This window comes from Macaca thibetana, chromosome 5, assembly GCF_024542745.1.
Source record: "Macaca thibetana thibetana isolate TM-01 chromosome 5, ASM2454274v1, whole genome shotgun sequence".
In the NCBI taxonomy this organism is placed as follows: Eukaryota; Metazoa; Chordata; class Mammalia; order Primates; family Cercopithecidae; genus Macaca; species Macaca thibetana.
In genome coordinates, this window is record NC_065582.1 from 2,876,672 (window position 1) to 3,020,850 (window position 144,179).

At 40.7% G+C, this 144,179-nt stretch overlaps 1 long non-coding RNA gene across 2 annotated transcripts; it reads left to right on the top strand.

Moving 5' to 3' along the window:
* Positions 1-29,306: 29,306 nt before the first annotated feature.
* On the top strand, positions 29,307-63,771 carry LOC126954502 (uncharacterized). Of its 2 annotated transcripts, XR_007725619.1 has the most exons (6): positions 29,307-29,389; positions 59,287-59,365; positions 59,475-59,588; positions 61,629-61,754; positions 62,857-62,993; positions 63,433-63,771. It is a non-coding gene; the product is annotated as an uncharacterized LOC126954502 (long non-coding RNA). The 2 variants fall into 2 exon arrangements; XR_007725620.1 differs by lacking the exon at positions 59,475-59,588.
* The last annotated feature ends 80,408 nt before the right edge of the window (positions 63,772-144,179 follow it).

The following is a 144,179-nucleotide window of genomic DNA, read 5'->3' on the forward strand; positions in this document are numbered from 1 at the left end:
CAGCAGTCCCTTCAGGGGATCTGAGATCAAATCATTCAAGATGTTTTAAGGAACAAGATCGGTTATAGAAAGGACACTCTAATCAGGGGTCTTTGAACATCAAAGAGACGTACACTTGAAAGCATTATTCCAACCAACTTTTTTCTGCAAGAATTAAGTTTGGAGATGACTTTTGTTTTTAATGTTGATGAGTTTTACCAAAAAAAGTATGGTAACTCCTTCAATTCACTTAGAAAATCTTCTATTTTCTGTAAATAGACCCTCCATATAAATATCTTTGCTGTTACATTTGTTCTATTAGAAATCATTTCCAAAAATGTTTTCATGAGAAACTATTTGCCAGAGTATGATCATACCATTTGTAAATATATTTTACACTATTTATGTGACTAAAAGACACGTATGTGAAAGGGGAAGTTCGGGGTAATGTTTACGGAGCTCCTCACAGGCGTCCTTTCATTAATAGACTGATTTCTATTCCCCCATTTTGCTGTTGGAATAAACTGAGGTCCAGTTTGAGTGAAGTCTCCAACACCATCTACTTAGTAATAGTCAGGACTAAAACTCGAGCCTGGCTGACTCTGTAGTTAACGTGTGTTAAATTGCATTATATTAATCCAATCAATTGGGAAGCAAATGTCCTTTGTTAGACCTTACAAACATATCATTTAATACTTTATATCCTGGAATGTAATTCTGTGTTCACTACAGAGCAATAATGATGTTGCAATTTGATATCAAGTAAAATTTTTCATCTCTCCTATTTTCCTATTATTCATAAAGGACCACAATAACACCTTAGAAAATGTTTAAGGGAGTCCCACTTTTAAAAAATCACCATCTTCTGCGGCTGTGTTTTTAACCACAGAACACAGTTCTGTGAAAAAAAAAAAAAAAAAGACAAAAGAGTAAGGTAGATGAGGCCAGATTATTGCCTTGAGTTTGGACAAAATTTAGGTTGAAGGATATTGGCTTAAATCTGGAGGACAGTGGACCTCCTAGAATCGAATCCCAGTTTTAAACAGACTTTTTCATCCAAGCACAGGCAGCCCCTGTAAAACTTGAAGCTTGAAGGAACAGAGATAAATATATGCCTTCGATGTTCAAGCTTAACTATTAAGAGATGATGAAGAGGAAACGTCTAGATTTCTCCAAACTTATAATCAATCAGCTAAGTTACTCCACCAGGAGTGGAGAAAGTCAAGGATTACGACAGCCGTGGGTCTCCCTTCACACGGAAAAAACCATCAGCAGTGGAGAAAATGTATTTTCCCTGGACGGAAAACTGTGCCAGGAAGTTTTTCATATGCTGAAGAAAAATACATAAGGAAATGTCCAAAGTTCAACTTTATTTGCTGAGTTTCAGGAAAAAACAAAAGGCTAGCAAAACAGCTACCATATTCACATATGTACTGTCCAGTTCACTAAACAGGAGAAAGAGAAGTCCCTTGTGGAAAAATCACTTAATATGAATCTTTCCTGTCTGCACTAATAAAGCAATTATTAAAGTGGAGGTTGACAGATGACCTGAATCACTATCAGAGAGTATCAGAGAGGTTAATAACTGGGACATTTCAACTATACTTTCAAGAATCACATTTCTGCTTTTATTTCCTCCCTTTCGCTTGTAAGATTTCCTTTCAATTATCTTTGAAGGAACATTCTTCACAATGGAAACTTTAAACTCCTTTTCACCATAGAGCCTCACTTTTGTGATGAGACTCAGACGCTGCAGAAACGACAGCACTGACCCATTCGTTACCTTTGCCTGGACAACACATAGTTAAAGAATCAGTTCCTTTGATTCCTCTTTAGTATGTCGGAGAGAATCTTTCCACCTTCCAATATCTGTAAGAGTGTGGAGCATTTGTCATTATCCCCCATTTAGCAGATAACCTGTTTACACCAGTCCTCAGCAAAATTGTTTTAAATACAAATTTATTTTGTTAAATAATTCATAACAATTTCTTACTCTTCATGGGTATTTAGTTTACACTTTTAAAATGATGTTTAATAGTAAGGTGGATTTCTGAATAACTTAGGCCAATCTTCCTACCCTATTCTACTAAAAAAGTTGTTACGTCAGATTCTCTAAATTTGAACCAGTATCTGCCTGATTTGAAATTTCCAAAATCAGAGAAACACTGAAGCTGGAAGGCACTGGGTCTAATGCCCTCGTTTTGTAGATAAGGAAACTTGGACCTAAAAAGATTGAGTGGTGTGACAAAAATCACAAAATAAACTATTGAATAGAGATGGCACTGGGGTTCAATTCTTCTGACTCCCTGAAAAGACTTTCAATACCAGTAGTCTTATTTACAGTTTACTTCTTTAGAGCTAATTTCTGGTTAAAAATTCAAACTCCTGGCATGCTATTTCTCAATCCCAGTTGCTTAGTTTTACACTTTAATTTGATAGCACAGTTTTTATATGTTCTTAATATTGTGTGATTCTACAGAGAAAGGAAATGGTTTTTTTATTGCTCTTACTGCTGCTTTTGTACCACCAAAAAAAAAAAATCGCAATATCAAAAACCTTCCAAAGCTTAGGTTTACTCTATTCAACTCTATTTTTGGTCCACAATTCTAACTTTGAGAAGGACGTGCGTAGGCACTTTCCATTCACTAAACGTTTTAGTGGTTGGGTTTGTTTCCCCAGACTTGCTCATTCATTCAGAGGTGACTCTCATTACCCGCATTTTGCAAGGGTCCCCTTGCAGCTTCCAGTGTTACAGTCACATGGTACACGTCAGATCAGCTCGGATTACAGAGTTAGGTATGGTTACGTTTACTTACTTCTCTTTGGTAAAAAGCTAAAATGTCCCTGTCTGTTTATTATATTAGAAGTTGACTAAGTGCATTTCCCAAATAAGAAGCCCTTATGTTCCACTTGGCTGTGAGTAACTTAAAAGTCTCTGGAGATGATCGTGTCTGTTCTCAGAAGTTCTCCCTGCAGTCTGATTGTGTAAAACAAATCTGCTTCTTCTCTGGATACACTTGGAAGTCTTTCTCCTCTTTTGTTCCCACTGATTTAAAAACCTGTTTCGCTGCTTCAGATCAGAAGAAAATGTTACTTTCCTAGCCAAAGATTTTGCATTGACCAAGGCTAATTAGACGGTCCAATTTATCTTTCAAAATTTGAAATCAAGTTTTATTCCTCTCAGCAACGATTTCCACCAATATGATGTGACCGTGTTATTTCCTCAGTAGACAAACATACGAATAAGAGAAGATCTGTTTAGAAATGTCTTGATGCAAAACGAACTGTGAAATTCAGCAGAGCATCATGACATATGTCAACGCCATGGGAAACAACTGCTTCCAAAAGAAATGAGCCTGATTTTCCGACCCACTAGTGTGGGAGTGAGTGGACTTGGATCAAATGCTAAGGAAGCCATCTGAGCATCTCGGGCACCAGAGGAAGGGAACACGCTGAGAACCCTGCCCTTTGCACAAGTGAAGGCCCAGCTAACTTCTAGGCTCAGGACTAGGAGGAGATGGAGTCATTATCTATGGTGAGATTGAAATAACTCTGGTTAAAATCGCCACACAATTGAAATCGGATTCCAGTTTTCACGTTGAATTATTGATTCATTTCTCCCTTCCTTCTCCAGGTACAAACGCAGCCTAGCAATCTGAATTTGCAATTTAAAACACACTTTCTAAATGTCTCTCTCTCCCCTCCCCCTCTTTTTGTCTTTCCACAACTTCAGCCAAAAAAAAAAAAAAAAAAGAATGGAATTTCTCAGAAACTATTAGGGATCCAAAAAGTATGCTAGATGCATTAGGGTTATGTCAGATCTAGGATCTAAGGAAAATAAGACATCCAGGAAATGTTTAAAAATCAGATCCTGTCTAAGAGGGCGCAGTCTTTGGATTGGCGCCTTCATGATCAGCAGGAATGATGCAGGAAGGATTATAAGTCACTCATTCCCCAGTTAGATCTCACTTTTCCTGACGGCAAAATAAAACCATGTCTCCACACAGCAGTAAAATTCATATTGCACTGATCAGTCAGGTTTTTATTGCTGATTAGGTTTCCTGAATAAAGAAAGTTCAGTAGTAGCCTTAATGAAAAAGCTTCAAATTTGATGGATGGAGAGAGTCTGAGCCTCATTTACTAGTATTATTTTGGTTAAGGTCTTCAAGATTTTACCAAATTGTCCTTGCAATAGTTCCAGCATATGCAACCTGGCTGTTTTCCCAGCAAAAGAACTCTCGGCCTGGAGGCCCTTCGAGCACTGCCGAGTGACAAGTAGAAGGCCATAGAGACCACAGTGCACGGGAAAAGTCAGCAGGGCTGGACTGCAGCCTCATCTGTCCATGACCACTGCACCATGCTGAGCAACTCACTTCATTTCATGGGTCCTACCTTCCTTCTCTGTAAAATGGGAAGTTGGCCAGGGGCAGTGGCTCATGCCTGTACTCCCAGCACTTTGGGAGGGTGAGGAGGCTAGAGTCCAGAAGTTCAAGACGAGCCTGGGCAACATAGTGAGACCCCCATCTCTATATTCAATTTTTTAAAAGTTAGCTAGGTGTGGTGGTGTGTGCCTGTAAGTGCCAGCTGCTCAGGAGGCTGAGGCAGGAGGATTGCTTGAGGCTGGGAGGTCGAGGCTGCAGTGAACCAAGATGGTATGACTCCACTCCAGCCTAGGCAACAGACAAAGTAAGACCCCATCCCTTAAAAACAAAAAAATGCCAGGTGATACCACTATGGCTCCAGCAACAGGAGAAAGCAAATGTTCTGATCACATTGAATCTGACTTCTTTCCTAAGGATACTTCAGCCAAAATAACCACAATAAAAATAGCGTAGCATAAGGAGTTTCTACAGTAACAAGGGTAAAATAGCCAGAAGAAGTTCCTGTCAGATGTCTTGCACAGTCCTCTGTTTGTTTTCATCGGTAAAGCTATATTTTTACATAGAAGCAGCAATATAATTTGCTATTGAGATGCCAAAGCTTCATATATTTGTTCATAGATTGTTTATTATAAAAAAAAAAAAAAGGAAAGCCTATTCACTCTAACCTGCGTGTAGTGGGGGAAGCTGGGGGCGAGGCAGGGACTCTCAACAGTTCCCTTCAAGTGAGCTCCGAAATAGCAGGGACCGACGCCTGGCACAGAGTACGGCTCAACAGCGTTTACTGAAGAATATATTCGTATACTGAAGATAATCATGTTATTCATGACTTTGTTAGCAACTGATTGCATGATTAAAAATTGGGGAAATTATTAAAACATTTTAAATATTATGTAATTTTTTGAAATGACTGAATAAGAAAATAAACGAAAAAAATGGGGAATTTTTGCCACATCATGGATGAAATAGGCTTTTAAAATGATAGTCAGAGCATAACCTCCACCAGTCCTTTTTTTCTATGATATAATATATTACAAATTTAAAAAAAATGACATAGCTGCAAATGCCTGGAAGACAGTCCATCTGTAAGATGAACACAACTCGCAGATAAAAGCCACTGGGCCGTGGAGAGCTCCTCAGGCAACTTTTAGCAAATTGCCTGCTGGCATTTTCTACCACACGCGACTGCAAGGTGGATGCGGAGAGTGTGGCTTTCCGTTCCGGCTGAAAGAGAGGTCGGTGCCCTCTGCGCACGTGGGGCTGCAGGCTGGGCAGAGAGGGTGGGCGTCGGGAAGGACGCCGTGGAAGAGAGCCTGGGGACCCCTTTTCTTTTTCCTCAGGAGCAGGTGCCTGGTGTAAACCGCTTCCCTCTGTTCCTCATTTCTCTTCCCTTCTCCCTCTGTCTTACATACTGGGAAGTGTGCACAGCAGCCCCTGACCCAGTTTGCACTGAGGACACGGTCCGAGAGCAGCCACCTTCCAGAAAGCCCTGAGAGAGCCAGCCCCGGGCAGCAGCCACAAGCCGAGTGGATGGCCCTGGACCATGAGCCGGGGGCAGAGCGCCTTCCAGGCCCCTCCAGCCCCTTCCATGACCCCCTCTCCTCTCTCCTCCATGACCCATACAAGACACTCAGATGCCAGTCCCAGGAAAATCCACTTCCTCCAAGCACCGGGGCTCCAGGCTCCCAATCACCCTCTTCTCTTTCTTCATTATAAACAGTTGGCTTCAGGGATCCTGTCAGTCCGTTACCTGTCCACGTGATCCAGTGATTTGCCCCTGAGGATATGACAGCCCACAGATGTTTGTATACTGAAGGACATCTGGTGTTCTCATTCGTAATATGTGGGGCACGCTCCCTCTGAGCAGGGGATTTTATGGCACCGGAGTCTCTGATGTCTTCAAACTATTCAGTAGGAAATAAAACATAATGAAATAAATTAACTGATTTATATTTTTTAATCTTTGCCAAACGGAGAGGTAGGGTTCTAATTTCTAATTTTTTGTAACAAACTGAAATTCAAAAAGGTTAAGCAACTTACTCAGATATGTAGCTAACTCCATATTCCAAATATTATACATTTTGTACTTCATCACATAAGAATTTTCAGTAATATTCAGAATAATTAATTTTGAAAGCAAATGCAGAGTCTTTTCTATGTATGATGTTGGGACATAGGATCATCATACCTAAAATAGCAGGTGCTTCTCAGCTAGAAAGACCTGAGATTGGATCTCAGTCCACCTGTTCTGAGACTAAGGGAAAGGCCTGCAAGCGTTCTGAGAATCATTCTCGTCTGTGTGACGAGGGATATTATGAATGTTTACCTGAATGTCTGTATTTAAATAGCCCAACAAGTAGAAATAATCCTTCTTTACTGTTTCATACTTTTGAGAAGTAGAAAAATGGCCTATTATTTGGGAACTTATACGAGTTTTTAAAAACTGCTAAAAGATACTAACAACTATTATCATAAGTGCCTATTATGTCTTTATTTTTAAAATATATATCAATCGTAATGATAGAATAATTTCAAAAATCCCTCTTGGAAACCTAAAACATACCAGTCTGGTGTTAAGACAAAACAAATGGAATGTTCTCCCAAATAAGAAAAGTAACTTCTTCTTCTTGTGCAATCAAAATACAAAAATTGTTAAAAAAGAAAACTAACTTCATAGGTTTTCAAGTAGAATGCAAACCTAGTCGTAACGGCAAAGCGACTCCGAGTGCTTCAGGGTGACATGGAATCTTCCCTTTCAGCCTCTGTAAGGAAGTGCTAGAGACACGCAGTGGGCAGGTCCTTCATGACCGAAAACCGTGCCTGCAGCTTTGCTTCTTTTCCACCCGTCACCCAGTGGCAGCAATTTATGGAACTGTCCAACACATAGAACTTCTGAGCTATAAATAGAATTCACCAGAAGGAGCTTAACTATTTAAATGAAGATCACAATTCCCTCCCAGAGACTTCATACATTTAAAAACCCATTCCATATAGCACATTTAAAAAATTTCAGAGACAAGTGCCTCCCTATGTTGCCCAGGCTGGACTCGAGCTCCTGGGCTCAAGCCACCTCCTTGCCTCGAGGTTTTCAGTAGCTGGGACTGCAGGGATGTGCCCGGCTGCACGTATCTTCGAGCTCCTTCTATATGCACAATTTTTGCTGGCCATTAGAGAAGATACAAAATGATTAAGTAAAGGCAAGTTCCGGGAATTGACGTGGGATGGGAACACCAGCCCAGCACACAGTGCCGTCAGCCTGGAGTGGTGGTGTAGCAGCTCTCCTCTTTGGCAGTTTCACTGGCTGGCCTTTCAGTTACTGGCAGGCAACTGAGAGTGAGACCACATGTGCATAATTTTATTACATTATATTGTTACAGTAGTTCTATTTATTATTTTATTGTTAAACCTCATCCTAGGTATGTATGTAAGCAAGAAGATATAGTATGTATAGGCTTGGTACTGTCTGTCGTTTTAGGCATGCATGAAGGGTCTCGGTACCTACTCCCCGAGGATAAGAGGGATAACTAGATAAACAAGTAGCATGGGAGGGTTGAGGCAGGAGCATGGCTGCCTGGGGCACTTAGAAAAGGCTTTGTAGAAAATGACATTTGAGACAGTAAGAACATAGAGAGAGAGAATGGGAGGAAGGTATAATTCAGACAGAGAGAGCAATGTGAGCACAAAGGAAGCAGAAACGTGAAGGATGCTCTGAGCAACAGCAGCAGGTTTTCTAGTTGGATAGAGCAAGGAATACATGGTACAAGAGGCGTCATCGTGTTAGGCAGAGTGAGGGCCCCCATTTTTGTCCATGGGCCAGACCTGGAACCTGGAAAATGTTATGTTTCATAAAGGGAAGCAGAGTTGCTATAAGCTAACCCAAATATAGGGAGATTATTTAGGCAGCTTAGTATAATCAGGACGGTCCTTGTAAGTAGAAGAGGGAGGCAGAAGAGGCCAGAGAGATGCGATGTGAGAAGGACTGACCTGCACTGTTGGCTTTGACAATGGAAGAAGGGGCCCCAAGCCAGGGAATGCAGGCAGCCTGGGAGGAGCAGGAGAGGACCAGGAAATGGATTTCTTTTTCTCAGGACTCCAGAATGACAGGCAGCCCTGAGAACACCTTTATTTCAGCTCAGTGAGACCCACATCACATGTTTGAGCTACCGAACTCCAAGATCGTGATCCACATCACATGTCTGAGCTACAGAACTGCAAGATCACGATCTGTGTTGTTCTAAGCCAGGGTGTGTGGTCGTTTGTTGCAGCAGCCACGGGCAACTACCAGCGAAGAGAGTGGAAAGCTTTACTGGGCAAGATTGGGAGGGCTCAGGTGCATCGCAGCGACGTCTGGACTTTATTCTAAGAACGTCATGCGTGAACAGGGTATCACGCGATGGATTCTCTGCTTGGAAAGCTGAGTTTGCAGGCAGCGTGGAGAGTACCCTGGAGGAGAGTGAGGCTGGAGGCTGGAGGAGCACTGAGGGGGTTGTTGCAATGATAAAAGACACTGAGTTGGTGCTGTCGGTCTAGAGATAGAAATAGATCTAAAGACAGTCATAAAATAGGATGTCCAGCTGGTGCCACAGATGTCACATGCCTGTTTCATATGTCCAGTGTCAGAGCTGGAGGTTCAAGGAAAGTCTCAGTAGCCAATTTGAGGGCTGGCATAGGCCTATTTCTCAAAGCTCAGAAACTAAAACCAATTCAGTTTCTCTGAAACTCTGCCCAATTCGTCTCCTTTTCCAGGTTTTATTATTGATAGCGTTCAGATCATGTTTTTATTCATTCATGATTATGTTTTAAAATTCCTCCCAAGAGAAAAAAATCATGCAGAATAGCAAATCAAAAAAAGATTGGTTTGGTTGGGGCGCAGTGGCTCACGCCTGTAATCCCAGCACTTTGGGGAGCCCAGGCGGGTGAATCACAAGGTCAGGAGTTTGAAACCAGCCTGGCCAATATGGTGAAACTTCGTCTCTACTAAAAGTACAAAAATTAGCTGGGCATGGTGGTGGGTGCCTGTAATCTCAGCTACTCGGGAGGCTGAGGCAGGAGAATTGCTTGAACCTGGGAGGCAGAGGTTGCAGTGAGCCAAGATAGTGTCATTGCATTCCAGCCTGGGCAACTGAGAGAGAATCCATATCACCAAAAAAAAAAAAAAAAAAGAAAGAAAGAAAAAGAAAGAAAGAAAAGAAAAAAAGAGAATAGATTGGTTTGGCAAGGCAGTCTTCTGTAACTCCACAATATAACATAGATGGCTGGACTCGGAAACCTGGGGGTCCAGCCATTCTACATAGAACTCGGAGGATGCCCAGAGAATTTCCTGTGTGATCACTTTCTCAGTCACAGCCCAACTGGATTTGTATCAATACAACTAGATATCTAATTTATCTGAATAAACCCCATTCCTGAAAAGTATTTGGAAATAAGAAATCAACCTCTTTTATATTACTTGCTTTCACTCACTCACCCAGAAAAAAAAAAACAAAAACAAAAAAAAAAAAGGACAATGGCTAAAGGCCAGGCCTTCGCTTGCTGAGTGTGGGCGGTAGCACTTCCCTGCCATGCGCTTGCTGAGACTCGGGGAGGCCATGAGAGAGTGCGTTTTTAGAGGGTGTGTAATAGAGGCATGCACTAGGCACAGGAAAAGCACAGAGCCCAAAACTCAGACTGGAGAATTAGCAAAGGCTTCTTGGAGGAGATCGTTTTGAAGGTTGTATGGGAACTACCGAGACAGAAGGCAGGGCAGACCGAACGCAGAAGAACATAGAGAAAAACGGAGCAATATGACATTTGCATATCAGCCAATCCTGCCACCGAAAGTTCCCCCTCGGGAATCTGGCACTGTCTGTCCTCCTCCACCCCTCCCACTTCTCCCGCAGTGATCAACACAATGCTAAGAACCCAGTAAGCCCAGCTGAGACTTTCACCAGGACGGTAAACTGAGCACACATATTTATGGCCCTTCGCACTAAAAAAAAAAAAAAAAATTTAAACAACATTTTTAAAGTACAACATGGAGTCAATTAAGACAAAATAAAAATTGCAAGAACTTGCAAGATGACATCAGCAGGCTAAAGATTTTTTAAATTTCTGGAAGTGCCCACGGATCAGACCCATATAGCTCAGCACGTAAGAGGAAGGAGTACGGTTGCTCAAGCGAGACTGCGTGGGTTAGGACCTGGGCCTGCCACTCAGAGCTGTGTGACTTTAGACAACTTACCTAACCTCTCTATGCCTTAGTTTCCTCATCCGTACACTGGGAATAATAGGCCTATTTGCTAGGATTTTCATGAGGATTAAATACAATGATTCATCTAAACTGCTTTGAATAGTGTCTGCTACATTGTAAGCACTGGATCCATATTTTCTATTATTATTTTACATTAGTGAACAAGTCAGAACAGAGCGAGCTACCACTTAGAAAATGCTGGAGAAAGCTGCAGTGCAGAGGAGCTGTGCTAACTGAAACAGGCTTACAGATTTGAAGGGACAACTGCAGGTCAGCAGACACTTAAGGAACAGCAGTAACACAAACGAGAAGAACCACGGGAGAGAAACAGAACAATCCCACTGCAGGAAACACAGCTAATTGAGGGAAAAGAGGAGAACATTAAAATAATGCCAACAGTAAACTCAAAGAGATTCAACAAGAGGAGATCAGCTCTGCGAGACACACAAGAAAACCGTAATAGGCTTCTATAAAAAGAAGCAGGTAAATGACTTTTTAAAGATTATAGAAATTAAAGGATAAATACAAGTGTATGAAATAAAAGTAAAGGAAATGCCCCAAAGGAAAGAAGGGAACAAGAAAAATTTTAGAGTTTAGAATATCATTGCAAGGAAACACATCCAATAGGAATTAAAGAGAAAGAGAACAAAAATGATGGGAAGCAATAATCAGAGTAATAGTTGTAAAAAAGATATGCATATTGAGATAAAATGGGTTCACCAATCACCAAATAAGATGAAAATTTAATTCAACTTAGAGATCAAGAGTGTGAGATTAATTTTACAGAACAGAGCATAACCGCCATTAATCGTCAAAATTTAAAGTCACAAGAGCAGAAGCTGGAAGACGAAGAGGAGCCCAAAATCTCTTTGTTTACCGAGCAAGAGGACAAAGCACATTTCTAAATTCCACAGGTTAAAAATAAAGAGTTAAGTATATATTATATGATGTTATAAATATAGCTAATATATAAGCTTGAATTTTAAAAATGTTCTGTAAGAAACTAAGGAGGAAAGAATAAGAGCTAAATTTCCCATCTGTTACAGCATGTAGCTGATGTATATGCTGGTCAACCAGGAAACAAATGAAAGCATAATGTTGAATTAAAGCTTATAGCCACTAAAAAAATTAAAATTAAAAAAATGGTGAAAGGAATTACATCTATAGAAAGAAGGACTCGGAGATGGAAATGGAAAGAAATTTAGCATTTCAGTTTATAACCTTCTCCATGATTGAAATTGTTGATACTCTCCGTGAGGAACCGGTTTTAGAATAAACAAATATGCATGTGTCTAAACAGATGCTTCCAAATTGAATTGAAAATCCCTAGTATTACAAATTCCAGTTACGGTTGCAACGCGATAACACGGCCAGCCGTGTTTCTCTGTGGAGGACGAGATAGTAAATATCTTAGGCACTTTGGGCCAGGCTGTCTCTGAGAAGCCCGCAGTTCTGCTGTGCAATGCGCAATCAGCTGTTTAGAGAAAGCATCACAAGTGGGCACGAGTGTGTTCCAGTAAAATTTCATTTCTGGACACCGAACTTATATTTCCGATAATTTCTGTGTGTCAAGGAATATCATTCTTCTGATTTTCTTTCACTGATTGAAAAATGGAAAACCCAGTCTTAGTTCATGAGCTACACAAAATTAGGCAGTGGGCTGGGCCTGCCTCATGCACCTGTCTTGCTCTGAAGAGATGACAGGAGGGAGTCCTTTGCCTGCCCCGTGCGCTCCCCACATCCCTCCTCTGGGACTACGCCCTTTTCAGTGAGGAAAGTGTTCCCCAGACCTATGATGGGTCTGATGGACCACTTCTCTCCAGCAGCAGTGGAGTGACAGCAGCCTGCACCATCAGTAAGCGCCAGCCCCCTGCCCCAGTTCTTGATTTAGACGCATGAACAGGTCAGACCAGGAATTCCCGTGAGACAATCAGAAGAGAGGCACTCACTCCCTTTCTCCTGCTGGGGGTTGCTAAGCCATGAGGACAATGGAAGCCTACAGCTCCCGGCCACCACCTAAGCAATTATGAAGGATAACCTTCCAGAGAAGGATGATGTGATGGTTCATTTCATTTTATCATCTTGGCTGGGTCATGGTACCCAGGTTTTGGTGAAACACCAGTGTCGATGTTTCTGTGAAGGCATTTTTTAGATGTGATCAGCATTTAACCCAGTAGACTTTGAGTAAAGTACCTGACCCTCCATATTATAAGTAGGTGAACTTCATGCAATCAATCAAAGGCCTTAAAAAAAAAGACTGAGATCACCTAAGTCCAGTTAGGCTTTCTCCCACCACTCTGACTGATCTCCTACACCTAAGGAAGAAGGAATTCCATCTTCACACTGCCTTCAGACTCTAGCTACATTGACTCGTCCTGGGCTCCCAGTCTGCCATCCTGCCCTGTGAAATTCAATCCCCTCTCAATCTCTCTCTCTCTTTCTCTTTTCATATATATATGTGTGTGTATATATACACACACACACATATTCATCTATATTCATCTACACACACACACACACACACACACTCACAGTCCATCCTATTGCTTCTGTTTATCAGCCCAAAATCAAGAGCCAGGGGGAAAGGGTAATCCTGATGATAATTTTGAATTAGATCATATCATATCTGAATCTATCACTCTTAAATATCCCAACCGAAAAGCCCATAGATTTTCTTTTTAAGAAAAATAGCACTAGATTGATTCTATTACGAACAGTTGATGGATTCTTGACTGATACATAAGTAATTCAAGCCAAAAAATTGCTAATGGCATTTTATTTCTTCATATATATGCATACATATATATATATATATATATATATATATTTTTTTTTTTTTTTTTTTTTTTTGAGATGGAGTCTCGCTCGGTCATCCAGGCTGGAGTGCAGTGGCACCATCTCGGCTCACTACAGCCTCTGCCTCCTGGATTCAAGCAATTATCCTGCCTCAGCCTCCCAAGTAGCTGGGATTACAGGCGCCAGCCACCGTGGCCAGCTAATTTTTGTAGTTTTAGTAGAGACAGGGTTTCACCATGTTGGTCAGGCTGGTCTCGAACTCCTAGTCTCAAGTGATCCATTCGCCTCAGCCTCCCAAAGTGCTGGGATTACAGTGAGCTACTGTGCCTGGCCCATAATTACTTTTATTAATAAAACACTGAAGGTATGTAAGTGAGAAAATCATTCAAAGGGGCAAAAATAACATTCATATACACATACATCTATGTAAACACTGCTTCTATATTAAAAGCGGCCAGAAATTCCAACCGAACAGGACAGGTACCCCTAGGCTTTAATGCACCAGAATTGTTTCAATTCGTTGCTTTTCGTAAGAAAGATTTTATTTCCCCAGCTGATCAGAGAGCACACTTGGAGAAAAATCTGTTGATATTCCCCTTGCTGAGTCTTAAATAGCCCGAGTATGTGTGATATATCTTTTGTAGTGAGTACTTTAGAGGAAAAGCATTGCTTTTAAATCTCATGCATACCCCAAATGTAATGTGAAATAAATTCCACTGTGAATGAGCTCCCGCCATGTCTAAAAACTGAATTGTAATATGCAAGGTTTCTCTGAGACAGGCCATTTTTTTGTGTTCTTAAAAACAGCAAAGCTAAGAGAATTGATAAATTTTAAATCTCTCCAGCAGATTTCATGTAAAGCAACAAGTTTACATCTTTGTGCAATTTTAGCAGCAAAGACGTGAGTAATTCAACCTGAGGTTTCACAGGAACTCTATTCAGTCCAATTAAAAGGGCAGGGCGCCGCTTAACACAGGGAAGCTCTGGATAGTCATCATAACGATGCCTCGCTGGAGTTTTCATTCAGCGTCAGAGATGAACCTGGTTTCAGAGGGTGGTCTCTGAAGGTGACCACCTTGTTTCCAGCACACTCTAAAATTAGAGTGGTAATTAAAAGCTGCAAATCAACCAAACCTGTCTGGCTGCTGACCGCTGCCAAATCAAAGCACCGGTGTTTCCTCTGTGACCCTCTCATCCCTCAGTGTTGAGGGTCTCTTTTGAACTCAGCAGAGCATATCCCCTTTCCTCAGATCCTTCTCAAACCCACAGGAATAAAATGAGAATGGCAGTGTCAGCTCTCATTTGTTGAGCAAATACTCCACGCTGGCTTTTCCTACATGATCTCCCTGTATTCACATCATAACCTCAGGAGTGGAGTCTTATTTCCAATTTAAAGATAGAGAGGCTGGAGGTCAGCAAGGTCGGTGAAGTGGACTAAGCTCACAAAGCTCTTAAACAAGGGAGCCAAGTTCAAACCCAGAGCTGTCAGCTCGCCATGCCTGTTCTTCCCACCGCTCCATGCTTGCCTGAAAAACTGCCTCTGGGGCCTAAGGTTGAAGCTGGGAAGGAGCACATCATCACAAAGACACAGGGGCTCTGGCTTGCTGTCTTCCTCCACACCTCAGATCACTCCCTGAAATACTGAAGTTTATTCAATAACCCGAAGAAAAGCCTTCCCAGAGGCACTTCAGTTCAACTGACTGAAGATAAGAAAGGCCTCCACAGCCAAGCTACTCTTAACTCACCCGCAGAGGCCACCCATCCACCTTTAACACGGTTCCATGACTGAACCGAATGTGGCCCAAGGGACATCCATGTTCATAGATAAAACTTGCAAATATTGGCGCCTCAGTAACAGTCACACAGGCTGCTATGCATGCCAAATATGAATGGAAATATGCAAAATAAATAGATGAACATACAAATTATTTTTCAGGAAAAAAATCATTTGCAGGTGCAAATGCAAACTGAGACTGTACAGGCATGGACTGTGCAAGTAAGGTGTCAGGACATCCACATGTCATCTCTTCAGCACCAAGAATTTCAGATATGTGAAATTCTCTTAATATGTGTGTGAATATTTTATGTGTGTGTTACCTTTCTTAAAATTTCTTAAAATTCTTAAAATTATCTATGAAAAGCAGATTACAGCAGGAATTAACTTCCTCTCAAATGTGCAAGCTTTCCTGAAATATTGAACCTTATTCTCAGTGCCCAATGAGTTAGGAATGGGGTAACCTGTGTCATTGCTTCTTAAGAGTTTTTCCCCTTTAAAATGATTTTATTGGCTTCCAAAAAACATTTATTTGAATAATTCAATTTTATAGGTTCTTCTATTTTCCTTTCCAAGGTCTTATCAGTGACACGCCATTGACACTGACTGGGTGGTTTTAATGTTTAAAATGACTGGAGAACAATGCATTACGATGTTAAATTCCACTGTTTTAACCATGTGTATTTTCTTTCTAATTGTGGCAAAATACGCAAAACATAAAATTTACCATCCTAAACATTTTGAAGTGCACATTCAGTGGTATTAAGTACATCCACATAGTACCTAATCACCACCATTCATCTCCAGAACTTTCTCTTCTTCCCCAACTGAAACTCTATACCCATTAAACACTAACTCCCATCCAGCCTCCCCTCATTCCCTGAGAGCCACCATTGCACTCTCCGTCTCTATGAATCTGCCTACTCTAGGAGCTTCATATCATTGGAATCACGCTGTATGTGTCCTTTTGTGACTGTCTTATTTCACCTAGCATAAGGTCCTCAAGGTTCACCCATGTTGTAGCATATCACAGAATTTCATTCTTTTTAAAGCTGAATAATATTACATTGTATTTATATAGCACATTTTGTTGATCCATTCATTTGTCAATGGACACTCAGGTTGCTTCCACCTTTTGGCATCATGAATAATGCTTCTGTGAACACGGATGTATAAATCTCAAGACCTTGCTTTCAATTTTTTTAGGAAGATACAAAGAAGTGGAATTGCTAGACCACATGGCAGTTCTATTTTACGGAACTGCCACACTGTTTTCCACAGAAGCCACACCATTTTGTACTCCCACCAACAATGCACAAGTATTCAAATTCTCCACATCCCTACCAAAAACTTATTTTCTGTATTGTTGCTATTGTTGTTTTTAATAGTAGGCATCCTAATGGGTGTGACGTGGTATCTCATTGTGGTTTTGATCCACATTTCTCTAATGATTAGGGATGCTGAGCATCTTTTTAGTGTGCTTATTGGCCATTTGTATATCTTCTTTAGGGAAATGTTTATTTGAGCACTTTGCCCATTTTTAAAATCAGGTTGGTTGTTTTTATGTTGTTGTGGAGTTGTAAGAGTTCTGTATATAGTCAGGATATTAACCCCTTATCAGATATATGATTTACAAATATTTTCTTCCACTCTCTGGGTGGCCTTTTTATTGGCTAGTGTTCTTGAATGCACACAAGTTTTTAGTTTTGATGTACTCCAACAACAGTCATGTGCCACATGATGACATTTGCCTTGATTGACTTCAGCTGGGACCATGTGCATTGATCAACTCAAATGTTTTGCTGCTCTGCACATGTCCACAAACAACCATAAAAGCACTACAAGTATTCATTTAGGGGTTACAAATACATTTTAGCAAGTAGGCAAATTCACAAAAATCAAATCCACAAATAATGATAATCTACTCTACATATATACATACACATATATACACACACATATAACATCTACACACACACATTTTACTTTACTTCAGGGATCTTTGTCTTTCTGGCATCCATTGAGATAGGAAGAATGTAATGTGCAGAAACCGTAGAGAATAAAGAGGAGCATGCTCAGGCTGGATCCCCCTGTCAGGGCCTTCGATATTATTTATTTGGACCTGCTCTCCCCAGACTAATTTGCTCTCTCTCATCCATAGACATCATTTCAGGAAGCATGGAGGAAAATAGATGTGTATTCTAACTCAGAAATTATATTCTGCATGGTTGTTTGGTCCAAATCACTGAATTTTCCAAAGAGAGGTCAGGTTAAATCAAGTCTCTAGGCCATTTAACAAATTCTACCTATTGTGGAGGTGGATGCACCTGACTAGCAAAACTCAATGTCCTTAAGCATTCACAACACATCCTTCTGATTCTTTGGCTGGTTACCACGAAGCTTACAATAGGATGAGACTGTCTGAACAAGGACTATGACATCTGGCCAGTGTGGCCATAAAGTATTTCACTGGAAATTAGCGGGAATGTTGTGTGGCTATGCTCATTTCTTTTGAACTGCACTAATCTCGGTGCACAAATGAGGCCCAGCAATGCTGAACTTCTCAGCAAGACTGAGATCCCAGTGTCTGAGCACTGAAGGCTGAAGGCAGACTTCGGCCTACAATGCATCCAGGTAAAAAAGGGTCTCTTGGAGGCTCCCGGCTCTTCCAGTTGATTTCTCCTGTTGAGACTCTCTCACGCCTTTTGAAGCAAATGAGTTGATTTTAGTTAAAATTAAAATAGGTTTTTATGTTTGTTTTATATCCTATTTCTAGCATTTACAATGAATGCTGTGTATCTTTATGTATGTTTGCACATCTTTGTGTCAAAAAATACAAATTATATTCATACTGCTTTTCCATTTTTCTTTATTCCATGTGTAAATCATAGAACTATCTCACTACTTTCTTTGAGGCTTGTGATTTCTCCCAGGGAAATAGACTGTGCCAAGTCTACCCTCTGGAACATACCTACACGTTCTGCACTCATATCCCGGAACCCAAAGTAAAATTTTTAAAAAAGTTACCATACAAGGATTCTACATATTCTGTTTTTGTAATCTACCTGCCTAGGCCTGAAAAGATGATGTTCTGAATGAGGATGTAGAGGGGAATACACTTGGTGTATTCGCTGCAGAGAATAGTTTTGTATGACTTTCTAGTATGATCTTGGGCATGTGACAAAAATTATTTGAACTTAAGTCTTAGTACCTGGAAAAGGACAACAATGTTTACCCCACAGGATTGGACAATTAAATGAGGATTTTCCTGCCCACTGATACTGACAAGTGCTGCACTATTCAAGTGTCCACTATTCAGGTGAGTGGACAATTCATATGTAATTTATGGGATTTTCAAGTGTCATTTCCACGCCAGGATTTTTGCCTCACCTGTAGTTACTAAGAAACTTGGTTAGATGTAACTCTACTGTAAGCCTTCGAAAGACAGTAAGTCTAGAGTCTTCAGAAGATCTCCTTGGGCTATTTGTAAGTCAGACTCAGGATGACACACAACTAACTATGGAGACTTGTCCCATATCACTCAAGTGTATGTTTGCTAATAAAAGCTATGATTGGGGCAGAATGGCAAGGGAGAGCAACAGAGTCCCAAAAGGAACTGTCAACAGGCCTTCCAGCAGGACTTTCATTTCTACTTACAAAACAACAACCAAAGATAATTTTTGACAACTCAGCTTAATGGTTCATGTCAACATCTGGTTCTGACAACAACCAGAAATATTACTTCAAGGGTTCCTAAGCACCACATTTCCCAGTTTTATATTCACTATTTAGAATAACTCTTTGGGCCGGGCGCGGTGGCTCAAGCCTGTAATCCCAGCACTTTGGGAGGCCGAGACGGGCGGATCACAAGGTCAGGAGATCGAGACCATCCTGGCTAACCCAGTGAAACCCCGTCTCTACTAAAAAAATACAAAAAACTAGCCGGGCGAGGTGGCGGGCGCCTGTAGTCCCAGCTACTCCGGAGGCTGAGGCAGGAGAATGGCATAAACCCGGGAGGCGGAGCTTGCGGTGAGCTGAAATCCGGCCACTGCACTCCAGCCTGGGTGACAGAGCGAGACTCCGTCTCAAAAAAAAAAAAAAAAAAAGAATAACTCTTTGGAACAATTTTTAGGTATTATAAAATAGTTTTTAAAGATGATTGATCTTATCCATAATCAAAAGAGGTAAAATATCATTAAAATGAGTAGGACTACATTAATATGCAGAGGTAGATTGTCATTGTAGATGCTTTAAGTTCAAGGAAAGTCAATGAGTAATGAATAATTCTAACTTTTATTTGATTATTTTCATTTACAGTTCTGGCACTGACACTTATATTTAAAAAAGATTTTAATTTTATGGAAAGATTGAACATCTCTAAAATAACTTAAAAAAGAAAACAAGAAGAAAGAAATAGACTGTAACTTCAGGTCTTCTTGTGGGCTGGATTGTGTCCCAGTCAAAAAGATAAATGTTCAAGTCTTAGCCTCCTCTCCTTGTGAACATGACCTTATTTGCAAGTAAGGTCTCTGCAGATGTAATCAAGCCAAGATGAGGTCATACTGGATGAGGGTGGCCCTAATCTGACTGGAGTCTCATAAGAAAAGGGAAATTTGAATACAGACACACAGGGAAGAAGACCTAATGGAAGCAGAGATTGGTGCAATGTATCTATAAGCCAAGGAACAGCAAGGATTGCTGACAACCGTCAAAGGCCAGGAGAAGCAGGGAAGGGTCCTCCCCCAGTGTCTACACAGAGAATGTGGACCTGCCCTCAAAGGTGTAAGCCACCTAGTTTGTGGTAATTTGTTATGGCAACCCTAGGAAACTAATAGAGTTGCCTTCTCTGGAAATGTTATTGGTTGCACAGTGCTTTGTCTCTTCCATTCCAGAGGATAATTCTGCAATTGAATGTAGTAAGAAAACATCTGTATAATTTTCTCATTTTATAGATAAGGAAACTGAGATCTAAAGACATTATTTATAGTAGATCACAGAGATGAAATGGGAAGAGTCAGAAAAATAGCACAATCTCTTGACTATTTGTCTTGTGCTTTTTTTCAATGCACACTCTTGCAAAGGAATTTAGAACTAATGGTTGATAAAACAAACAAATATGAAATTCTTTATCATCTTTTCAAACTACAGTCACAGATTTAGCCATAATCAGAAAGCACATAGAAGGCTACAGGAACGCATCTCACTGTTCCAAATGCAGCTTGCTTTGTTTTGCTTGGTTCCCAAAGTGTTTTTTAAATATAACTACCATATTGTTTATTGCTATCATAATATTTGCAACTTGATTCAGACTTGCATCATTTAATTCATGACTCTAACAAGTGAAGCATTTTCCAACTCCTTTTCCCCAATGTCCCCCTCACACATGTACACATAGGTACACATATAAACCTATATCAGTGTAGACACCTTGATTGGACTATTAGATACGTATGAAAAATCCATACATTAATATATTTTCCAGTGACTAAGATCTGTTTTATGAGATCTGTGTCCAGTGTGCAAATAATAATAACAGAAAACTCAGCCCCAGAGATCAGAGGTGGGGAGAGCATGTTACCCCTACCGATGGTGAAAAGCACCACTCCCCTCACATCAAAGACAGGCATTTCAGAGCTTGTGATTTTATTATTTTTAATTAAACAAAACATCTGATTTTACAAGGCTGATCAGATATAAAATTTGGGCTATTTTATTAAAATTTTAAATTAAGATATAGAACTACTAAACCCACAGGTTAAAATTCATAGAGTAAATACTCTCATTCACTTTTTACTAGTTATCTAATAATAATCAGAAATTTACTTTCAGAGTTCCAGGGCATGACATTGAATGTTCTTAAAAATTACCATCTACATGTATAGTTCCTGCTGCTTTTTGATAAATTAATTTTATTTGCAAACTGTGGTTATCTGAAAAGAAATTTCATCAAACCTATTATACATTGCTTTACTTTTTAGTCACCAATATTCATGAAAATGTAGTACCATTTTTGCTCTCTGGTACTGCATATATGGTGGGTCTTATTTTGCCATTAAGTTTATTATGCTTTATTGTTATGTATGTACCAATATTTACGGATTCACTGACAACATGTTTCTAGCCATGAAATTTTATAGCAGTTTTTCAGTTTTTGCATATTATTACTGTATAATCAGATTTAATGAATGCTCTGGTTTGAATAAACACACATATTTATGTATAAAAGTATATATATGTATATGAATATATATTCATATATATTTATTAATATTATGTTATTCTACTTTAAAACTACTTTAATATCACTGTAATGCATGTATAATGAAAGGTCCTTAATATTTCTTCAGAAAATTTTCCTTCTGTAATTAAGAAATATCTTATACTTCAGCTAGTCTTAGCCACTGGTAAATTGAGACTCCGAATAGCCTACAGCTTTGCTAGTATGGTGGCCATAAACCACATGTGGCTATCTAAACTTAAATGAATTAAAACTAAATAAAAATGAAAATTCAGCTCCTCAGTTGCACCAACTACATTTCTAGTATTCAGTGGCCACATGTAGCTGGTCATGACTTTATTAGATTTTGCAGATATAAACGGTGATCATCTCTGCGCAAACGCAAGTGGGTAGCACTGGTCTCCAACATTAAATGCTAGAACTAAAAGTTTTTTTAAAAATAGCTTTTTCAAGAAGCATAGGAATACGGCCAACTTATGTATTCCAAAAAACAGGTTTTTAAGACTTTGTACAACAAATGTCAAAAGAAAAGGAAAAATGAAGGATCTATGTATTTTTGCATAAAGTACTAAATATCCGGATGTCCTACACCAAATTCCTTCTGTTGTCTGTTGTCCCAAGAATTGGCATGTTTTCTACCACACACCTAGCCTGGGTGAAATTTCCCTGTCTTGTCATTCATAATTTCTAGTTTTCACTTTTACTATGACTGTTAGATAAGAAAAAATGACCAAAGCATGCCATTGGTCTTTAATAATTATTTAATCACATGTCACATACATTGCTCAGGGGTCAGTGCTCAGACATCATAGAGAAGACTGGCAGCTGCCCAGGAGCCTCTGCCTAACAAACAAAATAATAGTTTCAAAGATACAGGGGTGCCCCAGCCAACAACAGGAAGAAAGGTTTTCTTATTTTTCAACATAGATTAGTGTGGGAAAGGTGTGTGCTACTAGGAAAGAATTTGACTTCAATAATGCAAGGAGCCTGTCAAAAACCCACAGCAGCATCCCAGGGCGTCTGGCAGCAGAGACGCAGTCTGTCTGGCAGTGGAGACACTACTCCCATCTCTTTTTCCAGTCATCAAAATGAAGAGTTTCATTTCACTATTTTTCAACAGACAGTTCTTTCTCACAACAAAATTAAAGCAGCGTATAGAATATATTCAAACTGTAAACATTATGAAAATTACATTAATTTAAGATGACACACTATGAAATGCCTAAATATTATAGGAGTGCTCATTTAACTATTACACACCCACCTACCATGGAAGAATTCTGGTGTTCACTGTTGCACAAGTAAAGATAAGCACAACTGATAAAAAAATAAGGAAAAGAAGAAGGATTCGATGAGTGTCAAGTACTCATACCTTTTGTTGTCTGTTGCCACTTTCTTTTTAATATCCTTTGGTTTTCTTGACTTCTTCAGCTACTTTGTCTGGAAAACTCAGGATAGGAAAAGAAAAATGAGCAAGATAAATAAAAAGAAAGTGCACGTCAAACACTGCATGTTCTCACTCATAAATGGGAGTTGAACAATGAGAACACATGGACACAGGGAGGGGAACATCACACACCAGGGCCTGTCTGGGGGTGGGGACTAAGGGAGGGATAGCATTAAGAGAAACACCTAATGTAGATGACGGGTTGATGGGTGCAGCAAACCACCACGGCACGTGTATACCTGTGTAACAAACCTGCACGTTCTGCATATGTATCCTAGAACTTCAAGTATAATTTTAATTTTTTTAAAAAAAGAACATGTGTGTATGTAGTTGATTGTAGTGTAAATTTTATGTAATGAATAAATTGTATATTTGTGTATTAGTATTTTACCATATCTCCAGTATCATGCTATGCCCTAAAAGAGACCTTGGTTTCAGCAAGGTAAATCTAACTGCAGTGGGTATATATGTGGCATGCCTTAAATAACTTCTGGAATATAGTAGAGTGTTACTTAACTAATTAGAACATAATTATATAACAAAAAGTGTATGTAGTGCCAGGTTGTCTAGTATAGACATGTCTTTATCATGTAATAATGGTTCAATTATAGTTCAGAGAAGGGAGAATGCTGCAATTAGCCGAATTCACCTTGATGAAGGAAATGGAATTAATTTGGCCTTGATGAATTATTCAAATACATAGGGGAAGAAAGGAAGAAGAATGGTCCTCCTAGGGCTACAAAAAAACTGAATCAAAAATGAGCATCTGAGTTCAGAAGGCAGTTCAGGCTTGACTGAACAGAATTTTGCACATGCACTGTACTGTTATGAAAAGTCAGGGTGCAAAGATCAGATAGAGGCCCATATTAAGTACTCAAAAATGCCTTAAAAGGCAGGCAAAACTTTCCGAGTTAAATGGCAGATTAGACATACTCCCTTGCCCCCTGTTTGCCCTAAGCCTCCATGAAATAAAGCCTAAAAGTACAACCCAGGCTCTCAAAGACAATGGTGTGGAGAGGGTCAATAGCAACGAACGAGTGATTTCAACAGATTTCTCTCCTTTTTTTTTTTTTAATTTTTTTAATTTTTTTCCAGTGGATAGCATTGCACGCTACAGAGAAATCTTTCGTGAAAGGAGTCGATAGATGCAGCAAACTTCCTTGTTTTCTTACTTGAAGATTTCAACAGATTTCTGAAGGTCAGCCAGGAGGGCCTGCGCTGCGGGGCCACACCATTGAGGAGCTGCAGAGAAGGCCAGAGCCGCCCAGCCACGAGGTCAGGAAGGGCTCTCGGCTCCGAGTCAGAAGGCATTGCCGAGGGCTGAGTTGAGGCAGACGTGTTGCTGAAGAGAGAAACAGTGACTGAATCAGCACTTACATCCCCCAGTCCTTATCCAAATGGAAAGCAAATAACAGTTGATATTTCCCCAGTGCCAAACCCCAGAGGTTCTTCCCCAAGAAACTGAAGGGAATGCTGGGGAAAGCTGGTGCTCCTAACCTGGAAGGTGGCATTCCAAATTAAATATTTGTTGTTGGTGGTGGTGGTGTTACTATTTGAGGGACTTGCATCTCACAGCTAGCTCTTTACCCACTGCCTGTAAAGACAGTCCTAAGCAGCGCCGTGTGCCGACCTCGCAGCAAATGAAGCGCACACCCAATCCCCCGTCATTCATCCTCCATTCTGTTTTGAGCAGGTGTGCAGAACTGCCTCTGAGGGCCTCAGCAACATTTCTGCTTCTTTTGATTGCAAAGACGAGGCGCCTGGAAACGTTTCCTAGACTGACTCCACGGGAGGCACCTGCACGATCGCTGGACGGCGGAAGAGCGGCTGCTGACCCTGCGCATGCGCCCTGCGCCACCCCTGCACCGCAGGAGAGACCCTCTGGGCCCGACGCACCACCGTGCTTCCCATGGTTTTGTGGTTTCCGGTTCCCTTGGTTCAATTACCTCCAGCGAACACATACCCAGAGTTGTTTCTCTTCCTGAATGAAATGCGACTCATTCGGCACATATATTAAGAGAAACTCAGCGAATAAAAACCAAATTTCAAAATATCAATATGGAAGAATACCTGGCACTGGACAAAAGAGAGAATTTAGAGAAGAGACAGTCGTGGGAAAAAAATAACTAAAAAGTTTAATTACTATGCTTCCACAAATTTTAAAATATGGTAAATCCATGAAACACAAACAAGATATTATAGAAAAAATTAGAGAACAAAGAATCGCTCTAATAATGAAATACAATATCTGAAATAAATGACTCCATGCAAAGATTTAGAAACAGCCATGAGGAAATCTAAAACAAAAAGATGAAACGTTAATGAGATTGGAAAATATAAAAGATAGCAAGAAATTTAAGGACATGAAATTATCAAATAAATGATAAAAGGAATGGGTGCAGTTGTGTGCACCTGTAATCCCAGCTACTTGGGAGGCTGAGGCAGGAGGACTGCTTGAGCCTAGGAGTTAAGGCCAGCCTGGGCAACATACCAGGAGACTGTCTCAAAAAAAAAAAAAAAAAAAAATAGAAGGATATTAGAAAATGTCCAAGAACTAAAGAAATACATAAATATTTTAACTGAAAGAGGAAACTGATTCCTCAGCACATTTTTTTAAATTCACCTTTTGATTTTTAAAAAAAGTATCTTCATCTAATTATTGATCAGCTAGACATAAAGAATCATGATGTGATAACAGGGCATAAAATACAGTGTTTGTTTTGTAAAAGAATTTTCTTGAAGTAGAGATAGATTGTGTTATACAGTCGACCATCAAAATATTTAAGCAAAATGAATTTATGCAAGATATAGAACTCTTTTCTACGTTGTTCATTAAGACATGGAATGGTTTCAATGTTTTCAAAACATCAAAATATACTCTTTAGTGGAAGATAAAATGATTTATAATTAAGGCTTAAGAACAAACTCAATCTGTTGCTTTTTACTTATTAGTGAAATGAAGCGTATTATTTAGAACAGTTTCAGTGAACCAAAGGCAGAGGAAAAATATTCTTTACCAGTTTTGAGAGTCAGCTGCTAGGGAGAGAGACTTTCTGTTGTGGATGGTGCACAAGGTTCCTCCCACATGCCAATTCCACACTATTTGTTGTGACAGTTTGGAAGGCTTTGCTGAGAAGAATTTTAAGGTTTAGTCCTGGCTTGGTGGGAAAGGGTCATTACGGATTAGCAATTTCTCCTTTGTGCTATTATATAAGTCCATTTTCACCCTGCTGATAAAAACATACCTGAGACTGGGAAGAAAAAGATATTTAGTGGACTTACTGTTCCATGTGGCTGAAGAAGCTTCACAATCATAGTGAAAGGCAAGGAGGAGCAAGTCACATCTTACATGGATAGTGGCAGGCAAAGAGAGAGCTTGTGCAGGGAAACTCCCATTATTAAAACCATCAGCTCTTATGATACTTATTTACTATCATGAGAACAGCATGAAAAAGATCTGCCCCCATTACCCCCACCAGGTACCTCCCACAATACGTGAGAATTCAAGATGAGATTTGGGTGAGGACACAGCCAAACCATATCAGTTATAGAAAAGGAAATCACTGCATATATTGGCCATCTTGCCTTTAACCATTTTGGTATATGCTGTTCTCAAAATTTCTTCCATATTCTCACCTCAGGCTTGTTGCTAACATAATGAGAAAGTAGCATTGGAAACATATGTATATTGTCTTTATGTCATTTTTTCAGAATGATTTAGAACTTTTGAGTGTAGGTTCCAGGCAACATGGACCTCATCCATTAAGCCAAACAAAACAAAAGCCTTGAATGCATATTCCTGGTGCTTTGCTAAGTAATAGGGATACCAGTATGAATCAAACATAATCCTTATCCTTAGGAAGGTGGCAGTCTAGTGTTAGAGAGATATAAATAAATTTAAAGTGAGAATGCAATGTGAGAAATATTTCCATATTTAGCAGAGAGGTACTAAACAGTACAGAATAATCTTGTCTGACAGTTGTGAGTATGGGTGAAAGAGGTATGTGGAATGGATTAAAAAAAAAAAAGAATGAGAAATTAGCCAGAAAACCCAGGTTGGTTCAGACTGTGGAACACCTATTCTCTGCTAGAGGTTTGGGGCTTTCTCAAACAATGATATGGAATTTTGAAATTATACAGTCCCTTTGAGTCCTGGTTCATGGGTGCTGGCTTCCAAAGCAACCAAGGAGCTGACCACCTGTACGGTCTCAGGGACAGTAAACAGAGTGTCATCTTGTGCATTCCAGGGATGCTCTAGGTATCTGTTTCTCCAGTTCATAATCCATCCGGTAAAGTTGCTTTTAACAGGTCCCTGAAAGACTTGTAAGGTTTTATTTTTCACTTGATCTTGACCACCTAAACATGATCTTCCATTCCTCCCATAACCTCTCCCCTCAGCCCACACCACCCCATAAGAATGACCCTTAATATCCATTATTCCCCGTACATTTATTCTTCACTGTCACCAAGACCAGTCTCTCATCACCTCCACTATGTCTGTGCAATCTGGATTACACGTAATCACATCACTCCCTTAGTCATATTCGTATCTTTCTGTCCCTTTTCCTCTGTACCATTCACCAAGTGAAACCACAACCTTGGGCCAACCCAAGAACCCTGCTTCTGTTTCTTCGCTGTGCTGTGGAGGAAATCGCACAAACAGGCACGGGTCAGGGATGCACTGGCCTAAGATCGTGCTTTTCCTGACAGTCAGTGGTTAAATATGCAGAATTTTTTAAAGCCACTTCTTAAACCACCAGTGGGTTGTTATGAACCATGTTTGCACCAACAAAATTAGTGTTTGCACCAACAAAATTAGCAAACACTCCAAATCAGAGCATTTGACATTTTCCCCCAAAATGCTGATTTACTAGCTTGCCACTGTCATTTTCTGTTCTCCAAACACACCCAGGCTCCCGTCACTACCAGGAGATCTTTCCTAGTTTCATTATCCTCCATTCTCTCCATTCCCTATGATGCTGGTTTTTCAAAACTTCACTCTCCTCAAAGCTCTCGTTCTACCTCCTCCACTCTCCTCACACTTTACAAGGAAAATCAATACATCAGCCAAAATGTTCTCTGCATTCTGCCACTCCTCTCACATGGCAGTTCCTCCCATTCCTCCATTCTTATTTTTCACCCTTCCTCCTTGTTACAAAGTTGTCCCTTTCTGCCTGGACAGAATTGCCACCTACTGTCTATTGCTTTCTACCTCTGTGACCTTAGACAAGTGCCTCAACCTCTCTTTGCCTGTTCAACTGTCAATCTCTTTTTTAGCCTGTGTATAGACTAGTTTATTGTTGTTTCCTTATAAACACTCTAAAATATCTCTCATTTTAAACAATGTCCCTTGGCTTCCTGTATCCCTCCAACAATTCCACACCCCTCTCCCTAGGACAAGCTGGCCTTTGTGAAGGCCGTCTTTCCACCCATGGCCTTGCCCGCTCTCCTCTGGTAGCTCAGGAGCCTGATTCAGAATTGCCACCTACTGTCTATTGCTTTCTACCTCTGTGACCTTAGACAAGTGCCTCAACCTCTCTTTGCCTCAGTTTCCTCATCTGACAACTAGGGAATATAATAATACTTAACCTAATGGAGGAGTTGATATAGCAAACATACAAAGCCTCGTGAAGGGAATCAGTCTCTTTATAAGAGAGGCCCCACCTGACCCCTGACACCACATGAGGACACAGGAGGTGGCGACGTCTCTGAACCGGGAAGGGGACCGTTATCAAACACTGAATCTGCAGCATCTTGATCTCAAACTTCTCAGCTTCCAGAACTGTGAGAAATAAGCTGCTGTTGTTTATAAGCCACCCAGTTTGTGGCAGTGTGTTATATCAGTCGGAAGGGGCTAAGACACGGATGAACACAATTTTTTTTTTTTTTTTTTGACGGAGTCTTGCTCTGTTGCCAGGCTGGAGTGCGGTGGCATGATCTCGGTTCACTGCAACCTCCTGGAGTAAAGCCATTCTCCTGCCTCAGTCTCCTGAGTAGCTGGGATTACAGGCGCCGAAACCACGCCCAGCTAATTTTTCTATTTTTAGTAGAGACGGGGTTTCACCATGTTGGCCAGGATCATCTCAATCTCTTGACCTCATGATCTGCCTGTCTCAGTCTCCTAAAGTGCTGGGATTACAGGTGTGAACCACTGCACCAGGCCAAATACACATTTCTAAGACAAATTATGCTAAGTAGCGGGCCTCTCTGGTGTCATGTAAGAAAAAAAGCTGAAACCCTTGCAGAAGCTGCTTCTGCAGAAGTAGCTTCCTCGTTATGTACTGGCTAAAAACTTCTGATGCTCCTGGTTAGAGCAACCGACCACACCAGTCTAACAATAGGTGATATCACACTGTCTCCAGTGAGACTGTGAAGCGAACGATGGGCATCATAATGGGGTCTTGTCACATCCCTCTCTAAAGTGAATCATCCTTCTCCACAGTGAACCATTCATCTCCCCCTTCTCTTGACAAACCTGCGTAAGCCTGACAGATCTCCGTGGAGATATCGCTTCCTCCGAGAGGCCTTCTCACCTCCAACAAGCCCGGTAAGTTCCGCCGCTGAGCCCTGCAGCACTCTGCAGTAGCGTCTTCACATTTTATTAAAATTGTTGATGTACGTATCTTTCTCTCTCTTACAAAACTGTAAGTTCCTTAAGAACAAGGACTGGTTGTTCATCACCATTTCACTCCCCTGCGTCCGGTATAAAATAGGTGCTAAATGAGTAATCTTGGAATCAGTGGAAGGGAACAAACCTAATCACAGCTCATATGGGAAACTGGCGACTTTATTCACATTGAATAAATATTTTGAGTGCTTATGATGTGAAAGCAAATGTGTTCTGATCTAGAAATACAAAGTGAAATGAGTGCAAGACTCATGTTGTTTCTGTGAATCCACATTCTAGTTAGGTCGATAGATACACAGCACAGGTGATTATCATAGAACGGGGCAAACCCCACTTCCGGGGTGAAAGCTGACTGGTCAGAGCAATCTGGGTAATGCCATCCTCTTGTTCTTAACGTTAATCCAGTTATCCAGGCCTTGCTTAAGCAGTTTTGACAATGCCCTGGTCAGACTTTGTTCTAGAAATGAGCACATAGTTCAGGACCAGTGAGACACAAGAGAAGGTTTGCTATGATTTCTGGAAAATTAACTCTCACTCTTTTAGAGCTTACCCCTCCACACACACACAAATATTTTGTCTTCTGCTGGTTGTGTATGTACAGACCAAAGTCTGGAACTGCAGTGTTTTGCTGTCATATAGGCAGCCAGTGTTAGGACCAATGTAACCCATGGAAGGCAGAGAAGAGTGGTAAAAAGAACCTATTCCTTTCTACACCAGAATGAGCCGCTGAATTGAACCAACCCTGGAACTGCGCCTCACATAGACTTTCCTCTGTGATTGAACTGTCCCTTACCTCAGCTTTCTCCCTCTATCCCATCATTTACATCTGAAAGTAATTACTTGTAGGTGTGAGACACAGAACACACAACCCAGATTCCAAATCTTGTATTTCATTTATTCCTCGGGATATGCTGATGAAGGAAGCTGCTGTGTTGATTAACATGGCCCAGCCACTTAAATTAGATGAATTGTAATAAATACACTCAGACACTAGAGTTTGTTTGGTGGAATTAACAAAACCACTAGTACTTTTGGCCTCAGGGAAACATTAGATGTGATTTGAACTACCAGGTGTTCTCTTATAAGATAATTAAAGAAGAAGGAATCATGAGAGAAAGAAAATAATACTACATGAACCTTCAGGAGGAAAATTGTAACAGAATAACCAGCCCTCATCGGCAGAACGTAACCTTCCGTCACAAAATAAATTCCATGCAAGTCACAGAATGGAGCAGAAAAATTCAAGAATAACTTGAAAATCATTGCAAGATGATTAGAAGCCAAATTTTTTCAAGACAGAATTCAAACATACCTACTTCAGTGACCTGTCATCAAATGCACAAGCTTTGATTGAGCTCCTTATACAACTTGAGGTCAAGTAAAATACGTTTTTAAGTATTTTGAGAAATTTGAGCATATATCCTCACACTTTTTTTGGAAAATGAAACAAACCAGTAGCATTCAGAAGTAAAATCCCAGCCCTACCACCTGCATTAAAAGAAGGAAAAACACTGAATCTCATTATTTCTGCTGCTCTGTTCCTTACCCAATCGAAAGTAACTGAAAAGAATTACATATCCATTTATTTCAATATATTTCAAGAACACTTTGCATGTGATTGTTTTAGAATATTGGTGTTTGGCAGTTACTCTACCCATGGTAGAGTTGTGGGGGGCAGTGGTCAGAGGAGACTTTCTGGAGAAAGACCTGAGGGTCCGTTGAAATTGACCACACTGATGGAGGCCAGGATGGGTGAGAACAGGGAAGAAGAACAGATCTTGCAGCCGAAAGCTCCAAGGATTCAGAAATTAATGCCAGGATTTAAAAGAGAGCTCAGTTCAGCATGGCTAAAGGAGAGGGAGAAGGACTGCTCATGCTTCTGAACATGCCTTAGTGCAAAAGGACAAGCTGGAAACAAGATCGGTTATTTTCCAGGCCTCTCGCTCCACGTTGGGAAAAACTTTAGCCTATCTCCAAAAAGTTAGCTATGATCTCCGTTACTTATGCTTCCAGGGAAATCCTTGTCTATGTCAGTGGCCCAGCAGTGGTATCGGTTTGAGAACAGGATTAATGCTACGTCCTTGATGAATAATTTGATATAGTTTAGATGTTTCTGTCCTTCAAATCTCATGTTGAAATGTGACCCCCCACATTGGAAGTGGGGCCTGGTGGGAGGTGTTTGGGTTATGGGGGCAGATCCCTCATGAATGTCTTGGTGCAGTCCTCCGGGTAAGGAGTGAGCTCTAACTCTGTTAGTTCTCCTGAGATCTGAGTGTTAAAAACAGCCCGACAGCTCCTGCCGCTCTCTTGCTCCCTCTCTCACCATGTGATCTCTAAGGGTTACGCCAGCTGCCCTTCGCCTTCCGTCATGAATGAAAGTTCGCTGTGGCCTCACCAGAGGCGGATGCTGGTGTCATGCTTCTTGTACAGCCTGCAGAACCGTGAGCCAAATAAACCTGTTTTCTTTATAAACTTCCCAGCCTCAGGTATACCTTCATAGCCACACAAACAGACCAAGACAGGAATTTTTTTTTTTTTGAGACGGAGTCTCGCTCTGTCACCCAGGCTGGAGTGAGCGGCGCCATCTTGGCTCACTACAAGCTCTGCCCCCGGGTTCCCGCCATTCTCCTGCCTCAGCCTCCCGAGTAGCTGGGACTACAGGCGTCCGCCACCGCGCCCGGCTAATTTTTTGTATTTTTTAGTAGAGACGGGGTTTCACCGTGTTAGCCAGGATGGTCTCGATCTCCTGACCTCGTGATCCGCCCATCTTGGCCTCCCAAAGTGCTGGGATTACAGGCTTGAGCCACCGCGCCCGGCCTAAGACAGGATTTAAAATGGAATAATAAATACTAGGGTGAGAGACCACTTAAAGCTGCTGAAAATAGGAAAGAGTAAGTACTCAATAAATGTTAGTATTGTTTATTTTATTTTGTTAATGTAATTACTTATCTCTATATAGCTTTGCTGTTTTCAGAATATTCCCACAGACACACACACAAATCTAATGAAAATATATACCATTTCATCAAACCACAAAGGCTGCCTGAACTCTTTGCTGCTCGTGTTATTACATGAGAAGCATAGGGGCTCGGAGCGTCTCCAGAGCCTCAGGGAACTGGCTTTCAGGAGTGCCTGTTCACCCAGAAGTGGTTGAGTAAATGGTACTGAGAAGACCGACCTTTGTCAAGCGTGCAAGTCCAGACGTTTATTCACAGTTCACTTCATTTCATGTGGAAGACATTACATGTGTGTTGTATTTCCATCTAATTTCCTTCAGACGAGACTAAAGAAAGCATTTACCAGGGTGTCAAGATATAAACGAGCCAAACCTTCTCTGTGGTGGTTTCTTCTTTGTCTTCAAGTTATACTCTCAGGCTATGAACGTTATGATTATGTTTAATGGATTTAAGAGTCTAAGGAAGCATAGTATGGTAAAAACATAAAATTGCATTGGTGTGACAGGTGATCTAGATCTCTTGACACTTTATAAATAGCAAGATTGACATTGTGTTTCCATAGATAAGTCACATGAATCAATTGGCAGCCATCCCAACAACCTCACCAGGCTGTCCTGGAAATAAAAATAACCAAATCATAGAAAAGTGCTTTAAAAAGTGAAATGAGTATGAAAATATCTTTGGGTGTGATGTTTGCAATTATGCTCCCAAATTCTAAGCATCTACATTTGAAAACATTTTAAAGATTCCCTTTGCTTCCTTGAAAGAAAGAGAAAGACGACAGGAATAGGACATTCAACAGGACAGTGAAGGAGACTTATTTTCTTCTATTCTTCTCTGGATTCTTCCTCCAAACTCCTTCTCAGGAACCAGTCACCTTTTTTCTAATGGTCCTCACCCTCAGCCCACATCTATCCTCTCTAGAAGATCAAAATTTTCACTATTTCAGTAGCTACAGTTTCTCCCATATTTAAAAAAGAAAAGATCATCTAAAACCCTTCTTGGTTCCACTTTTCCCTTCACCTACAAACCTCTATTTTTCTTCTTTATAGCCAAATATGCTTTAAAAACTGTTAATATACATGGTCCTAGTTTCTTCTCCTCCCATCAAGTTACAACCATTTAAACTGCTGAGGCTGCCCCTGGGCTTCCTCACACCACCTCACTAAACACCAAAGGTGTTTCTCACTTCTCAGCCCTCTCCTCCTTCATGTAGCAGCGCTGCCCACTCTCCTTCTCCAGGAGAGCTTTCTTCCCTTGGCTTCCATTGGACTTTCCTCCTACCTCTCAATTTTCCATGCAGCTCATCCTCTTTCTTTGACCATTAGCTTTGGGAATTTTTCAAGGTTCTTTTCTTACTCGATTCTCTTTTTACATATAAACTTTCCCAAATGGATTTCACTGATGACTACAATTCCAGTGACCTCTGTGGCTGACTCTTCCCTGACCTGCACTGATGGTTTCTGCTCTCTTGATAGCCTGTGTATTTTTTTCATAATACCTATCACAGTTTGCGATTATATATCTCAGTCGTTTGTCGATGAACAACTGTGTTCTCCATTCTATTCTAAATTGAATGTGAGAAGGGACATCTGTTTAACTAGCTGTTACATTCCCAGTACTTAGCACAGTGCTTGGCCCCGAATAGACACTCAATAAAAATGTGTAACTGAATGAATAAAGGACTGAATATAAAATGAATGAATGGGAAAATGTTTTAAACTTTCAAATGTTAAGCTACAGTAGGGCACCCAAGCTTTCAATTTTCTCTCTTTTTTTGTGATTATAAAAACAGTACGTGTTTTCTCCATTTATTTAGGTCTCCATTTATATATCACCTTTTGGAGACAGTGCACCTGGACTGCTTGCCTCAGGGAAGACGGCTCACACACCTTTGGTGGGCTGGTGTAAGGCCTAGGAGAACAGACTTTTTCAGCTGTGTTCATAGTTTGCCCCGTATCAGATAAATAAAAAGCCCATAATAAGCATTTTGAAAAATATATAGGAACATGTAAAGAATAGGGGAAAAATAACCACCCGTAATTCCTTCACTCAAGGGTTTAAAATTTTTCTAAAATATTTTAATATGTCTTCTTCCTCTTTCAAATATATTTTTAACAAAAATAAGGTCATGAAATGTATTTGCCTATCTGCAATTCAAGTTTTTCCTTAATATTTTCCAAGTAGCTAAGGAGACACAAGCTGCGAGTGGACTGTCATGATTCCAAAACCTGATCAGTCCCTTTACTATTTTGTGAGCTTTCAAGCCAGACACTTAACATCTTCAAGCCTCCACATCTTCATTTTCAAAATCAGATAATCCTATTAACTGACTCCTTGGCTTGTTATTAAGATAAAATGAGATTAGCTATGAGCTTGTCTTGTGGTGGATGTTAGTTTTGGGGGTGTGTAGCCATTAAAATGGTCCCCAGTGATCCTAGTCTCCTGGTATTCACGTTCTTATATAATCTCCTCCCTTTGAGTGTGTGCTGGACCTAGTGACTCTCTGATAGGAAAGAGAATGTAGCAAAAGTAATAGGCATGTCTCTTCTGAGATGTGGTTACAAAACCACAATGTCTTCTGCCTTGTGCACGCTCCCTTGCACTCTCAGCCACCGGTTCTGAGGGAAGCCAGCTGCCGTGTTGTGCGCTGCCCTAGGAGACAACCCACATAGCAAGGGGCTGAGAAAGGCTTGAGGCCAGCAGCCAGCAAAAAACTCAATTCTGCCATAACACAAGTGAGCTTGGAAACAAGTGCTCCCTCTATCAAGCCTTCAGACGAAACCACAGCTGGAGCCCAAACTCGATCTCAACCTATGAGAGACCTTGAGGTAGTCGCACTCAGCTAAGCCATGCCTGGATCCCTGACCCTCACAAACTATGAGATAATCAATGTGTGCTGATGTCAAATAACTGACGTTTAGAACTAAGTTATTATGTAGTTTTTATCAATGGTCAGTTTCTAATGTTGAAGTACCTGAGGAGTCTTTTAAAATATAATGCTTTTCTTTCCCACCAAGTTTTTGGAAAATACATATAAAAGAGTGCTGGGAGACGGAAAATCAATGTGTCACTTTTATTGATAAAGGCCATGCTGAAGTATGTGGCTTAGTGTGAGAGCCAAATAATCCTCCTGGTTGAATCTCAGAAGTAGGCAGCGTTAGCCCCTCTCTTGGTCAATGCTAGATGGAACAATCTTTCTGATGTGGGAGGGAAAAACATGCCTCTGGAGAAAGATTCTATCACCCAGGAGAAGAGGACAGATGCTCCATACGAGCAGCTAGATTTCTAAAGGAAAAAGGGTAGAGTAGGTCATGTCCAGTTTTCCATCCCAAATTTACCCATCATACCAGGGAAGCATGGGCGACAGGGCAGAGTATAGCCAGTGGTCACACCTATGCACTCCCCTACACCCAGAGGAAACAGTGCTGGTTACATGGTCCAACCTTGAGTCATAAGTCAAAACTCATTAATATCTCTACTTATCAGTATTACTGCAATATTATACAATATCTAGCATCTAGTTGTACTCTCATTTATTGAATGAATTGCCTATTGTTCGAAAGTTATTTTCATTTTTGAATGTTATAAATACTGCTGCCATGAATGTCTTTATCGTTATTTCCTTAGTATAACTCCCCGGAAAGAGTTACTAACTCAAAGCTCTTGAGGATTTGTATGTTTTCTCTGTACATTGCTAAACTGCTTTCAAAGGGTTTGACTAATTTCCACTCCCATCAGCAGTGTGTAACAATGTGTGTCTGACCCTTCATGCCTTGGATTTTAGCCTTTATTGTATAATCTTTGCTAATATGACAAATGAACCACATGTCACCCTTATCTTAATTTGCAAATTCTTGCCTAGCATTGAGGTTGAAAACTTTTCATTGCTAATTGGCTATATCTGTGTTTCCTTTTCTCTGAATTATCTGTTGTGTCCAGTGCTCATGAATCTGCTGGCATTTTTTTTACCTCAATTCACAGGGCAAATGCTCAATTGCCCCCTTGTCTGGAGCAGTGTAGTCCCACAGAGAAAACAGCCTGGGGAAAATGCTACTGAGTGTTTCAGATTATTTTTGAATATTTGCATATAATTCTTTTTTAACTTAATTTTTTGGAAGTGTTCCATACTATGTAGCTCATAGTCACACCTAATATCCAGTTATAGAATGGTCATCTGTGCTAGGCATTGTTCCAAGGTCTTTGTTTTATTAGCATCTTAAGTCTTTGTGAGGTAGCTAGCACTTTTTTATTAACACTTACGGGAGAAGAAACTAAAGGGAAAAGGCACAAGGTAATTTGCACAAGGTCAAACAGTAATAAGCCACAGAGCTGGGGTCTGAACTCAAGCACTCCCATGCAACAGTGTTATGATCTTATCCCCAACCCACCCAGTGCTATGCCATGCTTAGCCCTAGAGGTCGAGAGGTCTTGGGAGTGAATTTTTCCAAACAAGTCATCCTTAATGAACAATGTGTCTACAACAGTAAACAGGGCAAGTCTTCTCCCTTGTTCTGATAAGCTCTTAATAATAAAATGATTTCAAAATAAGACAGCTTTTTTTCTAATTATAAATAATATGTATATTTTGATGTTTAAAAAGTTCAGAGAGTACAAACTACAGAAAACAAAGATCATATGATCTCATCCTCCAGGACTGAGAATAGTGTAAAAGAATGAGAATAAGCTCAAATTACATTTTCATATTGTTACAACTAAATTTGATGGGGGGCAGGAAAGAGATTAAATGTACAAAATTCTTTCTTTTCATAGACTTTCGTACCCCACTTTGATAATATGTATTATATTGTAACATTTAGATATTACCAATGAAACTTACATAGTGGGAAAAATGTAATCATCCAGGCACAATCATTTTAATTTAATTATAAAAAGGAGATTTAACTAAGTAAAGGGAAGAAAAATAGCATTTAAAAACAGCCCAGATAATCTGGGATATTTGTGTGGCTTCCTCTCTTTCCTCTTCTATTTAGAACACTAATTTGTTCCATTTATATTAACAAGAAAGAGCTTACCATGCATTTAAGTTAATCAAATTTATGTAGCAAATCACCATTGAATACAATTTAGGTATACACTGCATCCCGAAAGCTATACAATTAAAAACAGATGATTTTCAATTTATTGAATGCTTGAAATTATGGCAAATATTTAAAATCAGTTAAGATTTTTGGTTAATGAGACCATTCAACAATAATGCAATCCAAACACTAAAAGGAAATTCGTACTGTTTTAAATATCATATTTATGTAATTTAAAAAATTTAAACAACAGTAATTTTGAAGCCTAAAACAGTCTTTGTTTGAAAACCCTTTTAAGCTAAACATTGATTATTCTTCTATAGTCATTAATTATCTTCTACCATAATTGTCAGTATTGCAAAGTGAGAATTGATCCCAAATATATATTTTCTATTCTTAATACCTATCTCACCTGTTGCAAAATGCTGTAAAAAATTATACTTTACAATGTATGGACATAACATACTCAAGTCAAGGCAGGTTCCCAGTCTATCCTCACATGTCACAACGAACTGGGTTCATAGGACGTGCAACCGATAATTGCTGCAGTCTGTTGTTGTCTTTTGATTAAAGATGGATAGGTTAACAAGGGCGCATTTTCTGTTTTCATGCCAGCGTACTACCAAACTTATTCACTAAGTGTTTAAAATGCAGTCCTAAGAAAAACAAAAATTATCATTATTTTGACAAGACTCAAATGGCCCCTCTGTATTGACCACTTTTGATCCCCTTTGATTAAAAATAAAAATCAGATATTTGATTGAAATTGAACTGCATTCCTTTGTTCTTTTGTCTGTTTTGCTTTTTCTGGTTGTATTCTCTCTATACCCCGCTGAAAGTGATGGGCGTTGAGCTACAGTAGAATTGCGCGATACTGAGAACAGGGAAGCATCTTGGAAAAAGGCACAGCTAAGCAACACGCAACTTCCCCTCTTAGTCTCACGTAACTGAGCAAACTACCCACTCGCAAAATAATTGGACCTAATATGATTGTCTCAAAACACCTACCTAACAAAATCATGGTACTTCCTAATGCAATAATATTTAATAACCACCACAGTCCTTGTCTATTCTTAGGTACTCTGTGACTTCTTTTCAACATTATTTTTATTTCCAGTTATTCAAGGTAGCCAAAGATGTGCGTTTCAAAAACAGACTGCCACAAAAAATGGTGGGGACAATACTAAAAACATTGACTGGAAAAACCTGAAAAGATAAACATTTTGGAAAAGGTTGAAAATGAGTTGAAATGTTCCAAAATAGATAACATAATGATGAAATGCCATGTGATGTTCAGCAAGTCTCAGTTTTTCTATTTCTTATTTTGTTCTGGCCCAATCAGGAAATATAAGGGAATCCAGAACAAATGTGCTGTCACTCATCCTCACTCTATTCCCGGGTCTGATGGTCCTTTGATTATGTTTCTTGCTACTTGGAGAAACTCTGTGTGCCCTAAACAGTTTTCAGCTAACCTGTAACATGTTGTGGGGTGGGGCTGACTCTGACTCTGGCACTGTGGTGCCTGAGTTGCCGAAGCCTGGCCACAGAGAGCGGCCCTGCCCTGCCTGTCCTGTGCAAAAAGGAGAGACCAGGCGGCTGCCTGCACCCACTTCTCCTCTGTGCCTGTTTTCCCCATTCACCTTCTGTTATAGCTACACCTTGTTTTGCTTAGTGGTGCTGTTGAAATTAGGTAGTATAAGCCCTAAGAATAGCTCTTTTTTTTTTTTTAAGCTGGCTGTGCACATTGCAACAAATTGTGATACTTTGCTAGATGAAAAATAAACCCTGGCCAATAGGTATGTTTTACCAATTCTTAAACTAAAGGAATGTATTTTTTCTTTAAAAAAAATCCCAAAAATAATGTAAGCAGAATTAAGATTATATTTATTCTAAAACTATAAGTCAGTCAAGATAGTGTTCAAAAGAAAGCCAGATTAAATCTATATTGCACTTGCTCTAAGTCCATAGATACCCCAAAGATAATAATAAATAGACTAGAAGAGCTTTGCAAGAGAAGGCGGGCCTGCAGATTTGCGTAAGAAGCTCTCCATTTCCATGCTTCTCATTTGTCCTCATTACACTGAGGCTTGAAATATTATTCGTACCTGGGGAAGGGTCTGCTAGCTCAAAACGGAATTCCCTCACATACCCTTTCCAGCCTCTCCATGCTCAGAGACCGAAACCCATCAAGTCCAGTGGGATGAATCCCTCCTCTCTGACGTTTTCCATGATTTTTGCAATTGAAATTCTCTCTCATCTGGGAACTTGCCAAACCAGCCTATCAGTACTGCTTGTGATACACTTTATAAAAAACAGTCATTAACAATCCCTGCATTCCTAAAAAGGTCAAGGTTCAAATACTAGAAAGTCCCACCAACAGTCAGCAGTCTTAAAACCAGAGGGATTTTCCCACCACAAAACAGTAATTCTGGAAGTAAGCAGTTGCTGGTACTTCTCCAGGCGTTGCCTTCCCCATCACAAGACTGGTGAGGCAATCCCGTGCATCATCTTCTCAGGGGACAGCGTTCAAAGGCGTGAAGCTCTCAATGGCATGGAAGAAGTATCTTCTTGCTCCTTCCCTCTTTGTAGGGAGGCAAAACTTTCCAGCAGCCCCTACAAGACTTTCCCCTATATCTCATTGCCCAACAAAGGCCATGCCCACCTATAGAACATACCTGTGGAACAGGTGCTGGGCTCACTTAGCCTCAGATCAAAGCACTTGGAGTAAATCAGAGTTCTAGCCGGAAAGGAGAGGACGAGGGGTAGGATCATTTGGGGTAGGCAGTTACTGTATCTAACTTAGGTTAACGTATGCAGTACTCACAACAAACCCACAAGGTCAGGGGGGATTTTAACCTTTAGAAAAAGAAAATATTCAAAACAAAATAAGGTTTGAACATGACGAGTATGTAGCCCTGGAGCACACGACTAGTTAGGAGTGGAGCAAGCTGAAAATTCCAGTTTCTTTCCCTCGAAAGAGTTTCACTCTTAGTATGAAGTTCATGGACTATTTCCCCTTTTGACCATTCAATAATTTTACTGACATGGGTAGGTTTGCTTCACCTTCATATGTGTACAAATTGATTGTACAAAATTTTAAAAACTCCCTCGACTCTATTCAGTAAGATATTAATTTCCATAACGATATTTAAAACTATAAGTAGAATTTATAGTAGAAAGAATAAAGGAACATTATAAAATCATAGACTTGTATATGATGTAGATAAGGGGCCGTGGGTCTTACTGCATTTTAAAATATAAGGCTACCCACCAGTAATACAGCAAGAAAATTATTACTATTAATAATGCATAACAATCATACATGACAGCAGTTTCCACAATTCCCACATCTTTTCCTTGAGCCTAATGACGTAGGAAATGAGATATTGTTGATTCTAGCTTTGTTACCGACTTCCACACTTCACTAGTGATGTGTCTACCAGGTGTTATGATCACCTATGATTACTGAAGATGCCAACACATCCCTAGAGCTGTGGGTGAGTCCGCGGCGTTTTACAATCAAACGTTTTCAGGCAGATTTGTTTTGCTTACGCTGATGTCAAAATGAGCGTGCTTTCTTAGAGCACATTCCAGCTCATCTAAATACCCGAGAGAGTCCCTGAAGGAAGCCAGTATTATTATTTTTTTTTTTTCAGAAAAACCACAGATGTGATCACCTCCTCATAAAAAATTGACTGTCTTTTGTATAGTTTTAAATTCTTGTGTTGACTGTTCGATTTTGCAGTTTTTCTTTCTGCTTGGCCAAGGCAAGGAATTCTGTGCACTAAATATTACATTCAAAATTGGAACCGCTATTGATAACTGCAAGCATTTAGCCAACAATTATTTGTGTAACCGCTTATATTTTTTAAATAAGATCAGTTTCTCTGTTGAATGAGCACTTATGACTCAGACTTCTTCATTAGAATTAAACATCAAGAAAAACCAGCATGCATTCATGAAGAATCAGTGTCTTTTTTTTTACTTACATCAAGTCTCATGTTCAAAGCCTGGATTTATGTAGAATCTCATTTAGCAATATATCTATAATCACTGTTTTTCTACCTTCAAATTGAGCGTAAGTCTGCAGACTGTGCTCTCCTATACCCAAACATCACAGCTGCTGTAGTTCCTCCAACTCTTTTTTATTCTCTTCTTACCTTTAATTAAAATGCATTAAAGGAAGAAAAAAGAAACAAATGGTTGTAGAAAGTACCACTTAAATGGAAACGATTGCTCTAAATGTTGCGGTTTAGGAAATCTACGGCGTGGTGTGTAGCTTTGCAAGGCGTCAGAGTACATGCAAGATAACATAAGTATTATTTATTACGATGTGGAACGGAGTCAGAAGGACTGCTCCTGTGATCTGACTTCCAGATGGAACTTCTCAGAAGATGAGCTCAAACATCTGAATTTCTCACTTTTTGAAACTATTTGTGTTATAAAATTTAAAAATGCATATACCATGATATTGGTTTTCTATTGCTGCTATAAAAAATTAGCATGAAGTTAGTGGTTTAAACAATGCAGCATCAGAACTCTGAAACAGGTCACACAGGGTGAAAAATCGAGGGGCCAGCGGGCTTTCCTTCTTTCCTGGGGCTCTAGGGCACAGCCCACCTCCTTGCCTTTCTGTCCTCTAGGGCTGCTCTGATCCTTGGCTCACCCACTCCTTCCATCTTCAAAGCCAGCAACAGCTGTCAGTTCTTCTCGCACCGTCTTCTTCTGATGCTGACTCTTCTGTCTATCTCTTCCTTGTCTGATGCCTTCCTCTTCTTCGTTTAAAAGATTTGTCATTACAGTTTGCCCACCTAGATAATCCAGGATAATCTGAGCGTTTAAAGTAAGTAGGTTAGCAAATTTAATTTCATCTGCTACTTCAATTCCCAGGTTGTGGGGATTAGGACATAGACACTTTTGGGAGGCCATTGTTCTGCCAACCACAGACAAGCACAGATACACCCCACTAGAAGGCAACTGTGAAACAGAGATTGAGAAGGTAATTATTTTCACCCACAGATGGAATGTATTTAAAGATTAGTGATTGTTGCTGTATTTGAGCGCCTATATCACCTATGGTATGCAAATGAGCATGACTTTTTATAACAGATATAAAGGGATATTGAGCTCTTATAAAACCAGTCAGGTGTCATATACACAACTCTGCTGCCTCGCTGTCCCAGTTTCTGCCTTACTCCGTATGAGGGTCTGACCAGCACAGCCTCTTCCAAGGAGCAAAAGCATACCCTCATATCGTGCACACACGAACCCACTTATGGACACACATCTACACACCTACTCAGGTCTCTGGGTCCGTCGTGTCTGAGGGAGAGAACACTTTTTCATCCTGATTTCCAGGGATTTAGCTTTTAGTTGCTGCCACGGAATCCACTTCCATGTTGTTTCCTGGGCTGAAGCCCTTCTAATCCCAACGATGCCTGATTTTGATAAGAAGGTTATGTCTAGACCTGCATTTCAACTCCGATAAGAAGATTATGGCTACACTCACATTTCAATTCTGATAAGAAGGTTATGGCTACACTCGCATTTCAATTCCGATAAGAAGGTTATGGCTACATCCACATTTCAATTCTGATAAGAAGGTTATGGCTATACCCTGATTTCAAAGTCCAGGAACTCTACCTCCCTGCCACATGTGTACACACCACGCCTCCTCATTCATGGTTGGTTCACATTCTGAGACTCTCATGTCCCATCAGCGTCTGCGTACTGGGATCGGATGGGCTCTTATGGTTGAAGTCTTGTCCCCTCTTCTTCCTGGGCACGAGATTCATTTGCTTCTAAAACTAAGCTCCAGAATGAGGATTCTATTCCCCACGAATACAATTCCCTATTGTGAATGCCTGGTTTGAACTATAAAATGTCACCAGCTAAATATCCCGTCACTTCCCCTGATCTTCCTGCTGAGGACCAGTTAGAATTTCTACTTTTGAGAAGCTTGGAAATGACAAGGAGATAGGACAAGGGGCTTAGGGACCTGCTTTGATGCTGCACTGACAAGCACACGGTTGTCATGCAGACAATCTGCAGTGGCTTGGGAAAGAGGCTAGGGCCCTTCAGCAGCCCTCTCCCCTTCACTGTCTCTGCCTCCTTCTACCGTCATAAGTCCCAGGTGCCGACACATAACCTAAACTCTTTTTAGTCTCTTTGGTCCACCGTGATCTTAACTCTCACCGGATCTTAACTCTCAGACTTCAAGACATTCTAATGAAAGTGAAATCATGATTACAACAGCCGTAGCTTAGAATACACGAGCAGTTCTGTGTGCACTAAGAAGTATTCCTAACACTGACCCATGATATCTTGTCCAATCCTCACAAAATTCCATAAGATACATGAGTGTTTGTCTCTATATTAAAGGCAAAGAAATAGAATTAGAGAGATTAATTTGCCCAGCTAAAAAATGATGGAGCTAGTATTTGAGGCCTAATCTCAGATTTCAAAACTGAGATTCAATTTTTTGTTTTTTTATTTATTTATTTTTTTTGAGACAGAGTCTCACTCTGGCGCCCAGGCTGGGGTGCAGTGACGCGATCTCGGCTCACTGCAAGCTCCGCCTTCTGAGTTCATGCCATTCTCCTGCCTCATCCTCCTGAGTAGCTGGGACTACAGGCGCCCTCCACCACGCCTGGCTAATGTTTTATTGTTTGTTTGTTTGTTTATATTTTTAGTAGAGACAGGGTGTCATTGTGTTAGCCAGGATGGTCTCGATCTCTCAGAATCAAGATTCTAAAATCGCTATGCAACACTGCCTCCAGTGCCATTTAATTATAGTCCCATTGGAAATAACGAGCCAAAGTCCCATGAGTCATAATAGGTGACAGTATCTGGATTATTCAAAGAAACACAATGTGTTTGGGGAGGAGTTGTTAGAAAGGTGGCATGAGCGCCTCCTCCTGTCCTTGCCTCCCAGGACAATTATTTCACCTCTTTGGGTTTCTCTTTGAGGGCAGGAGGATTGAGCCCCCTAATATTTGAAGTTCCCTTTAGTACTAACATTTTATAATACAATAAACGACGTTGATCAGCAAGTAATGACTATCTAATTTCTGCTTTTCATAAACTTACAATTTATTTTTCGCGACTACAAGGCTTTCAAAGAGACTCTCAGGACTGAGCGTGGTGGCTCACACCTGTAATCCCAGAACTTTGGGAGGCCAAGGCGGGCAGATCACCTGAGCTCAGCAATTGGAGACCAGCCTGGACAACATGGTGAAACCCCATCTCTACTAAAAAATACAAAAATTAGCCGAGCGTGGTGGTGGGCGCCTGTAATCCCAGCTACTCAGGAGGCTGAGGCAGGAGAATCGCTTGAACTCAGGAGATGGAGGTTGCAGTGAGCTGACACGGTGCCACTGCACTCCAGCCTGAGAGACAGAGTGAGACTCCGTCTCAAAAAAAAGGAAAAGAAAAAAAGAGACTCTCATGTTCCCCTAAAGAGGCTGCAGTGGCTGTGACGGTGAAGTGTGAGCCTCTGGTCCTCCTGGTGTGGTGCTGTCATGGCCACACAGATGCATATGGCAGAACTAAACAGACTCGAGAAACCTGTGTTTATTTATGTGTAGGAGACGAGACCAATTTCTTCTTTGGATCATGGACATTTCTTTGGGGATCTCATAACGATATCTCATATTTTGATTCTTAGAGAATTCTAAAGCACTTGCTGAATTTTTAGTACATTGGTTTTGGGGCTTAATATCTTGCTTACATAAATGAATTTATAGCGTGACTATTGGGAAGAAAATCGTATTTATTACACAATGAGTTTTGTTCTTTCAGTAATACAAAAGGAGTTACATGGGCAGAATTTACTCTGTCTTAAATAATGTGCTCACCTTAAAACAGCTGAAGAATGTCAAACTGCTTCGGCAGGTAAATCCACTAAAAATGTTATCTTTCTGAGAATTTAAGTCATGGCCATAAGTATGTACTAAACACAAATTATGTACCAGGCTTCGCTCTAGGCACCTGGGATGTATGTGAGTGTACGAAAGAGAAGAATGACTCCTGTCTGATAAGTTTCATGTTTCAGGACAGAGCAACACACTCAGGCAGCCTTGGATGAAGAGCTGTGCCCTGCAGATGCTCCATGCAGGAAGGAAGAGGCGGCAGGCTGCCCTTTCGTGGTCTCGCTCTTCCCTGCACCTGTTTCTCCCTTGCCTTCTATTGCACTTCGTAATTGATCTTCTCATGTGTTTGTTCATTATCAATCGCCACACTAGCCTGTAAGTTTTAAAAACACAGGTAATTTATCTATGGTGGCCACTGATGCAAATTCCTGTCCTAAAACAGTGACTGGCACACCACGGATGCCCAAGAGTTATTTGTTGAAGAAATGAGTAAGTGCCTCTTTTCACTCACTCCTGGCTGCTCTTCCACTGGGCTTCAGTCCTCCCCGGTGGTCTGAGTCTTCTTTAGAACGTGATCAATGAAGGGAAGCTATTAGCATTTTGTACCTGTGGGTCACATGGCCTTTATTTCTTCATCCATAAAATAGCCATGATGGCTTTTATGACCTGGCATTGGAGGCCACATGCCATCATTTCTACAATATCCTACAAGTTACAGAAGTCAGCCCTGTTCACTCTGAGAGGGGACTACTTCAGGGAGCAAATACCAGGGGGAGGAGATCCCCGGAATAATGGTTTTTGTTAGCAATATACTGCCATGTAACAAATGCCTTCAAAATACAGAAGCTTAAATGATTTTTTTAAAAAAAAAACTTATTTCACATTGTTTCTATGGGTCTGGAGTCTGGGAGTGGCTTAGCTGGATGGTTCCAGGATCTACCTGCCAGGGTCTCTCTTTGACATTGCCTTGAGGAAAGTGGTAAAGCTGAAGTCACATTAAGGCTTGCCTGGGGCTGGAGGATTTGCTTCCAGGTGGCTCCCTCACTGCTTGGCACATTAGTGCAAGTGGTGGACAGGAAGCCTTGATTCCTCAATGTGCGGTCTTCACGGAACTGCTTGCGGGACCTAGTGACACGGCACCTGGCCTCCCTCTGAGAGTTATCCAAGGGAAATCACGGCAAAAGCCATGATGGCTTTTATGACCTGGCATTGGAGGCCACATGCCATCATTTCTACAATATCCTACAAGTTACAGAAGTCAGCCCTGTTCACTCTGAGAGGGGACTACTTCAGGGAGCAAATACCAGGGGGAGGAGATCCCCGGGAGCCACCTTTGAGGCTGCCTACCATAGATACTAAGTAGGAGGTTGTCTGTACTTAAACAAATAGTGTATGTGAAGTACCTGGCATGGTGCCGGAGGCAGTTAGGAAATGTCGGCTCCTCTTAGTTGCTCAGGCTTTGTTGAGCTTTTTTCATTTTATTAAAAGATTATCTCCGTGGAATCTGTACAAGTTGGCACTTGTCTATGGAGCTGATAGAACTTTCTCATTCATTCATTCAACAAGTCTGCTGTCCTTAGATGTTGTGGAACAATGACAACCTTATCCACCTAAAATGTAAATTCCTGGCACGAAGTACATGATGAAATAACGACCCCCGAATTTCTGGCCTGTCCTTGTGGTCAGAATGCTCTATTTCTTCACACCTGTGCAATGATACGATCTCCTGGCATCCCAGAGCAAATCTGGGGTGTGTCAGTGGTAAATCACTTGGGAACTTGACAACTTTGACCCTTTCAGCATTAATTAGTCAACATTAGTTGCTGCCATGCCTCCAATCTTTCTACATGCAGAGAGAAATCTATCATGCCTTTAGCCTGGGCGTAGAGAGAGCAATGTGCTGCAGAGCACTCGGGTGGCCTGTGGGACTGGGCGTGACTAATACGGATTTGTGCAGAAATAAAAAGGGATGAAGAAGAGGATGTGAACAATTCTGTAACTGGGAACTGAAGACCAAGCTTGGGACATAGCGGGAATAAAACCCTTCTAAAATGAATTTTTCACTGAACCAGAAATAAATTAGTAGGAAAAGAAGAAATTTTGCAAACATCATTCATCTTGGTTTTTTCACATTTTGGGCTGCTTAAGAGACTCTTTCCCTTAAGCATTCCTTTGCACATTGAAGAAAATAACCATAAGCTTCCCACAAGGCCAGTACCTGTTCAGTTCTGTACTGCCAGCAAGTAATGCCACGGGTGTAAAGGTCTCACCCCGGGGAGCTGGCTGATTAGACTTCGGCTGGAATGCTGTGAGAAGCAGGATGCTGAGTCAATACGAAGTACCAAGTTTAATTTGATGTTTTCCACGCACAATCAAAATTGTGGTTTTTCCTAACTGTAGAGCTATTGGCTCCTCTGTTTTCTTTTATGGGTTCCCTGTAGAGTGTGTGTTATGCTTTGATATTTGAAATTGATCGTGCAGGTTCCATTTCAAGGGTGATAATAAACCTAGCTCAAAAGTTGGGGTTAGCAAAGGGACTGTTAACCTTTCTTCTAATATTGTCAATTTATTTTGCCTTGTGGCTCAAACTGATTCCCAGTATGATCTGCTGATAACTTTGACTTAAATATAGCTATAGATAAAGAATATAAAAGTGGAAGAAAAATTGTTGTCTGAATTTTTGTGAGGAAATATTCCACATTACTAATACAACATTTTTTCATTAAATAATGTGTATGTAAATGAATATCTTTCATTATCTGTCATTTAGATATGAACACATATAGAATATCCTACTTCTCATTTACTTATGAGGGCAAACATCAACATACTAAGAAATCTGAAATAATTTTAAGATCAAAATGATTCTTGCCGTGATATGGTAATAAGAAGTTAAGCTTTGGAATTATATAAACCAGATTTCCTGCCTTACCTCGGGCAAGTAATTTAATTCCAGCCTCAATTTCTCTAACTGCCAAAAGAAATGAGAATTCCTGCAATTTAGTTCTGTGAAGGTTAAACTGGCTATACCCACGACACCTAGAACAGAACTAGGTGAATGTTGACTAAAATGAGAATTCTTCTCTCTCTTTTCCTATACAGTTCTTACAGAATAACTGACAGTTTTATTATTGTTTAGTTCTAATTTTTTCAATCTGGATCTAAAGGAGTCCAGGTATATTCTTATTTGCTACAAAAGATTTCCTTTAAATGATACACTGGCAAGGTGACAGGTGAACGGTCTGGTTGGGAAATATGTATCTGAACGTTTTCTTGTCATCTTCAAATGTGGATGTAATTGGATTACAACTGGTTCTGCACTAACAAAATCATTTACAGCAATTATAGCTGTTCTTCAATATGGCAGCTTTCACTGGATGCCTCATGACTTGTAATTACCTGAACTGGAAGTCCAAGTAAATTTCATTATTATAATTTTAAAAGTCTTTATGTCCAGAATAATTGGTTAGTCATAAAAACCATAAATTACTTAACACAAGATTTTCGAAAGAGTGAGATTTGACAATTCTTATACATTCCCCCACTGTAAACAAAAAACAACATATATGTGATATAAGACTTGTGTCTTGATAAGTTGCATCCATTCTCAGTCATTATATACCTGGTGTTAAGTTTCCAAAATTAGGATTAAAACTGTACCCAACGGGGACCACATGGGAACATCAGACCCTAGAGCAGCTTGTCATTACTGTTACTTCGAAATCCCTAACTGGGCAGGGCACGATGGCTGAACGCCTGTAATCCTAGCACCTTGGGAGGCCAAGACAGGCGGATTGCCTGAACTCAGGAGTTCGAGACCAGCTTGACCAGCATGGTGAAACCCTGTCTCTACTAAAACACAAAAAATCAGCCGAGCTTAGTGGTGTGTGTCTGTAATCCCAGCTACTCAGGAGGCTGAGCCATGAGAATTGCTTGAACCTGGGAGGCAGAGGTTGCAGTGAGCTGAGATCATGCCACTGCACTCCAGCCTGACTGACAGCAAAATTCTGCAAAAAAAAGGAAGGAAGGAAGGAAGGAAGGAAGGGGGGGAGAGAGAGAGAGAGAGAGAGAGGGGAGAGAGAGAGAGAGAGAGAGAGAGAGAGAGAGAAAGAAAGAAAGAAAGAAAGAAAGAAAGAAAGAAAGAAAGAAAGAAAGAAAGAAAGAAAGAGGGAAGGACGGAAGGACGGAAGGAAGGAAGGAAAAAAGAGAGAAAAAAGAAAAAGAAAGAAAGAAAGAAAGAAAGAAAGAAAGAAAGAAAGAAAGAAAAAAAGAAAGAAAAAGAAAGAAAGAAAGAAAGAAAGAAAGAAAGAAAGAAAAAAGAAAAAAGAAAGAAAGAAAGAAAGGGAAGGAAGGAAGGAAAAAGGAAGGAAGGAAGGAAGAAAGAAAGAAGGAAGGAAGGAAGGAAGGAAGGAAAAAAAAGAAAGAAAAAGAAAGAAAGAAAGAAAAGAAAGAAAGAAAGAAAGAAAGAAAGAGAAAGAAAGAGAAAAAGAAAGGGAAGGAGGGAGGAAGGGAGGGAGGGAGGAAGGGAGGGAGGGAGGAAGGAAGGAAGGAAGGAAGGAAGGAAGGAAGGAAGGAAGGAAGGAAGGAAGGAAGGAAGGAATTCCTATCTGAAGGGAACTTTGATTCTCATGAGTGGAGAATAGGTATACACGTAGGTAGGCTGGAGCAACCTTGCAGAAGTGAATAGATGCTATATCAGTCCTTTATTTGTATCCAAGTATAATATCCAGTCATTCATTTCTTCATATTTTGCTCATTAGAGGGGAGAGGAATGCAATTCATTTAAAGATTTAAGAAAACAATGTTGAAAAAAATTCAAAGCTGCAGGAAACCCAAGATGTGGTAAGAGTGGTCCCTGACAAAGAGAGAACAGAAGCATTATCTTTTCCTCAAAACTATTGAGGTGAATAACAATCCTTATCCACAATCATAAAAGACCTAAGCTTTGGAACACTTAATTAGCTGAAAAACATGAAGGACAGACACAGTGAGGTTTTTTATTGAACAGTCTCTCTGTATCAAAGACAACAGTACATATTGGGGGCTATAGCCTATGTGTGATGCTTTTGGAAATATCTTGAAGGGAATGATTCAGAATGATATCTTGATTTGGAATGAAAATTCTTATAGTAATGTATTCAAAGCACTGTATGTATCTTGCCCATGGCACATATTTGGATTGAGCAGTAAAAAAGAAGGCCTGCAACAGAAATGAAGCATATAATTTCAACAATCAATTAGTAAGTAGAAACTGCCAATGAACTCAACTCAGTAAAATATCCTTTGATGTTAACCCTTGGTAGTTGTCTCCTCGAATTTGATGCCTTACAAGTGCTCAGAAGCTAATGGGGAATGGTGGCCTTCTTCATGGCTGTGTCGGAGCTCCCATATGGAGTGCTGACATGGGTTTGACTTCCACCCAATCCTCTTTCTCAGCAGACTCTGCAATATCTCTTTCTCCCTAGATTTTCTGGCTTGTCTGTGAAACACTTTTCTCCAAATATATAAATTTTTTTGCTTAAAAAACTCGAAAGTAAAAAGGTAGTATTTTTGTTAAAGGAGTGGCTTAGGGAGTTGCAGGCAGGCTTAGTAAAATGTTGCCATAAACTAAAAAGAGAAGTTTTCTTGTTAGAAACTTATTTGACAACTCAAAATCTGGGTGTGTTTGGAAGGATTTTGTAAACTCAGGGTTGGGACTGCAAGAGAAAACAATTTTGCTGCCTTGGGCTTGGTTACAGTCAGAACATTCTTAGGTTTTTTATTGCATGAAAATGTCACAATTTTCTATGAGTTATGAATACAGACCCATCGATTTTCTAGGAGCCAGAACGGACAGTGACTCCTGCTACTGCTGCTTAGTGTGTGACCTTGGACACCTTCCCTCTCTATGTCTTAGTTTCTTCCTCTGGAAACGGAAGCCATCATATAGTACCTGTGCTTCATGTTGTGAGAACCAGGTTGGATTTTCTTGCACAGTGCAAAGCACACTGCTTGGTGCATACTACGTGTGCAAAACTTCTTTGTTCTCTTTACTATTTGTCTTAATCCATTCTGGCTGCTATAACAAAATACCTTTGACTAGGTAATTTATATACAACAGAAACGTATTGCTCGCAGTTCTGGAGGCTGGGAAGTCCAAGAGCAAGGCGCCAGAAGATTTGGTGTCTCCTGAGAGCTAGTTCTTCATAGATGGCACCTTCTATGTGGTAAAAGGGCATAAGCTCTGTCAGGCCTCTTTCATAAGGACGCTAATCCTAACCATGAGGGCTCCCCGCTCAAGACCTACTCAGCTCTCAAATTCCCCACCTCTTCATACCAACACGTTGGGAATGAGATTTCAGCATATGAATTTTGGGGAGACACAAACACTCAGAACATAGCACCGTTATTCTCAGGAGATGTTGGCTCTATTCAGTTCTGTTCTGATGAACTCTGACAGAATATTCTTACCTTCTCATCAGCAGCTGTAATCTGTGCACACTACCCTTCCCGACACTTGTTGAAACTCAACAAATAAGATCTGTGGCTTCCTAGAGCTCCCAATCTAGTGGGAGTTACAAAGGTAACTTCCAAACAATGATGTGGATGAGAATTATTGGAGCAGAGATATGAAATTGTTAACTTTAGGAGTGCTGGAGGCAGGACTGGCTATATAGTTTGTGAGTCCAGTACAAAATGAAAATGTGGGGCCCCTTCTTCAAATTTCAAGATGACAACAGAAGAGAATTAAACCCTGCACCAGGTGGGCCCTTCTGAGCTCAAGGTCCAGTGTGACATCAGTCACACACCTGAGTGGCTCGTCCTGATTCAATGGGCATATTCATTTCATGCAAAAAAAATTAGAGAAGCTTTACCATTTGAAGATGTAGGTGCTGAGCTAGACTTTGAAAAATGGAAAGAACTTTGAAAAGACGGGTAGAGCAACCCAGGCACATGATAAAAACGTGTCATTTTAAAATTTCCATACAATTAAAAAAATTAAGTGAGATTTATTGGGTCACAGTGATTTGACAATCAGGAAGGAAATAGAGATAGAAAGACTGTAGTACTAAACTTCAATTATCTATTAACAAGAAGCCATCCAAAGGATTTTAAGAATAGAAACAAGATTAGATCAATTTAGGGAGATGTCTGTGGTGGCAGAAAGACAGATGGATTGATTCTTGTGACAGAGTCACAGGCAGCAGGGACCTCTGTGGGTGAAAACAACGCATTCCTTAACTGGGAAGTGGCAGCAATCTTCTTGTTATCTGTATTTCTCAGCAGTCTGTGTATTTTTTTCCCACATGAAACAAAGGTCTGTTTCTGCTTAGAAGACATCTTCAATTATACAATGCAGGCAAAAAAATAAAATCTGGAAGAACGGAATTTTAACCAGATTTCTTTTTTCTCTGTGGACAGCCTTTCAGGGACATCTCCATTCTGGTTGTAGAAGGAGACCTTGAAGGCACCCAAATGTGCATTCAAAATGTATCACCTTTCCTTGGCCTTTCAAACAGACTAGTATTCCAGAAAAACCATGTCATTTTGCATTCCGGGCAATGCTTTGAAGACGTCATGAATGAAACACTTGCCCTATTCATCCCCGAAGAGAAGCGCAGGTCTGTGCACGCTCCATCTGTCCGTCTCTCATCCTGACAAACTGTCTTCAACAGTGGGAAATTAAAACCTTCTTCCTTCCTTTTCTCTTTTTCTTATAATAACTCAGCCTTGAGTCAGAGATACATGTTCAGCCTCCCAAAAGTGCTGCTGTCATGCAAAGGAAGATCCTTTTGTTCCCTCATTTATCATCTCTTAAAGAAAGCTAAAAAGTTCAGGATGACGAGGATAGGATCAGCCATCCGCTTAAACTGGGGCATGCATGCAGGGAACTGGATTTTAATACCTGCAAGATGCAGAGATAGAATTTTATCCATGTTGCAGATTCTGAGAAAACAAGAAAAAGTGGTGAATATATTTTAATGTTATAAGAAAGCACAAAAACCCAAAAATTTAAGGAACAATGCCCCATAAAGTAAAAATTCAGAACTTTTTTTTTTCCTCCCCAATTAAACTTTTACTGTCTGTGTTAAACTACATAAATGACATAACCCTTTCCAAGCCTCAGAGACCTTACCTGTGAGAAGAACAGACGCTTGCTGAGACCCCCCCCTCCTGCGGGAGGGCACAGGGTTAGCACTCTCTGGCTGGGTGCATCTACGTATCAGACGCCTCTATAGTGGGTAGGATAAAAGGATCTACATTCCTGTCCAAATATGTGCCCACACAGCACGAGTACCTTTGAGCCCGGCACTTACACCTACAAATGTCTGTTTTTCTCAGATGCCGGGAGTTGTTCTTGTTATTTTCTCCCGGATACTGTGCGGATGGCACGGTATCCTCGGGTAATTAGCATTCCTCTAACCCTGTGTAACCAGAGTAGGATGGAGTCAGCAGCTGCCAGGTCAAGCACAATCAGAGAGTGAGAGTGAGAAAGGCATCCCCAGAGCCATCAAGAAATGAGTGCATTTCCAGGACTCCAAGAACGGGCCTGCACGGCTCTGTAGGAATTTCCTCTGTAGATCTAATTAATAAGTCTAACCAGATCTTAATATACTCTCCTCATTTTTGTTGCTTTTTTTTTTTTTTGAGACAGTGTCTTGCTCTGTCGCCCAGGCTGCAGTGCACTGGTGCGATCTCGGCTCACTGCAACCTCCAACTCCCTGGTTCAAGTTGGTTCAAGTGATTCTCCTGCCTCAGCCCTCAGCCTCCTGAGAAGCAGGGATTACAGGGGCACGCTACCATCCCCAGCTAATTTTTGTATTTTTAGTAGAGACGGAGTTTCACTATATTGGCCAGGACGTTGTTGATCTCCTGACCTCATGATCCGTCCACCTCGGCCTCCCAAAGTGCTAGGACCACCGCACCCGGCCCATTTTCGTTGCTTTTTAAAAATATGACCATTCACTTTTTACATTTCTTATGTCTCATACACACACACACACACACACACACACCAAAAAGTGTCTCATATTTGCACTGAAATGATTTTTCTTTAGGAATACACATGGCAAGGGAACCAAGTAGGATGGGCTCTGCGAAATGTCTGCTATCTAGAGTCTGGATTGTGGAAAAGGATCTGCACCAAGTCTCAGATTGTGCCAGACAGGGCAGTTAGTGAGTCATGTAGCAGGGACCCTCCGACGGCCTGGGAGCAAGGCCCTCTTGGGTGACCACAGGCCCAGCAGGGATAGGTCGTGAGAGTGAGTGCAAGTGTAGAGAGTTGTTAGCATTTGCTGCTTCCTGGTGAAGGGTTATCGGGTGAGGACGAGCGGGTCCCTTAGAGCACCAGTGACTTTTGGGAATTACCTGCAAGAAGGTACCAAGAATTACCCACAACTTCTGTCACTAAACTACAGGAGAAGTTGCCCCAGTAAGGGGCAAGAATGCTATAAACAGATGTTTAAACATGTTGACAACCATGGCTCCAGGGATGCCTTTTCCAAAAATTTTCCGGTTACTGAAACATAAGAGTTCAGATTTCTAATACCAGTAATAATAGAACCGCACATAAGCAATGTGCCCCACCGCGGACACCCTCGCTTGTATCACTTACCTCCTTTTCCATGAATACTGAAAACAAGGTTCTCAAGGAGGCTTAGGGACCTGCCCTGAGTCACTGAGATACAAGGATGCAGAGCTAACAGACCCCATAGCTTAGAAGGTAAGAGTCTCGCTGTTTCCATTTACCACTCACGTAACTGTGGTTTTCTTAGAAGACACATCTTTCCACTTTCTTCAAACCACTCACTTTGTTTGTAAAAATAACATCGATCACTGGTAACACACTTTAGTTGGAATATTGTGCATGTATAGAAACACGATGGAGGGAAATCCCTCTTGTTTCTTCTCTTTGTAATTTCCTTCGAAGATAATAAATTTGGGCCTGTAATTATTTTTGTTTTTCTTTCTTTTACCTCTTACTATTTATAGCATGACTAAGTGTATAAAAAGGGAGAAAGAGAGAGAGAGAGATGAAAGAAAGAAGAAAAAAAGAAAGAGAGAGAAAGAGAGAAGGAAAGAAAGAAAAAGAAAAGGAAAGAAAGAAAGAAAGAGAAAGAAAGAAAGAAAGAAAGAAAGAAAGAAAGAAAGAAAGAAAGAAAGAAAGAAAGAAAGAAAGAAAGAAAGAAAGAAAGGAAGGAAGGAAGGAAGGAGGGAGGGAGGGGAAAGGAAGAAGGAAAGAAGGAAATGAAGGAATTTGTATAATTTAGGAATTTGTAGTAGAAGGGATAAAACAGTTCAATTCAGTCGCTTGTATTTGGTGATTTAAGCAAAATGCATAAAACACTAGTCATGAGTTTCAATTTCAACTCAGGACTAATTCAATATGGCAATCATTTGTATTAGGGCCATTGTGTAGGTTTTAATTGAAGAGCCAGCAATGCTTCTTAAGTTTTGTTTTGTGCTGTGTTTTCTCATGTTGTTGCATACCTGTACACTCCCGTTTTTAAAAAAACTAATACTCTTTTTTTCTCATTTAATATTCGCATTTCCTTAAAACACACGCGCTATCTAGCATCTTCCCTCCTTTGCACCTTTGCTGTCTTGCTGTAGAAGGTCATACTCCTTACAGCGTTTGTCTCTCTCTTGAGATTTGATTCCAACTGGGCAGCAGGACTGAGCCAAGCCCGGGGTGTCTAACAACCTCTGCAAGCAGGAGAGGCAGAGGATGCTGGCAGGCTCAGAAAAGCGTGGACTCGTGCGTCTTGGCATGCTGCCCCTTGGGTTTCTCCTCCTTTTCTGATACAGAGCTTTATAATCATTTCAATTTCGTGACCTGCTTGGGCGCATTCAGACTTGGTGTGGAGCCAGCTGGGAAACATTCAGACATACCCATGGTCAAGTCCGAGGGGAGAGCTTTAGAAGAAACTCTTCTAAATCAGTTTCTTTTGGGGTCACTATGGCTCCACTTCATCAAAGAGGAAGAAAAATTTTAGTGATCAATACATTTCAAACATACAAAAGATTTCAGGGATATAAAAAGAGCTCCCTCAGTCCTGGGTCTACTATTTATTCATACTGTGAAGAAGACCAAATGCCCACTCCTCTCCGAGTCGGTTTTCTCTTCCGTAATGGTGAGTGACAAGAATACCCCAGCAAGATTATATAATAATTTTATAAAACGACATATTATATTTGGGGTACAGATCAAAGTATTGGGATATTATTGAAGTATTGGGATACTAGACATTTTTAAGTATCCACATTAACATTTTTTAAATGTAAACAATGGCAGCTTTGATATCATTTGAACACTTTTAAAATAATACCCTAAAAAAAGCCAGGTTCTACAAAAATAGAGTTAATGCCAAGTGGTTCTTATAAATGCCGTTTCTCTTCTTTTTAGATGACCTCTCTTCTCTCTTGCTTAAATTATGTTGTTTACACTTCTGTGGACATATGTGAAACTGTTAAATCAAGGTTAGCCCTAAGCTGCCTCCTTACACATTTGAGTTCGGCCTAAAGGTATTTCTGCACATGGTGAACTTTAACAGGTGGAGGCTTAATGGACTGTAGCCTATGCCTGTGCCAGTCACCTAGTTTCGGCCAATCAAATGTAGCCAGCTGTTTAAACCGTGTTCACATAAGGCAAACGCCGAGCTGCCACCCATCCAGCTGTGTCTGTACCTCACTTCTGTTTTCTGTTCCTCACGCTCCTTTCTCCATAAATCTTCTTCCCCCGCATGGCTGCGCTGGGGTCTCTGAGCCTCCTCTGGCTGGGAGGCCGCCTGATTCACAAATTGTTCATTCCTCAATTGAACGCCTTTACATTTAATCCAGCCGAAGTTTTTCTTTCATCAAAACCAAGGCTAACTTTTTGTCTAATTTAAAATATACAGAACCAAAAATATACAAAATCAAGTTAATGCTAATTAGCTTGATTGTGGTGATTATTTTACAATGTACACATTGCACATCTTAAGTAGATACAATTTTTATTTGTCAATTAGACCTCAATAACGCTTAAAAAAGAATTCAAAAAGGAAACATAATGAGAATAATAAAATATACAACACCAGTGCAGAATACTTACTTAGGCATATTTTTGATCAGTCAGGTGTGTTTAAAAGATCTTAGTTTTTGATCCCGGCTGTTACCAGAAACTGGTAACAGAAATATAGCCCCAGGGGGTAGATATTCAAATGGATCCGTTTGTGTAGCTCTCATTAGTGATCTGAAGTATATAAAATATGTATTGTAAGGTTTCCCTATGCTCACTCACCCCTCGGTGACCTCTGCACAAGCAGTGTACAACAGCTGGCTGCCCTGAGGGCCAAGCAGTTAAGCTACAGAAAGAAAGCGGTTTTTTCTGAAGGCTAAAACAAGCTGCGGAACTCAGGCTCTCCGGACCGCTACCTCCAGCTGAGACTGCTGCGTGCAGGAGGTGGACGGCGCTGTCCTCCCTGTTTTCAAGACTCTGCAGGCACCAGTGAGGATAACCTAACAAGAATCGCTTTTCTATCGCCAGCAAATGCTACTGTGGGTGCAGAGAAGCCAGAAGTCCCAGGGAAACCTGCGTGCCGGAAAGGCCCTCTAGTTACAGGAATGATTCTCTCTGTTTCCACCAGCACTGGCTGGGCCTCCTTCCCCATACTGATGGGGTCTGAGGGGGGACAATGGGGCAAAGAGTCAGATGAGGCAGACAAAAGGTTGATTCTCCTACTGTGGCCTGTTACTAATTGGTGCAAAAGAGCTATTGAAACCATCACCCTGATGTGCAAAAAAAAACAAAGCAGAAAAACGAAGCAAACAGGCTTAGATGGGACGCTAAAATGATGTTTAACACACACACATCTGAATATAATTGATCGCTGCATTTTATTTTCAGACATTTTAGATGTTCAAACTGACCTTCGTTTAACCCTCAGAAATTCGATTTATTTCCCACGCGCAACATTTGGACATTTGCATTCCGCGTGCGGCTAGGAGAACTTGCTTCCTGCTCCTGTGAATATTGGCTCCTGTGAATATTAAAATAAAGACACAGAAAAGGAAGACGGGAAAAAGAGAAACAGGGAGCCACAAGGGAAGAAAGAAGGAAAAAAGAGAAGCATTCTTGAAACCAAATAAAATCCTTAATGTCAAGTGGAGTAATTCTACTGTGGGAAGGTCTCCAGGCTGGGGGAGAGTAGGAGGTAGAGGGAAATGAGGAAAGGCAGGGACCACAGGATGTTAGGCTGAGATTTTTCCACCTAAGTAAAACAGTATCTGACAGTTTGATATATGTTATTAAATGCTACCACAGTCAGAATCTTCGTAGCGCTCTCCATAGTTCTTTAGCCCCAAACCCACTAAACTTCCATGTACATTGACCCTTGAACAATGGTGGGGAGGCGCCGGGGGTGGGAGCACCAGCCCCTGTGCGGTAAAAGTCCGCATATGACTTTTAACTCCTTAAAACCTTAGTTACTCATAGCCGACTGTGGACTGGAAGCCTTGTCAACGATATAAACAATCGATTAACACATATATTTATGTTGTATGTGTTATATACAGTACTATTGTAATAAACCAGTTAGAGAAATGAAAATGTTATTTGAAAAATCATAGGAAAGAGAAAATGTATTCACTGTTCAGTAAGTGGAAGTGGACCCTCACAAAGGTTTTCATCCTTGTCATCTTCACGTTGAGTAGGCTGAGGAGAAAGAGGAAGGGGAAGGATCAGTCTTGCTGTCTCACGGGTGGGAGAGGAAGAAGGGAATTTGCATAGAAGAGCATCTGTGCTGTTCAAACCTGCGTTGTTCAAGGGTCAGCTGTACGGAGAACAGTCATGGAGAAAAAGGGGGGTGCTGTCTAAAAACTCTCTTCCTTATTAAAACCTCACTTTTGGAGAAGCCTACATGACAGCAGATATGCGAACATCTGGAACAGGTGACTAAATGAATATCTCTTGTTTTAATCCAAAGGCGCAGCCTCATGTAGTCATCCAAAGGTGTCTATTGGCAGCAACTCTGTAGCACAGAAAGCAAATTTTCTCTCTGGAAGGTATGTCATCTTGTTCTTTGATTTTTGGAGACCCCAGCTTTAAAGCTTGTTTATGATCGTGACTTTGAAAAGCTCCCCAAGACACTAACAGCCTTGTTACTACCCCCAGGTCTGGCACAAAGCTCAATGCCAGTAAGATGAGCAAGATTCGCTCAGCACTGCAGGAGTAACACTGGAGAGACCATGGGTACGGCCTGAGGCCTCCGTGCGGACAGCTCTTCAGGTGGGGTCGCGGGTGTCTGGTAGGGATCTGGAGCAGAGCTGAGCAGAATCTTGAAGAGTTGGCTTGGAGCCCACCATGTAAAACACACCCCCCATACACACAATTGGCATGGGATTCTTCCAGGATTTAAAACAAAATTTGTATATTCCTCAGTGCTTAATTTACTACCGAAGGGTGATTTGACTTCTGGTAGGAATTTAGTTCCATAACCAGGGAATGATGACCAAGACAAAGACAGTGTGTAATTTGAGGTTAAACTCCACGACCCAACATAGCAATATCTCTTTATCATTTTTATTTCCGATCTTGAAGTGGATAGAGTACAAGTGTAAGAAAACAAATGACCTTTTGTTTCCTTCCAAGGTTCTAAATGCTTCATCTGGGTTTGGGTAAATGTTTACATTTTCATTGTGTTAGGAAAGATGTTATTATCTTAAATCACTTCTCTGTCTCTATGCCTGATCATCAGACCCACAGTCTCCACATTCTCATATCATTTTATAAATGTATCATGTTCATGCATAAATATATGAACTACTCGTATTTATTTAGCCCTCATATTGACTACTGAAATACACTGGAAGGCTTAAAACTTTATATGTGGGCAGTATCACATTAAGTATGAGATTGATATCTAGCACATATGACAGCAGACATGCAGACATCTGGAGTGGGTGAGTAAATGAATGTCCTGGATTAAATGAATATCCAGCACCTTCCTTGTTCTCCACGACTTTTCTCTATAAGGCTGACCCTTGAACAATGCAGGTTTGAACTGCACAGATGCCCTTATAAGCAAATTTTCTTCTGCCTCTGCCACCCTGAGACAGCAAGACCAACCCCTCCTCTTCCTCCTTCTACTTAGTCTACTCAACATGAAGACGAGGATAAAGACCTTATGATGGTCCACTTGCACTTACTGAACAGTGAATATATTTCTCCTCCTTATGATTTTTAAAGTAACGTTTTCTTTTCTCTAGTTTACTTTATTGTAATAATGCCACAAATAACAAATACAACATACAAAATATGTGTTAATTGACTGTTTATATCATTGATAAGGCTTCCAGTCAACAGTGGACTATGAGTAGTTAAGGTTTCAACAAGTTAAAACTCATGTGCCGACTTCCTTTATTTTTTTATTTTATTTTTTGTGAGATGGAGTCTTGCTCTGTAGCCCAGACTAGAGTGCAGTGGCATGATCTTGGCTCACTGAAACCTCCACCTTCTGGGTTCAAGTGATTCTTCTGCCCCAGCCTCCTAAGTAGCTGGGATTACAGGCTCACACCACCATGCCCTGCTAATTTTCGTAGTTTTGGTAGAGACAGGGTTTTGCCATGTTGGCCAGGCTAGTCTCGAACTCCTGACCTCAGGTGATCCGCCTGCACTGGCCTCCCAAAGTGCTGGGATTATAGGCATGAGCCACGGGGCCTGGTCCATAGGTTGACTTTCTACTGCACAGCAGGCTACTGCTCCTACCTGCCACAGTGAATACCGCTTCATTTTTGCTAAAGAGAAAATGGAAAAAGTCAAGTGAGTCTTTGATAGGGACAACAGTGTTTTGTTTATGAACACAGAAGGACTTCATAAAATCAACTGAGGGTCAGAGGCCAAAAGGTTGTGTTATTGCTATTTGTATTCTTCTTTTTTTATTTTTTTATTTTTTTATTTTTTTTGAGACGGAGTCTCGCTCTGTCGCCCAGGCTGGAGTGCAGTGGCCGGATCTCAGCTCACTGCAAGCTCCGCCTCCCGGGTTTACGCCATTCTCCTGCCTCAGCCTCCCGAGTAGCTGGGACTACAGGCACCGCCACCGCGCCCGGCTAGTTTTTGGTATTTTTTTTAGTAGAGACGGGGTTTCACTGTGTTAGCCAGGATGGTCTCGATCTCCTGACCTCGTGATCCGCTATTTGTATTCTTATCTAACATACTGAGAACTTTTTATCACTGTATTAAGTATCCATACAGTTGTAAAACAGCAAGTCTTTAGAAAATGTTAAATTGCAGAATAATCATCATCCAATAAATTATATATTATTTTAGGTTGAGAATTGAAATAAAATATACAATTTGTAACAGCTACCTGCAAATTTGCCAACCAACATACAATCATAAAATGTGATTAACTATTTGAAAAGAAGCACTTCAAAGATTAAAGAAATGACTAAAGTAAGTTATTCTCCAAGAAAATAAACATAGTTTTATGTATTTGTATTGTATAGAATCATATTGACATCTTATTTTCTATATGGTATGAGTGACTTATGGAAGTTAATGACCCTTATCCTTTAGCTCCTCAAACACACACACACAAACATGCACACAGACACACACACACATGCACACACATAATTTTTCCTGGAGACACGCATGGGGCTCTAAGGATTTTTCTTGATTGATATGGAAAGATTAAAATATCTAGAGTCACATTTTCTCTCCTCTCACCTAGAAACCTTTGCATTTTGTGAAGTTAGCAGTTTTATTGATCAAGTTGTTTGTCAGCAATAATGAAACAGTTGGTTTATTGAGTTCTTTGGGTAATGAAACCATCATTAACTGTACCAGGGAAGGAAAACTAGATTACAAACTTTCATTACTGCATATATTTGAGAAAAGAGATTTCTTAAAGTATATTTTTTCATAGTAAAGATGGTACCAAATGCAGTTATAGAAATATTAATTTGACATAGTATTACGGTATTGGAAAAAAACACAAAATTTATAAAAGTTATTCTCTTTATTTCAGGAAAAACTCTGTCTAACCAAGAGAGTTTTTACAAGTCTTTAATGAAAGAAGCTTAGCATTTTCCTTGATAATTACCCCTAAAGTCTAACAATAGCTCTACTCAAGAGCTCCTATTGTATGTAATTTTTTTAAAGTCCAATTTTTACCAGTTTCTCCCAGAAGAGAAATAATTGATTTCCATTCTCTGAATGACTTAAAAGTCTTTTAATTAAATGTTTCTTCTTATAAGTGTGAGGATAGTCTGAAATCATGGCCTGGTCTCCAAGCAGAGACTCCATTCAACTGGGTCGTGCTTGTTAGTCTCTTGCAATGGGGTAGAAGAAAGAATCCCGTATAAATTACTAATCATCACTAAATCAGTCACATGTAACATGAAATAATTTGACAGACGAAAAATTTAATAAACTGTATGTCAGTCTAGTTTTTTTGATTCTATAATTATATCAATTATACATCAATTATAATTACATCAACGTATATAAAAATATAACCAATATATATTTTTATTGTTGGCCCCATTGATAGGAAAGCATTTAAGGCTTTAAAGAGCGGCTTCAAAAGCAGTACGATGTTGTTTTCTGCAGAGTTCTAAGGGACACCCGAATCTTGCCTTGGCACAGCCACCCTTCTCTGACGGAATGCCTAAGGGATACAGATGAAAGGTAAATCCAAATGCCAGTTCATTATTAATTGGGCTAGACCCCAAATCCTAGCTATTTGTAAATCAAACTGGAACAGATTGCTTAGACTAGACCTAATAATCTAATCCTTTTCCCAAGAAAGAATCTTACCACCAGGTGACCACAAAATGAAAGCAGCCAGCATTCACATGTAAAAAAAAGAAGAGCGTAAAGACAGATATCTGCTGGCTTTCTTTTCAAGTCAGCCCGGTGAAGTAGGAAGCCAATGATACTTATTAGTAAGTAAATGTAGCCAGTCTTCTACTGCAGCCTTCTTCTTCTGAGTCAATTAGGTTAGTATTCCATTCACTCAGAGAAAAACAAGGAAAGTAATAGGTACAGGAGCAGGAACCTTACCTCGTCCCTTGCAGGATTGTTGAGTGCTGGAAAAAGCAGGCCCATTCTCTCACCCTGCTCCTAGAATACTCTGTGGAAGCAGAGGAAGGCATCAGCTGCCACCAAGGATAGTTCACCTAAGACTATCTCACATGCCTTGTACACAACCACCAAAGGCAGAATCAGGAAACCTTCAGACAGAGTCCCAACCATCTGGGGATGATCTCCAACAAAGAAATTCCAGGGCAATGATCTAGAGTTGTAATTCTTTGCTCTGTAGATAAAAATTCTGCTAAAAGAAAACAATTTTGTCATTATTTCCCACTGCTGTCTATTAGACTGTGCATTCCTTGGAAGGAAGATCTATTCTTACTGTTATCTGTGTGCCTGGCAATAAATGTTTGATGAATGAATGGAGCAGTCAGAGGAGATACCCAATTAATTTTCACAGTAAGGGTCATGGAGAGGAGAGGCATTTGAAGAAAGCTGCACAACCAGACACACTAAATATAACAATTTTTCATTCTGATTTGTAAGCTGAAGATAATGATACAAAATATTTGCATATTTTATTAATTACACATACATGGCTGTTATTCAGCTTCATGTTATGAGATAATAGGAAGATGCAAAAGAGGAGAGCATCCATCAAGTAGAGTTACAAGGGGTTCTGCATATTACTAAGCATGCTTTTTAAGTTTCTGAGCTAGAGAAGGTATGTAAGTTATTAGACGAATAATTTTAAGGGGAGACATCAAGGCTTCCATCTTTAACATGAAGACTGTAGATATGCATCCTGTCCTTCAACACAATGTCGGGCATGTGCCAGGCATTGCACCAGACACCAAAGGTTGAGAGATAAATAGAGCATGACTCCTGGCCTCACAGAAGTCCCATTCTAGCTAGGTTTCAAACACATCCATGGGAATGTGGGAAAGGAAGTATTGTTTATTTATGTGCATCTAGATGACTAGTAGGAGAAAACATTTTTATAAGATCTGAAGTATAATGAAAATATTTCCCCATGTTAACTTTGGGTGAAGGGATGAGTGTTAGGCCAAAGTTAGGTGGTATGGACTGAACGCTAGTGGCCCCTAAAGTCCATATGTTGTAACCTAATACCTGATATGATGGTATTAAGAAGTGTGCCATTTGGAAGAGATTAAGTCATGAAGGTCCCACCCTCACAAATGAGATTAGTTCCCTCCCAGGGGGCATCCTTGCTTCTTCCTCCCTGGAAGGACACTGCGAGGAGATGCCGTTCCTGAGGAACAGGCCCATATCAGACACTGTATCTGTTGGTGCTTTGATCTTGGATTTCCCAGCCACCAGAACTGTAGACAATAAATCTATGTTCTTCATCAATCACCCAGTCTCAGATGTCTTGTTATTGCAGCCCAAAGGGACTAAGACATAGGACAAGAGAGTAGATTTGGGGAGGGGAGTTAAAAGGGAAGATGATGGAGACCATGGAATAACACAAGGATGAAAGTGTATGGTGTTTCTTGGAGACTTGGTTCTCTGGTGGCTAAAGCAGAACTTGTAGGTGTGGAAAGGACTGAGAATCTGTGGAGAAGAGAGTGGTGCAAAGAGGCTTTAAGACAGACTGGGGCAGAGGGTGAGTACTCCTGGCTCTGTGCTGAAGAGCTGACCTGTCAGTCCCTCAAGGTTCCTCTGTGATTGACCCTACTTCCAGATTGGTGTTCTCTGCTACTCTTCTCAGGGACTCTGATTCCAAGCTCTTTGCTTGTTCTCTGGGATCATACTTAATGAATTATCTTTTGCATTAATCTGTCCTTTTTTCTCGTGTTTTCCCTTTAGTCTATAAAAAGCTTGAAATGTCTTGCATAATTAAAAGAACTAAACAAATGGGTACCCCTCACCAGCCACCATGCTCTTTCTTTTCTACCCTTCCCTTCATGAAGACTGATCCATGTTCTTAGAATTACTTCATCTCCCCTCCTCCTGCCTAATCCCACTGCAGTCCTAATTCTGCCCCACCATTGCACTCTCCCTGCTCTGACCAACATCACTGACCCTGTTATTGCCAATTCTCTGGGACGCTTTTGCATCCTTATCTCAGTGGGTCTCCTGTTGCGTTTGCGTGTCATGTGTGTTCTCCTTCTGAGTCCTTTCCACTTCCCTGGCTTCACACGTGTTCACTTCCCTCGTTTACCACTCATTCTCTCTCAGAACGAGGGCCCTCCTCTACCTGCCATTTAATGTTGATGTCGTTCAAAATTCAGCTCTTGTTCTACTTTTCTTCTCATTCTATGTTCTTTTCATATTCACTCATAGTTTGAACTGCCAAATATATATATGATGATGTCTTTGATATCTGTCTCTCTAGCTTGCTCTTCTCTGAATTTTAGATTTCTACATCCAACTTCCACCTATCGATAACCACTTAGCTATTCCACAATATCTCAAACTCTCAAAATTCAAGGGATAGTGTAATGATCTCCTCCAAATGTGCCCTTTTCTTGTGTTATCTAATACCAGCTCATGGCATTATTATTCACCATGTCATAAAATCAACTCTTATTCTAAACTACTTTCTCTCTTTTATTACACTCACTCTTTCAGATAGCTAATTATAACATTTGGTAATTTTACCTCTAAATTTTTTTTTTTGCTTATTTTTTGTTTTTTTTTTTTTAAATGGAGTTTCATTCTTGTTGCCCAGGCTGGAGTGCAATGGTGCGATCTCAGCTCACTGAAACCTCCACCTCCCAGGTTCAAGTGATTCTCCTGCCTCAGTCTCCTGAGTAGCTGGAATTACAGGCAGGCGCCACCACGCCCAGCCAATTTTGTATTTTCTTAGTAGAAACAGGTTTCTCCATGTTGGTCAGGCTGGTCTCGAACTCCTGATCTCAGGTGATCTGCCCACCTCGGCCTCCCAAAGTGCTGGGATTACAGGCATGAGCCACCGCACCTAGCCTAAAATATTTTTCAGTTGTGTCCTTTTCTCTATACAAATACCAGCCTCAAGATCTGTTGCCTGCATAACTACAATGTCCTCCCAATCAATACATTTTACCCTAGTCTTATTTCATGTTTATAACACTCTTCATCCAACCTCTGGAGTGAATCTTCTTAGATGTGGTCATGAACTTCCCTGATTAAAACCGATTATTGATTCCCCATTACTCAAGATATGCAAACTCCATACCATGGTGTATGCTTGCTTGTTTAAGATCATCAGAAGGTTTCTCACTGAACTTGAAGTGAAATCCATATAATTTACCATGCTCTCCAGGGCCTTGAGAAGAAGGTGCTTCATTAGCTCATCAATCTCATTTCTGGCCGCTTCCCCAATCCCCACTTGCTTTTGTAGGCACAATGGTCTTCCTTTGGTTCTGCAAGAAGTCAAGCTCTTTCTTAGCATAGGGTCCTTGCAATAGAACCCTCTCCAATTTTGCATGTACTAGTTTCGTCTTGTTTTCAAATGAGACCTGCCCAGAGAGCCCATCCCTGGCCATCACATTTGAAGTACATCTATCCTCTCACTTTTTATATCAATAACTTACATTTTCCTTCATAGTATTCATCAGAACTTGCACTACTTTTATGTATTTGGCTCTAAAGCTATAGATTGCTAACTCCAGACAAGCTGGGCGAGCTTCCTTTCTGGTTTATTCTGTATCCTCAGCAGAGTATGCGATCAGTAGAGGTTAAAGGGCTATGTGATGTATGTGATCTTCATGAATCCTTCACTCCTACTTCCTTCTCCATCCCTCTGAGCCTCAGCTTCCTACATCATTGTTTATGTTTTCATAATACTGAACTGTTTGCCATTATTGAAAAACTCTTCGTACCTTTTCTCCTGCTCTTATGACTGCCTGGATGATAATCTATGCTTCTTTTTTGTCTGAGCCTGGATGACTTTTTGAGCCTCAACTTGTCATCTTTCCTCCAGGAAGCCTTTCTGAAAACAGAGGCAATGCTAAGTCCTGTCCCTTTGAGCTTCACTGGGCTCTGGTCCCTATCTGTAACAAGCTTTCCGTGTTCTATGAAGACGGCTGCTTTTGGATATCACCCCACCCTCCCAATCACACAACCTTACACCAATACCTTACAGGAAGGCCCATATCTCATCTCTCCTGGTACCATCGTCTCCAACTACGCTCCTAACAAATAAGTACTTCTCTAAAGAGTCTATTTTTGAACTTTACTCTTCAGGTAACAGAGATTTCAAGAGTTAAGCACCAACGTGGTGCAATTCAGCGTGTTCTTTTAAATAAATCTTCGCGGCTCTATGGAGGCTGCTCTACGGAGGCTGGACTGTCACAGGCAGAGCCTGATGCACGAAGATGAGACCCTGAGACTGGGCAAGCAGGAGATGCTGCGCCAGGGTAGCATGCAGCCAAGGTTGCTTTCGAGACACACACTCTAAGACAAGGGAGCCCATTTGAAACGGTAATGACAGGGAAGGTGGACAAAAGGGGTGGGGAATCTAAGATGACCAAGTTTTCTGATTTGATTAAGTGAGTGAAGGGTATAACCATCTAAAAAGCAAAATGGTATTTGACGAGGCTGCCAATGTGGTGCGATTAGTATTCCAATAATCTGTGAATTCTATCAGCCTCTCCCATCAGTCACAGAACAGTTCAGTTTGCGCATTCTCCTTTCTGAATTAACTGATGTTCCTTTTGCTTATTGGCACACTCGAATATTTACCAATAGTGTAAAATAAGAACGGGAGTACCCTTCTTGTCTCTTAACCCATAAGTCCATTTGTCTTTCATGTTCAGTCTATGTAATTTAGAATGTAGCCAGTATAGAGGAGACACATTTTTTGTTTTACTTTCCTAAAAGATAGTACTGTCTTGAGGTAAAGTAATCAATTTTGCACATTTACTTTAATTGTGAGTATCAACTACCAAATTTCATTAATCCTTCTCTTGACTCCTATATCATTTTACATAATTTCCAATTGCTGTCAATTCTTTAATGAACTTCACTCTAGTGACTAAACAATGGGCTTTGAGAAAAAAAAAATACATATATATGTGTAAAAAATCCAAAGAATTACCTTAATGTAAGATGGTTTTTTCCTGAGTGAATTTTGTATATACACTAAGAAAAAAAACCTAATAAAATGTTTTTAAAGTGGAAAAAATTAAATATCATCAAAATAATTAAAATGCTTGTCCATATTAGACCTATCCTATTTACTAAAGAAAGATTTGCTCAAGTATTTCCTTCCTGGCAAGTATCTTAACTTTAAGTTTCATTTTCCCCAGTTAAAAAATAAGACTAATAATTGAATTAGTCAAGGGTTTGTGGAATGCAACTCAAATTAGCTTAGGTACAAAAAGACTTTTTACCACAGCTTTGTGAAAAGTGTGGAAGATAGCAAGCACGGGTTCACTCAGGCAGTGTCCGTGAACTCAGACGAGTGCGCTCTCCATCACTCATGCCTGCTTTTTCTGGGATGGGCTTCATTTCCAGACAGAGGCCATAATATGTCAGGTCCTATGTAATTCTGAACCTGTCAGAAAAAAAGATTGCAACTTTCCTACTCTTTCCAACAAGCTTTCCAAAGAGGAACAATTAGTCATATTTGGATCATGTGACTATCCCTGAACCAATTAATGTTTCCAGGGAGAAGGCGAACCCTGACTCTCCAGTTCATGGGTCCAGCATTTGGTCCAGGGAAGCAAAATTTTTCCACCAGACCTGGAGGTGCCGGAGAGCTGCACAGAATCAGGAACGGGTGGCCCCCTTAGGAAGGGGAAAACATACAGCAAAAACTAGATTTCCAATAATACACATTGCAAGGTGGTTGACAGGGTAAATTAAAGAATGGATAAAAGCACATGAGAAATCTCCGTAAATGATGGCTTTATTAATTACTAGAGTAAAATATTAATACAGTCGTGGCCCTGTTCTACCTTCTGTGTGCAGAGGAGAAGGCTGTCTTTGCCTGACCAGTTCTTGGGCCTTTAATGTGAAGGTTGAATGTAAAGGTAAGAGATGCAGAGTTGGCGAATCTAGGAAAGTAAAAGGCATCATACATTGATCGAACATTTACTGAGTCTCTATCCTGCTCTAGACATAGTTCTAGGTGCTGGAATACCACAGAGGACCTAAACAAATGAGGCCTCCACTCTTGTGTACTCGTGTCAACAAAATAATTTCAGATATGACTGAAGACTAGAGTCTATAACACAGACTAGAAGTCTATAATACAGAATAATAATATTAAGGTAACACAGAATAGTCTTATTAATATTAAAATAATTCAGATTAATAATATTAAAACTTGACTAGGATTGAATTACTTTAAATTGAGTGGTCTGTGGATGCCTTGGCAGGAAGTTGATACGCAAATGATGCAAGTCAGTCAGTACCTACTAGTTGGACTGCAGTGACCGAGACGGACAATAGTAGAGACAAAGATGGAGAGAAAACAGGGTCCTGTATGCTCTGATGAAGGATTTCAATTTGATTCCTTTGAAGCAAAAGGCATTAGAAGCCGTTGAAAGATTTTGAGCAGAGACATAACATAACGTGATCTGCTTCAGGCTATTCGAAGAATTATGCTAGCTTGTAAAAACAAAATAGAAGATAAAACAGATTAATGGGAGCCAGAGTGGAAACAAGGCACTGATTAGGAAGCTTTTGTATTCCATGTGGTGATGATGATGACATGGAGTATGGAGGTTTCCACAGAGATGAAAAGTAGACCAATACCAGATACATCTTGGTGATAGAATTAGCAAGACTCATTATTGGGTCAGATATGGAGTCTGAGGGTAAAAAAGATCAAGGGTGGTTTCTAGATTTTAGTCTTTAATAACTGGGTGGATAAAAAGGTAGGAGGAGTAATCAATTTAGGGATTTTTAAAAATCGACAAGCGTTTCCTTTTGCACAGGTTAACTGAGCTGTCTATTAGACATCCAAGCAACAGTGTCAAATAGGAAGGCAGCCACATGAGTTTGAATGGGTTAGGCTGAGGGTATAAATATTAGCATCATTAGCATATACATAGTATTAAGAGCTCCATATTGGATGAGCTATCCTAGGGAAAGTTTGGATACTGAAGACTACAGGACCTAAAACTAAACTCTGAGGCCCAAATATTTAGGTGCTCAGCACAAAAAGAGGAGACAACAGTTTGACTTAGAAGAATGCAGTGATCGGTGAAGTACAAAAAAGAAAAGCATAGAATTGCAATGTGGTGGAAAAAGATCTTCAGAACAGAATGGATGTCAAATGTGTCTGAGAGGCAAAGTACGACCAGGAGAGAGAAGTGACCCTTGGACTGGCCAACACCACAGGTGCCTTCGGCATCTTTGGTACCACTGGTGACCTGCACAGGAACAGTTTCAGTGGAATGGTGCTAATGGAAGCCCAGATGCCTTGGGTTGTAAAGAAAATGTGAAGTAAAGAATTAGAGAAATGGGCCAGTAGCTGTAGGAAGACATGGGTCAGTGTGCTCGAGGGAGAGTTTTCTTAAGCCGTGAATTTATGGAGCAAGCTGATGATAAGAATTCAGAAGAAGATGGGAAACTGAGATGCACAAAAAGGAGGATTCTTTGCTGGGTAAAAGTCCCTAGAAGTGGAGAAGGGCAAGATACAGAGCACCAGTGAGGAGCTGCCTTTGATCGGAGCCAGGGATCTTCATCCACCACCACAGGAGGGAACACAAAGTGAGTGCGTAGAGACAGAAGAATTTAGACAGAGTTGACAGTGAACAAAGAGAAAGTTTCATTCTGAGAACTTCTGTGCTCTCAATTACATATGTGACAAGATAATTTGCTGAAATTTTAAACCATTGGAAATATCTGGGAAAAAAAGGGCAAAAAATTGTTTCAAAAAGTGAACAAGTTAAACTGGATAGGCAAAGATGCCTGGATTGTAGGGTCATGTAAACTGCCACTGGAGATTTACGGATGGTTTTAGGCAGAATGCAGCCAACCAGGGTGTGTGTTCTTCTCCAGCCACGTTTAATACACAGACAGTTGGGTTTAACCAAGTTAGGGATTTTGCTGGTGAAAATGACATTGAGAAAGTGGCAAGGGAGGTTGGGGTGTTTGAAAGCAATTAATTGCATGTACGGTTCATGTAAACTGAAATAGGGAAGGAGAAAAAGGAGACATGTTGAGGACTATGTATCATTTAAAAAGCAGTGGACTCAGTGAACCCTGAAAACTCCTGGAATAAAGGGAAACGATAGATTCCAAAGACTTAATGGGTACAATAATTACAGTCCACCTGGGCTGGATTTGGTGAGTATGGAGAAGTTTGGAGAGAGGAAGCAAGAGCTAGACGACATGCAGCACTATTCACAATAGCCAAGAAATGGAATCTGCCTCAGTATCCATCAACAGGCGAATGGACAAAGAAAATGTGATACATATACACAATGGAGTACTATTCAGCCATAAAAAAGAATGAAGTCTTATAATGCACAGCAGCATGGATGGAACTAGAGGTCATTATATGAAGTGAAATAAGCCAAGTGCAGAAAAACAAATATCACATGTTCTTACTCATGGAGGAGCCAAAAAAAATAATTATCTCATGGAACTAGAGAGTAGAATGATGGCTGCCAGGGACCAGAAAGGGTGTGGAGTGGGGCAGATAGAGATTTGATTAATGGGTACACAAGCACGATGAGACAGAAGAAAATCAGTTCTAATATTCAATAGTACAGGAGGGAAATTATGGTAATTTTTTGTATATTTTTAAATAGTTAGAAAGAAGGATTTTGAATGTTACCAACACAAGGGAAAGATCAATGTTTGAGGTGATGGAGATCCTAATTATCCTGATTTGATCATTATACATTGTATTGTGTATGATTATACATATTTTTGGAGTACATGTGATATTTTAGTATACAACATATTGTATATTATACATAAATATATATACAATATATTTTAATATACAATATATTGTATTAAAATATCACATGTACTCCAAAAATATGTATAATTATACAGAATATAAATGTTATTGATATGTGGTATCAATCAATATAACATATCAATAACAGATAAGTTATAACTGAAGAAAAGATCTAGGCAACAGCTCTTTCGGTATGTGAAGTAAGTGAAAAAACATAATAAACAAGTATTTCAGGAAGGCTTGCTTATTATGAATGGGAACCTTTCTTGGTATTTTTTTGAGGTACCTCCATACAGATTCACAACAGCTTTACAAGGACGTTGTGGTGTGGGGCTGGCGTTTCTGTGAACCTGACCCCGCGCCGAGAGCCCTGCCCGAACTGCACAGGGGATTTGGACTCTTCTTGGTTATCATATCATCGTCGTATTTCCATAAAGGCCGGCTTATCTTTTAAAGAGGTTTAATAATAAAATTCCCAGTTTATTGTTCCAATAAATAAAGCTGCGTGGGCAGACACCATGCCCGTTCATTTCCACGTCGCCCGTGGCTGCTTTTGCATCACAGCTGCAGAACTGAGTAGTCACCATGGCGACCACACAGTCCACCAAGTCCAAAACATCTACTCCCTGGCTCTTGGAGGGAAAGTGTGTCCACCTCTGATTTAGGACATAAACCACGTGGCCCCTTTCCAAAACTCTCCTACCATTCCATTCCCAATCTTCCCACTCTTCTTCAACCTCACTCGCGGTTCCACAACCCCATGGACGTCCTTTCTGCTTCTTAAATGGAGCAAGTGCTTTTCAACCACAGTGCTTTTGTCCCAACCGCTCCTGGGACCCAGAACACTCCTGCCCAGTTCTTCATAAGGCCAGCTTGTCTCACCATTCAAGCTTCAGCCTCCACATCTCCTCCCCAAGGACGGATCTGGGGCAGTGCATGCCACACTTTCCGTCGGAGCACTAATTACTGTTGCAGACTTGCTTGCTTGCTTGCTGGTGTGCTTATGGGCTGCTTCCCTCCCTGAGAATGTAAGCTCTGTTGGGATGGGGCCCACGTCCACTTCTTGCTCACTGCTTGTATCTCCAGAGCCTCAGGCCTGGCACCAAGGAGGTGGTCAGTGAAAACTTGTTGAATGAATAAAAACGAAAGGAGAGTGATAAAGGGCTAAGCACTTTGCAATATTACATATTTTCTTTCATGATACTCCTTTGAGGTCCATCCTTTAAAGAGCTTGCTCTCTAGTTGAACACATGGAGAAATGGCCTTGAAAATAATCCAATAGGCCACACTTACAAAGCAGCATGCAGGATTAATGGTACGTGCGGGCTGCAGCTTATTGAAATGCTTGGCCTGCGCTTTGGAAGTACATTTTGGAGACTGATTTCTACAGTTATGATTGCTCTTCATGAATCACTGGGGTTTAGCTAGACCATGTAGAACACTAGTAATAAATGCGCATGTGAAGAGAATTGGATCAATTATCCAAACACTACAATTCAGTCAAAACAGGATTTATTGCTGAAGGATAAAAAGAATATTCCCATAGCTTAAACCTGAGCTTAAGTGTGACTGCTCATTACGTTCACTGGGTACATGTTTCGCTGTTTGCTTTGCCTTTTAGGATGAGACTAATTTGTATTTACATGACACTTTTCTAGTGGCTTATAAGAAAGCACATGTGACTGAGAGTTAAAAGCCTAGCTTGAACTTCCAGAACGTTATTTCAGTGAAACCCATATCCAATTTATTTACTAATTATTTCAAGTTTTAATTGTTTCTAAATTATCATTTTTTTATCCATAAAAATATTCTTACATAATTTGAGGAAAATAAATCAGAATATTTTTTCTAATTTCTTAAAGTGCACTGCACTTTATAAAAATAATAATCATTATTATTAATGAATATAAAAATATATGTGATCACTATTGATATTAAAGTATTTACTATGGTAATGCCAACAGCTAATTGTCACTCCTAGATCTTGTCAGCTCCATAGAGGTGATATAAACACTGTCTCTGATAGTATTTTTGAATCACTTGGGAATGATTTTGTTTTCACTGTTAATGGAGATTCTCCGTCCTAGGTCATGTGGGGAATGTGGGGCATGGAGCTAAGAACCAAGTTCCGAGTCAAACAGACCTGGGTTCTAGTTTGACTACATCAGGTAGTCACGGTATTAACCATAATACCTTTGCGTAAGTTTGCCCCTGTTTTCTCCTTTATAAAATGGGAATTGAAACTAGAACCTATTGCGTTAGATTATCTTAAGGATTAAGTGGTATAAATAAAATAAAAAGCACTTATAACCATGCCTAACTCATAGTAAGAGCTAAGTAGAGATTTGCTCTTATCAATAATTTTTTAAATTAAGCAATCTCCTTTGATTTACATATGAAAAAGAAAAGGAAAGGTAGAAAAATGTAATTGACTAAAAGCTTTGCAGGGAACAGCAGGTATATAGCCAAGTGCCCCTCCCACGACACTCCTGCCTTCTCCAATCTCTACTCTCCACATGTGTTAGCTTCCATCTCTCGGACGAGCTTCCTCAGCCTGGCAGGAAATATGACCTGACAGAACTGTGGCTGACACCTCTCACCCTGCCCGTCAGAAACATCCTTCACCTTATTCTCTAGATTCTGTTTGAAAAATTCCAGGAAATAGCTCCTGTTGGCCTGGTTTATGTCCTGGGCCCAACTTTGGGCCAGTAACTGTCCTCAGATTGTCTTAATCCTATGCCTACGATGTAGTACACAGATTCGAGAGCCACGCTGCACTGCAGCCCTGCCACTACCAGATGTGTGGTCTTCAGTAAAGCACTTCCATTTCAGGATCTTCATTTGGAAAATGGAGATAATAGTGGTATCTATTCCAAAGCATATCATCGTCAGGGTTAAACAAACTCACACATATTAAGGGCTTCAAAGACGATGGCTTATGGGAAGCTCTCAACAGTGTTGGCTGTCATGATCTCCCTGGAATTACGGAGCCATCAATATCCCTGGTCAATCTACTACCGCCAGAGAGGCAAGGTGCTGTCAGAACACGGAAGTTTCTGCCAAACTCCAAGTCGTAAGTAAGGTCGGAGTGGGATTTGCCCTGAGGAGGCAGGGTGCATAATCATGATTCTCAATCTTCCCAGAAAGCAGAAAACGGATCCATTCAGCAGGAAGACAACTTTCCGGAGCTGTGCAGATTTGGGCACACCATTTTACGTGTTTTGATTTTAATTGCCTCATTTGTCCAATAGATTATTTCTAAGATCTTTCCAGTTCTAAAAGTTTATAATTATTTTGTAACCACAAATCCCCATGTAATAAAAACAAAGAAATAAAACAAGCTACAAATTAATTTGCTACTTAATTTTCCACAAATTCCAACTTTTGAAGGTCTAAGACACAAGCCAGAGTTTCTATTTTCATCCTAATACATATTATCAATATTTCTGGGTCTCACAAAATGCTTGTGCTATAAATTAAATAATATGGCACCCTACTTCATGAATAGGGGAAAGAATGTGAAGCGATTATTTTCAAGGTGGTTCTAAAGACTGTTTTAGGAAAATCTGGGATTAAAGTAAAATCCCCCAGGTATTGTATGTTTCACTGTGAGCCTTCCTGCTCCCCCTGGCACTTGTGGAGCAGCGAACTTGGTAACATTCTCCTTCGAAGAAGTGCGATCCTGGATGAAGTAACCATATGCCTCCCCAGAGAGTCTCACAGTATCAAGAACATTTCCTGGATTATAAACTCCTAGGAGAATTTATTTTATGTAAACCATAAAGTAGATTCAAATTAGCTAATAAGGAGCCAAACAATATTTTCACACTAGGAATTAGACAGGTGTCAAAGGGGAATTCTAAAGCATAAACACAAAGCTTCGCATTCAATGGCTGCTGCTCCTGGCAATTCCTCATGTAAATAACGGCTTAAGAGGCTGGAGACACTTTTCTTGAGATAACTGTTCTAGGGTTTTTACATTTAAACTCTCCTCTAAATCTCAACTAGCATCAAGAAAAAAGACATTTAAAAACAGCCAACAAGAGATTATTTTCATATGCCAGAAATCACATATATAAAAGTAACATTTATCAAATATTGTATTTGTGCTGCATTAAAAACAGTAAATTTTGGACAGGTGCGGTGGCTCACGCCTGGAATCCCAGCACTTTGGGAGGCTGAGGCGGGTGGATCACGAGGTCAGGAGATCGAGACCATCTGACTAACACGGTGAAACCCCGTCTCTACTAAAAATACACAAAACCAGCCGGGCTTGGTGGGCGCCTGTGGTCCCAGCTACTCGGGAGGCTGAGGCAGGAGAATGGTGTGAACCCGGGAGGCAGAGCTTGCAGTGAGCCAAGATGGGGCCACTCACTCCAGCCTGGGCGGCAGAGCGAGACTCCGTCTCAAAACAACAACAACAAAAAAGCTTAACAGTACATTTAAAAAGGTAGAAAAAAACTAACTTTTGATTATTTTTTTTCAACCACTTAAAAAAAAAAAGGCTAAGACAAAGATACATCCTCTCAGTGATCAGGTAAGTTCTGGAGAGCTGCTGCATAGCAGGGTCACTAGAGTTAGTAATAATCCATTTTACACTTAGATCGCTGAGAAAGTGGATCTCAAGTGTTCTCACTCCACCAAAAAAAAGGCAACTAGGTCAGGTGATGGATATGTTGGTTGGCTTGATTGTGTAATTATTTCACAATCTATACATCTATCAAAATACGTTGTATGCCTTAAATTCATACAATGTTTGGCAATTATGCCTCAATAAAGCTGAAAAACTATATGTACATATATATAGTATGAGCTCTTTTTAAAAGACTAAAAATAACTGCTTTACATATATATGAATATCTTTTTAATTAGCATGCTTTTTAATTTGTGATGAGGAAGATGATGAATAGCATCAATATGTGGATTATTTTCATGAGCTTTATTGTCCTTTAATGAAAATGAGAATAACATTGGTTTTTAAAGCATGGTGAAGTTTATTGTTACTATTTCCTGGCTCCCGGTTATTTTCTCCTTCTGAAACTGGATAGGAAAATAAAGAATAAATCCTTTTTGGGTGGTATGTATCACTCATGTATCATACACGGCAATAGTTCAAGGCCCAGATAATTTATGGAACATTACACTTGCCTAAACAACCACCCATCCCCAGTAGAATTCACCGATTATCTCTCCTTTGGAAAAACCAAATCAAATCAAAACAAAACAAAACCCATATTTTCCAATTCTTCAGCCAAATGTATCAAAGGAACATTTTCTTAGAAGGAAAAAAAGATCAATAGGTATATATTCTGCAGTATGTGAATCACAGAACTCTAAATGTTCTACCATCTCTCAATGTCCTGCAAGGGATGTTTGTCAACGTCACAGTTACGAGGCTCTTCAGACAGAGACACACTCCAGAGTCCTCCAAGAGACAGATTTCAATAGCACTTTGGGCGGTTCAGGAAACCTGCCTGGCTGGGGAAAAGCCATAAGCTCATGAGGGTTTGCTAAAAAAGAAAAGGGGGTGCTCTGGGTCTCCTCATAGCCTAATGAGCTTCTACTTCACCTTAGCCGAGAGTGGATAATAAATGTCCTGTTTCTGTTTCCATTCCACTCTCCTCTCTTCTCCCTTCTTTTCCTCCCTATTTTCACAGTTTCCTTTCTTCCTACATTTATTTGCTCCCCTTTCATTCTTCCAGTGGAAAATAAGAGTATATGGTTTAGAGGCAGTGGATATGAATTGGCAAAGAAATACCAGTCAAATGCCTTTCTTTTTTCTGACTTCTGACCGGATCATCTCTCTGACAAGAGCCTCACGCACATTCCACGGAAGTTATATGGGGAATCCATTGCATTGACAGGGAAGTGTTTGCTCCAATCAAGTTTGTATCACACCTTGAGGAATTTGTAAAATAGGAGGCTTATCTCTCATTTGTAACTTTTCTAGAGAAACCCCAGTTTCCCCAGCCTGCTAAGATTAGAACTAAAAAAACAAAACAAAACAAAACAAAAACAAATTATATTTTTAGATTTAAGCCATATGGGCTAATTTATGAAAGTAAAAGTTTGGATTAACCAATGGACTCTGTGATGGAATGTGAAAATCCAAGAAGGAGGTATCACAAAAGAATTCATTAGGAATGCTGGAAGAACAGATTTCACTTTACAGTTTTTACTTTCTGCATTTGTATAATGCATGAATGAAATGTATAAATTTAAATCTGTACTTGAAGTTCTTGAAAACTACTGGATAAGAGCACCTTCTGTACCAAAACATTCTTTTTAGCCATATTAAATTAGCTCTTCTATAAAGTTCACTTTTCAAAATTTTGGAACTGTAATTGGCAATTTGGATTAAGCTTTAGCTATTTAGGGGCTTGTCATTGTTTAATACTTGGGTTGATCAGGGTTATCCTTCCAAAGTCAAACAGATTACTATAGATGATCTACCACTATAGTGAGATTAATAGTCTAACCACAGAACAGATGGTATTTTCATTTGTTTTCATCTAACTTCATATCATTGCCCTCAGAGTTGGTTATCCACGTGAATGGTACCTACAACCTGCTAGTCTATGGGATTTCTGGAGGACAAAGTTCTGCCTGAAAAGCATTTTCTGGACAATGCTTATGTGGAAATCCAGAGAAGATCCCCTCAAGATGTGCAGTGGGAACCACATTGGGAAAGATAGATTTTAAAGCATAAGGGGGTGTGGGGGGGCAAGATTTAGATCTTCTTAACTTATTGGTGAGATGTTTGACAAAAGATATTGGATCTTCAAAATCCTCTTTTTACAAAGAATAACTACTAATTTCAAAATCATTTCGGTAGTCATCATTACAACTTTTAATAGACCAAACACAATCTTAAGACAATAATTGCAACACCAAAGACCAACATTAGAACAGAATACTACAGATTAAGCATTCCTAATCGGAAAGTCTAAAATTCAGAATGTTCCAAAATGCATGCCAACATTACACCACAAGCGGGAATTTCACACCTGACCTCAGGTGATGGGTAGCAGTCAAAACACAGGTGCACAACACACAGTTTAGTCACAGTTCCCAAGGGGGTTACTGTACGGTGTGCAGTCACCTTAATCAAGCACAGCATGGCAGCTGAAGAACAGACACCTGCATTGTTTGTTGTCGCTGTTGCTTAGCAGCTGATACAGGTATCTGGTGACGCTCCTGTGCTGCTTGGCCAGCCTGCACACATTGTTTTTTCACTCTGTTAATGTTATGTCATATTTGTGATCATTAAGTACTTACGTGTGAATAAGCATACACAAGATTGCTTATCGGTAGCATATAAATTCAGTCATGAATGATGGTGATGCCAAAAAAACACAGATTATCACATGGGTGGCCCAAGTGGTGGCATTTTTGCTTTCTGATGGCTCAATGTACACCGAATTTGTTTCATGCACATTATTTAAAATATTGTTTAAAATTACTTTCAGTCTGTGTTTTCAAGGTGTATTTACAACTTAAATCAATATCGTGTTTGGACGTGGATCCCATCCCCTAGATATCTTATTATGTATAGGCAAAATATTCCAAAATAAAAAAATCCAAAACACTTCTGATTCCCAATACTTTAAAGGATACTCAATCTGTACATATAACTAATACCGAGAAAACTGAAAAATGTTAACCAATTATGGGTAAAATTTAAAATATTGGTTTAACACTGCCACTTACTAGCTGTAAGACCCTGAGTAAATTTCTTAACTGTGCTATACCATATTTTTCTGATTTGAAAAACTTGAATAATCATTAACTACCCAGCCTAGAATGTATTTCACAATGAGTAGTGCTGTTGCTCTTGTTACTGTCATCATCATTATCATGCTGACAATGTAGATATCTAACTATGACAAGTCATCATCTAGATTGTTAGAATGAAGTGAATGTAGACACAAATGGTAGCTACAGTTTTAACTTAAATTTCAGGTGTTCTACTTGTTCTGAAAAATGCGAATCGACTTTGATATAAAAAAAGTTTGGTTTCCATAGAATCGGCAAAGTCTAGAGGAAATAAAGGCATGCAAGTTTGCATACCTCCAATCTTCCATGCCAAGATAAAAATCAGAAAACCATTAGGCATCATATGACAAGCAGTAACTGAGAAGCAGCACTGACGAGATGCCAAAGCTAAACCAATTCAGGATAAGTACAGTAATGTTACCTTCTCACAGTGACTGTGGGCTCTAGAGCCAGACCAACCAGACTGTGGGCTTCAGAACCAAACTAAGTTTGAATCTCAGGTTATCCACCTAGATAACAGGATGTTGTGGAAGAAGTTTCAACAAGCCAGTTTTCTTCTTGCAAACCACATCCCTTCATTGCCACCCTTGAAGGGTTACCCAGAGGAACAAATGAAATGACATCAGTGAAGCGGCTGGCAGAAGGCTCAAGACACTCTGGAACTGTTTAATGTGGGTTAGTGTTTAACTGTTTCCCATAGAAATGTTTATGAACGGCTTGCAAGTTCATAATCATACATTTCCAAAAAGTGAGGGGAAAATCTAGAGAGTGAAAGTAAGCAATTGGGCCTCGGGGACATGCCCACTGAGCGAAAAACTCTTCGATAATTAGGGAGGAAATTAACATTCCATATTTAGCTAACAGTAAAGTAAGATAAAGGTATTGAGCAGCCCTCAGAATGTGTTGTATCTTCCTCATTTCCTACTACATTAATTACTAAGGACAACAGAACCATTTTGTTAACTCACACTAATGATGAAGGGCCCTGCTGCAAATTACTGAATATCCCAAATTAGTGACTACATAAATAAGCACCATAAAAACGAAACAACTGTGCTGAGATATAGGAGGCAACGTGTTTGTTCTGTAATTGCAGCTGCATTTTTGTTATTTGGGGAAATTCTTTATTCCATATGCGTGGATGCTTTTCCACATTGGAGGTAGCGTCAGATGCCTCAACATTTCCATATCTGACTGGTGTCACTACCTAAGTACGAAACAAGTCAACTGAGGAATTTGAATAGCACCTGATTTATATTAGAATTTGCCAATTCATATTTTAACTATTATCTTTTCATTTTTCTTTTAAGTTTTGATGATTTCTCAAGCACCATCGTGCCACAGTTACCACTAAGGTCAAGTGAGTTCACCAAGCAATCTAGTAGCCGTGACATCATTAATCAGTTCTCATAGACTGTACGTTCAATCAGCAATAATCACAATAGCTGAGGCAACCATGTGAAAACCTGCCATGTCGGTTAAATGGCTGTAATACGGAGTTCCACTGTCTTCAGTCTGTTCCACTTTATGTGGAAAGACATTCACTCACTATCCAGCAGACCGAGGGTGTTCAAATGAGAGAGAAACGAAAGCCAAGTGTACACAGAAAAGCAAACCATTATTCTAGAACTCAGAGCACCCTCACACACCTAACGAGGTTATAAGAGAAACAACTTATCCATGTCCGATCCGCTAATGTTATCTTATTTGATAACAAATAACTTATTCTTGAAGAGAGAGCCCCAGATTCAATTTATATCTCACAGTCCAGGTAAATAAGAAAAGGCTGACAAATCGCTCTCCACAAATCCCCACAATTTCATGTTCCCTTTGGTCATATCAGGGAAAAGTCAGGGCAGGAAATGAGGTTTTGTGCTGCTGATAGTCTGTGTAAACAGAAAGTTTCTTTCTGAACTACTCCAGGAGATCAGCTCTGTCAATGAGACAGGTATGTCAGAAAAAACAAAACAAAACAAAAAAATCACATTTGCAGAAAATTAGAGGGATTCAAAAGGAAAAGAGAGATCTCATAACACTATTTTTAAATGAACAGTTACTACTTTGTCATTAGTAGCACGTGAAATAAATGTTCCTGTTTCAAGGGCATTTGGGTTGGAAGAGGTAAAAATTGTCCTGAGGGCACATATGCTTCAGGTAGGTAAAAAAAAATAACCTAGTACTATTCATTTGTGAACATCTTATAGTCATTCCCCAGTTTGGGATGCAATGAGCAGTTGCAAGGAGAAAACTCACTACAGCTGAAGCCACAGACTCCACACCTTCACTGGGGGTCTGTGGGCCCGCCTGTAGTTCAGTGACAGACAGGATGTCACTAGTTGTTGACGCTGGCTGGAGCTCTGGGCTGGAGAATGGGGATGCTAACCTCTTCCCCACTTTCTAGAACTACTTCCTGATGTGGCGTCTCGCCTAGATCAGTGTGCGAGCTGAGCATCGAATATTGTACTTAATTTAATAAAATGATTTTGATTTTAAAATGTATGGAGCTCTTTTCAAATTGCAACACAAAATATCTTTACTCTGAGTCTTGCCTTCTGTTATAGGCTTGAAGTTTCTACTCCCCAATTCTTATTAAGAATAGCGTTAGAATTCATCCGTTCATCCAAATACCTGTCTGCATAGTCTAAATTTTACCTTAAAGTCAAGCTTGACCATTAGACTGATGTATGTTTATAGTTTTTGTAGCCTATTGTAAAAACACTCAAGCTTTATTCTGGCACTGACTAATACTGAGAGATGTTATCCATTGAGAGTGAGCCCTGGATGTGCATTTATTTATTCCAGTGATGGTGTTAAAGACATCACCTAGTCCATCACCCGGTATCACTTTAAGAAAACTAATGGGAAACATCTCTCCCAGCTCCAAAATGAAGAAAAGCCCTGATTCTCCTGGACAGTTCAGTCGCACCTAGCTTATGGACGCTGTTTCTTGGGCATGGCAGTGTCTCTCTTTGCTTTAGCTCTTTAGAGAAAGCCAGACTTAGAGGTAAGATTTGGACTTGCTTCTAGCAATTGTGTACCCACCACACAATACCAACATAAGTTTTGATGTGCTAATTTTATTCCTGACAGTTTTCGTTGTCTATTGCAACATAACAAATTACTCCAAACATGAGGGCTTCAGAGTAACCACCATTTATTATCTCACAGTTTCTGTGGGTGCAGCTTAGCCCCGGGCCTCTACCCAAGGTATCTCACAAGGTCACAGTCACATTTCGGTCAGGTCCGTGTTCTCATCTGAAGCCTTGACAAAGGGAGGATTCGTTTCCAAGCTCATTCATGGGGTCATTGACAGGATTCAGTGTTTCTCAAGCTATTGGGCTGGGGACCCGAGTTTCTGATTTTTGGACAGGGGTTTCCCTCAGGTCCTTGCCTCACGGGCCTTTCCCTGGGGCAGCTCTCAACACGGCAGACTGAGAGGGCAAGTGAAAAGCACTGCAGAGTGGGCTGGGTGCAAATCGCCGCCTTCGTGTAGCCTGATCTTGGTGTGACATTCCAAGATCCCATCCCATCACTACAAAGGAGTCTTCCTTTTTTTCAGATTCAGGGGGTACATGTGTAGGGTTTTTTTGTTTGGTTGTTTGTTGTTTTTTGTTTTTGTTTTTGTTGAGACGGAGTCTCGCTCTGCCGCCCAGGCTGGAGTGAGCGGCGCCATCTTGGCTCCCTGCAAGCTCCGCCCCCGGGTTCCCGCCATTCTCCTGCCTCAGCCTCCCGAGGAGCTGGGACCACAGGCGCCACCACCTCGCCCGGCTAGTTTTTGTATTTTTAGTAGAGACGGGGCTTCACCGTGTCAGCCAGGATGGTCTGGATCTCCTGACCTCGTGATCCACCCGCCTCAGCCTCCCAAAGTGCTGGGATTACAGGCGGGAGCCTCCACGCCCGGCTTGTGTGTAGGTTTTTAATGTGGATATAGTGCTCGATACTGAGGTTCCGGCTTCAACTGAGCCTGTCACCCAAATAGTGAACACAGGACCCAAGGGGTAGATTTTCCACCCTTGCCCCTCTGTCTCTCTGCTGCTTTGTGGAACCTCCAGTGTTTATTGTTCCTGTCTTGTGTCTGTGTGTACCCAGTGCATACGGTTCCCATTTATAAATGAGAACATGCGGTATTGGGCTTTCTGTTTCTGTGTTAATTAACACAGTATAATGGCCTCCGGCTGCATCCATATTGTTGCAAAGGACATAATTTTGTCCTTTTTTATGTCTCTGTAGTATTCCATTGTGTATATGTACTGCATTTATTTATCCAATTTATTTTATTTTATTTTATTTTTGAGACAGAGTCTTTCTCTGTCACCCAGACTGGAGTGCGATCTCAGCTCACTGCAACCTCTGCTTCCTGGGTTCAAGTGATTCTCCTGTCGCAGCCTCCCAAGTAGCTGGGATTACAGACATGTGCCACCACACTCAGCTAGTTTTTGTGTTTTTAGTGGAGACGAGGTTTCACCATGTTGGCCAGGCTGGTCTCGAACTCCTGACCTAGAGTGATCCGCCTGCCTCACCCTTCCAAAGTGCTGGAATTACAGGCGTGAGACACCACAACCAGTCACCAGTTTACTTTTGACAGTCATCTAGGTTGATTTTATCTCTTTGCTATTGTGAATAGTACTGAGATAAACATAGGAGCACAAGTGTCTCTTTGATTGAATGATTTATTTTGGAGTGGGGGTAAATACCCAGTAATAGGATTGCTGGGTCAAATGGTAATTCTATATTCCGTCTTTGAGAAATCTTCAAACTGCTTTCCACAGAGGCTGAACTAGTTTACGTTCCCACCAACAATGTATAAGCCTTTCCTTTTTCTTTGCAAGCTCACCAACATCTGTTATTTTTTGACTTATTAGTAATAGCCATTCTGACTGGCGTGAGATACCTCATTGTGTTTTGGTTTGCATTTCTTTGATGATTAGTGATGTTGAGCATTTTTTCAAATATATGTTGGCCACTTTTATATCTTCTTTTGAGAAATTTCTGTTCATGTCCTTTGCCCACTTTTTAAATGAGGTTGTTTGTTTTTTCTTGTTGATTTGTTAACAAATCTGTAAGTTCCTTATAGATTATGCATACTAGTCATTTGTCAGATTCGTAGTTTACAAATGTTTTCTCACACTCTGTAGATTGTATATTTACTCTGTGCGTGGATTCTTTTGCTATGCAGAATCTCTTTAGTTTAATTAGGTTTCACTTGTAAATTATTTTTATGTTGTGTTTGCTTTTGAGGGTTTAGTCATAAATTCTTTGCCTAGGTCAGTGTCCAGAAGAATATTTACTAGATTTCCTCCAAGGATTTTTATAGTTTGAGGTTTTACATGTAAGTCTCCATTTCATTTTGAGTTAATTTTTGTACATGCTGAGAGGTGGGAGTACAGTTTCCTTCTTAGCATATGGTTGGCCAGTTTTCCCAGCACCATTTATTGAATAGGGTGTCCTTTTCCCATTGTTCATTTTTGTCTACTTTGTCAAAGATCAGTTAGTTGTAGGTGTGTGACTTTATTTCTAGGTTCTCTATTCTGTTACATTGATTTATGTATCTATTTCTGTACCAGTACCATGCTGTTTGGGTTAGAATAGCCTTGTAGTATAGTTTGAAGTCCAGCAATGTGATGCCTCTGGCTTTGTTCTTTTCGTTTAAAATTCCTTTGGTTATTTGGGCTCTTTTTTAGTTCCACATACATTTTAGAATCTTTTTTTTTTCTAATTCTGCAAAAAAATGATGTTGGTATTTGATAAGAATTTCACTGAATCTGTAGATTGCTTTAGGCAGTTTGGACATTTTTAACAACATTGATTCTTCCAATCCATGAGCACAGAATATTTTTGCCTTTGTTTGTGTCATCTGCAATATCTTTCAGCAATGTTTTGTAGTTGTAGAGATCTTCCACCTCCTTGGTTAGATGTGTGTGTGTGTGTGTGTGTGTGTGTGTGTGTGTTTTGTGAATGGGATTGCGTTCTTGATTTGGTTCTCAGCTTGAACATTTTTGGTGTATGGAAATGCTACTTGTGCCAGTCAGAATGGAGATTATTAAAAATTCAAGAAACAACAGATGCTGGTAAGGTTGCAGAGAAATAGGAATGGTTTTACACTGTTGGTTGAAATGTAAGTTAGTTCAACCATTGTGGAAGACAGTGTGGCAATTCCTCAAGGATCTAGAACTAGAAATACCATTTGACCCAGCAATCTCATTACTGGGTATATACCCAAAGGAATATAAATCATCCTATTATAAAGATACATACACATACATTTTCGTTGCAGCACTATTCACAGTAGCAAAGACATGGAATCAACCCAGATGACCTTCAGTGATATACTAAATAAAGAAAATGTGGTACATATACACCATGGAATACTATGCAGTCATAAAAAGGAATGACATCATGTCATTTGCAGAGACATGGATGGAATTAGGAGCCATTATCCTCAGCAAACTATCACAGGAACAGAAAACCAAATGCCGCATGTTCTCTCTTATAAGTGGGAGCTGAACAATGAGAACACATGGACACATGGGGGGAACATGTGTTCACATGCTGGGGCCTGTTGGTACATGCGGGGAGGGAGAGCATCAGGAAGAATAGCTAATGGATACTCGGCTTAATACCTAGGCGATGGATTGATCTGTCTAGCAAAACACTGTGGCACACATTTAGCTAGGTAACAAACCTGAACACCCTGCATATGTGCTCTGGAACTTAAAATAAAAGTTGAAGATGAAAAGACATAAAAAAAAAAAAAGAAATGCTACTATTTTTGTGCATTGATTTTGTGTCCTGAAACTTTACTGTAGTCATTTATCAGGTCAAGGCATCTTTGGGTAGAATCTTTAGGGTTTTCTAAATATAGAATCATATCATCAGCAAAAAGAGATAATTTGACTTTCTTTTTACCTGTTTGGATGCCTCTTATTTCTTTATCTTGCCTGAGTGCTCTGGCTAGCTCTTCCAGTATTGTGTTGAATAGGAGTGGTGAGAGGGTGCATCCTTATCTTGTTCCGGTTCTTCAGGAGAATACTTCCAGCTTTTGTCCATTCAGTATAATGTTGGCTGTGGGTTTGTCATAGATGGTCTTTATTATTTTGAGTTATGTTTCTTTAATACTTAGTTTAAGGCTTTTTATCATGAAACGGTGTTGTATTTTATCAGATGCTTTTTCTACATCTATTGAGATGATCATATGGCTTTTGTTTTTAATTCTGTTTATGTGGTGAATCACATTTATTGATTTACTTATTCTGTTATTTAGAAGAAAGTCCGTTGGTCCAGCTTACATACAAGGGGAGGAAATTTCACAATGGCATGAATATCAAGAGGTAAGATCATTGAAGCCACTTTAGAAGCTGTATGTTTTATTTCCTTATAAACACTTCCTATTTTCCTATGTCCTCAATTATTTTTATCCTTTGCATTATACCTATGTTCATGATTTTATCTAAAATGCATATATACATCATATGATGATACATGGTATGTGTTTAATAAATATCCTTTGTGTTAGATTGAACTGCCTTTGTGATTCACTTATTGACTGCATTAATACTTTATTAATTCATTCACTATGGATGTAGATCTGTTTTGAGTCCTAGGGACACCACAATTTAAGAAATCAGAAAAAGAGTTCTTTCCTCAAAAGTGAGTGTGGGAAGTCAGTATAGAATGTAAAATTCTAATGATCATCTGCTCAATGCTTTAAGAATCACTTATTCAGTGTCCACTATTTGTCAGGAACTTTTCTAGCTATAAGGCGTTTTGATCCTGAGGGACAGAGCATGGCTCAGCAGAGTTTAGAGCTCAGGATGCAGGTGAATATCAGAGATCCAAGGAGGCTGTATGTTACACACAGAAATCGGTGATACTTTTGAATGAAAGGGCTGATGGTGAGTTGTTTTATCATGAAATTAGTGTGCATTTCAAAATGTGTAGTGCATCAAAAAAGCACTGTCCTAATGACCTAGTGTCAAACCTGCATGTGAAGGTAGACACAGCAGAATGACCTTTGCCAGAGTGTCGCATGCTCAGAATGGACTGCCTTCCAGTTCCTCTTGGACTCCGGATCATGGTTGGTAGAGACTTAAAAGTGTTGAAACTATATTTTGTTAGACAACTGATGCCACACAAATTTATCAAAATGGTAGAAGATCTCTTATTTGACAGATTTATTAAAGTACAAAAAACACAAAACCATGCATAAATTGTAAGCGTAAAAAATTATATTTCTCTAACCTAGAAAAACTCAAAACTCTGAGAAGGGAAAAGCAATTATACAGATTGTATGACCCCACTTCTTCATTTTGAATTTTAGAAAGCTAGAATACAGATAAGTAGAAAGGTCACTTAGCTTATTAGTGGCAGCACGAAGGCTACAAATCATAGCTCACGGACCCTGTCTCAGGGTGACTTCCAGTGTACCGCAGCACACTATTCTAAAAGAGAAATTAAATATGTACAATCAATCTTGAGAGACTCATACGTTGTTTGTTGTCCTTTTTAAATGCTTAACAGCAAATATGTTTTTCAGTTATTCTTAAGATAAGTTTTAATGAGTTCAGTATTCAAGGAAGTCTTGGAAAAATCCAAGATGAGCAGGTTTAAATAGGTTTTGTATTGCAAGTTTTCTCTGAGCTTCTACTATGCTATTTTCAGTGTGAGTTGCATTCACTGTCTAAATATTTATTAGTATGAACTACATTTTATTTTTTAATATCAAATCATCTTTGCATATCTAAGATAAATCCAACTTTGTCTTGATGTATTCTCTTATTTTAACACACATTGCATTTGATTTTCTTTTTGTTCTTCTTCAAGGATTTTTGCATGCGTGAAATTGACCTGCAGTTTTTTTTCTTGTATGTGTCTTCTTTGGCTTTTTATATCAGGGTTTCTGCTTCTCTTGTAGAACAGGCCAGATACTCTCTCTGCTCTAACCATTAAAAGAGTTCTTAAAAAGCAAAAAAAGAATACTCTTTATTTTGAACATTTGGGAGAACTCATCTATATAGCCATCTGGTTCTGCTGTTTTATTTGACGGAAGATTTGAACCACTAATTTAATTTCTTTAATAGTTATAGAACAATTTGAGCTTTTGATTTCCCTTTAAATCATTTCTACAAGCAATATTTTCCCTACAATCTGTTTATTTTAATAACATAGTTCTTGGTAGAGTTTTCACCATCTTTTTTTATTTCTGGGTGTAGTGTGGACCCCTTTTCATTCACAATATTATATATTCGTGTCTTCCTTCTTCTCTTGATCACAATTCTCAGGATTCATCTATTTTCTGAGATTTGTATTTTTGTGTATTCCAGCTCTGGATCCTAAGACCCCTCATCTGACCTCTGAGTCTCTACAACACGTTCCTTTTGTTTGGTGAGTCCCAGCCTCTCTCTGGCTTGGGAACCTGGCATCCTGTGCAGCCCCCAGCCTCACTTTCTCCTTGAGTTTTGATTTCTCTTATTAGTCTTTAAAGCGTTGCTTCCCAGGACTGTAGTATCGTGCCCTACATATCCTCCTAACGTCCTCTTGTACTGAGGAGAAGAGTTGGATGGTGTGTGATTAAACATAGCAAAACGTTCAGTCCACCCTAGTTCTGGCCCTTTAAGCCAATCTTACCTCAACCAGAAAACATATACTCAGGGTGGAAAAAAAAAAAAAAAAAAAAAAAACAAGTTCCTGAGTCCCAGATGCTGCGTCCTGTTTCTTCCCGGCTCCTCTGCACCTCAGCCCCTAGCCCTGCCTCTGAGCCCGGATTCTGTGCGACGCCATCACCGCCCTGACCAGGGTGCAGCCCCTTCCCTGTCCTCCCTGAGCTCACATTCCGGCCTGGCAGCCCCGGCTCCATCCGCCTTGAAACTAACGATTATGTTTGCTGCTTCTGTTTTGCTCTCCGAACCAGTTGTCTCTTCACGGGGTATGAGCCGCTGAGAGAAGGAGAAGCCAGGTCCAGGGAGAATGTGGAAAATGGATAGACACTGAAAACGGAGGCCTGGAAAGAGTTCCAAATGGAGACGGAAAGTCTGGAGCTTGGGGACTGACTGTGTTTTATCCTGACTGTCAATTACCCTTTGGAAAATCTAACAGCGCTCAGATCTGCACCTAAAATTAGATTGAATAATTTCAGGACAAAAATATATATCACTTAAATGAAACATCTTTCCCATTTGTATTAAATATATTTTAAGCTGTCGTATTTTTCTGCATCGTGCACATTCTACGTCATCTATGACATGGTTCTCAGTTAACACCTTAGAATATGTGAAACTGCACAGCCCCGGGAGTGGATAAACGGCTCTGTATCTCTGTTTGCCTGACATTCCCTTACGGTATTCTACAGCCTGCACTTCCTCTCAATATGGCTTAGTACCCGTGTGACAACAAAAGTCAGGCTGTTGGTTTTCTTTCCCTTGACAATATTTTGTCAAGTCCTGATAGCCAACCCAAATAGGAAAATCCCATAACTAAAGTGACTGTGAGAGCTTGTTCTGTAATTTTTCCACTTTTCCTCTTTTATTAATTGGCAAAGAATCTCTTCAGTCAAAGCCTAGGAAAGAAAATTACCTGATTCTTTTAAACTGTTTAACAAAGGTTCTGTCATTTTTAATCTCTTATGTGGGGAGCCGTGCTAAAAGGAATAAACAGATACTCTCCCTAAAGGAAATTGATATCAAATGAACCTGAAATGTCATCTTTGATTTGGTATCAATCATTTGCTTAATTATCCCCATCTTCAGCCTCTTTGAATTTTCCTGAGACAAGGTAACAATGGCAAAGAGTACAGAAGGCGTTCTTTGTTCCTTGAATGAAGGGCTCCTCCACTGCCTCTGCCTCTCTCTCTCATTTGTTCTAACAATCTGAAAGTGAATATGCTTAATAGGCTTTGTCTGCAAAGAGCTTCATTTCTTTTTTGTGAGAGAAGTTATAGCCTTGGAATTGTCTCTTCGTGCACTCCACCGTTTGACAGCAGTGAGCCTTTATTTATGAAAGAAGTTTAATTAATGCCCTTGGATCAACTGTTAACCTTTGAAATGGTTTCCTGATGCATGGAGACTCTTTCTCTTCTGCCAGGAATTGATTTTGGAAATGGTCCTGCCTCCTCGTAACTTATGATTCAGAGAGAAGAAGACACCATGCAAACTGGAGTATGGACAAGAGCACTGTGAAGTGTATTGATGAAGGGTTTGCATCAGGACCTGGGAAATACAGATCAATGAAAATGTGTGGAATCAACTTGAAAGAGAAGATGATGATTGTGCAAAGAGATTATGGTCTCTTATCATTGAAACTGAACCAGAACACTGCAAACATAAGGCCGTTTTCAAATAAACTAAAGCAAGGCTCTCAAGTTTCTAGTAAGAAAATAAAAATGAAAAAGAAGCATAGCACAGACAATGGATACACAGAGAAGGGAAGAAAGGACACAACTTTTGGGCTAGTAAATTTTATTATATTTTCCTGGCATGGTTCCCAGAGACCTTGTCAAAGAAAAGAATGCCAAAGAGTTGTTCTTCAGAGCCTTAACTTATTAATGCAGATATTGTTCAATGTAAAGTTGTTTACTAGGACAGATTTTTTTAATTAAATGTTATTTTGGAAAAGTGATTTTTCCAAAGTAGAAGCAACGTCTTGGGGCCAAGTGTGTGTGGGATGTGTAGCAGAGGTTTCACGTCGCGTTGACCTGTTCCAACAGTAACCCCTGGTGATGTTAACTCATCGTGGTCCCAATCTGTTACTATGGCAGTGCCGTTAATGGAGACCCCGTGATTCTGTCATTTCAAGTATGTCCCTCAGAGCAAGAACATATTGGTTTGTTTGCACAGAAAACAGAATCTGACATGGAGAAAAATAAACAAAACCGTATTTTTAGTTCTGTTATTAACACTTCAGATTTTAGATCTTCACTTACAGAATCGACTTGTCTTCAGTACGAGAGATATAGATTGCTTATTAAATTAAGAAAGGCCAAGCAATAAAGATCTGAGTAGAATAACAATTTGGAGCCTATTGGACTATAAAATAGCTCCATTTTTCTCATTCATATTGTGAATGTTAAGCTGCCTGTCGCCTAATGGGAAATATCACAGCATTTCCCCTAGACAACCCTGGGGTTTTCACATTAGTGCCAGGTGGTTGTGCTTGAGGCTGCGCTGTCTGCCCCCCATACTTTTAGCCATCATGGCACAGCTGGGTGACAAGCTTGCCCTGCCGAGGATGCTGAGCGTTGGCTGGAAGAGAGAGACTTTTGTTTTGTCCAGACCAGTGCTTCCAGACACATCTCTTCTTCCTAATAGGGCACCGCCACACAGCCGTCCTAGGGATCAGGTCACTCCTCCATCAGAGAAGCTCCACCCAGTAGGACGGCTTCCCTGGCCTCCGTTTTCTTGGCAAGGTCTGATGAAGTGCAGCCCAGGAGCAGTGAGCGACCAGAGACGGTGGAACAGGGAGGAAAAGACAGGATGAGTCTTTGTTGCCTTGAGGTCATCCAATGGAAAACGAGAGGAAGAACGTTGCAGGCTCTGGCATTTCTATCACTTGGTGGAACCAATTTCTGGAGGCATCATTGTATTCTAAGCTTGTTTCTGCATTTTATCACTCATGTTCACAAGCCTAGGAGGCCAGCTGATCACACTGTCTAATTCGTTTTACTGATAAGAAAATTGAGGACCAGAGAGCACAAGTTATTTTCCCAGTGGCACACAGCTTAAGAAATAGCCCCACCTCTTTAGTAGAGATGGGATTTCACCATGCTGGCCAGGCTGGTCTTGAACTCCTGACCTCAAGTGACCCGCCCTCCTCAGCCTCCCAAAGTGCTGGGGTAACAAGCATGATCCACCACACCCAGCCAAAAGTGCATCAGATTTCTGACCCCCTGTCCCAGAGTTTCTGATTCAGTAGTAGGTCATGGGTAGAGTCCAAGAATTTATTTCTAACAACTTCCCATATAATGCTGAGCCTGCCCACCAGGGCACTACAATTGGCAACCATCCCACTACAGAAACATGAATCACAATTTATTACAAAAATATTAGGAATCAAATTTGTTACATATAGTTTATAAATCATTGAAGTAAACGTTAAATTAGTCATATTTTATTATTATTATTATTTTTTTTTTTTTGAGACGGAGTCTTGCTGTGTCGCCCAGGCTGGAGTGCAGTGGCCGGATCTCAGCTCATTGCAAGCTCCGCCTCCCAGGTTTTTACGCCATTCTCCTGCCTCAGCCTCCCGAGTAGCTGGGACTACAGGCGCCCACCACCTCGCCCGGCTAGTTTTTTGTAAAACCGTAGTCACTCAAGGTAAACACTTCGTGCTTACCACTTTGCTAAGTGGTTTACTTGAGTCCAACAGCTCTAAAGAAGGAAAGTGTCTGGATTTGATTTTAGTAGAAAAGAGCTTTTATTTGTAGTGTTTGAATTTGGTCAGAATTGAATATATTTATTCTATTATTCTAATTTATGTTATTCATGAAAATCATCCATTTTATCCACTTTTACGTTTGCATTAGTTCACCCAAAGACACTCCAATAATTATTTTATTTTCTCTATGCTTCTTACTATTCCTTTCATTGTCATTCATACAAATAATAATAATTTAGGTAATTTTTTTCTTTTGGTTATATATTGTATTTGTTTTCATCTTGTTTAGAGGAGTAGTGTATGCTATTTCTGTTTTGGAGTAAATTATTGAAGTTTTCTTTGTGTTGCAGGGTATGGAAACATTACATAAATATCTTATGGTTACTTGAAAGGCCATGCAATTTATAGGGCTTTATGTTATGTATTTGAATTGTTGAGTGAATAGAGCATAAAAATTCCCTATAAGTCCCACAAAGTTTTTAAAATCCTAAGTGATGACCTGTAATGAGTTAAAACGTGTATTAAAGTCTCCTAACCAAATAAATAATAAATAAATAAAGGATAAATTTGCTTCTTGTTAAAAAAAACAAAGTCTACTCTCTCACACGAATCTCTTCTCGCTATCTTCATACATTTTTAAATGAAAGTAATAAAATGTAAACGTTGTTAACACCTACAGCAAAGACCATGAGAAAAGAGAGAAGTGCAGATGGAAAACCCAAACATTTGGAGGACAAAGAACAGCCGAAGCAGGGCAGGGTCAGTCACACCCCATGACCTGAACTGGCAAATCCAGTGAAGCAGGAGCTGGGTGCCCCTAGAACCCCAAGATGCTCAGGAGCTGGAGGTGCTGGGTATGGCAGGAGGCAGGCTTGAGGGGCAGGACTTCATCCACAGGACTCACTTGAAGCCTGTGATTAGAGTGGTCAGCTCCTGGGCCCCTCACCAGCAAAACCAATGACCTTCTTCTCAACCACATCCCCCACCACCTCAGGATGCTGGCGGCTGTTTTGTGGATCAACAGATGCTAAAGACGTGGGGACACAGTGCATAGTGGAGAGCTGGGGTGAGCCATAGGTAGAAAATGGGGGATTGGGTGAAATACAGAAAGAGAACTGTGAAATCCTCAACTGCCTCTTGTTGAGACCTCTAGACACTGATGTTTGGAGGTGCCCAGTTGGAAAGCTAAATTAAACCCAATTGTGCTGTCGCAACTCCACCAAATAACAAGGGTGCTCCTCACAAATCAAGCTCCTCCACAGTGTCTCATGCCTTGCTCTTGAAAGGAAGCTTATAGTGAAAGTGTGAGTCATTGAAAGAAAATCTGGAATGCAGAAAGAGACACAAAAGCAAAACAACACAGTAAGCATACAATAAGAGACACAGGTCTCGCCCGGACGCAGTGGCTCACGCTTGTAATCCCAGCACTTTTGGAGGCAGAGGTGGGTGGATCACTTAAGGTCAGGAGTTCAAAACCAGCCTGGCCAACATGGTGAAACCCTGTCTCTACTAAAAATACAAAAATTAGCTGGGTGTTGTGGTGGGCAGCTGTAATCCCAGCTACTCCGGAGGCTGAGGCAGGAGAATCATTTGAACCTGGGAGGCGGAGGTTGTAGTGAGCCGACATCATGCCACTGCACTCCAGCCTGGGTGACAGAGTGAGACTCCATCTCAAAAAAAAAAAAAAAAGAGACACAGGTCTCCACACTGAGTGAGAACAAACCCGACCACTAGAGAAATTAGAGATAGGACTTGCAGAGACAGAAAAGAGAGAAGAAATTTGCATATTTAAAAAATACAAGAGTATGTGCCTAACTTTCTAGAACACTATGAACTATATTGTATTATGTTGACATCATCGAAATTGTGACATAATTATATTCATGTTATACTTTAAAATAAAGACAAAAATAATGTCAGCAATTAAAAAGTCAAACAATAGAGTAACGAGCATATTATTTAGCAATATGGAGGCTTACTACCGGTGGAATGAGCTAAAGGAATTGAATGTGTTTGACTTTGGAAGGCAGACATTTTCCATTTTACGTCCTTTGTTTTTTATTGTTGACATATTTACTATATGTATGCATTTCTTAAATGAAAATAAAAATTTATTTAAAAAATAATAAAAATTAGATGACACTTTTGAGAAACACAAATAATATCTGACTAATATTTGGGTATTCAAAGTTAATAACAGACTATGTTGACTGGCTGCATCTCTCATGTCCATCCTTTCCCACAGAATCAATGACTGTGTTGCGTGCAGCCCTTCTTCCCACACTTAGGCAATAAAATTTACAGAATACCTTGATCGTCTTTATTATATCAAAAATCCATTTTACAGAATGATTTAAATCCTAAACCTGCAGTCATTCATATGGAAAGTGTTTAACCAATTCTGTATCATGTTACTTAGCAGACAGGGTTGCAAATGAGAGAGATCACAGTTTTGAAGTTGGACAAACCTGGTTTTAAATCCTGTTGCTACCAATGACCATCGATGAGATCTTGGAAGTGTTGTTTTTTTTTTTTTTTTTAAATTATACTTTATGTTCTAGGGTACATGTGCACAATGTGCAGCTTTGTTACATATGTATACATGTGCCATGTTGGTGTGCTGCACCCATTAACTCGTCATTTACATTAGGTATATCTCCTAATGCTATCCCTCCCCACTGCCCACATCCCACAACAGGCCCTGGTGTATGATGTTCCCCTTCCTGTGTCCAAGTGTTCCATTGTTCAATTCCCAACTATGAGTGACAACACGCAGTGTTTGGTTTTCTGTTCTTGTGATAGTTTGCTGAGAATGATGGTTTCCACCTTCATCCATGTCCCTACAAAGGACATGAAATCATCGTTTTTTATGGCTGCATAGTATTCCATGGTATGTATGTGTCACATTTTCTTAATCCAGTCTGTCATTGATGGACATTTGGGTTGGTTCCAAGTCTTCGCTATTGTGAATGGTGCTGCAATAAACATAGGTGTGCATGTGTCTTTATAGCAGCATAATTTATAATCCTTTGGGTATATACCCAGTAATGGGATGGCTGGGTCAGATGGTATTTCTAGTTCTAAATCCTTGAGGAATCGCCACACTGTCTTCCACAATGGTTGAACTAGTGTTGCGGGAAGTCAGGGACCCTGAACAGAGGGACCAGCTGAAGCCACGGCAGAAGAACATAAATTGTGAAGATTTCATTAACATTTATTAGTTCTCCAAATTAATACTTTTATAATTTCTTATGCCTGTCTTTACTGCAATCTCTAAACATAAATTGTGATGATTTCATGGACACTTATCACTTCCCCAATCATTACCCTTGTGATTTCCTATGCCTGTCTTTAATCTCTTAATCCCATCATCTTCTTTGTAAGCTAAGGAGGATATATGTCGCCTCAGGACCCTGTGATGATTGCGTTAACTGCACAAATTGTTTGTAGAGCATGTGTGTTTGAACACTATAAAATCTGGGCACCTTGAAAAAAGAACAGGTTAACAGCAATGTTCAGGGAACAAGGGACTGCCAGTGAACTGGGCGGAACAGAGCCATATTTCTCTTCTTTCAAATGCAAATAGGAGAAATATCACTGAATTATTTTTCTCAGCAAGGTACATCCCTGAGAAAGCAAATGCGCCCTGATGGTAGGTCTATAGATGGCCCCCTTAAGGCGACTACCTTTTATGGTTGAAGCTGAAGGGATGAAATAAGCCCTGGTCCCCTGTAGTGCTCCCAGGCTTATTGAGATGAGGAAATTCCCACCTAATAAATTTTGGTCAGACAGGTTGTCTGCTCTCAAACCCTGTCTCCTGATAAGATGTTATCAATGGCAATGCATGCCCAAAACTTCATTAGCAATTTTAATTTCACCCCATCCTGGTGGTCCGGTGATCTCGCCCTGCCTCCACTTGCTTTGTGATATTTTTTTACCTTGTGAAGCATATGATCTCTGTGACCCACACCCTATTCATGCACTCCCTCCCCTTTTGAAAATCGCTAATAAAAACTTGCTGGTTTTACAGCTCAGGGAGCATCACAGAACCTGCTGATGTGTGATGTATCCCCCAGACACCCAGCTTTAAATTTCTCTCTCTTGTGCTCTTTCCCTTTATTTTTCAAACCAGTTGAAATGCCTAGGAAATAGAAAAGAACCCACGATAAATATCGGGGGTTGGGGTTTCCCCCCAGTGAACTAGTTTACAGTCCCACCAGCAGTGTAAAACCGTTCCTATTTCTCCACATCCTCTCCAGCACCTGTTGTGTCCTGACTTTTTAATGATCACCATTCTAACTGGTATGAGATGGTATCTCATTGTGGTTTTGATTTGCATTTCTCTGATGGCTAGTGATGATGAGCATTTTTTCATGTGTCTGTTGGCTGCATAACTGTCTTCTTTTGAGAAGTGCCTGTTCATATCCTTTGCCCACTTTTTGATGGGGTTGTTTGAAATTTGTTTGAGTTCTTTATAGGTTCTGGATATTAGCCCTTTGTCAGACGAGTAGATTGCAACATTTTTCTCCCATTCTGTAGGTTGCCTGTTCTTTAACTCCTCACCTATAAAATGAGGATGATGACAATCGCCAGTTGATATCATTGTTGAGTGCCTTCCATGAGATAATGCCTATGAAATACTTAGCTCAGTGCTTGGGTCTGTATGGGAAGTGATAAGTAAATTGTAAGCCACAGAATTAACAGCAATGGTCATAGTAATAACTATTACTGAAGAAAGAAGGCTAGTAATCATGTGAACAAAACATATAAGTGAAATAGTCCCCAAATCAAATTTTAGTTCTCATTACAGTTTTTGCCTCCCTAAAAAGTATTTGATCTGTGAGTGATAATCAGCATAGACTGATGTGGTGTTAACATCTGCATTTTTAGCACCGCCATTCCCTGATTAGAGTGGCAACACTAGATGGAAACAAGAGAAAGAACAAAATGACCAGACATTTTCAAAAATCCAATACTCTAATTAAGCAGAAGGCTTGTGTCTCATCTTGTTCTGTATGAAGAAACAGCGACAGAAGAAAGACTCTTTTCTTGAGTTGTTCGCAGGCAGTGAAGACTATGGTTGTGAGAACATCTGGGAGCCAGTGAGTGACTTCCAATCTCCTGTGACTCTGGATGGCTTATTGAATAATAAGACAGGTATTGTGGAAGAAAATTCTGGCTCTCAGCAAAATTAAGATTCTATTTTTCCCTAAATGCTCCCAAGTTTTATTTCTACTAAGGACTAGAGTAATGGGTCTTTCAAATCGGTAGGTTGAAACTCTGGGACTTTGTCCTTTCACACTGAGTCAGCAAACCCTCCACGTGCTGACCTTTAGGGGACAGTGTAAGTAAGGCTTATCCAGTAAAGAAAGGGGAGTGCTGGTGACAGGGGACAGAACTGTCCCTTGGCTCTCTGCAGAGCCAGGGGAGTGTTTCATTGTGACAAGATCATTTATTAATAATACAGGTTTGCTTCAACATGAACAAAGAGTTCATTATAAAAATTGAAAAATAAATGACTTACAAGACACTGGGGATAAAAATATTATGCCCTTTCCACTGAGAGTGAAATGAGGCACAGAAAGATGAAGCTCAGCCCCGCAGGCCCCGCGGCGAGCAGCAGAAACAGGCTTTAGAAGCTGCAGTCCCCAAGCTCTTGTCAGCATTCACCCTCCACACGGGGCCCCAGGCTTCTGGGGTGTGGCTTCAGTGCTGAGCAAATGTGCCTCTTCTGAGGAGGAATTTCTGAGGAGGTGGGAGAATTAGTGTGTCCTCAGAGGACGTTCTCTTTCAGAAGTCATTTCATTCGAAAATAAGAGAAGCTGCTATGAGAGCCCAAAAGAAAATGAAGCATGATTAATTAAGCTTGTAAACTAACCAAAGAGATGCATAGCGATGTTAATACTGCAATAACCATCATTGTCAATTTGTGAAACTTCAGCATTTACATCACAGAATTACAAATGAGACAAGAAGTACCTCTTCTGAAGTGGTTATGGTGTTTTAAAGGCAAGTAAATTCCAAATACCCTAGAACATAATTTAAATTTTTAGCTAACATCTTACATATTCAGAAGGCCTAAATTTTTTTTTAAAAAAGAAATAAATAGACGTGGAAAATGAACATTTTCTCTAGAAGGAATTAATGTTTATATGTTCCAAAGATATTTCCAGACAGTCTCACTATTAGAACAGAGTTCCAATAGCAAGCTTATTTGTGTATATACACTACAGATTCTCTTTCTAAATTTACTGAAGTTAGAGATGGAACTGGAGCTCCACATAAATTAGCCACTTTTCTATATAAAGCTGGTATATCTCTAGGGGTAGTGTTTTATTTGTGACATATTTGATGCCATCTAACAGAATTCTACCTGTAGAATTATCCTGGAATACCCAAATTCCCAACTCATTATGACCTACAGTAAAAGTCTTTACCTCTACAGTGAATTCCACATTTCATTCTTGTAGATTTTTACCCAAATACTATCTAGAATAAGAAACTGCTGACAAGAGGCTTAAAGAAAATATTTTAAGTTCAGATAAGAAAAGGTTTGGAATTGATAAGAAACACTTCGGCTAAAACTATTAGGAACTGTTCCATAGAGTGTGTTCAACTTTAATAAACTGTATTAGGAAATTAATAAATTACATTAGGAAATATCTTATAAAGAAAGGATGAAGGAAGGTCAGAACAACGGGCTGTCACATAGCATCATATTTTCCCGTCACTGGGAAAGTGACAACAATGACTGAGAGATGCACAGATAGCCAACCACCTGGTGATTGTAGAAATCTCTGCACAAGAATGAAAATTCACCAAAAAAGCTACACATAGAACATCCCTCAAAATATTTGCCTTAATGGTTCCAAGAAGCAAATTATAGTCATATACAAAAAAATGCCATGGAGCTCCTAAAAATTAGAACTCAAAAACGAGTCTGAAATGTGATGTGTAAAAGGAATGTAATTCCACCTTCCCATCATCTCTATCGGTTCCATGGAGTCTCATCGGGACTCTTACACCCAGTCTGACACTCCGCTGCCTTCTCTGCCTGTGCCCTCACCTCCATGCAGACACACACTTCTCTTAAGATTCCCTGATTCTATTTTGTTTACCTGGAGGGAAGAAAGAAATAGAAAACAGAAGGTGAGAAAGACATGGCAGTATGTAGTAGAGTAGCCGTGCCTAATTTAATTTTATTTATATTGAAATGCTAACTCACATACACAACTGCAAATTTCTGATTTACTTATGCTCTGTGGATAGGAAATCATTTTGGCCTTCAAAAGCCTCTGGGTCAGGTTAATTTCCATTGCTGTGGGCTCATCCAATCAAAACTCTCTTAATTTTACTCCTGAAACTGACAGCGTGTGTTGTGGGAAGTCAGGGACCCCGAATGGAGGGACCAGCTGGAGCTGCGGCACAGGAACGTAAATTGTGAAGATTTCATTTTAATATGGACATTTATCCGTTCCCAAATAATACTTTTATAATTTCTTATGCGTGTCTTTACTTTAATCTCTTAATCCTGTTATCTTTGTAAGCTGGGGATGTACGTCACCTCAGAACCACTGTGACAATTGTGTTAACTGTACAAATTGATTGTAAAACATGTCTGTTTGAACCATATGAAATCAGTGCACCTTGAAAAAGAACAGAATAACAGCGATTTTTATGGACCGAGGGAAGACAACCATAAGGTCTGACTGCCTGCGGGGTCGGACAAAAACGGCCTTATTTTTCTTCTTGCAGAGAGCCTATAAACAGACGTGCAAGTAGGAGAGATATCACTAAATTCTTTTCCTAGCAAGGAATATTAATACCCTGGGAAAGGAATGCATTCCTGGGGGGAGGTCTATGAATGGCCGCTCTGGGAATGTCTTGTCCTGTGCAGTTGAGATAAGGACTGAGATACGCTCTGGTCTCCTGCAGTACCCTCAGGCTTGTTAGTGTGGGGAAAAACTCCGCCCTGGTAGATTTGTGGTCAGACCAGTTCTCTGCTCTCAAACCTTGTTTTCTGTTGTTTAAGATGTTTATCAAGACAATACGTGCACAGCTGAACATAGACCGTAATCAGTAGTTCTGCTTTTGCCCTTTGCCTGTGATCTTTGTTGGACCCTTATCAGTGGTTCTGCTTTTGCCTTTTGTCCTGTTCCCGCAGAAACATGTGATCTTTGTTAGACCCTTATTAGTGGTTCCGCTTTTTGCCCTCAGAAGCATGTGGTCTTTGTACCTACTCCCTGTGCTTACACCCCCTCCCCATTTGAGACCCTTAATAAAAACTTACTGGTCTGAGACTCAGATGGGCATCACAGTCCTACCCATATGTGATGTCACCCCTGGCAGGCCAGCTGTAAAATTCCTCTGTTTATACTGTCTCTATTTCTCAGCTGGCTGACAATTATGGAAAATAGAAAGAACCTACGTTGAAATACTGGGGGTGGGTTCCCCCGATAGACATGTATTATTGTCTTTTATGTAATGTTGATGCTTACACGAAGTCAAGTTCTGTGGATATTTTACATTCTTAAATTTCCTGGCCCAGTAACAGGTATGTTTTTATTTTCCTGAGTGCTTTGGCTTTCAGAGTGAGGACTCCCTTCACTACATAAGTATCTTCTATCGTGGCAGGCTGACATACTCTCTTTTCCTGAAATATGTGTTTGATGTGTGTGATTCTCAGAATCCTAGCTCCAAGTGGTGAGCAAAGGGAATTTTGTCTGAATATGCACTTTGAAACCAGGCACTGTACTATTGCAGCCTCTCCTGAGAATTATTTCTGCATCACCATCAACAATCAAGTAAGGTCAGGAAGACAGGACAGATTGTTGGAAGAAGAAAAGATTTATTATTTTATTAGTTTGGCTTCAGCTGTCTATATATATATATGTATATATATATATGCAAATAACATTACTCTTGTGATTTTAAAAACTAACAAGTAGTAAATAATATATCAGAAGTATTTGAGAAATTAACAAGATTCAAGTAGATAATAATTCCTTGAGAGTTTCAAGTTAATGCCTCTAGAGCATTTACTGTTGGATTAATCAGATGCTTTTAATCAGTAATGCATATTTCCTGAAGATTCACATCTTCACTTCACAGTCCACACATGTACCATCAGCATTTACAATCCTTCTAATACCCCACCATCATTTTTATGCATACCCTTTATCATAGCTTCTTGTCTCATGTGCAAGTTCTCTCTCTGTTATTAATAGAAATTGGATATAGATTAGAAACTAGGAAGAGATAAGTAACAATCTGTCCGTGTTTGCCACAGACCTTACACATTTTACTGAACTTATAAATGTATATACTATGCATTATAAAAGTATAAATTAAAAATGTACATCTCTCTTTCCTCACAACATGTTGGATGACATGCTCTTCAGAGGCCGTACTATTTTTTAGCTAACACAAAAACTAGTACTGTATCTGGCCTGTCATAAGAAAGCAATAGTATTTTTGCTGAACTGACTTAAATTGATAGTCAGAAGTTAGTTATCAATATTCTGAAGTAAAAGTGGTTGAATATGTAATAAACACTGTTCAACCAAATTGTTTTTTAATAATGGCTGAATTGCATAAACTAAAACATTGAAGGACTCTTATCTTACATATAAGAACTGAAACAACATACATTTCAAATATCAGTGTAAAGAACATCATTAGACTGAAGCTTATGGAATTCGAACTGAGTGACAGCAGCAATGTTATGAGTATAAAACAGACATGATCCTCATAAAGTTTTTAATAAGCAAATATCTAGCAGCAGAATTTTAAGTTTTCTATAATTTATAAATGTATCATTTTAACTGTCAATCAGTCATTATTTCAATGTTTAAACAAAAAATGCTTTCACTTTCCTTCTACTAAATGATCACATTTTCCTGCTTTAAAATTTGGATTCCATTAGTTGTGCATTTGTTCTGCTACACATAAATGAAGATAAAGTAATTTTATGGCAAATTTTTCAGACAGACAGCTATACACTAGAGTTCAGAGTTTTCATGTGGTCGTAGAGGATTCCACATGAACATTTTCCCACAAGTCAGAGCTCTTTTATTTTCCATTTCTGTATTAATAGGACCTGCAAGGTAGGTTATGTATGAGTATTTGTGGGGGGCAGGAGAGGCAGGGGAAAGAAAGTGATCAAAGCAAATTACCCACCCAGAACCTGCTTGTAGTGCATGTAACACAAATTGTGCTAATTCGTCCCTGCTGAGGAACCCATAAAAAAAGACTGCCACCAGAGTCCAAATATCTTCTCCACAGTCTTGCCTATGAAAGAGCAAGAAAATGGCACGTGTTTATGTAACAGACCCTGCAGAAACAATTTTAAGCAGAAACTTGTGGCAAAACATATTCAAGTCAGTTGGAAAAACTACAGTTTGATTATACACATAATTGAAGAAAAGCAGTATTTTATTTTATTTTGTAAATTACATTTTTATTTAAGAAGTATGTATCTATAGAAAATTGACGAAACTAACTTTCAGAGTTTGACCTAGTGTTTGGATAGGGAGTGCCAATTACTATGCCAATTAGTGCATAGTAAAGAGAAAGGATTTTGAAACATTTTAGGGCGTTCTTCTGTTTTTAGAAGGTTTATTTCAATAGCTTTTGGAGAAGAGGTGGTGTTTGGTTACATGGAAAAATCTCTTTAGTGGTGATTTCTGAGATTTTGGTGCACCCGTCACCTAAGCAGTGTATACCTTGCACAATGTGTAGTCTCTTGTTTCTAGCCCAGTCTCACCCTTCCCTCCAAGTCCCTGAAGCCCGTTACATCATTCTTATGCCTTTGCATCCTCATAGCTTAGCTCCTACTTGTAAGTGAGAACACATTATATTTGGTTTTCTATTCCTGAGTTACTTCACTTAGAATAATGGCCTCCAGCTCCATCCAAGTTGCTGCAAATGCCATTATTTCATTTCTTTTTATGGCTGAGTAGTATTTCATGATGTATATATGCCACATTTCCTTCCTTCCTTCCTTCCTTCCTTCCTTCCTTCCTTCTTTCTTTCTTTTTCTTTCTTTCTCTTTCTTTCTTTCTTTCTTTCTTTCTTTCTTTCTTTCTTTCTTTCTTTCTTTCTTTCTTTCTTTCTTTCTTTCTTTCTTTCTTCCCTTCTTCCCTTCTTCCCTTCTTTCTTCCTTTCCTTTCCTTTCTTTTCCTTTCCTTTCTTTCAGATGGAGTCTCACTCTGTCGCCCAGGCTGGAGTGCAGTGGTGCTATCTCAGCTCACTGCAAGCTCTGCCTCCCAGGTTCATGCCATTCTCCTGCCTCAGCCTCCCAAGTAGCTGGGACTACAGGCGCTTGCCACTGCGCCCAGCTAATTTTTTTGTATTTTTAGTAGAGATGGGATTTCACTGTGTTAGCCAGGATGGTCTCGATCTCCTGACCTTGTGATCCGCCCGCCTCGGTCTCCCAAAGTGCTGGGATTGCAGGTGTGAGCCACCGCGCCTGGTGCCACATTTTCTTTATCCACTTGTTGGTTGGTGGTCATTTCGGTTGGTTCCATGTTTTTGCAATTGCAAATTGTGCTGGAAGAGCAGTGTTTTTAAAGTGGAACTTTGCAAAAGTTCTGCAATTTACTAAGAAATCATGATACAAGAATCTGACATTTTAAGTGAAGACCAGCATAGGACATAGATAAGAGGACAACCTCACCTATAATCTATAGAGAGAACCAGAATCGCATTTTCCATAGTTCTGCCAGCTTAGGCTTCCATCCAAACTTTAGAGAGGTGATAGAGAAATGAACAGAGTGTGTGAGTTCCTCACTCTGTCCTCTACCATCTATCCATTTGTGTGTGGACATTATCTGCAGGACTCCTGCTCTAACACTTTGCTATCCTGGGGATGTTTCTGCATATTCTTTTCCCCATAGGCAAACATCCAGTACCTAGAACAGTGCCCGGCACACAGTGAGTGTTCAGTAAGTGCACGCTAATATGAATGGATGAATGATATAAGCACTTCTATTTCTGCTTCCCATTGCCCCGTGAAACCCGTTCGATACTTGCAGTCCAGTGCCTGCCCTTGAGTGCCAATGCAGACAATTTCCACTACTTTTGGATCACTCTTAGTTAATAGAAAGGCCCATGAAAACTTCAAGTAGCAAATATGAGCTCAAGTAATGTAAAATTTCCTTTTCCAGATTGATATCAGAAAGCGCTAACTTGATTTGAAGTTAAATCTTAGTCCCTGCCTTCAGCCTATGCTTAGGAGATGCAGGGAGAAGTGACCTTCCTGCTTCCACCAGCTGGGGTTGGGAAGGTTGGATCCAAAGTGGCTGGAGTGTTTGTGCTTCTTACATGATCGTGACTGTCACGAGCAGATGCGCTGCTTTCTAGACCCTGCAGAGGTTTTCGCGCTGACTTTCTTACACAGATGCTTTGAGTTATTTAAAGGCGCCTCTACTAAGCCTCACAATTGCAACGTGCCATGGGCAGTGCCTCTCCTTGAGCCTGAAGCTTCCAATCCTGATCCAGCTTCTGTTCATGGTAATCCCGCCAGCCTGTGACCACAGGGGTTCCCTTACCCTGGAAGCAAAACCCCTTAGGCAAGATTCATTTTTATCGGTTTGATTTAGTTAGTTTTTATAGACACAGTCTCACTCTGTCATCCAGGCTGGAGTGCAGAGGCATGAACGTGGCTCACTGTAGCCTTGCTCTCCTGGGCTCTAGTGATCTTCCTGCCTCGGCCTCCCAAGTAGCTGAGACTACAGGTGCCTGCCACCATGCTGGGCTTATTTTTATATTTATTTTAAGAAATGGAGTCTTACTTTGTTGCCCAGGCTGCTCTTAAACTCCTGGCCTCAAGCAGTCACCCCACTTGTACCTCCCAAAGTGTTGGGATTAGAGGCATGGGCCACTGCACCCGGCCACAATTCATTTTTAAGTGGAACCAGTATGATTATCTCTGAGCTGAGTAGTCACGCTCCTATTAACTTGCATGCATGCAGAGCTCTCTTCCACATAAGCCCCTGCAGCTTTCTCAGGCATGATTGTGGCATCAGTGCCCTGTGGTCCTTTACCTGCAAATTTGCCAAGGCATCCTTGAAAGCACCCCTCAGTGGCCTCGGGGGGAGGCACTATGATCCTTAAGGGAAACATCACCCTTCATTTCTCTCCACATCCGCTCTGCATTCCCCACAACTTCCTTTCCAGTCTTCCTCCACCTCTTGTATTTGGTCTTCAGTGAAGGACTCCTGCAAAGAGACCCAAAAGTCCTGCAACCAGTTTGGAAGTTAGAAGTTCTGATTTGTAATAATCTTCTTTTGTAGTCTGTGTAAAACTTTACTTTGATTATTGTTATTAATTGTGCCTGGGTGTCTAGGGTGAAACACCCAATTTATTAGCCACTACATATACATATAAATATACAGCCAGGGATGGCAAATTATTTTAATTCCCAGGCCAGTTTTGATTCATTCTCAGACCTGTCAAAGAGCACAAAAGTTGAGGACAACAAAGCTCTGGGGCAAGAATATCTCCATTGATGAATGATGCCTGCCAAGGGAGCAGGAACTGAAGTCAGCAACAACCCTCTCCCTGAACAGGACCTTTGAGGGCAGAGGTCTCACTCATATCATATTTCCTGTCCCAGCAGTGTGCCTGGAGTCAAGTAGATGCTCAGGAAATATGTATTGGATATGTGAACAAGAGCTAGAGTATGTAGATTAGTGGCTACAGACACAGACAGTTGAGTTAACCTCATATATAATTCTATATTCATTTTATATGTACAAATTAACTATCCGATAAGCTAGATATTGTTCACTATGCCATAGTATAGGCTCAATTATTTTCAACTAATTTTTTCTTATCTTTATAAGAGTAATTTATAAAACCCTAAGGCAATATAATTCCCTGAGGCATTATTAAAGACGTAAACTTGAATTAATTCAATTCACATGACAATTATGATCATTTTAACCTTTCAAAGGGATGCCTGAACAGGATCAATTGCTGGCTGTGTTGTCACACAAAATGTGGTTTTGAACAAAGGAAACCTGAGTTTTCAGAATATTTGAGTATGTTAATATAATGTCTCCAAAGGAAAATGACAGATAAACAGAGATGTATAAATGGATGACTCTGTGGCCGTGGGTACATACTAATTGATAATGCTTGATAATTATATCTCTTCTATTTGCTGGTGTAAAACTAATAGTGAGCTTAACGGTCAGTAAGTAATTGATGACATAGATCTGAAGACAGCATCGAGAACGCTATGCCTCTATACATGTTAATGCAGTTGCCTTGTAAGAGATGAGGTCATGAGAAAGAAGACCAGTTTTAGTCAATTTTATTTAATAAAAACGTTGATTAAATCAGTATTTCTGGAGTAATGGCATTAATCTTTCAGTTTCTCATGTGGACTAATACGGGAAGTGTCTACATCAAAGTTACCCTCATGTGAGGACTGAACATTGTAAACATTTATCTGGATAATTTCTCCACAGAATGCCACAAATGCAGAAATTTAGAAGACATTTGGCTATTTGGCTACTTTTTAAAAATATTTCATTTCAGTATTTAATTTCTGAGACTTCTCTTGTTGCAGAGTATTTCAGATAGATTGCTGTTATATAAATTGACAGTGGACTTAGATAACTAAACAGTCAAAAAGGGGAAAAGTATGCAGTAGGGATCATGCAAATCTGTTATAGATAATGCATCTTATCTATAATACATTTTATAGAAAAATATATCATATTTTGTCAAATATATGTAGTTTTCCTTTGGAGATATTATATTAGCATACTCAAATATTCTGAAAACTCAGGTTACCTTTATTTAAAACCACATTTTGTGTGACAACACAGCCAGCGATTGATCCTGTTCAGGCATCTCTTCGAAAGGTATGTTAAAATGATCATAATTGTCATGTGAATTGAATTCAAGTTTATATCATTAATAATGCCTCAAGGAATCATATTGCCTTAGGGTTTTATAAATTACATCTGTAGAGTAATATTTATTTTATATATTTATAATATAATATAAATTATATTACCCTTATTAAGTTATTATACTTATCTTAAATTATGCTTATAAAGAGTAATTTATATGTTGTCAAAAAATATTTTGTCCATGATTTTCAAATCAGAGGTAGATGATATAAAAGAGGAAAAAAACTAGTTGAAAAACAGAATCTCAGGAATAGCAACTCTTTGACCTCAGGCAAAGTCACTCCAGCAATCTGAGTTTTGGTTTTCAAATATGCAATAAGATTGGGTTAAACTTGGTAATCACTAAGAAATTTTTAGAAAGTGCAAATTTTACAAATGAAATCCTTTTTAGAAAGTGCAAATTTTACAAATTAACAGAGCCCTTATGCAAGAAAAGACATGGGATGCCACGGAAGATACATATTCTTGGTTATAATGAATTGTGAATTGTTGTGTGTGGGCAAGTGGAAAGAAACACACTATCCCTTAATGACAGAATTTGTCACTACCTGTAAGCACAGGCAACATTCACAAGGCAGAGGAGTTGAGGGGACTTGAGTTCCGTGGGACAAATCTTCCTATTAATGTTCAAGGAGCACGTCTTCCAATCATTTTCAGTAACATCATTTGTATACATGAAAAAATCTCATTTCAGTAATAAGAGCAGTGTCTAACTTTGAACGTGGTGGATATTGTTCCTGTAATGCTAATATTTCAGTGTGGCAAACTTCACCACAATTTTATTCTTGATAAACAATCTACAGGTGTAGAGAAATGCGTATGGGGTTTAATTCAATTTTAAAGTAAACTAATGTTATTATTTGAGTGCATTCAATGGAACACTAAAAGAAAATATTTTCAAAGACCACTCTCAAAACTAGGAGAAGAAATGAGGTCTTTAGTTGGAGTATATCCTATAACCATCCTAAACAGGCAATATGGACATTCTAGACGTGGATGCGCACTATTTACTTAGGTATACTTAGGGAAACATGCTGTACGATTCACTGATGTCAACTCAGTGCCCATTTGGAGCATCCACTTTGTGCTGATGCTGTGGGAGGCTCTGGGGGCTGAGACAGAAATAGGTAGTTCATTGACCCTTGAAATCTTACCGCGCATCAGCTCCTGCCTGCTGCTGCTCTGCCCAGTGCCCAGCATCCTCGACCTGAAAATCTAGTCTAACCAGACCCCTGAACGAGTCCCAGCTGACAGTGCATCCCAGGACTACCGCGGAGGAGAAGCGGATTTATTTTCCTGTCTTGAACCCAGTATCTATAATCCAGTGTCCACTTATGCTTAAAACAAAGCCTGTCACACCCTTTCTGTCCTGAGGACTGGCCTTTTCCTTGTATTCCCAAGAGAACCTATTTCTGCCACTGGGACTGGAATTTTACCTTGAAATGTAGCCTGTTTGTCTTGACCGCAAATCCAGTAAGTATTTACAAACCCTCCAGCCTCCAGGGCGGGATATATTCCCTCCACCCTCCCACAGCCAGCTGGGGCCTCACTTCATGGCAGAACTCCCCGAAATTAAGAAGATAACATTCTCAAACCACATCTTTACGCCTGTCTAGTGACCTTCTGCTTCCATGTCCTACTCAAAGGGTTAACCTCTGGGACAGCAACACTACCGTAGTTGTCTCCGGGTTTCCACTGCTCCCAGACACTGTTATACAAAACATCAGCCTTCCCCAGGTGGAGATGGCGCTCCACAAGGAGAATCCCATAGCCCCAAGTCCATCTGTGCCCATTTTTCTCCACCTCTCTGTGGAGGCCCTAACATGACTCACAACTGAGAAGTAACACTTAGAAAGTGAGGCTGGGCGCAGTGGCTCACGCCTGTAATTCCAGCACTTTGGGAGGCTGAGGCATGTAGATACCTGAGGTCAGGAGTTCAAGACTAGCCTGGGCAACATGGTGAAACCCCATCTCTACTAAAAATACAAAAAAATTAGCCAGGCATGGTGGCAGACGCCTGTAATCCCAGCTGCTAGGGAGGCTGAGGCAGGGGAATCACTTGAACCCAGGAGGTGGAGGTTGCAGTGAGCCCAGACTGCATCATTGTACTCCAGCCTGGGCAACAAGAATAAAAACTCCATCTCAAAAAAACAAAAACAAACAAACAAAACACACACATACATACACACACACACACACAAAATTAGAAAGTGAAGCAAACATTATAAATATCAAAATGAATGTATCAAATAGAAATAGTTAATTGCACAACTCTTCTCTACACTAATCCCTTCAAGATTTTGGACTGGGACGACGCACAGCGGCCCTCTGACAGGGCATGTGTAAAATAATATTGCTTCTGAGAAGGAGCTTCTTTGGATTACCATTTAAATAACTGAGATGCAGAACTGGACATTTTTCACATTATAATTTTTCCTCTCAAATGCAAAGGACTTTTTTAAGCTTCATGATGAACATAATAAAACTTTTTAAAAAGTAGCATTATTCAAGTCTCTGAGTGTAAGTTATTTGTGAAATGTTCTGAATGGCTCATGTGTGTTCTCTGCTGCCACTTGCCTGAGATGAATGAGAGCAGAGGGCAGCCTGAGCTCACAGATTCGTTGCTATTATTCAACTGCAGACAGCGTCCCAGAAGGCCAGATTAGCAGAGCACAACCTGTCAGGCTCTGCTTTGAAGGCTGGATCTTCACAGTGAAAAGAAGCAAACATCAGAGGAAAACCCAAGACTGGTTTACCTGAAATTGCAGAATCCGGAGGAGCACCATTACCTCACGCTGCGAGCCCAGCTTCTCTCCACCTATGCGGCTTCCTCTTTCTTCCAATAACAAAACACTCACATTTTACAGAATTTTTACAAAGATACTTCAGTTTTCACAGTTTTCTTCCCAAAATATTTTTGTCTAACTCAGTGACTCTCCCTTATCCTTCTTGGAAAGATACTATTTATGATTCTATTTTTGAATATCTTCTAAAACACGTATATTGCCCTAAACTCAAAAGGAATCGTCTCATCACGCCTCAGGTGGGTCTGCTGTCTTTCTTGCGATGTTGTTCCCATGAGAAAAGCCACTTGGAGGAGGACTTGGAGAAGGTTTGCTCAACATCTTATTTTTTTTCATTTTTAAATCTCAGTCCTACTAATCATGGATGAATGGGTTTTGTTTCTTTTAAGATGTATGTTTTATGTGTTCTAAAACGTAAAATTTGTTTCACCATCCACATTGCAGCATAATAGATCTGATCGCTCTGAGAGTCTTCAAATTATTGAGCAGACAAAGCATTTATAATCATTATGAATTATGGCACAAATCACAACGATTATGGCAGCAGAAGTAATCAGATCCGCAAAGTTTCAATCTGGCTATTTCACTACTAATTATTCAAATATATTTGGGTTTCTTTGCACATTTTTATTCCAAATAAAACTTCAAAATAGAAAAAAAAATCAAAACAGTCTAACATGTAACATTCAAACCAAGTTCAACACACCATTGTTCAGGATGCATAGAGGAGCAGTTAAACAGAGAAAGTGCACCGGGCAAAGTGAGATTTTCCACTCCTTGGCTCTGCTACTGGCTGTGTGACTCTGGACAAGTTACCTAACCACTCTGTGCCTCAGAATAATCTTCCCTCTTATCTCCCATGGGTTGCAAGGGGCTAATGAACTGAATCTGGTCTGGGCCACCTCTTACCTCTCCTGTGGAGGTGTGTGGCTAGTGCTGCTTTGCAGAATCTGTGGGGCCTGACACTAACATAGCTTATATGTGGGGCCTCAGACATATAAAATTAGATAAATTATCTTGAATATAATTACCTTGCATTCTTTTGCACTGTATATACGCTACTGTCCCACTTTCTATGTTTTCTAACTATTTTAATTTGAAAAGTTTCAAACCTTCAGAAAAACTGTAAAAATCATAAAAGAATACTGATATGCTACTTCCACCAATTGTTAACATTTGCTATATATATAGCAAATGTTATGTGTGTGTATATATATATAGGCTGAGTCATTTGAGAGTAAGCTGCAGATACCATGACTCCAAATATTTTAGCATATTTTCCAAGAGAAGGATATTCTCCTAAAGAAGCACAATACAATGATCACATTTGGTGAATTTGGTATGAATACAACACAGCTTTTCCAATCATGTTCTTTTTTTTTTTTTTCTGAGACAGCATTTTGCTCTTGTTGCCCAGGCTGGAGTGCAATAGCCAGATCTTGGCTCACTGCAAATTTCGCCTCCCAGGTTCAAGCAATTCTCCTTCCTCAGCCTCCCAAGTAGGTAGGATTACAGGCATGCACCACCATGCCCAGCCAATTTTGTTTTAGTAGAGTTGGGGTTTCATCATGTTGTTCAGGTCTGCCTTGAACTTTGGGCCTCAGGTGATCCACCTGCCTCAGCCTCCCACAGTGCTGGATTCCAGGTGTGAGCCCTCATACCCAGCCCCAACTACGTTCTTTATAGCAATATCTTCTCTGATTCAGCATCAAATCTAGGATCTTGCATTACATTGAGTTGTGTTATGGCACTTATGTTAACCTTGCTTTGGTATTTTAGTTTCCCAGGATTAGGCTAGATTATAAGCTCGTGATGACACATGTGGCATTAATTAATTAACTAACCTCCATACTCTTGGTGTAGGCGCAGTTCTTGACACATTAAAGGGTCTTGGTAACCATTGGATGTAAGACTGATTGGAGGTTATTGGTCAGTTTTCCCCATTCTTAAGTACCAACTGTGAAATTCAACATAGTGGTATTTCACATTCTTAATAGATAGAAGACACTGAGGAGCTTTTTTGTTTTGTCCAAATCCTTCCTTCTTAGATGACATCCCAGAGAGTAACTTGCCAATATCATGAAGCCAGGGAGCACCAGAGCAGGAGCAGAGCCCACCACCCAATGCCCGGTGCATCATCCCCTTCCACACACTGCACGGGCTTTCCCAGCCCCTCAGAACCCACAACACACTGCACGGGCTTTCCCAGCCCCCTCAGAACCCACAACACACTGCACCGGCTTTCCCAGCCCCTCAGAACCCACAACACACTGCACGGGCTTTCCCAGCCCCTCAGAACCCACAACACACTGCACGGGCTTTCCCAGCCCCCTCAGAACCCACAACACACTGCACCGGCTTTCCCAGCCCCTCAGAACCCACAACACACTGCACGGGCTTTCCCAGCCCCCTCAGAACCCACAACACACTGCACGGGCTTTCCCAGCCCCCTCAGAACCCACAACACACTGCACGGGCTTTCCCAGCCCCCTCAGAACCCACAACACACTGCACCGGCTTTCCCAGCCCCCTCAGAATCCACAACACACTGCACGGGCTTTCCCAGCCCCCTCAGAACCCAAAACACACTGCACCAGCTTTCCCAGCCCCCTCAGGATCCACAACACACGGGTAAAGAGTAGTTTCCTCCCTTAGCATCTACTAATTTGGGCAACTTCACTAAAGAAAAAAATAAGCTTAATTTAAAATCTTGCAAGGTCCTTCTCTGGTCTGAGCTATTCACATCTAGAAAAACAACCATGGCACTGAAACAGCCTTTCGTAATTGAGATAGATGGGGATCGGCTATCACAGTGCATCAAACAACAAGCTATTTTCCCTCATCACATGGCACATTGTGCAGTGTTTAACTGGAGTGCTGGAACATGAATATCACAATCAATTTAACAATTAGCATTTTCCAAGACAATAGACACAGTATTAGTTGGAACAGTAGCACACACTTTAAACAGAGACCCATTGAACCACTACTTAATGGCTGCTTTAGTCCTCTTCATGTAGGCTTAATGAACGAGGATGGACATTAGGGGAAATTTATTTGGAAATTCATTTAAAAACATATTTTATCCAAGCAATATAATTTTCCATGTGTCTTCCAAAACTACCCATAAAGAAAATAATTTGGATTTTAAAGATTAACTTCCTTGGTGATATTCTCTGGCACACATATAAATTCCTCAGCATTAGTATAACAATATTGTATCAATCACTACATGTGATCATTTCACCAACTTAAAAATAGTTTACATCCTTAAGAACTCAATTCATATTACAATTCATGACTTTACCCTAGTAAAATTATCCATCCTATAAAAAAAATGTCAAACTGCAATTTTCTCTGTGACAGGAGAGGAAGAGTGGGGTTACTCTGGGAATGAAAAATCAAACAGATAAAGTCCATTTTGTTTCTAGAGTCATCAGGCAGATAGAGCCTCTAGAGGACTGCCCGCTCTACTAAAACATTTTCTTCCCTTGATAAAATGTATAGCTATCAGCGGAAAAAAAAAGAACGTTGTCATGTAGTCTATAAAATAATCAGATGAGGGGAAGGAATGTGTTGGGGGTGTGTGGACCAAGAGGTTAATCAAAGTGGCGATGAGAACGACAGGTGTAGCTACCAAACTGTTGCAGCCACTATTGTTGAAGCATTTGTTGTTGTTGTCTATGTGCCTTTCTCCTTTTATTAGAATGGTGGCAATTTGAGGGTAGAAAATAGAGGGTTTTTTGTTTGTTGTTTGTTTTTACCTGTACTCCCCAGGGTTTCACCAAGTGCCTTGAATGTGGAAATGCTCGAGGAACATTTGCTAAATAAAGGTAAGAAGGAAACGAGGGAGTAAGAGAAAAAGGGTGCATGGTAGGAAAGGAGGAAGGAGGGAGGGAAAGAGGGAAGTAGAAAGAGAGAGAAAAGGAAGGGACCAAAGAAGGAAGAAAGAAAGGGAGGACCATCGGAAACAGAAAAGGAGGAAGGAGGGAGGGAAAAGAGGAAGGAGAAAGAAAGAGAAAAAAGGGATGGAAGGAAAGTAAGAAGGAGAAGGAGAAGGGAGGGAGGGAGAGAAAAATAAAGAGAAAAAAGAAGAATGGTAGGAAAGGATGAAGGAGGGAGGGAAAGAAGGAAGGAGAAAGAAAGAGAAAAAAGAAAAGGAGAAAGGGAGGGAGAGAGGAAGGGAAGAAGGGAGAGACAGAGGGAGAGAGAAAGAAAGTAAAAGGGAAGAAGAAAGGAAGGGAGGGAGGGAGGAAGGAGGATGGTAGGAAAGGAGGAAGAAGAGAGGGAAAGAGGGAAGGAGAAAGAAAGAGAGAAAAGAAGGCTGGAAAGAAAAGAGGAAGGAGAAGACAGGGAGGGAGAGGGAAAGGAAAGAAGAAAAGGAGGAAAGGAAGATGGTAGGAAAGGAGAAAGGAAGAGAAAAAGGAAGGACAGAAGAAAGGGAGTGAGGGAGGAAAGGAGTGGACTGATGAACCAAGAACTCTTCCAATGGACTCCAACCCTTTGGTCTCCTCCCACTGTATTGCTTCCCCCAGATTCTTTGGTTGGAGTATTTTTGTTTCCTGTACTTTGTTATCCTCTGCCTGGCACCACAAGGAATCTCAGTTCTCATAAAACGCAACCACAAGATTTCATCTTCCAGAAAGCTTTTTCACTACTTATCCTATTCTTGTCCAGTGTTTTGATTGATATCTGAAAAACAGTGGTATTGGATCTACAGAGGGATTTAAGGAAATTTAGTCCAAATCTCTCATTAAAAGATGAAGAAATGGAGACTGAAAGAGATGGAGTGATTTGTCCTCCTTCAAACAGCCAGTTCACAGCAGAGCCAGCTCTAGAAAACAGATTTTTTGGATTCCTGATGTTTTTTCTTTCCTCTCTTGAAATGGTTTCAAACTTTCACTAACGGTTTTGCTGTTCCATTGCATCATTACCCACAAGTACTTTAGAATGCATCTCCTAGAAAAAAAAAGTTTTTTCCTCCAAAGCCCCAGTACAATAATCAAACTAGAGAACTTAGTATTAATGTATTACTACCCTCTGAGCCACTTACACCACTCACGTTTCACCAATGGGTCAAGAATATGCATTTCAGCAAAGGGGGCAATCCAGCACTCTACTAGGTAACTGTCTCTTTAATCTTCCGCCTCCAGCAATGCCTCCCTGGCATTGTTGGTTTCCTTGGCTTTCATGACATTGACACTTTGGAGAATTACAGGCCAGTTACTCTAAAGAATGTCCTTCACTCTGGCTTGTCTGATATTTCCTCATGATTGCATTCAGGTTATGCATTTGGGGCAGAAATATTACAAATATGATGCTGTGTTTTCATGGTACCCCAACAGCTGTTATATAATTTTGATTTGTCCCATTTGGTAATTTTCACCTTGATCACTTGATTAAGTTAATGTCTGTCAGTTTTCTTAGATGTAAAGTTACTCTTTATTTCTTTGTGGAGATATTTTCAGACAGTATCCCATTCCTCATCAAGCGTCCTACCCCTAGTTTTAGCATTCATTGATGTTTCCTGCCGGAATTATTATTGTGATGGCTGACAAATGACTTTCTTCTTCCTTATACATTAATCAGTGAGTCTTCTACAGTAAGGTAAAGGTTTCTTCTCATTTGTTTTGATGCTAAAATTGTCCCCAATTTGGCTACCTAGTTTCTACATCCTTTTGAAATGTCCTCATCATTCTTTGAGTACTTCCTTATTTTTAGCACAATGAGATGCCGTGTGTTTCTTCTATAAGGCCCCTGATCCATCCCTAGAATGACCATTTCTCCTAGGGGTCTTGGTTCTTAGACTGCTGCCTGGATTTTGGATACCAATATGTAGATGCTAAATGGACTAAGTGTGAGTGCCTGTGTCACCGCTCTCAGACCCTCTCATTGGACTGAGCTGGTGAATCTCTGCATGTAAATGCACGCACACACTCCACATATATATGTATCCACACATGCATCTTCAGCAACAGTTATTTCCATAGGCATCTATCTGTAGTTCTATACTGAAAACCGTGAGTTTAAACCAATACCTGCAATTCCCATCTAACACCACAGGGCTCACTCCAGTTTTCTCCCTTTTCCTATTTCCAACAGCGAGAAACCTGGCTCTCTTTATCTTCACTGTCCCAGTGTGTAATGCATCCTCACCCCCAGTCTTCACTGGGATGCTCTCTTCACCCTTTCTGGCCTCTCCACTGTGCTCCCAGCATGGGTGCCTCATCCCATTGCTTGCACTCCAATGTCCATGCAAGGCTGCCATGCCATCATCTTTGTTCCACCCAAGATGCCCTCCTCACCCCATTCTCAGGTTCATACCCCACGGAGGGTCACTCCAGCAGCACCCTCACTCAAACAACCTTGTCCTCTCTTAGGTTCCAGTACCCCTTTCCACGCCAGGTCACAGTCATCCCTCCCCAGCCTACAGATTCCCTCTCCCTCAGTCAGCCTTCCACGTCCATAACTGTACCCCAAGTCCCTGCCTCCTGCAAGGAGGGCCCTTCACCTGTTCCGACTCAACACCCATCCATGGAACATCTATAAGCATCCCGCCGGCCTCCCTCTGTGCAGAAACCCTGCCTGCCTCCAGGGCTTCAATAGCCTCGCAGCCTGCACAGAGGCCATCTGGGTCTGCTCAGGCAGCTGCACCCGCACTGTGCCACTGGTCCCCCCTCGCAGATGCCTGGCTCAGCCCACCTACTGGCTTCCAGTGGCTTTCAGGCTGAGGACAGAGGGAGGAAGAGAGTCTGAACTTAAAGAAAGATTTCATGTTCTACCTAGTTAGTGTCTATATCTTTAAGTGGCATTATCAATATGTCTCTTAAAAATCTAAGACAGACAAATAGTTTATCTATTCACCGGATCATATATATTCCTGTAAAAAACAAACACACAGGATAAATAATGCATCTTCTGGGCTACTCAACAACTACTCATTGGCTGAAAAAAGTCTATTTCTGTTACCACATATGTGGCACTTCCACTGAAATTGAACTTCACATAGTATTTTGTGAGGGGCATAAACTGTATTGTGATTTATAATTAATGTATTAGATCCATATAAACAACTGAATGAATACATTCTATCCAGGTGTATTTTGGCAATCGTTCACATTTTTTATATTCTAGCAATGAGGGCCAAAAAATTCTTTTCTCTTAGTAGATCTTTATAATAAAAAATCTATAGTAAGTAATGCCTTATTTTGAACTAAATCATTTCAATAGGCAAGGTGACAGAATTGTGGCTGAAATCTATACCATCAAATTGACAATAAAATGTCTATTTTCTGACTAATTTGATTTGAAACAGCCATAACCTTCTGTCACAATACTGGCCCCAAAGTGAATGTCTCCTTACATCTCATCATTTGCAAAACTGAAGGAAAATCTATTCCTACAATAAACCCATACTGAAGAAATAAAAATTTAAAATAGTCAATGCCAAATGCTAGAAACCTAAGTCAATATAAGCTACTGTTTTTATTTAATTCAGAATTCATGTCTTCTGAAAACTTTGGTTTTTCTTTGTTTTAATAGCAAATTTTATTATGTTTCTATTGGTTTATGAATATCTAAATATTATAACAGTCTCATAAACAATGCACTGTATATAGACACAGAAAATGACAAAGACAGACTACCTGTTTTAACATTCAGACTTTGGGGCAAATGGAAATTTTACAAACCAGGAAATGAGAGGCTGGGAACTGGTGGAAGTAAAATAGACAGTTTCCATCTAACTACACTCAGAAGCTAAAATTAGTTCTATGCTAACTTAGACCAAGGAGCTGAGCATTGGAAAGGATTTATGCAATAATTTAAAGATGTGATTTGTACTGCATTGAATTTAATGAGACAGCATTTCTCTCCTACAGCAGACACTTGAATATTCTCTGTCTCACTGTCTTAAATGAACACTGCTTTCATTGTACGGGTCAGGATAGAGAAAGTACAAATATCTTAGAATCTTTCTACTCTGTCAATTTTCCATATGTTTGAAATTCTGAGAGGCTGAAACTCGGCTGGTAAATCTTGCTGTGCTGGGGAAAGCACTGAAGTTGGATTCAGCTCCTTTCACTGTGAATGCTCAGAAAACCCTTCCTTCTACGAACAGGACTCTTTCAACAATGCCCCGTGATTTTCATGGCATTTATCACACATAATCCCCCCCAAGCAATTTGGCAATCCTGCAGCAGCTCCAAGTTTGTGTGCCATCGGCAACCATCCTCTTCTTTAAAACAGGACTCTGGCTCTTCCCGGCCTTAGTCGATGATTCTCTAATATCAAGTAGCCTATAGCTCTGCACACTGCGATTCTAATCAGATTAGCATGCTTTAATCACTATCTTTATTTCTGTGGCTTATTTTACACTCATTAAAGCCAGTAAAGTTTCCACTGCTAATTTAATTAACGAAGCAGCTCATCCTTGTCAGGCAGCAGCTTTCTTGCTTCATCCACAAATTGAAACAGAACCTAAAGTCCGCAGGTGCCTCGCTTAAAACACCATATTCCTGAAGGCAGCAGCTACGCCTGTCTCTGACCAACAAGACCACCACATTTCTCAGAAGCTCCTTTATATAATGGCAGCTGCAAAGACCAGGTGCAGTGGCTCACGCCTGTAATCTCAACACTTTGGAAGGCTGATGTGGGAGGATCACCAGATCCCAGGAGTTCAAGATTAGCCTGGGGCAATATAGAGAGACCCACCCTCCACCAAAAAAAAAAAAAAAATTAGCCAGGTGCAGTGGCACACACCTACAGTCCTAGCTATTCAGAAGCCTGAGGTCGGAGGGTCGCTTGAGCTCAGGAGTTCAAAGCTGCAGTGAGCTATGATAATACCACTGCACTCCAGCCTGGGAAGTGGAGGGAGACCTTGTGCCCTGCCCCAATAAAGATGAGAAATCACCTAGTGGGTATAATGTCTACTATTCAGGTGATGGTGACATTAAAAGCCAAGACTTTACCAGTATGTAATATATCCATGGAACAAAACTGCACCTGTACACCTTAAATTTATATAAGAGGAAGGAAGGAAAGAAGGAAGGAAGGAAGGAAGGAAGGAAGGAAGGAAGGAAGGAAGGAAGGAAGGAAGGAAGGGAAGAAAGAAAGAAAGAAAGAAAGAAAGAAAGAAAGAAAGAAAGAAAGAAAGAAAGAAAGAAAGAAAGAAAGAAAGAAAGAAAGAAAGAAAAGAAAGAGAGAGAGAGAGGAAGGAAGGAAGGAAGGAAGGAGGAGAGGAGGAGAGGAAGGAAGGAAGGAAAGGAGGAGGAAGGAAGGGAGAAAGAGAGAAAGAAAGGAAGAAGGGAAGGAAGGAAGGGAAAAGAGAAAGAAAGAAAGAAAGAGAAAGGAAGGAAGGAAGAAAGAAAAAAGAGGAAGAAAAGAAGGAAGGAGGGAGGGAGGGAAGGAAGGAAGGAGAAAGAAAGAAAGAAAAGAAAGAAAGAGAGAAAGAGAAAGAAAGAAAGAAAGAAAGAAAGAGAAAGAAAGAAAGAGAGAGAGAAAGAAAGAGAAAGAAAGAAAGAAACTAGTCTCTGGCTTGGTGCCTGAAGTAATTTGGACTTGCAATAACTTAAATTCTTCTGGTCCAATTCCTTATTCATGATCCCAACATAATGCAGCAAAATAATCATCTCAACTAACACACTTGTCAGATCAAAGAAAAAAACAAGAAGCCTATTGTACTCTCTGCATGGAATTGAATTGCTTAGTTTAGCTAAAAAGTCTGTCAGTTTTCATATAAATCCAGCTCTTATCTATATATTCTGAAATAAACATGTCAGATTAACCCCAATTTACAAATGAATTTTATTTGTAAAACTAATTTTCCCAATTTATATGTAAATGGTGGTTGGTGTTCCTGGCTGGCCCAAGGAGTCTTTTTAACCCCTAAGTTCTGGGCTAAGGAACTACGACTGCTCAACAAAGCACTGCCCTCCAGACCAGGTCAACTGTACTTACAGGGCAGTGCCCAGACAGTTCTGCTTCCTTCCTCTCTTCTGCATCGACACCCACTCATCTGCTTAAATAGTCCAGGTATTCTCATTACAGCAGCAGCAGCACATCATACAATGATGTGAGACAAAGCTCACGACAAACTGCAAATAGACATTTTATTGTCAATTTGATGGTACAGATTTCAGCCACAATTCTGTCACCTTGCCTATTGAAATGATTTAGTTCAAAATAAAGCATTCCTTCTATAGATTTTTTATTAAAAAGATCTACTAAGAGAAAGGAATATTTTTGGCACTCATTGCTAGAATATAAAAAAGTATGAACCGTTGCCAATTGTTCATTGTGTGTGACCCACATCACATGGTGAAAAGGCAATAATGAAGTAAGTATGAAGATTGTGAATTTGGAAGTAAAGCTTTGTCTCTCATTAAAAACCTAGCACCTGCTTGTATTTTTTTTTTTTTTCAGGAAAAAACTAGTTTGTGTGGTTCAGCTATTTACAGATGAGCAGTGCTTCTTAATGCCAGGGATGCCCTGCTTCCTAGACATAGTAATGGTGAGGGCGCCGCCCCTTCCATGTAGCTCTAAGGTACAGCAGCCATATTGAGCCTCCATGAACTCCTAAAATCCCTAAAATCATCTCATCCTAAAGGTGAATCATGTTAGTTAGGAAGGGATGGAGATGGGGGTCCCAGACTGGTTTTACTGAGGATATATTTTTGGGTCTTCTGGTTTCCTCAAAGTTTTGTGATCCTCAGGAAAATGGTAAGAAACCATTTTATCTTCCCATGTCCTTGATGACTAGGGCTAGCCATCAGTAGAGACGCAGGGATCTATGTCTGGGCACTCTGCGCCTAACTAAGTACCAACCACCAAAACTGAGTACCGCTTTGAAGTAGTGGGTTTGTTAAACTTTGGTTTAAACTTTGGCTTGGCTCATGCCCAGAAACCTGGTTCTCTCAAAGCAGCTCCTGCAAGCTGCTAAAACCAGTGGTAGATGGATCCCAGCAACGCCTTCAGTGAGTTCATATGTCCCTGTATTTGCCTTTGGAAGGCCCTCCCAAGTTGACCCTGGTCTTGGCCTCATCACTAGCTTTCACCAATAGGCCCTTAGCAGAAGAGACAGAAAGACTGGGAAAGTCTTCCCTTTTGCTGTTCTTGGCACCCCGCTGTCACGGAAACAAGCTCAGGCTCGTCAGACGGCAATGTGAAACACATGGCCCAGCGACCCCATGGCCCGGCTGACATCCCGTCAACCCCAGGAGCAGGGCTGCCAGGGTGGCTGGGCGCTGACCTCAGCCACGTGACTGAGGCGGAGGGAAGAATTGCTTGGCTAAGCACATCCCACATTGCTGACCCAGGCAGTTGGGATCTAAATCAATGGTTGTTCTTTTAAACCACTAGTTTTGAGGCGGTTTATTATATAGCAACAGCTAACTCATACAGGGGGCAATAAAAAGACCCAAACGCTTTTGCAGATGATCCCCTTTCTCATACTTTTTTTTTTTCAGGAGTGGAAATTAAACCATTGCTTATAGTGAGAGGAGTAGTACTAACACAATGATTTGGCTTCACTCACAAAAGAACAACAAACTAGGAGAACTTCCACCTCTCACAAAAGAACAACAAACTAGGAGAACTTCCACCTCTCAGTCTCAAAACTTGATACAAAGCTACAGTAATCAAGGCAAAATGACTGGCATAAAGACAGACACATAGATGGGTACAGCTAAATAGAAAGTCCAGAATCAAACCCTTATAGTTATGTTCAATTGATTTTTGACACAGAGACAAAATAATTCTGTGGCGAAATGATAATTTTTTCAACAAATAGTTCTAGAACCATTGGATATTCATATGCAAAAATAGTAATAATCCTACATCTTTATCTGATATCATCTCACACTAGAAATCAACTCAAAATGGATCCTTGACCTAAATATGAGAGCTAAAACTATAAAAATTCTTGTGGTAAGATGAGAGAAAATATCCGTGACATTGGGTCAGGCGAAGATTTCTTAGATGTGACCCTAAAATCATGATCTATAAAGGAAAACCTGATAAATTGGGCTTCATGAAAATTTTAAAACTTTTACTTTTCAAGAGACATCATTAAAATTAAAAGACAAGCCACAGACTAATGGAAAATATTTTAAAATACGTATCTCATAAAAAATTTGTATCCAGGATATATTAAGAACTTCTACAACTCAATAATGTTTTAAAAAATTAAAAATAGGTGAAGAACCCTGACTTGATCTTTATGTGTTTTATGGCTTGATCTTTCTATGTTATATTTAGATGTATCAAAATATTATATATATCCCCAAAAATATCTACATCTATTATGTATCCATTTTAAAATAAAAAAAGAATAAAAGTTAAAATAGGCAATAATTTGAATAGACATTTATCCAAAGATGACGCCCAAATGCACAATTACCACATGAAAAGATGTTCAATGGCCGGGGGGGTGGAGCACGCCTGTAACCCCAGCACTTAGGGAGGCCGAGGCGGGCAGATCACTTGAGGTCAGGAGTTCGAGACCAGTCTGACCAACGAGGCGAAACCCCATCTCTACTAAAAACACAAAAATTAGCCTGGCGTGGTGGTGGTGCACGCCCGTAGACCCGGTTACTTAGGAGGCTGAGGCAGAAGAATCGCTTGAACCCAGGAGGCAGAGGTTGCAGTGAGGCAAGATCGAGCCACGGCACTCCAAGCCTGAGTGACAGAGTGAGACTCCATCTCAAAAAAAAAAAAAAAAAAAGTAACAAAAGATGCTCAACATGAAAAATCATTGTAATTGTAAATCCAAAGCACAATAACATCCACTTCATTCCCTCTAGGATGATGATAATAAAAATTCAGAAAATGGGTCAGGTGCTGTGGCTTACACCTGTAACCTCAGCACTTTGAGAGCCCAAGGTGGGCAGATCACTTGAGGTCAGGAGTTTGAGACCACTCTGGCCAACATGGTGAAACCCCATCTCTACTAAAAATACAAAAATTAGCCGGGCATGGTAGCATGCACCTGTAATCCCAGCTACTCAGGAGGCTGAGGCAGGAGAATCTTTTGAACCCGGGAGGCAGAAGTTGCAGTGAGCCGAGACTGAGCCACTGCACTCCAGCCTGGGCGACAGAGTGAAACTGTGTCTCAAAAAAAAAAAAAAAAAAAATTCAGACAATAACAAATGTTACCAAGGATGTGGATAAACTGAAACTCTCATACATTGCTGAAGAGATGTCAAGTGATACAGTTGTTTTGGAAAGCAATATCTGTTTCTTAAAAAGAAGTTAAACACAAACAGCATATGACGCAGGAATTCCATTCTTGAGTATCTGCCTACCCAAGAGAAATGAGAACCTATGTTTACTCAAAGACCTATACGTGAATATTCGTAAATAGCATATACATAATAGCCGAAAGTAGAAAGGAGCCAAATGTCTATCAACTAGAAAATTATTTTGGGGAAAAAAGTATATACTCATATATTGAAATACTACTAGGCAATAAAAAGGCACAAACCACTGACACATGCTTCAACACAGATGAACCTCAAACCATTATGCTAAGGAAACAACGTATCCACAAAGACCTTCTAGTGTATGATTTGATTTTTATGTAAAATGTTTAAAAAAGTATAGAGCAGAAAGCAGTTAGTGCTTGCCTGGGACTGAGGATAGGAGAGGAAATTGACCGCAGATGGGCCCAGGGAACTTCCTGGAGTGATGGAAACATTCTAAAATTGGATGGTAGTGATGGTTGTATAATTCTATAAATTAACTAAAAAGCATTGATTTAGATGCTTACAACGAGTGTATTTTCAGGTAAATGAACAATATCAATAAAGCTTAACTGTTAAAAAGAAACTTTGGAGTTTCTCTCAAGAGAAAAAAGAATTGAGTACCTGAAAATATTATTTTGAATTTAACTGTACGTGAAATCTAGTTATAAAAACCTCCCATTGTTACGCTTTCTCTCTGTGTGTGCGTGGGTGTGTGCGTGCTAGTGATTGGTGTGCTGGAATGATAACCTTATGCTTTTCTTTGGGGCTTCTTAGGAAAGTGAAGACTTTTGTGACACATCACTCCAGGCACGGGAACTGGACAGCACGTCTGGGAAGAGAATAGAATGACGCATGCACAATGGGGGCCGGACTGACATGGGGGTAAGCACACCTGTGAAACCACTTCTCCAACCCATCCCACTGGCTCTCCCGCCAGCGCCCACCGGCACACCTCCACATGGTCAGTCTCCTCCCTCTGTCCAGATGCCCGGCCTCAGATGCACAGGCACAACGTGAAGGTGGCCCTGATGGAACACATGGTTCTGTTTTGCTGATTTGGTCCAGTTGTCTGGAAAGATACTGTCTTAAATGGCATACTATTTATCACATTTCACTGTCCTTCAGGAGACATCTGAGGAAGGAAAACACATCATACCTGTTCCTGATTTAATTTTACTTTCTCCAATTTGAGAAATAAACCGTTGTATTACTTTACAATGAAAAAGAAGATTGCACCCGACTTTTGTTTTACTACATCTATAAAACAAGTATTGTTGTGATAAATTAAATCTGGCAAGGATTAAGGGAAAATTCATCTAAGTGATCATGCAGCTTAAAGCAGCACCAGCAGGTCAGTTAAACAATCCTTCTGCCAACCACAGCCTGTGCTTAAACCACACCCAGACAAAGGAAAGTTTATTCTATTTTTAAAGATTTCCAGAGAACAGGATCATAGGAATTTTTACCCCTTAAGGCATTTAGTCTGTCTGAGAAATCTATTTTACATAGAAACATGATAGAAACAAAGAGAACATGATTGTCCTGCCAAACCCAAGATTTTTTTTATTATGATTATCGTTCTGAAATACAAAGGACAAAGTGGAAGACAAAATTTATGCAGTGTGTCTGCTGTGTTTCTGATTAATGAAACAGACCCTTATATTTTATTAAGGTTAAGTAAGCAGCCCAGCCAAGAAGCTGAGCTTTTGCATTTTAATTTGGAGAATTTCAATGATAATAAAGCTGCAGAACATAAAGAAATTAAAACCAAGAACTCTTTTCCCTAGAATCTTACTCTTTTCCCCAGCTATTGCACTAAAGGAATTGTAGGTTAGCTAGTGAGAGACACCCTCCTAAATTTAAAGTATTTATATGGCATTCTCAATTATTGTTCTGGGCTATAGAACATCTTCCAGTATAAACAGAAAAGTCAGCTCACAAGTGCTTTAAAATAAAGAAGACTGAATAACCAAAAAGTTATTTGAATATATATAAAATATAAATAAGCTGGGCATATTTTAATTTAAAAGAAATCAATACTTTTCTGAAATAATTTTAATTACTGGAATTGCCCATCATCATTATGATATTATGTCTTTTGTTTTCTTTCTTTTTCTTTTCTTTTGTTTTTTTTTGTACAGCGGAGCTATCTCGGCTCACTGCGACCTCCTCTCCAGGGTTCAAGTGACTGTCCTGCCTCAGCCTCCCGAGTAACTGGGATTACAGGCTCGCACCACCACACCCGGCTAATTTTTGCATTTTTAGTAGAGACGGGGTTTCACCATGCTGGCCAGGATGGTCTCGATCTCCTGACCTCGTGATGCCCCGCCTCGGCCTCCCAAAGTGCTGGGATTACAGGCGTGGGCCACCGCCGCGCCTGGCCAGGCCTTTCGGTTTCTCAGTCAATGTGACCACGTGCTCAGACTGTCACTCCTCCCAGCGGGTAACGGGCACACACGGACCTCGTGACAAAAACGAACTCCAACAAATGTTTTCCCCACGTCAGTCTGCGACCAAAAAATATATATATATATTGAGATGGGGACCGAGGATGGAGACTAAGCCAGCTTTCCAAATGCCCACTGGCAGCGAGAAAAGATGCGAACTCCACGCACAGCGAAGTGCAAGAACAGAGCACGGCCGGGAGGAGGCCTGGGCTGCGCGTGCGGAGCCCGCCTGAGCCTGCGCCTGCGCCTGCGCCTGCGCCTGCGCCGGGGCCTCTGCGCTGCCGCCGCTGCAGCCTCCCAGGACCTGCTCGCTGTTCCCACAGCCGCCACCGCCCCCGCTCCTCTCTCCTCACCTTTCCCGGCCTCTGCAGGAGCTAATGTATACATTGTATCGGTTTGTGCAAACCAATGAAAACTGCAGAGTTCTGCCGAACGTAAATATTGAACCCTTGTCGCCCTCATCTCTGCCACTTCCGCTGAAAGATACGAGCACACGTATCCCCCGCTTACTGCCTTGTAGGTCATGTATGTGGGGCCTTCCGAAGAGAAAAGGTGCCTGCTGGGGACGGGAGACAGCAGGTCTGCGCCGTCACTGTGCAGGGGAAGCCGAGGCCGCTCCGCACAGCGACTCCAGCGAGGCCACGGGCTTCTGCTGCTCAGCGCTCCGGGTCAGGACGCAGCGTGGACCACCTTCCTTTAGAGAGGAGTGGAGAAAACTGGGAATGCGGTGCTGAGGGAGAGGAGAAGGCTGGGACCTCAACCAGCCCGTGCTCAAGAGCGAAGAGAAAGCATTTGCTCACTTGGAAACCCAGGCACTGTGTCAGATGCTGAGTTCAGGCATTGGGTGTCCGAGCACGGAAACCATGTGAACCCAGGGACTGTGTCAGGTGCTGAGTTCAGGCATTGGGTGTCCGAGCACGGAAACCATGTGAACCCAGGGACTGTGTCACGTGCTGAGTTCAGGCATTGGGTGTCCGAGCACGGAAACCATGTGCCCGGGACAGCCCGGAGTACCACGAAGGGAGCCCCAGGCAGTCTGGAGTACCACCAAGGAAGTTCTAGAACTCTAAGAAACGTCTGGCTTTCATGTGTTTGACTGCTTTAAAAGCAACACAGCATTCGGAGCCAGGGCAGCCAGGGATAAAGGCTGATCTTGATGAGTTCCATCAGAAAACTTTTTCTTTTTCCTAGATCAGACAGAACCCACTGAACAGAGATGAAAATGTTATCTTCAGAGTTTGGTTAATTCACCAAGGATTAGAATAAGTCTTCATAACTCTAAATTTTAAAAAATACTCAGTGAGTTAGTAGAACATCACAGAAAGAGTGAATAGCCACGAAGCAGAAAGGAGCAGAAGCTATTACGGAAGACGTTTCGTAAGCTAGAATGAAGAGTTTTCTATCATAAAAATTTCTGGAAATTAAATAATTTGAAAAGGGGGTTATTAAGCCTGTTGCACAGTCTTTAAACAAGGGTTAAGTAGTAAACCAGGAGTTGGAATCTTTTTTTTTTTTTCTGAGACAGCGTCTGGCTCTGTCGCCCAGGCTGGAGGGCAGTGGGGCAATCTCGGCTCACTGCAACCTCTGCCTCCTGGATTCAAGTGATGCTCCTGCCTCAGCCTCCCGAGTAGCTGGGACTACAGGCACATGCCACTGTGCCTGACTAATCTGTGTATTTTTAGTAGAGACAGGGTTTCACTATGTTGGCCAGGCTGGTCTTAAACTCCTGACCTCGGGTGATCCACCCTACTCGGCCTCTCAAAGTGCTAGGATTACAGGCGTGAGCCACAGCACCCCACCTTAGAATCTCTTAATTTAAAAAATCCAGTGAGCTCTTATATATCAGTGATTGTATTTTAAGTATTGCATAATTTTCTCTTAAACCTCACAAGAGTTATTTGAGGTGACTTCTGTTATTATTATCATTCACAGAAGACACCGAACATCAGGGTGATAAAATAAGCAACCTAGTGTCATTGATCTCATAATTGCAAGAGCAAGAATTTGAATCTGAGTTTCCTTAAAGGTAAAAGTTTTGCTTTTTTACTATCCTGCTGTCATTCCCGAAGATCTGAATTTTTATGAATGCTTTATAGAGCTAAGTCCAGGAAGTTCCCTATGGTTGTGACTAAATGATTACAGCTTATAAGAGGCTAGGAGTTAGGCAAAAGCTGGCATTAGAGTCCTTCTGCTAACTGGTAGAGTCAGTGCCCCAGACGAACATGAGTTTGCAGAACTAGTTGTTGTGAGTCTAGATGATATCAGCTTCATTCTCTGTCTCCCTCTCTTATTCCCTAAATCTATCAGTAAGTCTAGGTGTGCAGGAGGGTTAGAGTTGCCACCCGTCTTAGGTGGGGTTCTCCAAGAAACGGAGCTGAGATGAAATTTACAAGAAGAAAGTTTATTGAGAATTTCCCTCCAGATCAATACCCATGGAGAATTGAAGGAACTGGGGCTGGGTAGACAAAGGAGTTGAATTGTGGTGTAGTTACAGGAAAGGCTTGCCACCCCTTCAGCTGCCAACATTCCAAGAGGTTGGTGGAGTAAGTGCTTCTTTCCTAAAGGAAGGATGGGGCAGCCATCAGAGCTTCCACAACACCTGTGCATTCTGTGAGTCTGCTTAGACCAGCTCGGTCCACAAAGAACAGGCCGGGCTCACGCAGCCAGCGGCAGACTCTCTCTGGGTGGCTGGCTCACCGACAGTAGCAAGGAGCACCCCTGACTTACTCAGTCACCATCTCCACAAAGCAATGCCACATTCAGGAAGTGCTGCTTCCTTAAAGATCCAGAGGTGGGAACTGAGGAAGTCATTACCAAGGATTTAACTGGATGGATTAGGGCCTTGCTGGGGGTTCGTGGTCTGGGCTCAAACTAGAGATGCTCCCTGGAAGTGGAACACTGTATCCGGCCTGATTTTGACCCTGCACATATGATACAGGCTCCAAAGATCATCTGAAAGAGGTTTCGTAGAGGAAAAATGACTTGATATGAACCCAGAGTAAGCCAGGGCACCACATCCTGACATGGACCTCTGGGCCTGCTCATCTACGTCGTAAAGAAAGTTATCTCTGGGCTTAACAAACACCTATATGTCACACTAAAGGAGTAAAATATCCTTTATTAAAGGTAGGGTATTGGCTGGGCGCAGTGGCTCACCCTTGTCATCCCAGCACTTTGGGAGGCCAGGGCCGGCGGATCACGAGGTCAGGAGATTGAGACCATCCTGGCTAACACGGTGAAACCCCGTCTCTACTAAAAATATAAAAATTAGCCGGGCGTGGTGGCAGCGCCTGTAGTCCCAGCTACTCGGGAGGCTGAGGCAGGAGAATGGCGGGAACCCGGGAGGCGGAGCTTGTGGTGAGCCGAGATCGCGCCACTGCACTGCAGCCTGGGTGACAGAGCGAGACTCCGTCTCAAACAAAACAAAAGAAAACAAATAAAGGTAGGGAATTGCACTCTATTATTGTTGCAATGCTCTCAGCAACTATTTTCCAAAACTCAGATGTTAAATCAGATTACACACTAAGAGTCTCTGCCTACATATAATTGCTGTGGTTTGGAGAGCTTTCATTCATTTGATGAAAAACGATTGAATACCTACTATGTACTAAGCAGTATTCCAATCAGTGCAGACAAAAAAATTACTGAAAGAGCATTTCCTGCCATCCAAAATGATACAGATTAAAGACACATAAACAGCTAGTTATAAAGCAATTTGATCAATTCCATGGTAATGTACAAATTGCTATGGGAGTCCAAAGGAAGAAGTAATCAGAGAAGCATGACAATCACACACTTGGAAGTGCTGGCAGGTGCTGAACTGCGTGGTGGGACACAGCTTCAACCAGAAGGGCCCTGGAGTCTCGGCGCTGCCTCCATCACCGCTGACAGCACCGCTGTTTGTGCCACCATCCTCTCTGGGGCAGCAGAGGCAACTCTAGGACACTGGTGACAGAAGAGCCAGACAGTGAGAAACAGTCAAGTAAGACAGGCCTTCAGAAATGACTTTCCACAAAAGCCAAACAGAGCTTGATATTTGCCTTCAAAGAAGATGCAGATATAAAAAAGAACAGAAACGCAATTAAACCACCAAATCCTTTACTCCTTTTTCTGTTGTCATAATCTCAGCCTTTCTCATTGATAGCTTATCACAGAACATGGACCTTAATTTCAAAACCACAATTTAAGGACTCACCCCTGCCCAGCCACACACACACACCCTCTCCAACCTGCTTCCTTTTAAGTGTTATTTTTGCTTAGTCTTTCTTCTTGCATGCATCCACAGCTTCATTTTTGTTTGGATTTTTAAAAAGCAGTTAAGAAACAAGAAAGAGCTCACCTCTTTGGAAAGCAGTGTAATGTCTGGCTCTGTGTTTCTCGTGCCACCTGGGAAAATGACTTCAGATGGTCTGTTGGGAGCTACTCACACCTCACAGGGTAGCTCCCTCCCACTCACAGGCAAAGCAGTGCCCTCCTGAGGCCACAGACTGATGGAGGGAGCGGGGCCATGTGAGCTTAGAGACTGCGGGCACCTTTCCTCCATGGTTGCCTTGCAAATTGTTTTACCACTAGGAGCCCAGAAGGAGGAGTTTAGAACCATCTGTTTTTCCTTGACAGTTAGGAGTAAAATGGGGGATTTTAAGATGAAAAAGGTTATCTATGGCTTTTGTTGTTGTTGTTGTTGTTTGTTTTGTTTTGCTTTGCTTTCCAATGTTGTAATTTTTTTATTTTTATTTTACTTTAAGTTCTGGGATACATGTGCAAAATGTGCAGATTTGTTACGTAGCTATACATGTGCCACGGTGGTTTGCTGCACCCATCAACTCGTATATATGACTATTCTAACCTAAGGTGAAACTTGACTTGGAGAAGAAAGTAGTGGGAGATGCAGAGATGTCTCTACTAGTTTAGGACTTTGTGTGAGGCTTTGAACGTTGTGAGCCCCTAAAAATTTAAGATGACTTTCTGATAGGAATAAATCATGAGTGCTAGAATTAAATAAATGGTATTCGTGTAAGAAGACCCTTGTTTTCATTCTGTGCTGTTTTATTATTTGATTTCTATGAAACAAGGCTGTGAAAAGAGTGAAAGTCTGCCAAGAGAAAGAATAAGAAAAACGTGGATGGATTCTCATGGGAAGTACCCACTTTGCAGAATGGCATCTGTCCTGGTAAATCTCACCCACAGTGATGGCCTGTGTTTTCAGGATGCATCCAGCAGGCCTCCTCTTGCCCTCCTGAGGCTGGAATGGCCTTGGCCAGACTGTAGGGGCAGAAAGGAGACCAATGCACGTGCAGAGACTAAAACTGGAGAAGACAAACTTGAATTCCACAGCACTCTGGCAGGACCTGCAGGGCGGCCCAGCACCCTGCCCACCACAGTGATTCACGCAGCTGTCTGCCTCTGATGAAACCACACGCCGGGGCCCTCGGCTACAGAGACACCCCACGGCGAATACTCCCTTCCGTTGGTTAATGGGCCAAGGAGAAAGTCACTATTGGTAATGTGTTCATTAGAGTTCTGTGAGAACAATAGTGACAAGAATCTCACTGGCTGGGATTCTAAAATGCATCAGGCACTGGGATAGGGACTGGAAGGGCTTTATCTCCAGTTACAATTCTGTCACATAAATAATGTATGGCTTAGAAAATTAGAAGCCAAAAAGTTCAATGGCTGAACAATGTTCACATAACTAGCAAGTTGCAGAGGTTGTGGTTGAACCTAATATTTCTGACTCCTGAAAATTTTCACAATCTCACTATGAATCCCTTAAACAATAGTGCTGTCAGGTACCATTTATTAAGCATTTACTGTGTACCTGGTTTTCTTCTACGCATTTTACGCATATCCTCCTATTTAATCCCCACCATCATTTTTGCAATTGGTGTTATTTCTATTTGCAAATATGTTATAAAGGTGAATGTTTGACAACCTAGGTAAGGTCTGGGGATGGTTATCATCTGTGTTACAGAAGGCTGGGTCTGTGTTGCCAATCTTGTTCAGGGAGCAGATTGGACATAAGGTTGTCTACATCCTGACAATTCGGTGAGATTCTCCAGAAATATTAGCCAACACTGTGCTCCTTGTGTATTTCATATAGCCATGAGTGAATCAGGAATAGCATCTTCTATCCACAGAGGATAATAACTGCATTACACTGATAACAGTGATTAAGATTAGAACAAGTTTTGGGGTCATCCCAACCTGGTTTAGAACCCTGCTTTTTTCAGTCTGACCCTGTGGATACTATGTAAGCTTTCTAAGCCTCCATTTTCTCATTTGCAAATTATAGATAATAATACCTACCTCGTAAGTATTCTTATTGTGCAAATTAGATAAGATGACACCCATAAAACACTTAGTACAGTGTCTGGCAGCTACTAAGTGCAAAATAATTGGTAGCTATAGTTATTTTAAAACAAGAAATAATTACATTTTATAGGTTTAACCAGTTAGGACTGGATATAGCTGTGTTTAACAGGAAAAAAAATAATAGCAGTGGCCTAAAGAAGAGAAAAATGTGCTTATCTCTCATGAAAAAGAAGCAGAGAGCAGGTACTCCAGGACACATACGGTGACTCTGGTGTCATCAGGGAGACCCAGGCCATTTCTTTGTTCCAACATCTAGACAATGGCTTCCATTCTCCAGGTCACTCAGGGTCTAAGGTGGCTTCAGCAGCTTAAGCCAGGACATCTGACTTTGGGGAAGAAACGGAGAAAAAGTAAGACAAAAAGGCATCCCTGAAGCTGAGTAAGCTCCCTGTAAGTCACCTTCCTAAGAGTCCTGTGCAACTTGTCTGCTTCCATCTCGCTTACCAGACCATAGCTACACGACCACACGGTGTCACCGGACCATAGCTACACGGCCACACGGTGTCACCGGACCATAGCTACACGGCCACACGGTGTCACCGGACCATAGCTACACGGCCACACGGTGTCACCGGGCCGTAGCTACACGGCCACACGGTGTCACCGGACCATAGCTACACGGCCACACGGTGTCACCGGACCATAGCTACACGGCCACACGGTGTCACCGGACCATAGCTACACGGCCACACGGTGTCACCGGACCATAGCTACACGGCCACACGGTGTCACCGGACCATAGCTACACGGCCACACGGTGTCACCGGACCATAGCTACACGGCCACACGGTGTCACCGGGCCGTAGCTACACGGCCACACGGTGTCACCGGGCCGTAGCTACACGGCCACACGGTGTCACCGGACCGTAGCTACACGGCCACACGGTGTCACCGGGCCGTAGCTACACGGCCACACGGTGTCACCGGGCCGTAGCTACACGGCCACACGGTGTCACCGGACCATAGCTACACGGCCACACGGTGTCACCGGGCCGTAGCTACACGGCCACACGGTGTCACCGGGCCGTAGCTACACGGCCACACGGTGTCACCGGACCATAGCTACACGGCCACACGGTGTCACCGGGCCGTAGCTACACGGCCACACGGTGTCACCGGACCGTAGCTACACGGCCACACGGTGTCACCGGGCCGTAGCTACACGGCCACACGGTGTCACCGGACCATAGCTACACGGCCACACGGTGTCACCGGGCCGTAGCTACACGGCCACACGGTGTCACCGGACCATAGCTACACGGCCACACGGTGTCACCGGGCCGTAGCTACACGGCCACACGGTGTCACCGGACCATAGCTACACGGCCACACGGTGTCACCGGACCGTAGCTACACGGCCACACGGTGTCACCGGACCATAGCTACACGGCCACACGGTGTCACCGGACCATAGCTACACGGCCACACGGTGTCACCGGGCCGTAGCTACACGGCCACACGGTGTCACCGGACCATAGCTACACGGCCACACGGTGTCACCGGGCCGTAGCTACACGGCCACACGGTGTCACCGGACCATAGCTACACGGCCACACGGTGTCACCGGGCCGTAGCTACACGGCCCACACGGTGTCACCGGACCATAGCTACACGGCCACACGGTGTCACCGGACCGTAGCTACACGGCCACACGGTGTCACCGGGCCGTAGCTACACGGCCACACGGTGTCACCGGACCATAGCTACACGGCCACACGGTGTCACCGGGCCGTAGCTACACGGCCACACGGTGTCACCGGGCCGTAGCTACACGGCCACACGGTGTCACCGGACCATAGCTACACGGCCACACGGTGTCACCGGGCCGTAGCTACACGGCCACACGGTGCCACAGGAAAATTCAGAAGGGTCGTCTTTTATTCCAGGAAAAATTATGCCCAGCTGAAGGTATCAGGATTTGTTTCTAAGAAGGAATGGAAAGAAATATGCTGGAGAAAGCAACCGGCACGTCCTGCCATACTGGGTAGGAAGGATCTCACCATGACGATGCACGTCCCGCTGATGGAGTAGGGTGATCTCTTCATCCGCCATTTCATTATAAAGCTGAGTAGATGCCCATCCGCGGAGTTAATGGGATGACGAAGGACCATGAGTGAGGCAGTGGCAGTGCCCACGGAGAACTCAGACCTTCTGACTTCCAACTGGTTCAATGTATTTTTCATTCAAATTCACTGCCTTTCTCATAAATGACTTTGGCTTTTTGAAAGTCCCCATTTAGGGATATTCGATAAGTATTTCTTTTAAGGCTTTCGGGTCTTGTTTTGTGATTTGTCTGCATTGGTTAACAGCTTGTCACTCTCCAACACAGAACATGTCTTCCATTGTAATCACCATTTGTCATCACTAACAGCCATTTTACCAAAGGCCATGAATACAATCCTGTTAATTGCTCCATGGATATTATTTTCTAAGCCTTTAATTATTTTGTTACACTCCTCTGAGTCCTTTCCATTACACTTCCAGCCTACAGTTTATTCTATAAAGACATAGTTTGCCCTTCCTGAGGTTATATAGCCCATGGAAATGTTACAGAGTATATAATTTGCAAGCTTATGTTTTTATTAACAAAAATTTAGTTCACATGGTTCTATCTCATTTAAACTAAAATCTTCCCAATACTAGAGTGCTACTTGATGTCTATGCACTCTTTAAGGTCTTTTTAAACAGAATTTAAAGAACCTTCGAAATAAGAAGCCATGTATTGCTATAGGCGTCCTAGTGCATGGACCCAAGCAGCGAAAGACCAGAATTGTAAGTCCAGGTCCATGATTTTTAAATGAGTCCTCAATTAGACAGTGAATTCTCTAGCTCCTAATTAAAGAGGCTTTAATCACAGATGATGAATAAAAAGCATGGAAGAACAAGTGGCATAAGGGAAGAAATCATAATTATTGAGATGGGAGGAAGCTGTGATGGAAAAAATCTGTGCAGTAACATCCGCTGATTGTACTTCCCAGGCATGGCTTCAAAAGACATTTCCTCATTCTCTCTAGAAAACTGGATCCACCTCAATCACAGATTCCTTTGAAAATGATTTAGTAGGGAATTCCAAGCTTCAACAACATGTCTTCTCATGGAAAGACAATGATCCTAAGTTGGTAAATGGAAAAGACAACAGGTTATAAATGTAGCCTAAAATAAAATACTGGGTTTTGTAAATAAAATATATATAAGTGTATATTTTAAAAGTTCTAGAAGGATATACACCTAGATATTGATAGCAATTATCTTGAGTGGTAGAATTGTGAAATGTATCTCTCTCTTTTGCATATACATATATATTTATGTATATGTAGATAACTTACTTGCATGCCATATTTACTTGTATACTATATATATATACTGTTTTTCTAAAAGGAAAGGCATGTTTATACTTTAATTTTTAAAAACATACCTATGGATGATTAACAACTAACTTTCAAAGAAATAAAATAGGCTAATTCCTAGTTGCACATGTTTGTGAATAAACCAAATCCATCCAATGAAAGTGTATATTGTGTGGATACAATATCTATTGTATTTGGGAAAGTTATAGTACCACTTACCCAACAAAACATTTGGTCCTTCTAAGATGTCAGAATTTATCTACTCCTATTTTTACAAAATTTGAGAAACAAAAAATCTTCTCTTCTTCCAGATGTTCACATGATGGTACTATTACTTTTACTATGGTCTATTAAGGACACATGAAAAACAGAAAAGTAATACATTCATATGAACTCCTTAGCATTTAAAAATAAATTTTGATTTTGTTACATTTTAAAAGCAGTAGCACAAATAAATGACATATATCATTTATTCAGTCTATAAATGATGACAAAGTTCATGGCACATATTCACTGATAATCACTGGCAATAATTCCCAAACCCCCAGGACCCAAAGATCCACAGAGAAGGTATGCCTGGCATATCCACTTGGGTTCCTGGCATCTCTACTGTGGGTACAACCTGACTTGCCTGCACTTTACATTATAAAAGGGACTTTCCCCAGATATCAGTCTTGTCCCTCCACCTTCATTCGCCTTCTCCTGTACTTTCTCTTACCTGTCCACCCCTTCTCTCCACCAAGGAGCAGGAGTTGTGTGATAGGAGATGGAGATTCCGCCTGTGCCAAGAAGCAGGGCACTGAGTGAACAAACAGCATGAGTACAGATTAAATAGAAGTGTTCACCTTGCATTTCAGAGACCTTTTCCTCAGGATGCCACAGCACCCCATGCCCGGCAGCTGCCTTAATCGTAAATCAAATTCAGCGCTCATGGCAGGCGCTGCTGCTTCCAGTCCTTTGTGTGCATTTGTCTTTCTTATATATGCAATAAAACTCTAACTTGATCATAAACTATGTCCTCTCTGTGCCCATGACTGGAACGTGTGTATTTCTGGTCAAAGCTGGTAAACCAATGTCAGAGCCCAAGAGAAGTCTATATCCATCGGGCTGAGAGTCGTCCTGGAAAAAAATTCAACCAGGTGGGATGTAAACACTGTTTCAGTGAAGGAAGATGCACGGAACAGAGGAGAAAGCCTCTCCGAGGTTGATTTGAACAAAGAGCCGAGGAGCCTGGTAAGAAAGACTGCATCCTAAAGTGTTATGAACTGACTGGGCACATGTTTAAAAGGTTCAAAAATGAATAATGCTTGAATACTATGTCAGTTTAGTTTGTTCTCAGTCCATTTGCCACTGAAAAAGAGAACTGCGCGTCAAAGGTGAAAACCCTGAATCCCGAAATTCCCATAAATTATTGGGGCACGGCAAAGTCACCCCCAGAGCCCTTCAAATAGGTTATGATTCAAAGGGCAGAGGCAGAGCAGCCGGTGAATCAAGCCAGGACCAGTGTGCCTGTGGCAAACAGATCATGATCCCAAACATAGGCTCTGTGCTTGCAGTTTAGATTTATAGACCAGCTCACCAAGTCTCAAGCCACCAAAGAAGAAAGGGAGAGTTTATGTTTCCAACCGGTTATGACTGAGCCTTTGTGGCCAGCTGGCTTGCTAAGAGGGAGGCTGGCTCACTGTGGGCATCCTCTTGTTCTGAAAGGCCTGAGGATGCCGCGTGGGTAAATCAAGCATGTGTTTCCAAACTTCAGATGTTACACCAACTATTCCTTTTACCTTGTCTGTTAAAATTGGACCAAAGGACTCACTCTTAAGTTAAGCTGACTTGCTTCCCTGAGCAATTTCTGGGCTTCATCACTCGTATGATCCCAGGACTTTACTGCATTTTGTAGGGCCATTCCGCCGGGGAATGTGGTGTCCCTTCTTGGTTTATCTGTTCATCTGTCCATTCCCTCATCCTGTGAAGCAGGGTGAGGGGGAGAGAAGAAGTACCAAGACCCAGTCTGGTCATCCCGTCCTTTGGAAAGGTGGCTGCCCGCCGTGTATTCCCAGGGGAACCCCCAAGTCTAACTCTGAAGGTCAGGCTCCCTAGAGCAAACCAGATGCAGGGATCCTTGGTTGCTGTCCCCTGCCAGAGACTCTAAGTTAAACATATATAGGTACATATATAACATATATATATATGTTTATTGGTAAATACACACTTCTTTAAAGAGAAGTTTTAAGCTCACAGCAAAATTTAGCAGAACATACAGAGATTTCCCATGAGCCTGCACCCATCCCTGCACACACAGCCACCCCACTCTCAACATCCATCATTCGAGTGAGACATTTGCTAAAACAGATGCACCTGCAATGACATGTCACCATCATGCAGAGTCCACACGTTCCATTAGGGTGTGCTCTCGGCGTTGCACATTCTATGAGTTTTCACAAAGACGTAACAACATGTGTGCATCACTGTACTATCCTATGAAATAGTTCCACCGTCCTAAAAATTCCGTTTTCTGCTTAGTCATCCCTCCCACCCCACAAACCCTGGCAACCATTATCTTTTCATTGTCCCCATAGTTGTGTCTTTTCCAGAGTGTCATAGAGTTCAATTGTACAGGATGTACCCTTTTCAGACTGGCTTCTTCTATTTACTTAGTAACATGCTTCTAAGGTTCTTCGGTGTCTTCACATGGTTTGATGGCTCATTTCCTTTTTAGCACTTTTAAAATATTCCATTGTCTGGATGTACCACAGCTTATTGATGCATTCACCTACTGGACATCTTTGCTGCTTCCAAGTTTGGGCAATTATCAATAAAGCTGCTATAAACATGTACGTGCAGATTTTTTGTGGACATATATTTTCAACTCATTTGGGTAAATTCCAAGGCAAGTGATTTCTGGCTCCTATGGTAAAAGCATGTTTTGCTTTAGAGGAGACTGCCAAACTGTCTTCCAAAGTGGCTGTGCCATTCTGCATTCCCACCAGCAATGAATGACAGTTCCTGTTGCTTCACACCCTTGCCAGCAATTGGTGGCGTCAGTGCTCTGGATTTTCATCACTCTGATAGGTGTGTGGTGGTATCTCGATGCTGTTTTAATTGGGAAAGATTTTCATCAAGGCCCAGGACCAATGCCTGCTTCTTATCCACACGCCTTCCTATGATCACCTCTCAGAAGTATGGGACTGGAATGTCCAGAAGCAAAGACACCGTGGGGAAATCTCTAAGAGGCACACAGCATAGAGGTTTTATCAGGGAAAAGGAGAGCTAAGTCCAGAATGGGCTTCACCACTGCTTGCGTTTCCTATTGCTGCTGTAGTAAATTGCCATACATTCTATTGCTTAAAACAGTGCTAATTTACCGTCTTAATATTCTGGAGGTCAGAAATCCAAAATCAGTCTCACAAGGGTGAAGGCAAGGTGTCAGCAGGACAGGTTCCTTCCGAGGCTCTGCAGAACTGTTTTCCTGCCTTTTCCCACCTGTAGAAGCTGCTGCACTCCTTGACAGGTGTCCCCTTCTCGGTCTTCAAAGCTGGTGGCGTAGCCTGTCTCTCTGTCACCATGTCGCCCTCTTCTGCGGTCACTTCTCCTTCCGCCTCCCCCTCACAAGGGTCTTGCAATGACGCTGAGAGCCCACCAGGTCAGGGCATTTTCCCACAATGAGATATTGGCAATGTCCCTTTTGACATATAACGTAAGGTTCACAAGTTCCTGGGATTAGAACGTGGACATCTTTGGAGGTGTATTATTTAGCCCAGCACAAACACCAAGTAAGGACATCTACAGTCCAAAGCATTTTTTGTTCTGATCCACTTTTTAGATTCTTTAGATATACATGATACTGCAAAAGAGACTATATCTTACTGTTAGTAGAAAGAAAATAGATAAATCCTTGCCTCTACCTAAAGGAAATCCGGGCAAGAATGACAAAGCATTGACATTGGTAGATGCTAATTTCAACCCTTCATTATTCTGTTTGTCTACCTCTTTTCCGATTTTGTCATGTAAGGGGGATCTGTCCCACTCTACCTATAGCAGATTAGTCCTGAATTATTAAAATCCAAATGAACATGTGGCCATTGACTTCCATTATGCACAAATTTATAATTCATAAGGCATCTGCTTCTGTAGGTTGAGGGCGGTGGCAGTTATTGGATACACAAAACCCAATGGGTTGTTAAAGGCATCAAGGAATTTGAACCACATCACACATTTCAGGTTTCTTGATGAAAATGAGATGTAAAATAGGGGAATTAAACTGTGTTAATTCATTTTTGCCATTCGAGACTATGATTCAATATTATGGAACCTAACTAATCAACATTTATGTAATTGGGAGTTTTTATTACATTCTGAAAGACAAAGAGTTTCAAAAATTGATAAAGGCCTTTCAAACATTGTGTCCCTTAAAACCAAACTAGCTATAACTGTTATTTGTAGTCAACACTAAAACATAAGAAAACAAAAACAAGGCAGTGGAAAATAGTAGAAAAAAATGTTAGATTTATAGTCAAAAAATAGTCACAGAATTTTGGCTCTGATGATGCTACTTATAGCTGTGTACTTTAAGACAAGCAGTTTGATTTATCTAACCCTCTGTTTCCTTGTTTATAAAATGTGAATGATATTGCCTTCTTCAAAAGATTGTTGCAATAAGTAGATGAAATGCTGCATCACAAGTGAATTGTTACATATAAAGTAAGATGTTACTAGGAAGGACCCACCATGGTCTATGGCTTACTTATAAACATATCCATTGTTAACTGAATTTTTGGTGTTTAAATTAACTAAAAATGTTCAGGTGTTCTTAAAGTTAAAAGTTACAATAACAAAATTCATCTCTAGCCCCAGAGGAGGACTCTGAATTTACCATGTTGTTGAAGTTACCTTTGCTATTTTATCATCTAAGGAAATACCAACCTCTGGAAATAATAGTAGCTTCAGAAGAAAAGGACATGATTCCTGTGTCAAGAGGGCTGAAAGATATCTAACTCAGCCATTCCATGTGATGTGAAAGAACAGTTACAAAGGTACTGACGTGACCAGGAGATAGAGGCAAAAAGCCTAAGGAGAAAACAGCAATTTAAATGACTGAAATCTACACGTTTTCATTTAATACATAGTCTTTTAATTTAACACATGTTTCTTAAGTCAACTCCCATGATATTTTCTAGAACAGCAATCCACAACCTTTTTGCCACCAGGAACCAGTTTCATGGAAGACAATGTTTCCATGGACGGGTGTTGTGGGGAGACAGTGACAGATCATCAGGCATTAGATTCTCATAAGGAACACTCAGCTTAGATCCCTCACATATGCAGTTCACAATAGGTTCCGTGCTCCTGAGAATCTGCTGCTGCTGCTGATCTGACGAGAGGCAGAGGCCAGGCGCAATGTGAGGGACGGGGAGCAGCTGTTACACAGATGAAGCTTTGCTTGCTCATCTGCCAGTCACCTCCTGCGTGCTACCTGGTTCCTATACTGGTTCATGGCCCGGGAGTTGGGGACTCGTGTTCTAGAAGATGAAAATAGTAGTAGCGACAGGTACTACAAACACTCACCCTGAAGAGTTGCACCTACCTCCTAGAATTCTTATCAGGATTTAGCGTATAGCTCACTGAGCTGCCCCCAACCCAGGCCTTTGCCCTGTGACCCCCTGCTCACCCCTATGTAGCAACCAAAAAGTTAAGCCTGGTACGAATGGACCCTCCAGGACTCTACCGCAGGACCACAGCCAGTATCCCTTCTGACTGGTTCACACTTGTGCTGTCCAGGGCGTTCCATGTTTTAAATATCACCTCAGCTCACATGTAGACCAGCTACTCTTCCCTGTATATATCCAGACGTCGACCTTCTAGATCAGCGGCAAATCCTGACACCCAATTATAGGCACCTTTTCCAACGTTCTGTGGATGTAGGATTTCCGTTCAGTACCATCCCAGCGGGGCATTATACAGAGGAGCCAGTCAATGCATATTTGTTGTTAGATTGTTCCCAAATGTCCTACTTTCAATAAATAATCTACACTCCTTTACCTCTCCACTCAGATACAGTGTTTTACCTGTTAATAATTTAGCTGCATCTTTTTTTTTTTCTTTTGGAATCTTTGCATTGATTCACAATTATCTTCAAATGGGAAAATTAAATCTGTAAATAATTCTTCATAGTCGCAGGACCAGGACACAATCTGAATATGCCATGGATTGCTGCATAAGCTAGAGTTGTTTACTTATTTGTTCCAAAATGAATACTGGTTATAAAAAATTAACCTGCTCTGTTTGTCAACTTCCTTAGAGGTAAACACTGTTAATACTTTTCTATATGCCTTCTAAAATTTTTTGATACAAAAAAATGAGGCTTTATTATAAATGTTTTCTATGTCTTGCTTTTTTCCCTTGACAGGTTCTTGTCAACCTCTTTTCATGGCAGTACATCAAAGTCCTGTTGATGGTCATTTAGATTATTCAACTACAAATAACATTGTAGAAATATCTTTGAATAACATCTTTGGAATGATTGACAAGCGTGATAAAATATCAATCGTATGCATATTTATACTAAAATAAAAATAGTGGTTATTTTCCAGAACCGGATTTTCTTTTGATTTTTCCCTTATCTTTTCTTTTATGTTCTCCTAATTTTCTATAATGAACGTGTATTAATTTCATAATCAGACAAACATTTTCTAAAATTGAAATTTAAAACACACTGAGGCAAATAAATAAATATTCAATGTACCAAAAGTTAATTCCACCACACTGTAATAAATTATCTGTTGGCCAATGCTTTCATTGTATACTAGACTCTGTGGATTGAACAAGGTCATTACCTATGCTCCATTCATCAAAATGAATGCTTAAAATATCTTTCTATTTAATATGGTCTCAAAGGGATTTGGCAAAATGCCTGCTTGAATGCATTATTAAATATGTCCAGGAGAATATTGTTTTGATTTCATAAGTCAACTTCAGAAGACAATGAACACAGGCACCACAACATTCTTCAGTGAACTATGATCAATTTGGTTCTAGTCAACTGTACCTTGATGGCCTTTGCATAAACCATGCCATTACAATCATGCCAGTGGATCACCATCGTTTGAATTTGACTCATGGAAAAAGTATTATATAATTTCGTTTTTTTTTTGAGATGGAGTTTTGCTCTTGTTGCCCAGGCTGGAGTGCAATGGCATAATCTCAGTTCACTGCACCCTCCACCTCCCGAGTTCAAGCAATTCTCCTGCCTCAGTCTCCAGAATAGCTGGGATTACAGGCTTGTACCACCAAGTCTGGCTAATTTTTTTTATGTCTTAGTGGAGACAGGGTTTCACTATATTGGTCAGGCTGGTCTCAAACTCCTGACCTCAAGTGATCCATCCACCTTGGCCTCCCAAAGTGCTGGAATTACAGGTGTGAGTCCCCATGCCCGGCAGTATATATATACATTTTTTTTTTTTTTTTGAGACAGAATCTTGCTCTGTCGCCCAGGCTGGAGTGCAGGGGGCGACCTCGGCTCACTGTAACCTCCATCTCCCAAGTTCAAGCTATTCTAGTGCCTTGGCCTCCAGAGTAGCTGAGACTACAGGCATGCGCCAGCACACCTGCCTAATTTTTGTATTTTCAGTAAAGATGGGGGTTTCACCCATGTTGGCCAGGCTGGTCTCGAACTCCCGGCCTCAAGTGACCTGCC